The sequence below is a fragment of the Scleropages formosus genome, chromosome 17 (genome assembly GCF_900964775.1).
Source record: "Scleropages formosus chromosome 17, fSclFor1.1, whole genome shotgun sequence".
Lineage (NCBI taxonomy): Eukaryota > Metazoa > Chordata > Actinopteri > Osteoglossiformes > Osteoglossidae > Scleropages > Scleropages formosus.
Window position 1 is genome coordinate 6,464,120 of NC_041822.1, and position 117,556 is coordinate 6,581,675.

The 117,556-nt window shown below is 42.6% G+C and overlaps 2 protein-coding genes across 2 annotated transcripts; both read left to right on the plus strand.

Moving 5' to 3' along the window:
- Positions 1–475: 475 nt before the first annotated feature.
- Positions 476–95,218, plus strand: tmem8b (transmembrane protein 8B). Its single transcript, XM_018759065.2, has 13 exons — positions 476–652; positions 29,098–29,287; positions 36,623–36,830; positions 48,344–48,477; positions 51,042–51,310; positions 77,542–77,930; positions 86,320–86,416; positions 87,004–87,127; positions 87,848–87,990; positions 89,461–89,639; positions 90,409–90,555; positions 91,974–92,090; positions 94,234–95,218. Exons 1-13 carry the CDS (start codon positions 568–570, stop codon positions 94,567–94,569), a joined length of 2,418 nt encoding a protein of 805 aa, XP_018614581.2. The 5' UTR covers positions 476–567; the 3' UTR covers positions 94,570–95,218.
- Positions 95,219–102,707: 7,489 nt separating this feature from the next.
- On the plus strand, positions 102,708–108,766 carry ggt6 (gamma-glutamyltransferase 6). Its single transcript, XM_018758960.2, has 4 exons — positions 102,708–102,982; positions 104,381–104,676; positions 105,119–105,232; positions 106,106–108,766. Exons 1-4 carry the CDS (start codon positions 102,864–102,866, stop codon positions 107,371–107,373), a joined length of 1,797 nt encoding a protein of 598 aa, XP_018614476.2. The 5' UTR covers positions 102,708–102,863; the 3' UTR covers positions 107,374–108,766.
- Positions 108,767–117,556: the final 8,790 nt, after the last annotated feature.

Genomic DNA, 117,556 nt, shown 5'->3' on the forward strand with positions numbered 1-117,556 from the left:
TTCGCACAGTGATGTCACTGATGTTACCAAAGATAAAGCTAAAGATATATTCAGTTAATTATGTTTAGCACAAAGCAGCACGTGCGCAGACGAACTGTAGTCTGTATAGTATAGACTATACTGTGTATAGTGTCTGACTTAAACACGCATCATTCCTGATGGCATTTTAGTGACTGAACTGTTTTTGTACGCAAACAGCCATGGGTTTCATTTGTATTTTCCGAACATTCTGATGCCAGTTTTTGTGTTTAATTCACTCTTTTAGTTATATGTCACAGCGCTTTATTTCGTCCGGTCAGAGCCTGTAAGCGCAGTTCCTGACTCAATTAAAGCGAGGCATCCACCTCTGCATCACTTCATGACGGACACCTCCCTCGCCCAATGAGGCGGTTCTAAACATAGAAACGGGCCAATCGCCGCGAGGAAAGGCGGAGCGATGTGGGAACGGCCGTCCGAATTACGTCATGCGCGAACAGCTGGTCTTTTGCAGTGACTGAAAATGTGGACCAGCGTAGAGGTATAAAATCGCGCTGGTGCGTTTTGAAGGTAAACGCGCGCTTTGTCACGATGCTGCGGGCGGACGCCGCGGGGTTGGAACGGAGGCGACTGCAGCTCTTGTTGCTCGCGTACACGTACGTCTGCTCCCTCGGAGGTAAGTCATTAACAGACGGGCTTCGGGCGCGATTCCAGTCAGTGTGGTGTTGCGGCGGTGGAGCTGTCCGTCCGCGCTGGTGCTGGAGCTCAACGGAGCCTCTGCTCCCTCTGTGACACGCAGGGACGCGGTTGGCACACCTGTGAGGTACCGAGCTGTGGAGCAGAGAACATTGTTGGGCTGTGCTCTCCTCCACTCTGCTCTCCCGTAGGCACCTCCGAGTGTTTTTCCTTATCGGTCACAGCACTTCTTATTCTTCTTCTTTCTTCTTCTTATTCTTCTTCTTGGGTGATGGTGTGTAGTCACGCGGAATCTGTGGATTGCTCTCCTACAAGCTTCCTCTCGCTGCCTTCTTAACATCTTGATCTTGCCCACACTTAAGTCGTCTTGTGGCCACCGGTTGGGATCCCGCTCGCGACCGCACTGATTTACCATGTTCGGAAACTATGTCAAAAGCTGAGCTCCATAGTGGACCAAGCGTATATATTAGCATTCATATATCATATCATATCATATCATATCATATCATATCATATCATATCATCTCAGTAGAGCTACAAGCGTCAGTGTCCACGAGCTTCGTGTCTCTGCTTCCACGCGCAAATTGTACCGTTTTAAAAATGACTTCTGCTTTAAACTTCTCTGTCGTTTTACTGTTGCTCGGGAAGCTCTTATACACGAAAGTGCTACGAAGAGAGAAAATTGGCTTTTAATGAAGGAATTAATACAGAAATGTGCAGTGTTTGAAGCCCGTCTGTACTGCGGATGAATGAGAATAGAGGCGCGCGAGGCACAACCGACAGCCACAGAAAAGTGAAACATGGAACCGGTACCGACACTAAAGAACAACGAAATAAGTAAAAAAGAAAAAAAAAAAAACAACATAACGGACAACCGCGTTCGTCCTCGGATGCATCGCTCGTGTCTTATCTTGAGCTTTTGTACAATTTGAAGAGAAAATGGAGAAGAAATTCGTGACAGGTTTCCGCCGGAGCCGCGCGGAGGCACGGGGTTGAGGGGCGCGCGACGAGCGCGTGATGGATGGCTCACAGTGCGGGCTCTACATCACAGGTGGCAGGCGGGCTCGCGAGCCGAGTGTGGGGTGTGCGGGGGTGGGGTAGTGTGCGGGGGTGGAGTAGGGTGGGGAGGGGGGGGCGGCGACGAGGAGCTATTTCTGTCGCGCGGTGACTCAAAGTGAAAGGCGGCGCGCGCTGCCGCGTTCAGCTTATTTACCGGCCTCTCGCGCGGGCTGCATTTTCTTTTTAATATGAATAGTAATTAATAGCAGCGAACTGGGATTCCGTTTTGCGGGTTTGCGGTCAAAAGTTGGAGAAGAATTCTCCAAAGACCCAATTATTGGAAGGAACGTCGGGGAGCAGATGGTCACAGGGAGTACAGTACAGTACTGTACAGTATCATATGTACTTGTTACACTGCTGGTTCGAGTCCCCGGAGCCTCAGAGTAAAGACGAGGTACAGGACAATAAATGCCACTGTTATCATGTGTTTGTGTATCAGGAATCAGAGCACATTCAAACAGTATGTGCTGTGATATATGCACATATGCACATTGTATGCACATAGTACTGCATGTGTAATCGTTCACATTTATTTAGCTGTGGTCTTTGTCCAAGGTACCCTACGCTTACAAAGCAGAGTATTTTTACGCTGTCAGTTTTTACTCTGTCGAGGGTTCTGTAACAGGAGTGGGGCTGAAATGCAGAATCTTCAGAGCAGAGTGGTACAATCCCAACCCTAACCCTAACCCTAACCCCACAAACACCAACGGCAGACAGAAGGACCTTGGAACACAGGGTTCACAAAGATGTAAAATAGTGAGGAAATCAGTAAAACAAGCCACACAATAACTGTCTTGTGCAATACGGCCTTAAATGGTAGCACCATTTTAACAACTGTCAGAGTGTGTGAGTGACAGAGAGAGTGTTTTCCGCTATGTATGGATGAGTGACCCAGTGTAAGTAGTGTTTCTAGCAGCGTAAGTCACCGCGGTGAGTAAGGTGCGTGGGCTCATAACGCTACATAGTGTTCATTGGAAGTTGATTTGGAGAAGTATCTGATAAATAAGTAAATGTAAATGTAAACTGTGAATTCACATATTCATTATGTTCCTTCTGCATATCATTTTCATACTTTCATACAATGTTCGTACTGAGCTTACCGCACAACACCGTTTGGTGCACAACGTAGAAAACAATAGAAAGATCTTGTTTTAGAATATGTTCCCTTCTAATATAATTACACAGCTAATCAACACTTTTTCTGGCACATGTAAACACGTGGTGATTAATGTGAATATGTAAAATTAGGCACAAATAAGTGGCACCTTAAGGTAAGCTCATTTTTGCAAATATAGCCTCATTTTGATCTCACAAATGATGTGAAATAAACTCATAAGACTTCTTTCTGATCATACATTTGAAGTCTTCATCAGTTTTCTTTTTCTGCTCTCCTCTTTTATCTCAATAAAATAAAGCTGTCATTGCTCTATATCCCTGTCGGTCTCTCTCACTCTCTCTCTCTCTCTTTCTCTCTGTTCATCTCACACAGACACACACACACACACACACACACAGACACACACACACACACACACACACACACACACACACCATTCTACTGTTACCTTGTAGTTTTTCACGCTGCACTCTCAGTTGTATACTCTTACCTTTAAGATCCCTTTTTTGCAAAGAGCCACGCAAAGGTCAGCGATAATCTCCTTGTAACAGGCCACTGTGACTCTTGCTGGCAAGCGCAGAATTATGGGAGCAAAACAGATAAACTGCAAGTGCCAAAGCGCAAAAAATGCTGGAAAATTCAAGTGAAAGGAGGCACAGAATGCAGCTCTTCACTTGCTGCTACCTGTATCCCATAGAGAATTTCAGACTATGTAGTGCTTTAAATATGTTTCTTTCCTTCTGAATGATAGACCTCATCCGTAAACTGTTCTCATGGTGGCAATGAAAATTTGATTTTATCTATGGGAATGAAAGTGGCTATTCTGGACGGTTTTTTTCGTGTGCTAAGCACACTTCTGCCGCTCAGTCGATAGAATGGGGCGCGTGCTGAGCTGCTCTATGTGGGGAGACTGCCCGAGAGCGGCACAAGAAGCACTGTGTCCTGCCAAGCGCCCCTGGGAGTGAGTCCCTGAGTCTCAGGTCTTGTCAGCACCATGCGTTTATAACCTAGGGTGGAATAAGGGTTCACCAGGGCAAGAATGTAACGAGACTTGACAGCCCCAGTCCCGGGCCATGACAGTGCAAGAACCATGTTATGCACACCCTGGGATGAGCGTCGGCCGCCTGGAGACATGAGCTTTTCGAGAGGTTCGCAACTTTGAACTGTTTCTCATTAGGATTAGTGTGGATCGTGAGAAATTAACACATTTTGCAGCATTTTTGACATTGACTGCCCTAATTGTTGAAGTGCAAGATCGAGCAGGCTCTTAGTAAGTTCACTTCACTTTTGTTGTTGTCATTAACCATTATTTAAATGACGCGTTTCTTCAAGGCAGCTATGTCATATATGTATATTAAGCTAAATTAAATTATTTAGCCATTCATATGCTTGGTGGATTTGGGTTTAAATACAGCTAAGGGTGTGTGCAATTGGTGTGTTCGCCAAATCTGTGCAGCCCGCAGATATGTATGAAAGAAGACCATGGTATAACACTTCCAATCTCCTCCTTTACCTAGAAATCCACGCATGTTGTTGCTATGAGTCGGGTTTGACTTGATGGCACTTGATTCCATCCCTGCACTGCGCTCAAGGGTGGTACAGCAGGAGCGGAGACTTCAACTTGTGTCTTTTCATTGCAGTGTAATTCTCCAGGCAGAACACAACCTGCTGCTTCGTGCTGTTAATTTTCATTACTTGTGTTGCTTTATTTGATGGATTCATTGTATGAGTATGCAATTAGGATGATAGCTGCTTCTAGACAACAGTGCTTGCAAAGTAAATAAATGTAAATTGAATGTAAACATTGTAAACAATGCCATATATTTTTTACATTCTGATAAACTTTTTAAATCGCAAATAATGAGGATATTTTGCATTAGCATGCACGATCTCCCGTGTGAACTATGTTTCTGTTGTGTGAGCTGCTCTGGCTGCAATGAAATCTACAAGAGAGCAGGGCGCCACTAAGATTTGCTGCTCCATTACTTTGTGCAGCCTTCATCCGTGTGTGGTTTCATGAATGTGTGTCACTTTGCTCTGATTAATATTGGTGCCATTTTATAATTTTACAGCGCGGTGCACTGTGCTCCGAATCTGTATTCATTGGAAATCAACGGCAGGCACCTCTATGGGTTTTGTTCTTTCTTTGAGGCATCTCTTTAGAAAACTACATGTACAGTCAAATGTTATTTTTCAGTGCACGCTGGACAGCTGATGCATCGAGGGTGATGCATCTGTGCATCTTATTTTTGAAAAAATGAAATGAAAGACGAGTGTCGGCTTTGGAGTTCTCTCCCCCGAATTATGAATTGCATATCATATTTCTTTTCCCAAAGAATCTGCATTTTGTTTCCAGTTTTGAACTTCAAAAGCTGAGATATGTACATTTCAGCTTTTTTCAGACTAGTTAGCACAAGGAACGCCGGTGAACTACAAGGAGGGATGAGCCTCTTCTGCTTCCTCTTGAAAACATTAAACTCTGAGCTGTTCTTGTGATTCTCGCACAGCTGAATAATAGAGCAACAGGAATGATCAGATCTCCATTGATGCAAATTCATCCTACATGAGCTTATATAGATGGGTTCTGAACCAAACAAATTATTTCAAAAATGCTGTTTACTAAAAGAGGGGTGCGGTGGTGCAGTGGGTTGGACCACTGTCCTGCTCTCCGGTGGGTCTGGGGTTTGAGTCCTGCTTGGGGTGCCTTGCGACGGACTGGTGTCCCGTCCTGGGTGTGTCCCCTCCTCCTCCGGGCTTACGCCCTCTGTTGCCGGGTAAGCTCCGGTTCCCCGTGTGTGTGTGTATTTACTAAAAGAGAGGACATTGGAAGAAAACAGATACTGAGTGTCGTTGCAATTTGTCAAATGCAAGACTGATTAGTTAAATGCCTCCGAGGGTATGAATCAACTTCAGCGAGGCAGAAACATCTCAAGTATGCTGGTACAAAGCAGAAAAATATGATATCTTGTATGTTAATTAACCCTTAGCTCACTGACATGTACCACGCTTTTGCACCCTCTACCAATCAATTGCCTCCAAAAGAAAAGAACAGGAGATTTACATGAAAGGAACATGAATTATGGAAGCTGTGTAAACTTGGTATTGTGCTATATACATTTTACAGTTATGCTGTATGAAACGCAAAGTAAACATTATAGCTCATGCAGTTGATGGGTAGGAGAAAATCAGAACAAAGACTGTTTGCTGTACTAAAAATAAATTCTGTGTAGTCCTGCTGATTGATGATCATGAATCAAATAACAGGCAAAAGAGAGCGTTAAAGAGGGCATGTGTAGACAGCAGCTTTAACCACTAATGGCTTCATTAAAAGGTTGTGTCATTCCTTTTGCTTTACTGTTGTTGTTGCTCATGTCTTTTGTGCTTATTTTAGCTTGGAAAACTGCTGTCATTTCCTTGTGATTTATTTATTACTGAAGTTGAGGCATGAAGCATATTTAAATATGAGATCAGTTCTTTGTGATGAATGCACATTGCAAGTGTTTCGTCTATCGTCTGTCGTTCACATTCGCATCATTGTTGAAGGAACAGAAGCTTAAATGTGAAGCTGTTAAAAAAATGAGATAGGTACAAATTTCCTGATTATACAGTGCAGACAGGCCACACTTAAAACGTTTGTTTTTATTGTTAACTTGTAACTACATGGCCAGTGCCACATGCTCCTTTGTATAATTAAGGTTCCGCATTCTTATTCGTTTCACTTAAAATAGCTGACGCAAAGCCTGAATGATCATGACCGAAAAAAGTGCTGTGGAAAAAATATACAGTATATTTCAGTCGTTCATTCTTGGTATTTCATTAGAGCGTTTGAATGCAGTCCTTGAGGTGGCATTATATCATCGGTCTAAACAGAAGGATTTACACTATTGTTGCAGGCAACACACACTTTACACAACTGTTTAAACTGCGGTTCTTTCTGCAGAAATATGTTAATTCCTCCCCACAAAGTGTAGAATCTGTACCTTAGCCTGTGCTTTCCTCTTAAAGGACATTGACGTTTTGCCAGAGGAGACAAATTTCATCTGATATGCCATTAGACACTGGAATGCTTGACCTCTGCCAATGTGCCGGAAAAAGTGGGCGTTAGCTGAAAGACGGAGGGTAGCAAAGAGAGAGAGAGAGAGATATGACGGATTTGAATGGTCATGTGGAAGCATATTTCTAAAGCTCCTTCATGGCTCTCCCGAATCTGTCTTCAGGGTATTAGCATCTCCAGCCAGAAGTGAATCCACATTATATGAACTCTCCATATGGTAGGAAAAGCAGTGCGTTTAATTGTCTGCATTTCCTTAAATGCATAGAGATGGAAGCGCATGACTCTGCTATAAAAGCCTTAATTGCTATGGTTATCCCTGCTTCGCCTCCACATTCAATTGCCTTTGAGACCAATTGAGTTCCATACTCCACTCTATACCATTCGAGACCCCACATTCTTTCTTTCTCCTCTCTGTCGATGATGTTTTGCCAGTTAACGCCAAGCGTACATCCACTGAAACAGCTGAAAGAGTTTTCGTTAATGTCTGTGAAGTGATTCCTATAGCCATAATGAAAGATGGCGATCATATAGAAATGGTTCGCTAGCATTTCTGCAATGCCTGATGTTTATGATCCCACTGGAAGAAATGCTGACAGTATGTGATGTGGTCCTCTCAGAAAGTTTTTTTCTGTTTTTCATATTCTGGGTTGATGTCACTTTGGAGAAAAACACCTGCTACCTGAATCAATGTCGATATAAATTTGAGGTCCTGCTCATAATCTTGTCAGCTACTGTGGTGGAGCACTTCTTACTGGTAACCATGGATCAGGGTTACCCAGACTTCCTTACACAGCTTACATTTTACACTTCACATATTTTTAAAGGTCTTTCTTCAACAGGTATGGTTTTATGCCTTTACTGTATGAAAAATTGACAATATTTGTATAGTTAAAAGCGTGGTAGCAGAGTTGCCAATCGTATAACCCTAGAATTACAGTTGGACATGTAAACACAAGGAATATATTTAGCTGCCATTGTTTACAGCAAATAAGCACTATGAAGTATGGTGGTTTACATTATAATAACAGCTTAGCAACAATAATAAAATGTATTTTGCTGCTCAGTTAAAGTTACAAAAATACTTTTAGATGATTTAGCTATAGTTTTCTGCATCTGTAACAAAACCTTTGGCAAAAAGGGAAAAATGAAGATGCCAAAGGGTCCAGACGACATCTGTTCAAACACTCAAAGGCAGTTGTTAGATGTCTCTCTTAGCTGATACAGTCGTTTGGCACTTAACCCATTACTGGTTTATTCTCTCCTGTTAACCTCAGAACATCTAAAACCAACAGTAAAGCATACTGTAAGACCCCCCCCAGCACAAAAGTACACAAACTAAATAGTGTAACCACACAAACAGCAGTGCCCATAAATAAGCCATTACTAAAATAATCCCCTATTAATCAGAAAAGATGTAACTTGTTCCCATTATGCAAATGCAGGGTTCAGCTATGTGTAGTTTAATTCAGGGCTGCAAAGTGCCACATAGTTGAGGGAATGGTAATATGACAGCAAAGAAAAAAAATAGCTTCTCCTGTGACTGATACTGATGTGCATTCGCATTTCTTGCAAAACAGCATTCAGTTCTTTTGTGCTCCAAAATATCCAAATGCATTATAAAATCACGAAAGAAAGGGGAAATGCATTAGTTTTTAACCAGCGATTCATTCTAACTCAGTGGTGAGTCTAACACTTGAATTGTGTCCTGTAAGTCCATATATTTGGTTAAATGCAGTTAAAGGTGCACTTAATTACATTTCTTATTACGACACAGTTATGAGCATTTTTTTCAAAGTCTCACACGTATTTTCCAGCTAAGTGGCCATTTTTCGATGATGCTAGGCCATCAATTTATTGAAGAAGCCATGAATTTAAATGCCGTTTTTAATATTCAAATTTTACAGTTAAATTCACACCTATTTACAGCATATTTTTATAGTGCTTCTAGAGGTATTAAGATGCTTTTGGGGTTTGAACTTGTCAACGTATGGCTTCATGCTCAGGTTCTTACCACACTTGCGAAAATCCTGCCCTTAAGTTTATGCTTTCGGGTTCTTTTTTGCATTGGTCTTCTGTCTAAGCGTGACACCTACTTCACCCCACTCGAGTGAGGAGCGAATGAGGAAGCCTGTCTGCATCGTACATGGGCTTTCAGGCAACGGCCCCGGCGCCGGCGCCGCTCAGGGTGGAGGAGGCCGTTGTGACGCTGCCTGACGGAAATCACTGCTGAGCAGCTGCTCCTATTAGAACTTGCATGGACAATATTTGTTCTTGGGAGGATGGAGAGAGGAGCGCTCTTTGAGGAGCTGGCAGCTGCGTCGCCTGCGGTCATGCGGCAGCGCGCTTACACAGGAGCTTCCCGGAAGAGCCGAGGCGAGCAGAGGGCGAACAAAGAAGCAGGCGGCTGACGGGAAGCGGGCGGGGGAGCTTCATCTCACAACGTCATATGAAGTCACTTTGGCTATTTCTAATTTTCATCAGTGTGTGGACAAAGAGTGCATGCGAAGTATGGAGCACAGCAAGGGGTTCCCCGTGGCTCTGTCGGCCTGGGTTGCGCATCGGCGAGCGCAGCGCTGGGAACCATCCCTCATCTCCACTGTGGCTCATTATGGTTTTGTTAGGTGTCACACCACGGGGAAGTGCTGACACTGCTCTCTTCTCCACTGACACTGTAATGGATGGGACACAGATGTGGGTCTCTTTCTCCTGCTTGGTCCTCCAGGAGACGAAGCACACACACAGAACCGCTTGTCCCATACGGGGTCGCGGGGAACCGGAGCCTACCTGGCAACACAGGGCGTAAGGCCGAAGGGGGAGGGGACACACCCAGGACGGGACGCCAGTCCGTCGCAAGGCACCCTAAGCGGGACTTGAACCCCAGACCCACCGGAGAGCAGGACTGTGGCCCAACCCATTGCGCCAGGAGACGAAGCAGTGACCAGAAAGTAGTACCGTAGTTTCGAGTCTCCGCGGGTTCCTTGACGTCGTACGCCGCGCAGTCTATCCTTACCCTGTTGTACCCGAATAAGCATTCAGCCGGTAGTAGGAAGCTGTGTGGATAGAAGGGTTGGCTTAGCAATTAAATAGTCAAGGATACTGGGACAAAATCGAAAGTGCTTCAGCAGGAAGTTCTCTTAAGTGTAAAGTGTGTTTAAAAGTCTGTTGCTGAAGCGTATTGCTAGAAGAGCACATTGTTTTAATTATTAGCTTAGCTGCTCAGGTTAGAAGAAACGTGACAAACGTTCAAGTCGGTTTCTTTTCCCGTGGCTTGTTTGCTGACGCGCCGCTAATTCGGCGTGACGGGATTCACTGTATGTCACACTTTATACGTTTCCCTCGCCCCCCCCTCTTTCCTCCAGAAATGTTTCCCCCACGCTCACATGCCTACAAAGTGTCACTTTGTGCAGTTGTGTGTTATTTTCACCAGATGATCCCATAAATGATTCATTTGCCCCCATGAGCTCTGCGAAGAGCTGCAGCGCGAAAGAAGCTCCCGTAGGAAGCGGCACCTGCGCTGCGTTATCGAGAGAGAGTTAAGATCCTTTCGAAGAGTCTTTCCCGCCAACTTCGACACAACGGTCGTGAATATAACATTGCTTTTTGCACTGCATCGCTGTTGTTTACGTACCTCTGCACTTTTTAAATGAATTATTTTGAAAAGTATCCTGGTATTCAGTGTAAACCTTCTTGCCGTGATCTGAACGGAAGAAGTTCCCTGCGCGCGTTCAAAGCGTTCGGCGTAATCGGGGCGAAGAGGAACGGAAGACGAGCGAAGAGCTCAGCGTTTGGATCCTCGCTATGGAAGTGTGCGAATAAACTCCTTCGGACATGTACGCAGACGCTCCCGTGCACAACGTTGCGTTTTTGATTGCTTTCACAAACCGAGTTCGCACAAATTCCCGCTTTTTTCAAGGTCCCTGAAGATTTCGTCCAACGACGTAATTTTGACACGCCTCACAGCGGGCGCTTGTAGCTCCCGCCGGAGGAATAGATGAGCACAAAACGGATGAGGCACTCCAACGTTTTCTTTGTTTGAGGACCTGCTCACATTGCTCACAATGCACTACAGTCACAGTGTACCCTCTGTGATTCACACTTAATACCATATTTCAATTTTCACTCTTGTGAGTACTGCTATTAAACTGTCATTTTCTGCTTCCCGGCCTCTGCTTCTCGTACTGTCTGCTGACGAACACTGTGCTGTAGCAGCAGAATACCCCAAATTCACGTTCTTTCAAGTGAAGTATGTAAAAAGACTTCAGCGCTTTATTTCGGCAAGTGCCATCCTTCCGGTAAATGCCTCTTTCAATGTCAGTGCTGCGATGAGGGAAACGGCATCACAGACAATTGCCAAAAATCTCTCTTACGTATTCAAAATCGCATTGTGACTTTCCCTTGCTTTCACTAAAAGCAAAACAATATGCGTATTAAATCACTTCTAGGGAGATTGTGCTCTCATCTCCGAGAGAAGTTTATTCTTATCGAAGAGTGAAAAATAAAGCTACGAAACAGTGCGGGCACTTTCTACGCACTCACATTTGTGCGTGTATTCATTTAGCGGAGGATTTTCTCTAAAGTGGCGTACATCTCATAGAAAATACTATGTGTGTTTACATGTATTTGTATTTACAAATGCAAATTCGAACTGTAGAAGCAAAACAACACCAATGATGAGAAAGCACACACACATCATCTGAAACTGCCTCTCCCATGTGGGGTTATGGGGAGCTGGAGCCTAACCCAGCAGCACAGGGCATAAGGCTGGAGAGGAGGGGACAGACCCAGGACAGGATGCCAGTCTGTCGCAAGACACCTTGAGCAGGACTCGAACCCCAGACCCACTGGAGAGCAGGACCCAGTCAAACCCACTGCACCACTACACCGCTAGTGAGAAAACATTTCTTTCTAAAATCGTCTTCTTAGCTCCAGCACCGCAGGGGTGGAAACAACTCTTGACCATCCATCCTTCAAGCTCTGCAGCCCCCTGTGGTCTTTTTTGATTTCTGGACAAATCTCCTCTTTAAACAGCTCTGCTTCTCTCATGTTTGTTATATGCTGTACTTTTTATATTGCTGAAAATAGACAGCGACGGTTTCAGGCTTTGGATTGAGCGGGTTCTAACAGAACCTGGCAGCGGCAGTAGGATCATTGCATCCTGCTGTAAATATTAACGCGGGTTCCGAACTAGTGTGACGACATACACGTACGAATCGCAGCGTACATGTTGAATTGCTTCTGAAAAAATGGAGGCCTTGACTTCAAGCAGCGTTTACAACATACACTGTACCCTTGCAAGGCCTTTTAGGTTTGACAAAACTAGTAATTAGGAGCATCACAATTGTTGCTGTTGAAATGGCTCGTGTCTCAAGCTGCAACTTGCGCTGTAAGTTGAAAAGCAGCTCGAGTCGTCCCCAGGTTGTAAGGCTCCATGAGTGCGCTGTGAGACCCTGATATTTACCCATCCATTGTAGAGCAGTGAAAGGACATGTGGACGCTGTCACAAAGCCTGGACGAGGCTCCAGGGGAGGAGTAATACTTTCCGAAGCTATATTGAGAGGAAGCGGGAGATAACTAAAAGCAGCGTCCCTCTCTGTACGCTAATTGTGTTTCGGAAACGTCATTAATGCTTAATGAGCAGCTCCACGGTCTAATAAAACCCTCAGCTGTCCCTGGTGGGGATGCTTTTAATTAGATTACTTTTTCAAAAATGGTTTGCTCTTGTCCTTCATTATCCCTCTTTGGATCTGGCAGCGCTCTGTGTCCTACTGTCCTTCCCTTTAAGGAATACTGTTTCCTCGCCTCAGGTGTGCAAATATAAACAAGGAGCGTGTTCGCGTTCACGGCGATACCATCTGCAAATACGCTCAGGCGGGACTTATCGGGTCTCCAAATTGCATGAGTCGGCACCTTCTGGGTGACCCTTTTAGAGCTGTGCAGCCCAATGATGAATAGTGAGTCGCAGACTCAAAGCACATTGTCAAATAAGGTGTCCCAGATTGCCGCTGTCCTCTGTGTCTCCTCTGGGCTGCCGCAAGCTTAGAGAAACAATTAAAAGACCCCGGAGTTTGAGCATTAGCGCAGACTTAATTTTTTATGGGAGCATCAATGAAAGGAGACTTCTTCACATACAGCTCAGGTATTAAACTTGGCACACCGTAAATGTTATTTACAGGGCACCTGGTTAAGATCCATCATAAAAAGGCAAATTAAATTTGCCGTTACTTTTTCGTCAGCACGGGGAACAAATCTTTGGAACAGCTTGAATCTAGGGAGGTGATGTAGTGGTGATTCCCAGTGCATTAGTATCTAGTTAAATTTGAAATACAGTGCAATGCTGAGACTTGCATTTGACTCCTAAAAATAGCTCCAACATCATCTGAAGAAGCTCATTATGGCAAAACAATCCTCCCTGTCACTTGGAGTAGTGTATGGGGAATTTTCCTGCAGAAACAGAAGATGGCACAGCTGATATTATGTCTTGGCTGCCTCTCTGGGGCTGATTGCATGTGGAGAACTTGGTCAGAAAAAGGGCAGATGGGGCCGTCGTGTTCAAGACAAGAATATCCAGCTGTCGGTACGGTCGGCAGAAGATCCCCGCCGGTGGTGCTACGGCTAATGCGGCGACGAAACCGCGATCCGTGTTGTAATATTGCACAATAAAGCGTTAAATTGGCGGAATGCATTTCTCTGAAAAACATACCTTGTTTGGAAATGCAGCTATATAATGAAGACATTTACAAAGTAAGCCTAAAAATACACACAAACACGTGAATGCTTTTGTTAGTTAATGGTTCTTCCTTTGCCGAAAATGAATTACACAGCTACAATAACCACCTAGACAATGATTTAGTAATTTACATTTATTCATTTGGCTGACGCTTTTATCCAAAGCGACTTACAACATTAAGGTTACAGTTATTACAATGATTTATCCATTTATACAGCTGGGTAATTTTACTGGAGCGATTGAGGGCAAGTACCTTGCTCAAGGGTATTATAACCGGTAGGAGAGAAATCAAACCTGCAACTTTTGGATCCAAAGGCAGTAGTTCTAACCCCTACACTACCAGCTAATTTAGAGAGTCTGCTGTTCTTTGCTCTCAGTTCAGGGCAAATACCACGATCGAGGGTTCTGCAACAGAAGCGCAATTCAAAGTCGAAGCCTTATTGCAAAACGAGGGACCTGGGCACCACGCCACCTGCTGCACCATCGTGATATTTATCTTGATCAGCGTAATAAGAATCTTGACACTTCGATAAGAGTTCATGGTGGTAGTTTCCTCAGTGCGAGATGGAAAAGCACGGTAGAAATATTTTTAGTTCCATATTCATTGCTGTTCTTATAACAAGCTGTAGCTCTTCACACCAGATTAGGAGCTGCGGTGCAGAGCTTCCCGTCAAAATTCAGGTTCACAAGCACGAGGAGTCAATCCTGCGATGTAAAACTAACCTTGTCCGTGTGGCCTGTAGTGAGCTCTCTGGAACTCTCCGGGCCTTATTGGTAATATGCCATGTGATGGCCATTCAAGTGTAAAATGTCCATCGTCTGACACCTTTGTCTATTTTCATTGCCCTCTCTAGTGTGACATGTCATGCCTTAATGGAATCGCACTGAACAAAAAAGGGTGTCTGCACGGTATAACACGAAAAGACAGCCACCTGACGGCTTTGTAAAAGTTCTTTCTCACTCTTTTTGTTGGGCCGTATCCTGCAGGTAGTCAAGTTTTCTTAGAGATGCAGTTGAGGCTATCAGTTTACCACTGTGTACCTGGAGGCACCATCCTGCTGAGCAGTAAAAATGTATTATTCTGTCAACGTTTGTCACATGTCACATGTGAAATATTTGTTCAAAGGAATCGACCTTTGTTAACCAGTGTCTGTTGAGAAATGCTGTTTGTTCCTTTCTGTAGAGATCGCTGTTTAAAATCCCTCGGTTTGTATCGGGACTGGTAAGCGATCGGTCCACAATGTACCTTTAATATTTAAATGAGTCCTTTCTTTGTCTCGCATGTGGAATTATCTGTCACATGAATCTGAAGAAGACATTCGGTTTCTTTTTCAAAGACAGTATTATTCCTTTCAGTATATTTCCGAGAGCCAAATTAATAAGTATTTCTTTAGCTAGAAAGTATAATGAGTCTTTGTGAGAGAATCGCTGCAACAGGGATGTATCCATTATGAACTGGAATACGCTGCGCCGTCCCTGAAAGAAGCCCATTGAATTGCTCAAGCAGACAAGGCACTGAAAGAAAAGAGCCTTCGAACGTTTCAGAGAAGAGTTTGCTGCAAAGAGATACCCTTAGTTAAGTGATACAAGTTAGAGCAACAAACAACTTTGCTGGAAAGCAGCTTCCTTCTTGACAATTCAGTAATCATATTTCATTTATTAAAAAGGATTTCGTCCCTTTGTCCCACAGCTTAGTGACGATTCAGCTGATTCCTGTGGCTGCGCCTTGTAGCGTGATCCCCACGCCATTCCGGGAGGCACGGTGAACACAAACGCACACCTCCTCCGAGGTCCATGTTCAGAGCCACCTCCTTCTTCTCGTTTTGCAGATGGCAGCCTTCGTCGGGCCACAAAACACATTGAGAAGAGCGTGCCGTTCAACCGATTCCATCCACAGCCCTCTAATTGCCTGTCGGCAACACGGGGAGCGACCCCGGGCAGGGAGACCAGCACCAGTTTGTGTCCATTGGGCATCCTGGCCACGAAACCTTGTGTGTACTGCAGGTTAAAATCCCAGTGCTCAAAATTACTGCTGTACGTTGGAAAATAGCGGCAAATAAATTCAAAGCAAATAACTGTAATATAAATATGTATGCATTTCAAAACAGAACAACAGGGCATTTAGTCAACTGAAATTTCTGTACATGGCCACTTCAGACTGCACCCAGCATGGGCACTCACACCACATTTTGTTAATTTTGATCAATTGTACCACTGACAGCATGTGGCACAACGGTGCATAATTCATGTGTTGCAAGGGTTAGGGTTGGGGGAGCCATTGATTTATTGTCCGTACACGGCTAGACGCGCACGCCGCCGGCGCTTTCCGGGGCTCCGGCTGCCGAGCGGCCGCCCTCCGAGCCCCCGTCAGAAGGCGGCAGGTGGGAAGGGCGCGTGGCGAAGAGGGGGCAGGGGGCGGGGGATGGGGGATGCGGCCGAGTCGAGAGGAGCGGCAGAGCGGAGAAGTGCTTTGTTAAGACAAGGTCAGTGCCTGTCAAGGAGGCCTTAGAGCTCGCTGCGCTCTCTGGAAGCACTGAATGCACACGGAAGCGGGAAGTGGGTGCGGGGGGGTAGGGTATAGGTGGGGACTGTGTGCGGGAGGATGAGCTCAGGACTCGCGCCATCACCGGGCCTCCAGACCCGCCACGGTCCGGGGAAGGTGCGCCGCGGGCCCCGTGAGACCCGCTGCAGCGGCGCTCACTTTAAATTGCCCTCCTGCCTTTCCTGTCTCCTTCCCGACGGTTCCCCTCCGTCTGATGGCGGCACAACCTGCGACCTACTTCTCCGCTTCCGTTCGCTTTCATTTTCGGCTTGCGTTCAACTTGGACCGCATAAAAGTGCTCGGCTCTCCTTTCTCGCATTGAGTTTCGAGAATCGCGAACAGCGCGTGTCGTCGCTAAGAAGACGTCCTGTGGCAGGTTAGCAGGAGCTTTTCGACCCACACAGCGGTTTTCTGGGTTTTCCTCATTGTTTTTTCTTAAGGAACGTCGCTCAAGATTAATGAAGCTCGTTCAATGTGAGGCACCGGTTACATACATGCATACACTCACTCTCACACACACACACACACACACACACACACACACTCACGGGATTGCGCTGCTCCCGTCTCTGTCTTGCAGCTGTTTCTAAGCGGCTTATAAATCTTGTCACTTTGAGATTCAATTTGAAAGGAAGCGCAATTTCTACCTCTTTCAATAATTCAAGATATTAGCAGTTAGGCTCAAAGTCAAGGTATTGAGAAAATAATAGCTGATGGATGTTTTCGATGGACAAACGCTTTTGAATAAATCTGCTCAGTTTCCTGCCTGTAACTAGTAATATTGGTACATTATTTTAAGATCCTTGCAGCACTGTCATATTAGCAGGGCACCGGACTGCATATGTTGAATGAAATGATTACAGACAGTTTTTTGTCACTGCTCTCCCTCTTTCTCTAGCAGACATCATATTTGAAAATGCCCTAGCTGCTATGGTTTTATTTGTGGAGCGCACTGATTCTCCTGGGCTGATGTCTGAGAGTCCAAATGTAGACTGTAAGGCTGTCGGGAAGAAGCGGTTGTTACAACCATTCCTACACACATTCCACACACACGTATCTGACAAAATGTGCGCTTTTGAAACGTTACGGTTTAATGCCATGCGATTTCTGTAGTCGGGAAGCACGTTTTCATTAAGAATGAAATCTCAGACATTGCTCCAGATGATATGATTTTATTCCATCTGCTGTAGACTGTGAGAAAAGGCTAGTGATGGGACTGCAGCTTTCCCCTGGCCCTCTTCACACCCCGCTGGCTCTGCTGTACCGTGAAGCAGCACTGGCTAGGATCTCTCTCTGATGTTTGTGCTGATCATGGGGTAAGCGGGCAGAAGGCAGTGGCTCTCAAATCACAGACCTTCTGTTGGATACTGGAATATACACAAGATGTTCATCTTTCATATGCATTAAAGCCTTAAGATGATTGAAGGCCAATAGATAGTCAATAGACTTATGATGATCAGTGTGACACTATGAAGGCATTAATCAACAAATCTCACTCAGTTCATTAGGTCCAAGATAGGCCCTGTTTCACCCCTGAAACTGTTCCACACTTCTGGGACTGAAGAAAATGCCAGGCTTGTGATGCTATTAAAAAACATGTAGTGATCTTGTCTAGCGCACAAATCCCGAGAGGTGATTCACACCTGAATCACCGCCACGCCGCAAACGCATTCTATTTAAGCAAAAAAGAGGAAAAATGTATATTTCTAAAAACCTCCAGATCATTTTGCCCTTCTTATTATTTTCTAAAAAAAAAAATATTAAAGATATTTAAGGTGCTATTTTTCAGAACTTTTTTCAGGCAGCTTGATCAGAACAATGAGATCAGCTCAGCAGAAAGCAGCTGCTGTTTGTTGCTGTTTATGACCCCCTGGGAATGGTACATGAGTTCAATTTTATTTATGGTAATGCAATTCTGTACAAACTCTTCAAATTTCTTGCATAACAGGAGGCTCAATAAGACATGTATCATACGGCTATTTTTGTCAGCACCCCTTCTTTCGGAATCTTTACTTTTAATAAACCTACCGAAGCAACTGTCTGGAGAGTATTAATTGACAAGGCTTTATGCGCTATTCAGGCTGACTTTTTTCTCCAACTGTACAAAAGGAAACAACCGGGTTTTGCTTTTCAAAATGACCCCATAGCTGAGTTTCCTGGGCTTCGGTGAAATGACTCTGAAATCCTGTTGTGTTATTTCACCCCAGATTAATTACAGGTGTGCACACTTGCGTCCACCGCTCAATGGAAAGCTCTTAAATATGGATGGCAATATAAATCAATAGCAGGAAATGAGAACGGTCCAGGTGTGCCGGCTGCGAGATTGTATCAGCGAGTCGCACGTGAGCGTGTATGGGAAAATTCAGATCGCAAATTACGAGAGGGAGAGCATACGACTGCGACGCTTAAATTTTGAACTCGAGCCACCATGTTTGATGAAAACACAACGTTTCAGAATTATCCCCAGAGGTGAATCTGTACGTAAACACTGAAATGTAGGGCAGACATCTCGGCGCTTGTATTAGAGTAGCTTTGTGTTCCGTGGAGAGCCCTCATTTTAAAGTCAGTTCCATCCATCCATTGACTCTGCTTTTTGCCTGAATGAACGTGTGCGCGCCAAACGGATCGCAGCAGCATCTAACAAGGAGCATAATTAAGCGGCGCTCGAATCTCCACACAGAGCTCGGGGGGATGCAGCGGGGAGGCAGAGCCGAGGCTGTGGAGCTCCAACAAAGTGGAAAGATGCACACCGGTTTGCTGTAAACAGAGTGCGGTGGGGGACCGGCAGAGGGCTCATTGGGGCACCGTGTCTTCGTGGCCCGGTAGATGGATCAAGCGCGTCGCTTGCTACCGTTCCAGCCGTTCGGAGGTTCTCCATACCCGCGCTCAGAACCGTGCGCATTCCATCAGGCTCCGTTGCCACAGTTACCCCTTTAATTTACAGTATGTTCTATTAAACTTTTACCAAGCCGCAGTGCTCTGATGGACTGTGCTTTCTGCCAAAGGAGCAGAAGAGTCCCATGTGCGGGAGGGATAATGAGTGAATGGACAAGTGGAGGTAGATGACCTCCTCCTTGTGGTGGGCGCAGACATTATTAAACTGCCTGTCTTGGTTGAAAGGATACTACCACAGTATTTCATTATGGTTATGAGATCAGGTGTTTTACTGCCTGTCTTTATCAAGTCAGGGTGCATAAATCAGCTCTAATCAGAGAGGCTTGGATGATGAATCCCTCCTTAGAGATTGAAGTACCTCAGAGCCTGATCTCAGGTGCAGCTCCGGGATGTGATGCTAGTTATGTCCAGCACGTCATTGAAAAGTGATAAAATGTGGTGGATGTCAGTTTAAAATACGGAGAAACACATTAATCAAAGCAGACATCTGCGTAATTTTAGCACACAGTTCCCTGTCAACATGTGTGCGCTAAACTGCGAAACGAACGTATCAGATAAGGACATGTAAAAATGTGCATTTGTATGAATGAAAATGTAACAACTCAACAGCAAGCATTTCCTCATGATAACACAATTATTAATGAAGCTACTATGCTTCTACACACGAGGAATCGAAACAGTTGAGAGGAGTCTAAACAGAAACATACAATGGAGATTGTAAAAATGTCATTGCCCTCAGAGCTGCTGAAGCCCTTTTGACATTCAACAAGGATCTCAGTATGATTCTCTTAAGCAGCCACTTCACTCCTGATCCTCTAATTGCTCTATAATCTTACGTCACGTCATCTGCCGTGAAAACCGTTGTGCTCTGTATGAAACTTCAGTCAGAATGTACAGTATAAGCAGCTACTCGTGTAGTGTGTGCAGGCAAAAGCGTGGTAAACTCACTGTCCTTCGAGAATCGTGTGTCTGCATCTCTAACTCTTTGCATGCTGTGAAATACAATCTTGTTTCCTCTGAGTTGTATGTTGCTTTGGAGAAGGGAATCGACCGAATGAGTAAACGTAACAGTGAATGTAACCTTGTCAAAGTTAGAATGCTGTTCTGTGTTCATTCACATCACACACACACACACATTTATTCATTTAGCAGACCCTTTTCTCCAAATCATCTCCAAGAACGATATAAAACGCGCGCATGTGATTGTTGAGCGGTCGATACAGTGTACCTTTGCTGTTCTGTTTTTCCTCCCCTCTGTATCACAGACCAGCAGAAAAGTTTAAAGGAATTACAATTTTCCCTCACCAGAGAATTGCCCGCTTGGGAGAAGGGCCATGTCTTGTCAGAACGAGGTCCATATGTAGCAAGCACCTTTCCCAATGTGAGTTCCAACATTACCTGGTGAGCTTTGCAAGCTGTGCTTGAGTGGCGCCTCACATGACTGTCAGTTGGGTGCATACATTTTCTGGGCAGCCTTTCGCCTCTTCATGACAGCACCCAAAGAGCAGCAGCGTACTGGAGCAGGAACCGCCACCTTGCAAGTGCCGCCTCTCCCGGCTGTCGCTGCACCCTATGAATATTGATAAGGTGGTCAGCGCTCCTTGGTGCCATGTGATGGGTTCACCGCTCCTCCCCAAGGTTAACAAGAGACTTGAGTGCTCTGAGACGAGATGTGGATTTGGGAGATCGGCGGCAGCGAGGGAAACTGTCAGCGACTCTGGTCGTACCTGCAACGAAACGAGTCTATGAGCTCAAGCCTTGAGTCACGGCTATGAGGGCGGCGTCACACAACGGATGGAGGTTGTCACTCCCGCCTTACTTCTCGCACTGCTCTAGATTCTGAAGCTCTGCTCCTGTGCGTGTTCTGGTACAGCTTACACCTGTACGGTAGGTTCTCGGTTTTAATGCCAGGCTGCAACGTAGGCGTCGTACTCGGCGGGAGCCTAATTCCACTGGGCCTGTCTTTTGTGCTTCGCAGCCTTTTAGGTTTTCAGGGACACACTGAGGATCGGCTTTCCGGAAACGCGAAGGTGCCAGCTACCATCTCCTTTTTAAACAGAATACTAATTTTGCCCTTACCCTTGTAAAATCGTTTTGATTGCAATAAATGTCTTTTGTAAAAAAAAAAAATAATTTAAATGAAATTCACAGGCATTGCACAGACGGATTTAGTGCGTTGAAGCTATTATATAATGATCACTCAAGGTAATATGAAATAACTCTTGTTTTTATCGTTTTTATTTTTCAGCCTAGTTATTGAAAAATATCTAACTGGAATGGACTAATCAGATGGACCTACTTGCAGGAACTGCACCTTTATTTAAGAGTAACAGGGTCTCCGCGATCTGTCTATTGCCAAAGAGATGAACGGTACAGTAAGTGAGGCGAAACCTCCACACGTGGCGGTGAAGGAACCGAGCCTTGGCGCAGGAGGACTGCTTTCATTAGAGGGAATTTCATTACAGGAGCCTATAGGGTGTGTCTCTGCAAAACCCATTTTGGTGTCTATAACACAACAGGATTGAACACAATTGTTTTTCTTGCTTCCCTTCCATTGTCCCCCTTGCCCTCAATGGTCACCCTGTCCGGGATGCTCAGGTGTGTAGTGGACTGTTTCAAATGGTGGAAAACCTCTGATTAGGAGGGTTCTGGGAGAAAACACCTGTATGGCTGTGAAATGTTCTCATTACATTCCACACAGAGAGAATCGCTGTGCTCTCTTTGTCTTCATGCTCTGCGGAGTCCTGCAGAGCCCGTTGTCAACACTGGCTGCTGACAATTTCTCCTCTTAAGGCTGCTCCGCAATTGCAGGATGAATGGGATTGCAGAATGGGCTCCACTTCAAGGCTTATTCCTTAATCCGGCATTTCTAGTACGGAACGACAGGCCTCCGGGGACGTGAGATGTGCAGGGCTGCCTATATCCTCCAACAGCGACCTCTCGCTGGGTCTCGTGTAATTTGTGTGAATGGTGCGCGTGGCTGTGTGGCCAATTTGCATGAGGTGACTAATGACTCTTAGAGTTAGTGCCGTCTCTGATGAATGCTGTTCCGGTATCTATGTGACTTTCCTCTTCTCTTAATTACAACAGTGGACTCCTTGGCCCAACGCTGTAGGTCTGATTCCCCGTCCTGTCCTTTTTGTGTTATATGGGAAGTACGGGCACTCTACTGAGGGTACGCATAATAAACTATCGGCGTGTTATCCATATGAGGTGATTACATTTGATTATCTTTGCAAGCTGCGAACAGCCTATATATTCTTAATAGTCCCAGTCGCATTTATATTTACTCTCTGTCATAATCCTCGTATAATTCATATTCTGCAACGGCATTGCGCTCGTATTCCATTAATCCTAGACAGGAAGACTTCTCTTGGTCACCTCTGTTAAGGGTGTTTGACAAATAAATATTAACAATCACAATAAAAACTCCTTTTAGAGCAGAATGAAAATGAAATGTCACCGAACAGCAAAAGAAGTAGCATTCGGTATAGAATCCGTGGTCATTAACGTGAGTTTTTTGACACGACAAAAGGAGAGTAAAGAAATGTTCAAAAATGTGTCCAGAAGTCCTATTAGCGCTGTACTGGACTGCAGGGAAAGTGAAGCAGCTTTTGCTTTAATAACAAGCGGGTAGCCTTGTGACCGACCACCCTCTTTCGCAGACGTGGCGAGAGAAACTGGACGTTTGCTCATACGATGGTACAGGCCTGAACGTGGAGGGAGGCGGAAGTCTGTCAGGTCATGGTGTGCCTTGTTCCAGCTTTTCCACAATGAATATATTAGACTGAGAGGGCTCTTATTAACACTAATAAAGAGCCGCTTTTTCGTTCTTACCCATCGGTGTTGTGTTCTGCATACGTTAGGGTGGTGTGAAGGTTCAGCTCCCGGCGCTCCAAGCTGTCGGGATGCAGACTCTCTCTTCCATATGGCCACGTTGCCGAGAGGTGGTGGTGCGATGGGCACCCGCGGGGTCACGCGCCGCTTGACTCGGGCAGGATCTAGAAGCGTCCGGAATGGGAACTTGGCCAGTGTTGCGTATGCGGGATCGTGATGCAAAGGGAGAGAAACGTGACTTTTTTGTTGAGGAAACCGGGATTCATGCGGCTTTTTACTGGACCAAATGCTTTGTCATCCAGGAGAGACGATTTCGCTGTCCATCTGAGTTTGTAACTGCTTTGTTACAGGGACAGAGGATATTAGCATTATTCACATCTCTCGTGAGCTGACAAGCACTCGGCGTGAACTCTGTATGAAAGCTTAAGGCGGCATCCTCCGCGTGAAGGATCCTTTGGCGTCCGCTGAGTGATATCTTCCCCATTTCTTGTGAGAATTATTGAATGTCAGCAGTGGCAATACGGTGCTTAACAAAATGTGATTATACATTGAAATGTTTAATTAAAACTCTTGCGGGGGACGGTAACATTCCACAAGGCACACATCAGGGTAATGACTGTCGCAGAAGATTACTCGTGCTCCCGGTGCCACCGTCTTGACGTCCGTCACCGAGACGGATGTAATCTGGAAATGTCTGCAGGCCTGGGATGGGTCTCACGTCCGCGCGCGTAGGTAAACGAATGGCAGCCCGTGGACAGTGGACTCTGGGGTGAAGGGGAGTGCCCCGCCCGCACTTCGTCTGACGCCTCTGCCTGCTTCGCTGTCTGGGAATTCAGTCAACAGTGTTGAGCTGGGTCTCATCCTGCTGCCCACACAGTCCCCATCACAGGATATTAGCTGCCTCTGTGTCTGAGTCACGGGCCCCGTTTCACAACACGGGTACCACCAGCCTTCCTTCGCACTCACACACTGCGTAGCGGCTCAGATTTTTTTCCTTTTAAACGAGGGGCTCGGTCTCTACTCCTCGTGGACGAAGTGCTCTGCGGTAGACGTACGTGAACGCGTGGTACGCGGACTGACCGGCGCCGTTTTTCCGACACGTGCCGCTCACTGGAGCCCGTTGCGCCCGCTGACCGCTCGCTTGCCTGTTTCTGCACGATTTGCTCATTTCATCTTCCTCCGCTCTCTGGCCACCGTGGAAATGGCAACACTGCGCCGCCGCTGTGTCTGACAGGCCGGGAGCAATATGGATCATAACTCCCAGGAGAGGCGATCTATTAATAATTGTGTCATGCACAAATTGCTGGCTGCACCTGCTGGTGGCAAAATTTCTATGGAGAATTTCCTAAATTAAAAAAGGATAAAAAACCCACCAAAAAATAAATAAGTTGATAAATATCTAAGCATATCAATGCGTGGAGAGCCAGGCTCAGCAAGGCTATTTAAATGGGTAAATTGTTGTGTCTTCCACCTCAGCTCGGTATGTTTATAATAAGCAGTTTTATTACAGTTGTGTTTTGGTGGGTGGCGAAGTCTACGTGCAGAATCTGTTGCCATAGTTTCGCCTCTATTCCATAGTTGGTTGTGTGACCTTTTGTGTGGAATTTTTTTTTTTCACCCGCTTCCTGTAAATCTTTTATCAAGCTGTGTTTCAGGGCTTCTGATGGCAAAGGTGTTTTCTGTTGGCAGGGAGCACAACTCACGTAGGCCAAGCCCCCCCCCCCCCCCCACAGCAGCTCCCTCACGCATTTCTGGCTATACGTTGTGGGCAGCATCTGGAATATTTACCCCTTGCTGTGCTCGTCGAGCCCCATGGAAACGGACAATCTGTCGAAGCGAATGCGAAACAGTGTGTCGGAAGAAGAGCGCTTTTGGTGCGGCCGCATGGTATCGGCCAGTGTTTAGCGCACATCCCATTCGTGCACCTCATGTAACTCTTTGTTTTCAGCCAACAGAGGCATTAGGGGTGATTAACTGGAAAATCTCATTTCTCACCCTAATTTCAAATTGCCCAGTAGTCCAGTTTAATGTGGCTTTCGCTGGAGCTCCTTTGTTGACTCGCATTTCCTCTACAAGTGTCTGCTCTCAGAATGTGAGCAGTGGCGCAACCGTCTCCATCACCGTGTCCTTTATTCTTACGTTTTTCCTTCACGCTTTTCTTCCGCACCTGCGCGTGCTGCACCCGAGTTCCGCGTCGTGTGTGTCTTACACGATGGAACACGGTGCTCTGCTATCAAATGACTTCCCATGTACGAACCATGGCTCCATTCCAGGGTTCCGCTGGAGTCAGGGAACTGCACGCTCTTCTTTGGGTTCCGACTTGAAGTAAAGGGACGTGTGAGACGTTTACGTCCCATGACTGCATGAGACATCGGCGGCAGCGTGAAGTTAGCAGGCGAAGCTTCCTCTCGAACCCACGGAGCTTGTTTGTGTCAGACGCCGTCAGTCACGTTTTCCTTTGCAAACTGTTAATCGGCACAGAAGACAGCGGTACATAAACTGGTGAGGCCAGATGTCCCGATGCTTCATTCAGGCTTGCCCCCCTCTGCGGAAACGCAGACTGCAGTAGTTTGCTTGATCTATTAAATATGAGACAAGTAGAAACACAATACACATTGATCGCATGAATATGAATCATACATTTCAGTGATTTAACACTTCCAAGTAATCACGCATTACACAAATACCCGAAAAATGTTAAAGTAGAAAAGTCTGAAATTTCCATGCAAAATCACCAAATGAGGAAGAATCTATTTGAGGGTTATTGTATGATTTTTTTTTTTTTTTTTTTTTGCAACACAAATTTATTTTTCACAATCAATTCAAAACCTCATCCATATAGACAGATATTTCCCTCCACAATGCATACGTCGCCAAATGTGAGCCGTCACACAACATCCGCATTACTTAACATGTAAGCTGCTCTCTGGTTGCTGAGTGCTGAAAGCATTGTGCTTCTGAGAGGATGATAGTAGGATTTAACAGGATAAAAAGGTAAAAGCCAAGAGGCAGGGAAATCCCTTGATGTGGACCAAAAGATCAAGATATCACTTATTTCCTAAGCAGAGTAACAGTCTTTGTGTATAAATCATTAGTTAAGCTTTTCAGTTTAAACAGAAAGACCTGGAAAAGGTATCAGCATGCTTAGAATGTTATAAAAAAAAAAAAACAACATTTGCTACTGGTTTAACATTGTACAGTTACATTGCCTCATTAATATGACTGAGTTTCCAGTAGTGATTTTGTTTAATCCTAGCAGCTGTGTTCAGTCCTAGGTTGATCTTGGCAGGTGCAGCAGAGTAATTCATCTTAAAACATCGTCACAAAATTGTTTTTCTGTAATTTCACAAGCATGTTTGTGATGTACAAAGCAAACATCGTGAGTTATCATGAACAAAGGTGTCAGTTAAATAATAATAATAATAATAATAATAATAAGAATAATAATACATTGAACCAATGGACCTTAACCAATCTTTGTTGTCCTTCCATAACATACGCACGTCCCCAGGACACTTCGAAGTCAGGTGTTATGATGCTGTGTCACATGTCACTATAGTATGGATGCAACAGTATCAAAGGACACGCCTTCTCTATAATAGAATGACAGGCCATTAATTATTGATCTGCCATCAATGGCAGAGATTGAATGTGACCTTCAAACACATCTGGCTTTAATTTTAATGCGGTTACTTCAATCTGGCATACAGACTCTGAAAGATCTATATTGAGTGGGTTTAAACTTTGATGTGTGCAAATTATTGACAAGAGATTTGATGAAAGCTTGCTATAAAGTAGTGGTGATTTATCGTTCCCTCGGCCCTCGGAGAGAGGATTATGCTGCAGAATAACTACCAGTGTGTGGACATAAATATTTTTTATACTCTCTTCTGGGTCTCATTTTCATTTAATTAATGTGCTGTTGCTGTTTAATTTCTAACTTTCCCTGCAGTTATTTAATTCCTGATTAAAACACCAAGATGTAAGTCATTACTAGTTCCAAAGCTATGATGATCCAAGTTCCGAGGGGCCACTTCGGTGCGGAAGCAGCGTGAGGGAAGCGATGCTGCTCCTGTGAATGCAGCAGTGGACAGGATGGGAGCTGCTAGGTAGGTAGGTAGAGAGAGAGAGGAATGCAGGGATCAGGCGGTAGGGAGGCATTGGCGACATGGGGGGGCTCCAAGCAACTGAATTACCAGCAAAGGTGCAACAGCAGGAGTGGGACCAGGGGGCAAATTGATGGTGAAAATACCAGTAGAAGCAGTGCTTTAAAAGTGCTCGAAGTCGCACTCGTCGCACTCGTCGCACTCATCGCACACACGCGGCGCTTGTTTGGGTCGACGCTGTAAGACGGATTTTACTTCACGGGCCGTTTTCCGGACAGCAAAGCAGCAGAGCCGTTGCGGTTGAGGAGAGTAAAATAATACCAGCAATTACTAAGCATCACGCCTGCTCTGAGGTGAAACCTCGCTCATTGTCTTCAAGGATCTCGGAGCTTGAAGGCTCCACGGGGAATACCCAGGAGGTCCTGTAAATTGACAAATGTGTGCGGCTTTTTGTCACATCTGCGCGCGTAACCCTGGCAACGATGCTTTTGTTGCAAATATTGATTGACAGACTAAATAAGCCTCGGTGTGGGGTATGCTTAAATATTGCAATGTTCTGCTATTTTGGTAAAACTTGAAATTGATTGAAGCTGTTTCGCATTTGTCAACTGCTGCGCTTATAAACTTGTTGAAAAAAAAATGAAAGAAGTCATCGGGGCAGCATATCCATGCGACGAAGGATGTGCTGGTGAGAAGTGAACAACTCTCGGGGTTCTGCTCCAAACTCCCAGCACTGCGAGAGACAGCAGTATAAATCCAGAGGCAGGAAGAAGACACAACACATGTCAGACTTTTAAGACCGAGTGAACCCGATGAAGGTACCTGTCTGCTTTTGCCTGCTGCCTTCAAACATGCTGGAAATGTCAGACCGTATCGATGGCTCACCAGCGAATCGCACACTCTGCCTCCCTTACATGCTGGACCACTAGATGTTTTCCGTCTTTGTGAGATTTTGGAGCCACGATAAAACTAACTGCTTTTCAAACAGGACACGGCACTGATAAGAGCGAGCGATGCCAGGAAGGGTTGTCTCACTCCTGAGCGACGCGCACACTGCAGCGATGCGGCCATCCGGCAGCTTTGGATTTTTCTGTGTTCTCTTGCATGACTTAAACAGATGTACGAACCGTGGTCTGTGGCGGAAATGGCAAAGGAAGCAGGTCCCCTTAAGGGTTGCTTTGCTGAATAAATGTTATTCTCGCCAATTAGGCCCCATCAGCTCACAGCTTTTGCTTAAGCTTTTAGGAGAAATCTCAAAGGAGACTGGCCGTAAAGGTTAAAGTCCTGGCACGGATGTGAAAGAAAGGCTTTGAGGAGAAAGGAAAGGCACAAGTGAAAGAAAGGCTCACAAAAGAGACTGGCTGCTGATGTACAGTTCATGACTAACTGGTTCGTGGCTCTTGTTAAAGTGCCACGTATGAAAAGCGTATCAGCACTACATGAAGTTGAGTAAGATGGTGAGCACTGATTTGCGGACGGCGTACTGCACGCTTACTGACGAGGAGCGATGCTCTCAGGTTCCGCGGAGTTGGCGAAACAGCTCACTTATGCTTGCAATCTCTTTACAGGACAAAACCAGCTAACGTACTTGTACGCGCAAAAAATTGTAAATAGCTTTTGTTAAAGGTGAGTGATACAGTATGCTGGAGGAAAACAGTGCATTGCTCATGCAAAAAAAATTGCCCAGAATTTAAAAGTGATACATATACAGTGCTGCATTCAGGCAATTTGTGAAAGTAGCTGCTGGGAGCAAAATAAATATTTCCTCCGCAACCAATGCAAAAAATGGAAAAGCCACAGATTATTTTTGCACAGGACGGCGTGGCACGTTACGACAGATTGCAAATGTCATTTTGTGACTCCTTGCTGGCCTCTATTGAGGAATGAAAGAAAATTAATTCAGGATAGAGGCAGGATTTGAATGGAAGCCACGGCAGCCTGACCCACATCAACTGTGATTAAATCATTGGAAGCAAGGCTTTAGAGAAGGTCACCCAAACAGCATTAGGACTGATTCCTTCATCCTTTCACAGAAGGAATAAAAGTCATCTTTCATCTAACTAATTTTCTCCTTGTTCCATTCCCTAGATTGCCTTTTCGTGACTGATTATTTCACCCGGACGCCTCGCAAACTGAATGCTTTCCGGTCATTCGCCAGCGTGGAGCTCTTCCACTTTAATGTGCCTGATGACACCGTGATTGCCGTTTGGAACCTCATCACATTCAAGGAGCAGGGAGGGACGTTTGGAGACAGCTGTCCCGACCGCAACGTGACCGTGTGAGTGTGCAACCTCCTCCTTTCTGTGTGCCCATGTCTCAGGAACAAAAGTCACGCTCACTTAAGAAGCGCTGAGGCTCCGGTGGCACCGTGCCTACATCTGGTGCCCGTCCACAGCCGTGAAATAATCAGCACCCGGAAATTATTTCTGGTGCTCAAGTGATTTGCTGCATACAGTTAAAAAAGTTGGACCCTTGGGATGCATTCTTTAGCGCTAGGAAACACTTGGTGCACTGATTTGCAGGCTATGAGGGTGATACCATCAGTGTTGAGGGAGATTTCCCTTGAACTGACAGATACTCTTTAATTATAGAGGTGTTTGTGCCATTAATAAACAAAAAGCCTTACCCTGGGAAATAACATAAGCCATTGTGTGAAGACTTTTTTACATTGGTGAAGGAAAAACATAATGTTGTGGGGTAGGTAAATTCATCTTTTCCATATTTAGGGAAAGAACACACATTGACACGTGTTATTGGGAACATGATAATGTTTGTGGGCGTAACGCAAAATGCCGCACTGTCTAACTTAGTGCCATACGGAGCCTGAATGTCACAGTCCCTGGGATCGAGGCGATCACCAAGATCATCACCATGAGCAACTTTACGCTTCATTGCTCATTTGACAGTGAAGTTGTGAACCATTTTGTTTCTTAGCCAAACTGTAAACCTCCCCATCGCACCAACCATAAGGCGGAACTCTTCAGGATGTTACTCAGGTCTCCCCGTTGTTATTAGAGGGTCTGAGCAAGGACAATTTCAGGCAGAGGTTAGAGCTTTGCAGGACATAGGGCTGGTGGATGAAACGGTGGAAAAATTGTGCTCTAATAAGTGAGGAGGAAGAGGAGACTGTGGGGTGATGGAGCTCAGGGCTGTGCCTGCAGCCAGAGAGCATTGCTCATCTTTTCTAATAAGCCATACAGGTTAATCAGATTATAGAGAAAAAAATATATAATGTATGCATTCTTATATTTTTTCAGTTCTCACAAATTACCATTATATATTTTGTTTATTGGGTAATTAATGTAATCACTGCAGTGCATTTCCTCTTTCTGTTTATTAGCTCTGTAATTACAATGCAGGTCAGTTCCCTATAGTATATGGGTCATTTAAATTATCTTTACCACCTGGGCACTTACATGTCAACCAGGTTCCGATTTCCATCACTTCTGCACACAGGTGACTCTTTCATTTTTACATGTAATAGGTGCCATTACAATACAATAATGTATGTCCTTCAGAAAAGTGGCACATTCATTTCTGTCCTTTATATTTAAAATCATGAGACAAAAGACGTGTGTCCTTGGGAAATTGCCTGGACAATGACTGCTTGTGATTGCTGGATTCATTGTGATTTATGGGTTACCGACATGTGTTAACGATGCTTGCTCACATTTTATGGGATGGTTATAATTTGACGGAGTATAATTTGCACAGTAACGTCATACTTCAAATTTAAAACAGAGAACATTTTTATAACTTGCCAGCTGACATTTTCCTTGTTACTATTCTTTTATAATCCTGGTCACTTTCAAAAAGAAAACCGAGATATTCTTTCAAATTTTCCTTTTCGCATTCAGGCTTGATTCATTTAAAAAAGTCGGAGTCGGTGTCCTTCCATTTACGAACGATAATTAGAGGAACAATTTGCAACGCCAACACCGAAAAATGGGCAAAGCCACATAACATGTTGCCTCACCAAACACAGATGGTACTTGCATGTAACAGTAACACAAACAACATCTGGATCTTACAGCACATGGAACAATAACATGTAAACATTTATTTTCCTTAGGGGCTGAACTGAGCGCAAGAGTTACTATCGGTATCCAATGTGCGATTTTATTTTGCATAGCTGGCGGATGAAACCCGTGGTCGTGTCAGCTTCAATCCATCATCATTTATGTACTGGAATGTACTGGTGCAATAAGCTGTATCGATAGTCACAGGGAATTTATCTCTGTTTACTCGCTACTTGGGTTCTGCAATGGCTCTTATGTCTGGCGAAGTGGGGGGACGTGTGTCTCCGGGAGTTGTGCCCTCATTGTGGAAAGAAAGAAAGAATCGTGCATCTCCACTCAGGCTGGGAAACTCATCTTGCGGATCACAATGCTCATTTAACTAGGGCCATTTCTGAGAGTGCAAAATTAGTCAGTTGCTGGGCGCCGGGCAGAGGTGCACAAGGATCGCTAGAAGAAGGAGGCAGGGTGTCCAAGGCAACAGATAACAGCCTCATGCTGCTCCTAGATCGATATCTTACTTCTGGATTAGAGGTAATGACCCCCATTAACCATAATGCAGTGTGAGGTAACCAGACAATCTCTCTAAGATCTTACTAATACACTCTTGCATATAGTATAAATTTAAGAGTGCATCTTTAGCAAAGTGGAAATTCAAGAGAATTCATGAAAAAAATCTTGAATCTTGAAATCAAAAATCACAAAGAAATTTGTTCAGGTGTAGTGTTTAAAGACCCGTGAGCCAAAGACCGAGGTTCGAACGCAGAAGGAATCTTTGTATAACGTTCTTAGCCAAGGTCAAACGTCATGGTAGGAACAAATTGGGTCAATAGAACAGGGACGAGACAACTTCCAAAGCAGTGTCACAAAATTACACACACATAACAACTCGTCCTTATGAATGTAAAGCCCATCCATCCATTTTCAGAACCGCTTGTCCCATACGGGGTCACGGGGAACCGGAGCCTACCCGGTAACACACAGGGCGTAAGGCCGGAGGGGGAGGGGACACACCCAGGACGGGACGCCAGTCCGCCGCAAGGCACCCCAAGCGGGACTCGAACCCCAGACCCACCGGAGAGCAGGAGTGTGGTCCAACCCACTGCGCCACCGCACCCCCCATGAATGTAAAGCCCTCATATGGAAATAGAGGTACTTGTACTTTCATTAGTATGTAAATGTTTTTATCTGAAAATAGAGAGCAGTGCATATTGTGTAGTGCTGATTCTGTAGCTCTTCAGTAACTCATTTCTGTGCCGCTCTGCATTAGCAGGGCTGTGGTACTTGCTGCTCGTTAGGGACTGCGTGTATACCGCGGTACATTGCACTGGGGATGTGCCTCATTGGCTGAACCTCCCCAGAGGAGACTATAAGCCCGTTTTCATGTTCTTCGTGGGCTTGCAACATAAGAACATCTGGGGAGCAAAGGGCAAAGCAAGAAGCCAGCAGTTTGTTTTGTTCCAGCACCTTCTTTACCTGCAGCCATTGCTGGGAGTGTCACTGGGCAGTGGTCACAAGAGCATGGCAGTCAATCACACGCTTCTCTTATACTTCCTGTACGCTGTTTTGCTTTTCGTCTTCATGATGAACTGTGTCATGTGCGTATAAGTGATATTAACGATGAATTTAGGCTTGAGATTTAATGACTTCAGAATTCAGGTGGATCTTGTAATCATCACACTTAAGTGTTATTCTCATAATGTTGGTATTATATGAAAATGGAAAAAAGCGGACATCCTTTGTACTTCATTAAAATAGAAATGCTTCAGCGCACGTTTTAGGTTGGGGCCAAGGCTAATGAACGCTAAAATAGCTCTGAGTCATGAGCATAACACTCATTAGCCAATGGAAATGATGCTCTGATTGACCCGTGTGACTGATAACCCTGTTCACGTGTTAGTACACTAGTGTTTGGCATTAATTTGGTCAGTTACTAGAAGTTATTCTTTCTCCACTCATTTCTTCATTGCATTTTCCATGTGTTTTATAGCTGTTACGTATTGCTAATTGCATGACTAACATACGCAGTCCAGGGGTTTCTCACACCTACACACAAAGTCGCGTTGCTGATGGAAAAGGCACTGCCCTCCTGCTGCAATGTTACTGCAGTTTGCTGGGGATAAACAAAGGACGAGAAACAGGGAGGGTGGCACGGTGGTGCAGTGAACCACGCTCTTGTCTCACAGTGCCTGAGCAGCGGGGGAGGACGTGGGTTTGATCTCCATGCAGCCTGTGTGGAATTTGCATGGTTTTCCTCTGGATACTTTGGCTTTCTCCCACAGTCAAGACAACAGATTCAGTGACTCTAAATTACCCATCGTTCGTTTATTTACATTTACATTATTTATTTAAGCTGATGCTTTTTTCCAAAGTGACTCCCCGTGAACTCTGTGTAGTGTAATCAGCCCACACGCCTTATCCGCCGCGGTGACTTACACTGCTAGATACACTACTTACACTGGGTCACTCATCCATACATCAGTGGAACACACCCTCTCTCTGTCACTCACACACTATGGGGGAACCTGAACAGCATGTCTTTGGACTGTGGGAGGAAACCAGAGCACCCGGAGGAAACCCACGCAGACACAGGGAGAGCATGCAAACTCCACACAGACTGAGCAGGGATCGAACCATAGTGTGTGTGAGAGACAGTGTGTGTTTCACTGGTGTGAACACTCATTGCATAATGTGTCTACCATAAAACATCACCTTGGGTGAAAAGGTGTGAGCTACATACTACTACGTTGCGTTCGTTGGAAGTTGCTTTGAAGAAAAGTATCTGCTGAAGGAATAAACGTACGTTTTGTGGCGAGGAAGGCCCACGATTACAGCATGGAAATAACAGTTAATATTTACCAGAAAAGGGGGGTGCGGTGGCGCAGTGGGTTGGACCGCAGTCCTGCTCTCCAGTGGGTCTGGGGTTCAAGTCCCGCTTGGGGTGCCTTGCGGTGGACTGGCGTCCCGTCCTGGGTGTGTCCCCTTCCCCCTCCGGCCTTACGCCCTGTGTTGCCGGGTAGGCTCCGGTTCCCCGTGACCCCGTAAGGGACAAGCGGTTCTGAAAATGTGTGTGTGTGTGTGTGTATTTACCAGAAATTGTGCATTATTTTCCCAATACCTGAACTAAACCCTAAAAAATAAACTGTAAACGTGATCCAGTAACTCATAAAATTTTTATTGATCCTCCGTCCCTTCCTGGAATAAATAAGAAAAGCCTTATAGCGTGTAAAGCTGATGAAAGCCCTAAATTGTTGACGGCTGTCTTGTGCAGCGCATGTTATAAACGGTAAAAAGAGACATGCAAGCTTCAGATACAAGTGTAATTAATGTAATATTAATGCTGCGTAACATGTCTGGAAACAGCACTAATTGGGTTGTTACAGACCACTCTTTGCTTTGCTCTGGATAATAAGGCCAGACTATGAATGGCCCTTTAGAACCTTAGCTGGTATATAGGCACAAGAAACCTGATGGGATTCAAATGATGAATCCATGATGAAATTAGAGGTTTAGGGTTAAACACTAAACAGTTGGTAGTGTAGTGGTTAGAGCTACTGCCTTTAGACCCAAAGCTCGCTGGTCCGATTCCCACTTCTGGCTGTAGTACCCTTGAGGAAGGTACTTACCCTAAGATTGCTCTAGCGAAATTACCTAGCTACATAAATGGGTGAAATAATCGTAACGTTAACATTTTAAGTTGCTTTGGAGAAAACGTCTCCTAAATGTAATGTAAATAGCTTTTGTGCTTTCCAAATGAATACACACTCTTTTCTGTGTGAAATGTTATTTCGCCGTTATCCTCATTTCCATAAGACAGGGTAGTGCTGGGCTTGACCTCCGTATTAAAACTTATGTGTGAGCATAAGGACGGGGAAAAGGACAAAACCCTTGACTGCTTAGGGAGATCAGCAAGATGCAGAGAAAACAGAGTGAGACTTTACGCTTGGGTTCTGAAAAGAGGGTGAGAAGAGGCCAAGTGCGAGATGAACCGAGGCCCTGACAGCTGGTCTGAAATCTTCAGGCTCCACGGGGCTTCTTTATAGAAGAGAGATGCTCAGCTGAAGCAAATCTGCCTTGTTCAGGTTTTCAAAGAAAACCTTTCAGCTTTGGGGTGGGGGACACCATCTTGGCTGAGAAGGGCACCACTCCTTTCCAAGCGCCGTCTGTTTGCTCCACCACCCTCAGCACAGTTGAGCAGCCCGTGTCTGAGTCACTGCTGAGCTCTGTCGCTGTCGCTAAGGATAATGCAAGAAGTGATGAGCTGAGGACAGATGCACGGGCTGCCACTTTATTGCCTCACCTTGATTCCTTTTGACCTGCTTCACAAAGGCGGCTTCCGCGGAGGAAGGATCACAGCCTCCTCACTCAGGGGTCGCGGGGCTTCTTGTTGCCATGTCCCCTAGATCGGGAATCTTTTCAGGCCGGGGCTAAAGGAGCACAATGACTTTCTCTCTCCCACAGCGTGCAGCAGCTGCTGGAATATGAGTTATTACCTGTCAAAGAAGCTCAGGCCTGGGGTTACTCTTGCTTCCCACAGGATTGCTCTCTTGTATGGAAAAAAAACACTTTGGTATAATGTTCTTTTCAGATATGAGGTCTTGAAGATGCTTTGACAGATGCCTGGACTCTGGTTGAGTCCCTGCATTGCTGCTTTTAATACCTCAAAAGGGCCATTCATGAAATTTGCTTTGAATGAAAAGTATTTTGATTTCCAGTAATGTTCCCACTCAAACTCTGAGAGATATGGGATCAAATGCTGTTAAAATTATGCCCCGAATCCATTTTTGGAATGTTGCTTGTATAACAGTGCCAAACATCCCAATCTATTACATGTAACATTTTTCATATTTGTTCTTAGAAAATTTCTTTTTTTATTGTTGTGCTCTTATTTAAAGCCCAGCTCTTGGACTTTCTGAAATCCATTTTGCTTAAACTTTGAAAGAGAATTGGTTTTCTTATAGTAACAAAAAAAAAAAAAAAAAAAAAAAACCACTGGCCGAAATAAAGAAAATGGGGGAAAAAAAAAACTGCACTCACTAAAGTGTTTGGAAGACTTAAGATGCCTGCTTTGTGGCAGCATCCTAGACAGTCTGTCTGCGAGGGAAGCTGAAAGCCGGAGGAAGATGAGGAGACAATGTAGAGTGATGTTTTTTCCTTCGTCAGGTGCATTACCTTTTGTACTCAATCAGTAATGAGTGTGATATGAGCTCTCGGATACACTGTATGATTACAACTGCAGTGGTGCTCGGAGTGAGTTTGTCCCAGTTCCCAATTTCTGAGTTGCCTCGACCTCAGCACCTAAAACATCTACAACAGCAAACACGTTCTAGAATATTAGTTTATGAATCTCTTAATGAATAATTTAACATTAGTCACAATGCCATTTTCCTTTGGTAAAATATAAAAGTGGAACATCTGAATTTTAATTGATTTTGAGAGTGACTTGAATACAAAATGCTGCTGCTTTCCTTGCACACAATGAACTGTCTGCTGTTATTGCTTTGATTTATAACTACGTTGAGAAGAAAGACAAAGCTATATTCTCAGTCCTATGAGTGTTTTTTTTAACAAAGTGTCTCCGTGTTTCACGCACACAGGTATTTCAGATCTGGAGCTCCGCCAGTCATCAACCCCCTACAGACACGTTTCCCGCGGGACACCGTCATTCCCGGGTCATTTGCGGTCACCCTGACGTGGACACTGCCAAACCGGACCACTGGAGTGTTTAATGTCACCAGCCCCCTGCCTGGAGACTGGTTCCTGGCCGCACATTTGCCAAAGGATGAGGGGAAAATTTCCGTCAAGGTCAGCTGCATTGATTAGAGCTTAATTGTTCATTAGCTGGTTGTCGGATCACTCCCTTGCCCAGTCATGCCATGGACATTCTCGGGAATGATGGCCACTGTCTCTTTTCTTGGCACTTGTCAATACATTAGTGGTTTGGGAAATAAGGCTTGTGATGCTATGATGGGCAGGTTTCTTGTCCAGAAGGCCTTTGTGTGCTATGAAGCAGAAATAAAGCTAAATAACATCCGTACGAAAATGTGATGATTAAACGCATTGCTTGGGCTTCCTCTGAAAGTGAGATGTCCTTTTAAAATTGTGTGATAAAACAATAGCAGCAAGTGTTGTTAGCCTCTCTCAGAGTGTGGAATTAATTAAGAAAACAATAACCATAATATCTTACTTGAATGAAAACCACACAGCCTCATTAGGAGACATACTGAGCATTTTATTGCTCTGAAATTATGACTGAAACCTTTAGGTTTGCATTTCGAGCACTTCAGGGAAACCCACAGACAGACAGAGAACAAACAGAACTAATTTCCTAGGGTCAAGATGCCTTCGCTGTGCTAATCCACTTCACGAGTCTCATCTCCGTTGGCATTCATAAAAATAGATAATTACATGGAAATAACAGATATCTCACATTCAGTGGCTTGTGATTATGGCAGTGAAGTGTAAATACAAGCCAAAGAGATAAATCTTCTCTAACATTCCTAGGCTTAGCCGTGTTAATAGAATTTTAATACAGACACAGTATAAATATATTAAGGACCCCATGCTGAACTGTTGTATTGTTTCATAAATTCCAATAGATCTCAATTAGCCAAATGTATTTCTGAAACAATGCAAAATGTGCATATTTCTGAACAATGACCAGGTAACCTGATTCAGATCTGAACAATTTGCAGTATACGTCTCAAGCAAGAATCATTGGAATATGCATTCATTGAGCACATGGCTCTACAATGACTGAATGAGTGAAACTAGTGCATGGAAGTTGAGTACATTGAGTACTATGTGGGACGTTAACCAGTCATTTATGCAACATATTGCCTTATACAACTGGGACAGTTTGTAGTGTAGTGCTTAGAACTGCCTCCTTTGGACCCACAGGTTCAAACCCCACCTCCAGCTGTAGTACCCTTGAGCAAGGTACTTATCCTTGATTACTAAAGTAAAATTGCCCAGCTGTATAGATGGGTAACCAACTATAGGTTACTCAACACTGTATGTTGCTTTGGAGAAAAGCATCAGATAAATGAATAAAGGTATACAGTGCTAATGACTTAAGCTATTTAAAGTAACCTGTTCAAGGTGTTTTTTTGTGAGAATTTTCCCTTGTGTTTCCAGTCCAATTTAGCCTAATAACAGACGGCAATCAAAGTTGCATAAATTCTGATTAATTCAGAATTTTGTTTAAACTCAGAATAGCTAATATATCTTCTTATTCCTTGGACAGTGCAAATAAAAATAACTGTCTCGTCACGTTCCCGTTGTAGAGATTTATAAGGTAAAGGTATTCTCATTCATCCAGGAAGGTACATGCTGGTACACACTACAGTTACAGTATAATGTTCAGGCTTTGCTTATGCTCTGTATTCCAACATTGTTCCATCTGTTGATTTTGCCCTGCAGATAAAAATATTTCAGAATGTCTTCGCTCACTTTTCCTTCATGTGTATTGGGTGGCAACCTTAGTACCTCATTTATTGCCTGCAGTAAGAGCCAGAGCGTAATGTTATATAGGAACTGTGCTAATGCCCCTTGCTGAAGATCGACAAAAATGCAATGTATTGAACTTTCCTTCAGTGCAAAGGGTACTTTCGCTGTGGAACAATCCATGTGACGTGTGATACCTAGTGAGTTTATTTACATTCTGGTAATCTTTTCCTGTTAGTGGGCTGCTTTTTACTGTACAGCGAGACCATTTCATTTACAGAGGATAACAAGACCTTGCAAAGGAGAGACCATTTTCGGCATTATGATAGCATGAGAGACTCTGTCTGAATGGAGCTCCTTGCAGGTATCCTAGCAATGGACAAAAGACAGATAAAAATGGTGCTTGCAGGATGGAAGATGACCTTTCCAGCAGGGCACTGAAGTGACAGTACCTGTGGATTAGAGTGGATGGTCGCCAGCTCTGCAAAGTGGAAATAATTAGAACAGACCTGACAACACCCCCCAAAGAGCAAATCTTTTATTTATTAATTGGTTTTGTTCAGAGCTTAGCTGCAGCATCAGATGCCGCTACAGCCACCGACAGCGGCGCACATGTTTCTGGGCTCCACTCCACTGCGTGTGTCCCTCGCTTTACCTCCAGAAGTTTCTGAAGAGCTTAGAAACAAATGTGCAAAGAAATAAGATTTGAGCTTTTAAAATGTTTAACATTTGATGTTATAATTTGGTATTTGCAGGTACCTCTGTGAACGGCACTGCAATCAGCGTAATTAAACCTTTTTCAAATGTAAATTAGACAAAAAGAGAAGCGAAGGGCCCAGATGGAGGGAGATTTGAGTGACATGCAGGATCATTCCAGTAATCACCATTGTTTCAGGCCTTATCATACATCATCCTACCCTGACACAGACGTCTCTCAGCAGACAGGAAAGCTGCCTTACAGCACAGCATCAGACTTACAGTGAGACAGGCAGATGGCTGGTGCAGAACACAAGAATCACAGTGAGAGCAGAGTTTATTGAAAAGTTGACTAGTTGGGCACCGTTGGCTTTTTCAAAGTATGATTTTGTCTGATGCACAGACTTTTGAGATGGCATGCTGGGAAATGAACTGTCAGTTAGTGACAAGTTGTTTACCTGTTTATTTTATTTTAATTAGTCCAAACTGATGAGCCATCAAATTCACGTCTGCGTCTCTCAGACTGCCAGTGTTACCTTCACAAGAAATGCAATGACATTAAGGCGCCGAGAGCTGCCACCGGTGACTGAGAAAAGACTCTTCGGATCCGTACTGCAGTCACTGCGATGGACACGGTAACGGGAGCATATTTTTGGAAACTGACTTATTGCACTTGTCAGTAAATCAACTTTCTGGCCATGTTACAATAGCCTACTTACAAAAAACTAGAGGAGGAATATTTCTCATAAAGAGCAGTACGTTTTTTCAGCTTGAAGTCCTTAAGTGCGTTTTCATACAATCGATGCGAGAACTAGTGTCATAGGTGGGAGGAACCGACTGAATTCTGTTTCTTGCAAGTTGCAGACATGTATGGGCAGCATGGTGGCACAGCGAGTAGCTCTGCTGTCTCACAGCACCTGCGTGGTGCAAGAGGACATGGGTTTGATCCCTGCTCAGTCTGTGTGGAGTTTGCATATTCTCCTCCATGTCTGCATGGGCTTTCTCCAGGTGTTCTGATTTCCTCCTACAGTCCAAAGACATGCTATTCAGGTTCCCTTATAGTGTGTGAGTGACAGGGAGAGTGTGTTCCACTGAGGTATGGATGAGTGACCCATGTAAGTAGTGTATCTAGCAGTGTAAGTCACCGTGGTGAATAAGGTGTGTGGGCTGACAATACTACATAGAGTTTATTTTAAGTTGCTTTGGAGAAAAGTGTCTGCTAAATAAAAAAATGTACATGTACTCAAGCGGGGTGCAGTAGCACAGTGGGTTTGGCTGGATCCTGTTCTCTGGTGGGTCTGGGGTTTGGCTCCTGCTTGGGGTGCCTTGCAGTGGACTGGCATCCTGTCCTGGGTGTGTCCCCTCCCCCTCCAGCCTTGTATCCTATGTTGCTGGATTAGGCTCTGATTCACTATGACCCCACTTGGGACAGATAGTTTCAGGCAGTATGCATATGTACATGTACTCGATGTGTTCACTTTCCCTGCAGGACTCCTTTCCTCTTCAAAAGCCACAGTGTTGCTCAACAAGGTTACCGAATCCACATGCTGCAGAAGGACACACTTTTGTGTCTTTAATGTGAAATATGATCCCTTGGGATCTTTGCGGTGCTCCATGTTGGCAGAGTTTGCAAATGCAACTGTCCCAATGTCCTTCACCCAAACCTGAGATGCATCTTGCAACAACATACACATATCTGATGAAACAAATGACCCATGTGTGAAAAAGCATATTTTATATTTGACAAACTGTTTACTTTTCATATGACACATTTGCAAACCCAGGGCCTCGTTGTTTTAGGTCTAAATTGTGTAAATTTCACTGTTCCATCCCACATCCCCCCATCAGATACACTTCGCGTCAGGTGTCCTCTGTGACCAAATTGCAAGACAAGATGGTCACAAACTATGCCAGCGTAGTGCACGGAAGCTCAAGGGCCTCATAAGAAGGCCGTGGCAGCCTGCACGAGGACATGTCTGTGTGTCCCAACACCAGCTGTGCCTTTAGCTTATGAATGCTGCTCTGCACAAACAACAGATGGGATGTCGCTCTCCAATTTCCTCTTTAATAGCAACATGAATTGTACTCTCCCTCTCTTCTTATTATCCGTGACTTTCCAGCCGTACAATGGCTTTAGCCCATGTCTTGTGGTCCTGAGCAAAGACTTTATTTTGTTTAGGGGGCTTTTGTTCATTTAATTCATACTGTCTGACATGACTTATGTTACACTAACTATGAGTAACATGTCGATGAGTTTTGCATATAAACCACACTTTGCAAAAACCAGTACACATCTACAGTTTGTGATGAGTGATTAATACATACATGACCAAAACTTTATTGACTGTATTGTCAGCTGTCTTTACCTGGATAATATCAAGCACCATAATGAAATGCGTAATCCTTAATAAACAATATTTTGTGTTTTTTCAGTGTCTGCATTCCAGTTAATGTTTTTTACTCTGCTCAGAATGGAAAAGTGTATTTTCAACACTAATTTCCCATGGTATTACAAAACAAACTTCCTTTTTCTGTTTTAATTCCAGCAATATTTTGTTGATCTTAACATTTTCAGAACAAATTATATTTGACATGGTTCACAGTTGTATATTAAGTATTATTATTTTATTAAAGTTGGTTGTCATGGAGGCAGAGTGAATAGAGCAACGGACTCAAGTCCGGTGCTCGTTGTTCGTTTTATTGAACAGTGGGAGTCACACAAAAGAGTAGTCAGGGGTTCAGGCAAGGGTTGAGCGATGAGCAAACGTACTCTGAAGGAGAAAACAAGAACCATAGTCAACAAGGCGAGGATCAAGAACTGGGGAAGCAATCATACGAGAGAGCAGGAAGAACACAGGAACCAAGAGCTGTGGTGTCTCTCTGAGAGGTTTCACACTGACGAGCTTCCGGGACCCCCTTTTACACTGGGTCCCTTTGATCAGCAGCAGAGACAGAACCCCCCCCCTTACAGACGGCCCTTGCTGCACTACACCGAGAAGGAGGGCGCCCCCAGGGGCAAGGCGCCGGTCGGTCCGGATGGTCCCTGTGAAAGGCAGTGATCAGATAAAGGTCCAAAATATCACAAGCGCTCACCCAGGAATGTTCCTCCAGGTCATAGCCCTCCCAATCGACCAAGTACTGCAGCACCCCTCTCCAGCATCAAGAGTCCAGCAATGCCCGCACCGTGTATGCCGGTTCCTAATCGACCTGCACAGGAGGGGGAGGAGCGCTCGTGGCAGACAGATGGAGGAGAGAGGTCCCGCACAGCTTTAGTAGGGATACGTGGATGGTAGGGTGCACCCGCATTCCTGGAGGCAGTTGTAGTTTGTATGTTACAGAGGTTACCCAGCAGAGAACCTTGTAGGCCCAATGCACTGTGGACTGAGTTTCTTGAAGAGCAGGTGTAACTGGAGGTTCCAGGTGGAGAGCCAGACACGTTGCACGGGCAGAAAGGACAGGGTCTGCAGATGTTGATAAGCCTATCGCTTTTACCGTGCCGTGCTTGCCCTGAGGTGGTCCCAGACTGATTGCCACATTTCGCCAATCTCCCGGTGCCAGTTGAACACCACCGGCACCTGGCTAGAAGGGGTCCGACAAGGGAACATGGTGGGTTGATACCCCAGCATGCACTGAAAGGGCGACAAACCGGTGGCAGTATGGGACAGCGCATTGTGGGTGTATTCAGCCCAGGGCAGGGACTGGGTCCACTGCTGTTGCTTCTGGGTGCAATAGGTGCACAACTCTCGGGAGATGTCTTGTTGCAGGCATTCGGCATGGCCGTTAGCCTGAGGGTGGTACCCTGATGTCAGGCTTACCTTCACCCTCAACCTGTCCCAGATGGCCCTCCACAGCTTAGGTGTGAACTGGGTGCCCCGGTCCAAGATGATGTCCTCTGGTTGACTAAACAGCTGGAACACCTGGTGAAACAGGACCTTGGCTGTCTCCAAGGCAGTCGGCAGCTTGGGGAACGGGATCAGGTGGCAAGCCTTCGAAAAACGGTCAGCTAAGGTGAGTATCGTAGTCTTACTGTCTGACATGGGGAGGTCTACCAGGAAGTTGACTGCCACATGGGACCAAGGATGGGAGGGTATAGGCAGTGGCTCCAGCTGGCTTGTGGGCTTCAGCATCGGGATCCTCGCCTGGGAGCACGTGGCACAAGCCCCCATGTAGTCCCGGATGTCATCCAGCATAGAGGGCCACCAGAAGCGTTCCTGCAAAAAGGAGAGCGTTCACTGGATGCCGGGATGGCCTGAGGCAGGGGAGTCATGTGCACACTGCAACAGAGAGGACCTTATCTTGGTCTTTCCCATCAGACTTTTCGGGGAAAACTGCCTCGGAGGGCTGGGCCTCCTGTAATTCTCGAAAGAACTGCCATCGCACGGGTGCGCTCAAGCACCCTTTGGGGAAAATCAGCTCAGGGTTTTCGGGAGTGGATTCAGGGTTGTGTATCTGTTCTTGGAACCCAGCCGGTACGACACTGTGAACTGAAACTGGGTGAAGAACAGGGCCCAGCGGGCTTGACGGGCATTAAGCCGGTAGACATTTTCAAAGTACTCTAGGTTCCTGTGATCTGTTAGCACCAGGAAGGGGTGAACGGCACCTTCAAGCTAGCGCCTCCATTCCTCAAGTGTCAACTTGATAACTAGGAACTCTAGATTGCCGATGTCGGAATTCCGCTTGACTAATGGCAATTTACAGGAGAAGTATGCACAGGGATAGAGCTTAGGCAGGTTCCCCTTTTGTTGGGAAGGAATGGCACCAACCCCCACATGTGAAGCGTCTACCTCAACCACAAATGGTAGGGATGGGTTGGGGTGGTTGAGCACCGGAGCAGAGGGGAATGGAGCCTTCAGGTCCTGGAAAGCACTGGCAGCAGCGCTGGTCCAGGGTAACTGGGGACCCTTGCTTGCGGTGGGCGCGGTGAGGGGGACAGCGAGGGTGCTGAAGCCACAAATAAACTGGCAAAAAAAGCTCACTAACCCCAGAAAGCATTGAACTGCTTTTACTGCGGCGGGTCTAGGGCAATCTGTTACCGAGCGCACCTTCTCTGGATCTATGGAAACTCCCCCCTTAGCTCAGAATGTACCCCAGGGAGGACACCTGGAGCTGGTGAAACAGACATAGAGGTGATCACTTAGGAGCCAGCGCAACACTGCCCTTACCTGGTTAATGTGTTCCATCTTGGTCCTGGAACAGATCAGGATGTCGCCCAGGTAGACCAGCATGCATTTGTTGATCAGATCCCTGAATACGTGGTTCACGAAGGCCTGGATGACTGAGGGAGTGTTGGACAGACCAAATGGCATTACCCGGTACTCATAACAGCCCAGGGAGGTGCTGAAAACGGTCCTTCATTCATCCCCCTGATTGATACTAATGAGGTTGTATGAGCTCCTCAGATCCAGTATGGAAAACACCATTGCCCCGTGGATTCTCTCTAAAGCCGCGGTGATAAATGGCAAAGAATGTGGGTAGCAGACCGTAATAGCATTCAACCCCCGATAATCGATGCATGGACCCAGGCCCCATCTTTTTTCCCTATGAAAAAGAACCCGGCGGAGGAGGGTGATGTAGATGGCCTAATGATCCCTGCATTCAGAGCGTCCGTGACATATTTCCGCATCGCCTTCTGTTCTGGCAGGGACAGGGTGTACACGCGGCTCCTGGGGGAAGTAGTCCCAGGCAAGAGGTCAATTGCACAATCCCACGGCGGATGAGGGGGAAGCTCAGCTGCCCGAGCCTTACTGAAGACCTCCCGGAGGTCCTCATACTTGTGCAGAATCTCCATCAGGGGAGCCCCGGCCACCCCTTCCACCAAGGTGGCCCGGCATGGAAGGTGCAAGTATTCCCCCGTACTGCACTGAACACTATGTCATGCTGTACCAATCAGGGTAGTCCTAGTATAACCAGGGTGTCTGGGACCCGTATAAGAAAAAACACCATGTTCTCATGATAGCAGGCCCCGACCATTATGTGGAGGGCCTCAGTACAGGATTCTATAACCCCCGAGCGCAGGGGCTGCCCGTCTAATGTGCTCACCCATAATGTGATGTCACAATCCTGGTCCGGAATATTGTTCGCCCTAGCAAACTCAGCATCCATGAAACAGCTGGCATCCTGTGAGTCTACTAAAACACGATTACGTACTTGGTTCCTTTTCCATGCTACGAAAACAGGTACTGTGAGTTGCCACAGATGGCACAAGGAGCTAACCTGAGATCTCGGGCTAGGTTGTACACTGCCACGGCTGTCTCCACAAAGCGGTCAAAAGTCCACTCTTACCTGCAATACGCCAACTCTGTCTGGAACCGAGGCTGGAGCCTGTTTTGGAAGCAGGCCAGGAGGGACGTGGTGTTCCATCCACTTTGTTCTGCCAGCGTCCGGAATTCCAAGGCATACTCAGCCACCATCCGATTACCTTGCCGAATGCGCAGGAGGTGGTCACTGGCGGCACGCGCTGAGAGCAGATGATCAAAGACGGCTTTGAACTTTTTATAGAAGTCATCATAAGTGGTTTTAGTGTGGGTGCACCAGCCCGCTGTCGCCCAGTGATGCGCTGGTGCAATGACGAGGACCACCAGATATGCAATTTTGGCTTTGTCTGACTGGTACATTTGGGGGGAGCAGGAAAACACCAGCTCACATTGCATGAGGAACCCTTGGCAGTGATCCAGCGAGATGTCGTACCTCTCGGGGTTGTCGATGCGTGGGTCAAGCAGCGGGGTGTTTGGAGGTGCCACGGTCGCGCCGTCATCAGGTGGGTTCTCCTTGACATTCTCCATGGGCTGAAGGAGCCTGCTTGCCTGGCGTGCCCAGATCAGGTTACGGAGAGTCCCTTCAATCTGTTTTAGGGACTGCTCATGGGTTCCCAACAGGGTGCCTTGCACCGCCACGGCGTTGCGCAGGTGTCCAAGCTCCGGTGAGTCTGTGGTGGAGGTGGAACCTTCCGTCATGGTGGCGGAGTGAATAGAGTGATGGACTCCAGTGCGGTGCTCATTGTTTGTTTTATTGAACAGTGGGGGTTAGGCGAAAGAATAGTCAAGGGACAGGCAAGGGTCAAGCGATGAGGAAATGTAGTTCAAAGGAGAAAATAAGAACCATAGTCAACAAGGTGAGGATCAAGGACAGGGGATCCAATCATACGAGGGAGCAGAAAGAACACAGGAACTGAGCGCTGTGGTGTCTCTCTGATAGCTTCTGGGACCCCATTTTATGCTGGGTCCCCTTGATCAGCAGCAGATGTCGATGAGAGACTGGTGGATGAGGGTATGACATTGGTGACATGTATGTTTATTATTTTACTGGTTTACGCTGATAGAAAAGCTGATAATCATACAGTCTTTGCAGTAACATGTATAGCAATATCATGGCTCAGTAACTCCCACTGGGAAGCTTGGCTGATTTTCTGAGCCTCTCGACAGAGCTGCAGGTAAGGTCAAATGGTTTACCTGGAGCCACTGCATGCCTGTGTGTGTGTGTGTGACAAGTAGTTATCTGCCTGCCTAATTACGCAGAGGAACATGGTTGGCCTGGATACAGTGCTTTACTCCACTCCAGAAATCCTGATGCAGAATCCCAGACGTACTCCTTGTTGTTTATGGTGGCTGGGCATAAAAAATGAGAGTTCTTCTTGCCAGGGGTTCAACTGCAGTCACACTGGACGTTGATGGATCTCCTGGGCAGCAGAGGCACCTGCACAGAGATGGTGGGGGGAGTAGGAGCGCATCATGGCCACATTGTAATGTCTTGGCCTGCATGTGACAGATAACAAGCTTCAGAGACATCCCTGCTGGAGCTGCGTACCCTTCCTTAATGAGCATTCGCCCTCGCAAACTTATACAACCCATCTGTTCTTTTAATTGCAGTCTGGAATTTAAAACTCTGTGAAATGCTGCTGATTTACATGTAGCACAAGTTACCGATAGCTGTGATGGTCCTGCTTCTTGGACCTCTTCAGCGAGGTCAAGTTTGCAGCAGATGCGTCTAAAGTAAGAAAAAAGAAATGGTCTGAAATTTTCAAATACTTCGTTTTAGCCATTTTTCTGTAATCTGAAAAGGACATGAACTTCTCTGATGACTGCACATATACAGTAAATGCCAATAACTACTGTGCAATATGAAGATAGCTTCATCTGAAATTAATAGAAATATTAGGAATATTTATACAATTTTAATAATTCTTATAAAACCTCAGTTAACAGCATAATAATAATAACAACTCATAAATACACACACACACACACACATTTTCAGAACTGCTTGTCCCATACAGGGTCACAGGGAACCGGAGCCTAACCCGGTAACACAGGGCGTAAGGCCGGAGGGGGAGGGGACACACCCAGGACGGGACGCCAGTCCGTCGCAAGGCACCCCAAGCGGGACTCGAACCCCAGACCCACTGGAGAGCAGGACTGTGGTCCAACCCACTGCACCACTGCACCCCTGCAACTCATAAATATTACTGTAGATTTCTCATTTAGAGTACAGGGCAATTTAAATGATTTCAACTTCACACTGTGAAAAGAAAGTGACCATCAAACTACAATTTTCTGTCCATTACTTGGAAAATCTTTTTTACAATTCATTGAAATATATAAACATTGTTTTGAAATATATTGTTATGTCTGTGGAATGAAGCGCACACACACACACACACACACACACACACACACAAGTGGGGTCGCGGGGAACCGGAGCATAACCCGGCAGCACACGGTGCAAGGCTAGAGGGGGAGGGGAAACACCCAGGATGGGATGCCAGTCCATCACAAGGCATGCCAAGCAGGACTCAAACCCAGCCAAACCTGCTGCACCACCACCCCACCCCACCCCCCCTCCCCAGAATGAAGCAGTGGCCTCTAATTAAAAAACTGAAAGAAAAACCTCATATATTTTACTATTTTAAGTTTTGCCAAGCACTCTTTGCAGTGGCTAATTGACCTGCTACCTTCTTAAACCATGTGCTGAAAATGAGATGATTTTATTTCACGAGTGGGTGAATAGTATGGAAAATGCAACATTGACATGACAAACAGAGATATTACTGCTTTGTTTAATATTTGTTTAATTTGGTGATAAACACTTCAGGTATGTAGTTTGACTGCAATGTGCTGTCATAGGAAGTTCAACCAAGATCACGTTCATTAATTTTTCTCTCCTCTTCTCTTTGTGTTTAGGGACTCTATGAAGAATGCCAGTACCTCTTCCAGCCGCAGCTCATCGTCCAGAAGCTGATTGGAATTTCTGTGCTGTATCCTGGATACTTCATTGATCAGATGATTCCTGCTCACAACAAATCAGTTCTTTACAAGTAAGCAAGTAACATCTTGTAGAAACTTTAGAAACAATAAGAAGAGACACAAAAAAAGGAGACTTATCGTGCTGATTCAATTGTTTGAGCCTGAAGGGCTTTGGGTACGTGCATATTCAATGAGTGCTGAAGGTGTAGGTGAGTGCACGAGTGAATGTGTGTGACTGTCTTGTAGAAGGGTGGGGTCCCCTTTGAGGTGTGCCCTGTCTAGTGCCCTCCCAGGATAGGCTCCACACCACTGTGACTGTACCTTAATATAAGTGGATATGGATCGAGAGTGATTGTGAGGGTGTGAATGAGTGTCAGGTGAATAAGATCTGGGAGTTGTCCAGCAGGTCTGTTTTTCACTCTGCATTTTCTTAAAAGGCTTTTGATGAGAAGGATAATTAAGATGCGGGAACCATTTGCAGTGATCCTTGGCGTATCAACTGCAGCCTCTCCATTCCCCATTCCCGACACATCCTCTCTTCCCCTGTCTGCTGTTGTGGCTTTCAGCTTTCATTAATTTCACATATTAATGTACTCCTTTCTTAATTAATAAACAAAAGCTTATTAAAGAGAGATAAGAGGGAAAAGACAGGGATACAACATGAAAAAACACATCCCAAGAAAACTGGTCAATTAATATGAACTGCAAATTTCGTGGAGTTTTATGAAAACAGGTCTGAATTCCCAAGGATATTAAGGAAGTTAAATAATTTTAAATCACAATACATTTATTTTTTAAAAAAATAGTTTAGTCATCCATGTGGCCAGGACCCTGGAATGAGCTCATAATCCTAAATTAGCAGTCCTCCTTAAACGATTTTACTTCTAATCAGCTTTAACTATGATTAAAAGACAACCTGTATGGTATTTGTTTTATTCTGTGTGTTCTGATAATGCTAATACTAAATTCTGTCTCATCAATTCAGCAAGATGGCTCTTCTTGAGAAATATTCATTCTGATAAGCAGCTTTCATTTCTGCCCAAAGGCCAATGATAGCAGTATCGAGGACTCAGAGAAAATAACAGCAAAAATGATTTGGTCACTTGATGCAGATTATGCTGATATTATTTTACATGTCTACTGAGGAAGCCCGAGTCGCTCTTTTCCAATCCTCCCTCGCCCTGTAACTCATCTAGTGCTCCCTGCAGCTTCAGGGTGCAGTGCCAATATTTAGCTTCCATCCTTTCTCAAATAGACGAGCGCACACACACGCTTTCTCGAACATTACTAATGCAAATCAAAGAAAGGAAAATATCGACATAATTACCTGTGAGATCTCTCAGCTGCTGTAAGAAGTTTCAGAGCTCAGACTTCCTGTTAAGACTGCCTTTAATAATTGGTTCACCTATAATTTCCTAAATTGTGAGCAGCAGCACTTAGCGTATCATTGATTTATAGCCTCACCTACCCCGAAAGAAAGCTCCACCTGTCTAATGCAGAAAGTCATGCTTCACCTTAATACCCTCAGTGCTTACAGTTCTTTGGCACTCCGTTAATTAATGCTGGCATTTAAGTGAGGGAGCAGAACAAATTTCAGTGCAAAAATGTTCACTGTCATCCACTGCAGAAGGTGAATGGAAGGTGAGCAGACATGGATCACCACTGTTTGTTTGTTGGTTTGTGAATCTGAAGCATTGTCTGTAGGTTTTTTTTACCTGCTTAAATAGCAAAAAAAAAAAGCAGTAGGAAAGAAAAATAAGTTAAAACCCTAACAACTTTCAGTTTACAGCCATCTTTACAAGTAAGTGTACTTCATAGCCCCTTATGATAAATGGCCTGTAACAGGTTATACCCTAAGAGACACAATTGCAATATTTATCCAGTTCTCAGGAGATAAACGAAGAGTACTGGTGGCCTTGATGGGGTTTAGGCTGTAGAATTTATAAGGAGTTAGTAAGCATGAAGGAAAATGCTTTGTTTTTCTATTGATTTTGTTGTTAGGGTCAAGGGTCAGTCCTCAGCTGTACAACTTGCCCCCGTTTTTTGAATATACAGTGTATCTTTGCATTTAACAGTGTTTACATAATATGAGCCAAATACTGTAAATGATGTTTGCACAAAGCACCTTTATGGGAACTTTCATTTTCTGGGGTCATTTAAAAAACATTGAAGTATTTATAACTTTAGGTTACTGTGATCACAGGAAGGATAATGAGGAAAACTGAAATTAAAAGTGAAATAGTCTGGCACTGAAAGGAAAAAAAGGGAAAGATTGTGGCTGAGATTTTCTTTTTTTACTCCAGCAATCTTGCAGGCTTGCTAGTAATTGTTAGTGACTCAGCCCGCCAGTTTACTAATAAATGCACTTCTGATGTCTCACAGATAGGTCCTCCAGGTTTTTCTCCCAATAGTTCATTTAACATGAAAAAACTTCATTGATTAAAAACAACAATTTATTTGTCCTTTCCATTGAATTTAGTTGCACTGGTGTTTCTAATAAGCAGGTGAAGCACTGTCCAAGACTGTACTTAAAATAATTAATCCAGCTTCACCAGATCAATGAGCATGGCTTGGAAGAAGGAACAGACTAACTGATCCGTACCTCCCGGCAACGTACCCTGTTTTTGCTTGCCAGGGTTTTCATTCCAAACTACATCTCCAGTGTGAAGGTGCAGCTGGTGGATTGTAACACGAGGAACAAGAGTGTGGACACCTGCCCTGTGTTGCTGAAGGTCAGAGCTCGAGCACCACCCCTGCACAACTCCACCTCCCGGGCCTGCCGCAAGTCGAGCTCCTGCGAGCTGGAAAGCCCTCTGCCCTCCTGGGAGCAGTGGTACTATGTTCTGGTGGAGAGATACCAGGGAAACGTCAATGTTTACTTCCGCATCGGAGTCCACGTTAAAGGTCAGTCCTTTGAGAAACTTGCAAGTTCTTTGGCCTTAACTTACACTTTCTTCGCTGAACACATAAAGTGGCCCATATTTTGGTGGGATGTAACTGGTTAATGACCAAGCATGGAGCAGGAAGAAGCAGACTTTGATTTTCTTCTTATTTGCTTGTGCACTAGAAAATCAGTTAAACCAAAGTAGCACTATCCACTGGCCTCAGTTGGAAGCTCGTGGGCCTTTGTTGCTCCGAGCCGCAGTTCCACATTAATGTAAACACAGAACCTCTTGTTACTCAGCTAAACTCCTCGAGGTTCTTTATTTTATTTATGAAATAATTGCTATGAGGCATGTGCTGAACAATGGCTCCAGACTGCATGCTTGTGGGAGTCCCTTTAAATGGTCCCGTGTTGGTCTCAGAAGTGGTAACGTGACATGACTTTCGCTCACACGCTCTTTGATGTCGATTTTTATGAACATCAGGGACGAGCATATAATACCAGGGGATACTCAAGATGCTGGGTTATGTTAACACTGGCAAATGAAATCTCTTTGTTTAAATTTGCCCAACGGTGCCATGTGGTGGGGAACGCTAGGGGCACCCTGCCGCACACCAGTGGGTCCCAGACATATTACAGACACTCAAAAGGCTGCCAGGGTACTGTGGTTACTCTGCCACGCAAATGTCTGCACAAGTATTTTCACATGTTTTAACATTTTAATGGGGGGTTCGGTGGCACAGCAAGTAACACTGCTGTCTCACAGCGCCTCGGTGGTGCAAGAGGACAAGGGTTCGATCCCAGTTCAGCCTGTGTGGAGTTTGCATGTTCTCCCCGTTTCTGTGTGGGTTTCCTCCAGGTGCTCTGGTTTCCTCCCACAGTCTGAAGACATGCTGTTCAGGTTCACCTGTAGTGTGTGAGTGATAGAGAGTGTGTTCCACTGATGTATGGATGAGTGACCCATGTAAGTAGTGTATCTAGCAGTGTAAGTCACCGCGGTGAATAAGGTGTGTGGGCTGATTAGACATAGAGTTCAATGGAAGTCTCTTTGGAGAAAAGTGTCTGCTAAATAAATACATGAAAACGTAACATGGTTTAAGAAAGATTACAGGCAGCAGCTAGATGATAGGGATCCATATAGCCAAACAGGTCTTATTTTTCCAAATTTTGTGAGAATTTGGCTCTGATTGCACAGGTTTTGGAGTCCCGTTGTCCTCCATTGTAGGAATTCAGTAAATGAAGTGATATGCGCAAGGATTTTTAACCAGTGTTGGCCCCAAATGATTTACTTGTGGAGATGGAACAGAAAATAAAAGCATGTTCATGAAAGTACTTGTGGTGAATCTCTGTGACAGACTGAAGTGCTCGGCTGCAGACGAGACTCCTGTCACCAAATGAAATTGCTGTTATTATTCTCCTGAGGTTACAAGCGACTGTTCGAAGCGTCTGATGAATTCTTCACTCTTCTGCATCTTTAGTCTAAATGATAAATACAGCGGTTCAGCTGTGCAGAAGGTGTGAAATAGAAGGGAAATTCAATCACCAGTAGACTGTTATTGCAGAGAAAAGGGAAAAGTTTTCTCGGCCACACGAATCCCCTCTTTAATACATTGATTGCAGTTAGATTATGGATTTGCAGCAATATATTTGAGGGACCGGGAATCCCAAACCACCCAGTGTTTGAATGGAGAGCCTTTGAGATCTCCATACCCTTCAGGCACTAATTTGTTTGCTGTGGTTGTAGATGGCTCGACTAGGAGAGAAGAATGGAGACGGCAAGGACGGGAAATTTGGTCTGAGCCAAAAAGTTCCCTCATTGGTAAATTGTCTCCCTGAGTAGTGAGGCCTGAAGAAGAGCCATTATCTTCCACTGCTTCTTCTAAATGTCGAAAATCCTCTTGAGCTGCTCCACTCATTGGTCGTACAAGTGTAAGTGAATATAAGTGATGAGCTACTTTTATTACTTTCTCTGCTAGTGCTTCCATATCTCTAAATACACCTTTACTCTTTTACTTCACTATCATTGTGTTATGACACTTGTGATCATTGATATTAATACAAAAGTTTTATTAAGCAACACTTGCTTTGGGAAAATGAAGTGATTATGTGATTATCTTTCCAATATCTCAGAAAGGAATATAGAAATTCAAAGCCTAGAAATTCTGGTTTTCAACATATGCACATATGTATTTAAAATCTTTAGATATACTAAAGTATTATGATAGAAAACTGAAATGTGTAATATACATACAGCATGTATGAAAAATTTCACGTTATTACAGACCAGGGTTGAGTTACCATGCTTGGTTGGTGGTGACTCAACCTTGGTCTGTAATAATAGGTTAAACAACAACGACTTGATTTCTTCACCAAGACTTTGCCCATTTGCACAATCAACCAGCCAGCAACACAAACAAACTTTCTTGTTCCTGGTGCTCTGAGCTTTTCTCCTCCTTTTTTCTAAGGTTAGATTAATATTTTTTAGACCGAAGGCTTTTCATAAAGGGCTCTTGGACTGGCTATCAGCTGGTCTGATTTGTGATGATACCTGAATCCTTCTTTTTTATAAAAAGGGACACTGCAAATAATTCCAAGGCCATCACAGCGGTGTAATAGTGGGATAAAACCAAATGCTTACACACTGTCCCATTGTCTTGAAGAACGATAACAGAAACTATTCTTGCACTGATAGGATACAGAACAAACAGCAGGGGAACTGAAAGAGCAGAGAACTCATTCTGAATTCAGTCAGACCATCCGAAAGGCTTTATTGCTTAATAAATGTAATGAAATTTTTTTTTTTTTTTTTTTTTTGGAGAAAAAAACATTAAAGGCATTTATGTGCAACATTCAGGTTAAAAATGAATGAGGATGGCAAATTACAGCAACATGTCAAAGAATAAAATAATATTGCCCATGGTTTTGGTCCGCTGGAAATTCAGAGTACAAACTTGAATGTTTTCATTTGAAAAAACATGAAAAATACATTTGATTTTCTAGCAGTTATAGCAAAAATGGCAAATGTGTTGATTCCTTACAGATTTTACATGATTTACAAGAAAAAATCTGTCATGCAAAATGTTAGTAGTACACACACACACACATTTTCTGAACCGCTTGTCCCATACGGGGTCGCGGGGAACCGGAGCCTACTCGGCAACACAGGGCGTAAGGCCGGAGGGGGAGGGGACACACCCAGGATGGGACGCCAGTCCGCCGCAAGGCACCCCAAGCGGGACTCGAACCCTAGACCCACGGGAGAGCAGGACCTGGTCCAACCCACTGTGCCACCACACCCCCTATGTTAGTAGTAAATAAGATGAATTTATAATTTCACTGCCTGAATTTGGAATTAGGTGGTGCACAAAAAGTCACATATTTTCCCTCTTTTCCCGTAATTCTAATATCTTATATGTACCTTGAGCCTGCTTTAAAGAACTGCTTTAGAAAGGTTTTAAAAAATGTATCAAGTCTCATTTTATTTATTCTAAATTAAACACTAAGTAGAGAGAAATGATATGTTTTTCTTTTGTACAATAGGGGGTTTCGGCTATCACACACTGCACCACACCACACCGCACCCCCATAACCACGTCACCCAATGAAAAACAAAGGCTGATTCTGTGCAGTGAAGCTCAATTAAATAGTCACTGCCAAGAGGGACTGAGGGTCCCTGCAGAATGAGGCAGGAAGATGATGAAGACGTGGGTGTGAACACGCATCCGCTCTTCCTTCAGCGCAACCATGATACCTAACCCTTTTTGAAAAGGCTTCCATTTGGGTGCTTCCCAGCAGGACAGGTGTAAGAAAAAATGTAGCACTTGCATACCTGTCCAGACACTCTGTACTGTACAATGCGTCAGTAGAGCAGTAGATTGGCTCCCACACCTGTTCTGTTAGACACAGAATGCAGAACCTGAATTTCCAATATACAGCATTTCCAATGACTGAAAGTGAGGAGGCAAGCGGGGAATATCCACTCGGAAGACCGGAAAGCACGGATTTGTGGAGCACATTCATTCTGCGGCTGGGACAAACACAAATAAATAATGAGCCAGGAGCCACAGATCACTTTGTTGTACATTAAAAACACATCAGTTCAGTTGTTTAGCATTAGTTCCCCCCACCCCCTGTCTCCCTTTCAGTCCCTGTTTAATTGTGGTTAATATTAACACAACAGAAAGAGTGAATTAAAAATGTCCTGCTGGCTAATGAGGTTAATTGTAAATGGAAACTGTGAATGTAACCCAACTAGTGGTGGAGAAGTGTCTCATTCCCAGATCCCTTATTATAACAAATCAGCAAGGCCATACCTGCTTTGAAGGCTTTCTGTAGCAGCTTGACTATAACTCATGTTATTAGCGTGTCACGTATGACGTCCGACTTGCGGGGCACTGAAGGCGTACAGTGTGCTTACAATTAATGTTTCTGCACTGGACCATTTTACCCCAAAGCAAGTTGCCTAGGGGTGACTCTAGGGTGAGTCATTCCTGCATTCAAACCTCCGTTTTCACACTGGTGTTGCTCTCCACGTGGTCGAATTTTTCAGAGCTTTCAGAATTCAGCTCCGGGTTCAACAACACTTTTTTAACAGTAGTATTTCAACTTATGTCAAAAGGTGTTACTGCTTGGGATTTCAAAACAGAATATTCAACATACCCTCTGTTCCTATATAGACAACCTCCATGTGGGTGGTACGGTGGTGCAGCAAGTAGTGCTGCTGTCTCACAGCACCTGGGCGGTGTGAGAGGGCGTGGGTTCAATCTCTGCTCCCTCTGTGTGGAGCCTGTATGTTCTCCTCGTGCTCCTGTGGGTTTCCTCCCACAGTCCAAAGACATGCTTTCAAAGGAATTGTTGACTCTGTTGAGTGAGGGAGACAGAGTGTGTTTCCCTGGTGTGCAAATGAGTCACTCACTATAAATAGTGTACAGTACCATATCTAGCACTGTAAGTCACCCTCGGTGAAAAGGTGTGGGTTGATACTACTACGTGTTCGCTGGACGCTGCCTTGGAGAAAAATCAATAAATATATGTTACAATTGTTAAGGAATACAACAGTATTTTTTTATTTTACAACAAGGAAAGCATACCTACTACGACGCCAACATGACCTGTCCATTGAGGTCATTGTATGTACGTTCTGGAATACTGTCATCTCTTAGCTAAAAGCCATATGTGCTCCAGCAATCAACAGTTAACAAACTACCCCCTACAATACAGATAATTTTCACCAACCTTGATGAGTTTTTTTACAGTGTATATACTCTGTGGGCATCACTTGTGATTTGCACAAACTCATTCAGTGATGTGCTGTTTTTAGTTTTCTGCTTTGACAAATACTGCAAGATGAATTAAAACAGTCAGGCTGAGACTCTACATAATAATCATATAGTTATAATGAAATGGGTTTAAACGATGCGCCAAGCAATAGTGTTGGAACAAACCGATTTTCTCCATCTGAAATTGTACTGGCCATTGTGTACTGATCCATTGCACAAGGTAAACGAAAGGTGACAGTTCCAGTGTTACAAAAATGCTTCTGAGCTGTATTATGTGGAGCAAATTGGGTGCTGGCTGTTTTGTAACAGGCTAAATGGCTACAGAATCTCTATCAGCTGGATCTCGCAAGGAAATATAAAATACCGATGGTTTTTTCCTAGCACTTTAAAGTTTCAACATATGAAACAGTGTAAGTCCGGAGGAATGTAAAAAATGATTAAATGCAAAATAGTTACACTTACAGCAGAGGACCTAAAGCGAGACATAAGAGTTTTTTTGTATTGTCAGTACTTGTAGCACAAAAGAAAACCTTGTTTTTTTTTTTTTTTTTTTTTTTCTCAACAGCCAGGCTTCAGGGTGTGAGAAACCCTGGGGTGAATCTAACCCTGTTCATTTCACACTTTAGATTTTGCCCCAGAAAAGGGAAAGCGCTTCTGCTGACACCACTTCCATACTGAGTTACAACTAGCAGTGTGAAAATACATAATAAGGCACAAGCTGCGTACACAGAAATAATTAGAACTAAAGAAAAAATATTTTGTCTTATTCAGGAATGTAATTCCTTAAGCCCGGGTCCTCCTTTGGATGATGAACAGGTCGTCTGTGTTTGACGGAACGAACAATTGAGGACGAATGCATCGTTTTTAGAAAGTAACTATTTTACGCCCATATTTTTGGCTTTGGAAGATAACCAGGCCTCCACAGATCAGCATGAATACAGACTGTCCTCAGTGGGCAACCAAAGCACCGTGTGTGTGTGCAAGCAGTCTGCACACTGCCATCCTTATCGCTGAGTCACCATCTTTTCCATTTGTGCTCTACCGCACTGTTTCCATAGTCTCCGGCACTTGGGCCAAATAACAATAACAACCTTTTGTTTACTTTCAGCTTTCGTGGATCTATCATCGTTGAAATAATGGTTTTGCTTCTGTTTTCACATAGTTTTGCATGTGTCATTTTCTGTGCGTTTTTCCCATGTGCACGCGCTGTGTCTTGTTTGGAGGCCCTTTAGTGTAAGTGTCGCTGAGTGTGCTAGTCTTACAACGATCTCTTTTTCACTCGCACGTTGTCTGAGCGTAGCTGAAGAACGCACACTATCAATGGCGTGATGAAGGTATGTAGCGATGTTTCGGGTGAAGCAGTGTAAGGGCCTCCCTGCGCACTGAACAAAGAAGTGTTCTTGTGCTTCACAGGGCTCCTCTTAGTGAGTCAAGTGGTGGTACAACCGCATGGGAAAAGAGAGGCTGTTTGCTTCATTGGTTTCGTTGTATTTCTCTCTAAAGTGCGGTAAAACAAATGAATAGGGCTTAATGTGTCGGGGAGCAAGTGGAGAATATATGTTACAATCTGACCGAATTTATTCAGCGGGATGTTGCCGGTCATGCTATCTACATGGCTACATGTTGCCTGGCAATAATGTCACAAATCTAACATTTTATGTAAGGACGCGAGCACAGGCATTGTGTAAGGGCTCCACTGATACACATGTACAAAAGAATGTGCGATCGGTGTCCAGTTGCGTTATATTGTAAGTACCCAATACGTACAAGAACCGCTTGTTCCGAGTGAGGTCGTAGCGAGCCGGAGCCTGACTCGGCAACACGGGGCGCAAGGCTGAAGGACGGGATGTCGGTCCGTCGCAAGGCACCCCAAGCAGAGTCCGAACCCCAGACCCACCACACAGCGGGCAGTGGTCAAACCCACCGTGCCACCATGTTCCCCCATGCGTACAGTGTTCGACAGTACTGCTGTTCTTTGTACATCATTTCAAACTTCTGAACTACTGTAGAAACAGGGTCTTGTTTTAGTTAAACATATTTCATAGATAGATAGATAGATAGATATACTTTATTGATCCCACAAGGGAAATTATTATGTTACAGCAGCAGAATATAAGTCTGAAAATACTTGCAATATAAAAAAAAAAATAATATATAAAAACAATATAAAAACTGGATCAGTACACAATGGCCAGTACAATTTCAGACATTTTTTAACCATTTCATTCAGTATTGCCTGACCATTCCTGCCCGGTTCCCCATTTCATGGCTCTAGTAGCTAAATTCCAAACAAGAATTTATGTTGACCTCTGTTTGACCAATATGTGTGTGTTACTGTCTGTGGTCACAAGTGGTAACCGATGTACCGCACTCCTATCATTTTTCCCCATGATTCCATCCTTTGGTTATGGAAATCAAATAATGACAATGGCAAATTTCGCCTTTAAAAGCAATTTAACAGACTTGGTATAATGTGTTTGGGCTCTTCATGGTAAGAAAGCTGGTTATTGCAACATGATCATCAATCACAACTCAGGAAGAAGCTCTACTGAGAACTGTGTAGTGTTACTAACAATGCAGAGTACAAATACACCAACATTTTTTGGAATACTTAAAAAAATGTATTTAGTGACTATTTATAGTAGTTTGTTAGAGACAATAAAGAAGAAAAATCGTACTGAATATTGTGCTGACACATGAAATGTTATTCTGTGGCTGCCAGCCTACCTACCAGTCGATCCAGAAAATGTAAAATGATATCCTCCGATGCAGTGCACACACCTGGCTGTCGTGAAAGAACATGCACAACAACACGGCCCCTGGCTCTATATATACATAAGACATACAGTATAAATAGAGGCATGAAGCAGAACCTGAAAGAAAGAGTCCAGCCATCATCTTGCCCACGTGAGGCTGCCAACAGTACATGTGGTGTCACCAGCTTTAACATTTCAGGGCTCCTCATGGTGCTGTATGATATTTCAAGCTACACCTGGAGTTCACTTATCTTTCCATGTACAGCTCACTGCACTTTCGGATTTTGAAAACAAACTCCTCAGTGTTTTACACTCTCGGCTACCAATCCTTAATTCGCTACGAAGCCAATCAATACACAGAGATTCATGGTCCTACGAGATGTGATTCAGAACAAGTACCATACCATTTAATAAAAGTTCAAGAAACTTCCATTATTCTGCGTTCTGTTTGTTTGCAGAATCAAATATCAAGATTTTTCTCAGGATTTACTGTAGGCTGTATCCCGAGACATCAGTCATTATGTTTCCTTACTGAACCAAATGGCACTAGCTATAATAAAGGTGCCTTGTCAACTCGCCTTTCATATGCTCTTATTTAAATGTTTTGTGTTACACTTGGCTTTACTTAGTAGAAATTGCCTTGTTGATTGCATCTTTAATTGTAATCATTGCTCATTAACTTGGGCCCTCCGAGACTTTTTCTTCTCCGTCCCACTGACATTCACATACTTGGATTGAAGTTGTCGGCTGGGGAATTAAAACACAGCGCCAAGACAATGAGGCATCGTTTCAGTCTTCTAATGATTAGAATTCATCACTGGGACTAATTGAAACATCAGGCAAGGATTTAAGGGTTGAGGGATTTAAAAAATGTCAGGTACCTAATCTTAATCTGCGTTCCGTTGTTAGATTTCAGTTTCTCTTGTTCAAAAAAAAATTTTAAAGACTTAAAAAATCTTTTTAAAATAATAAATAAAATAATAACAAAATAAATAAATAAATAAATAAATAAATTCAAGACATTATGTCCTTCCCGACTGTGTTGTTTTTAGAATAGCTTGTCCAGGCAGGGGTCATTTCGAGCACAGTCCAAGCAGGGAAGGATGCACGTCCCTTTGTATAACAGCAATCCCCAGCTCTTTATGGCGGATCCCCCGGCATTCTCAGGCCAAACTGGAGGTACAATCTTTCCAGAGTGTCCTGGGTCTGCCCCAACGCATCCTTTCAGTGGGAGTGCCCAGTACCACCCCTGTAGGACATTCTCTCAGTCTGGTGGAGCAGCAGTTGTACTTCAACAACTCCCTGTACCTGCTTTGTGGTTCTTTTGGTCACTACCCAAAACTCATAAGCACAGGTAAGGATAGGGCTGCAGACTGAATGCTAAAATATAAACAATTTCCAAGGCCTCAGCTCCTGCTTCACCACTACAATCCTGTACAGCATTGGATCACTGGTCAGACCTGCGATCCCCCATCTTCACCACCGGTGAAGCTGACCTTTACCCGAACTCCACCGCGCTCAGCTGAGAGCTGCTCCAGCGAGTACTGGACAGCAGTCTCACTGGAAGGCTCAGAAGACCACAACATCTGCAGACTGCAGCTGTGGAACTTTGACATCTCCGACTACAATACAATCCAAACCCCGATTCTGCTTTGACTTCCTGTTCTCCGTGAATATTGCAAACAAGGCAGCAGACAGGACACATCCGTGGTATTGCTAGATGCTCAAGTCCTTTGTTAAATTCTCCGTCGGCAGCTCAGTTTGATCAATTTCAAAAAGTTACTTGAAAATGAGTTTTACACATAGTTTAAAAAAAAATCTAATTTTTAGCAAAATTTGTCTTCTATTGGAAAATTATTCTTTATTCTTTTATGAGAAAACTGAATGAAATTAGAAAATAGATTACTGTTATGAAAAAAATCCAGTTTATTATAAAAGACAAATAAATGTCATAAGGATGGAATGGAAAGCTTAATGGAACGGTGTACAGTAGATAGAAAATCAAACTTATTACTTAAGACAAAAGAAAAACAGTTTTACTCCAGAAGACCAAGTTAGACTATTACCTATAAATATGGATAGTTCTGGAATGCTGTATCTAAAGACTTCCTCAAAAGTTCTCACTTCTAAAGTGTTGTGCTGAGCTGCACCTAATGAACAGAAAAGCGTTTTTTTGTTTTTTTAGATATTTAAACTGCATTTTGAGCCTTGAGTTTAATGGTAGAATCTTTAGATATATTTTATAATCAATTAATTGAGGCTGCTATTGAGGTGATGTGGTTCACTTATAAAATGATGTCTTTCTAGATTCCAGCATGAACTATTTTCTGTGAGCTGGGAAAGGTTACAACACCTGCTGGATGACAGGCCAGTGGAGAACTGCAATTATCTCCTGCAATAATTCTGGAAATCGAGTTGTTTAGTTTCCCAGCATCATTTAATGAGATGAATTTTCTTGGCTTAGAAATATTTGTGGCCTGGAATGCACCATTCTACAGGCATTTTTGATTTGCGTTCCAAATAAAAGCTGAGCTGACTCAGTCGTTCCTGCACAATGTTGAAAACCTCTTGTCCTTTCACCACACAGACCATTTCACAAAAAAATTAGTCATTTTCTTCATTCTCCAGTTTTAAGTTTGCTCCCTTAGACCACCATATCCATTTGAGCTTCATTTTAATTATGTAAGGCACTATTTCAGTTTTTACAGTCTACAGTTCATCATGTGGTTTAATAAATACACACACCTGTATGTGGTCCATTGAGTGGCTGTAAATAATGGCTCAGCGGCAGAGCTTGTAGAGCTTTGGTGAAAAACAACTGAGCTATGTTATATTTAAGACTGCAGAATAATGAAAAGCTGAGCTTTGCTGTTTCTATGGACCAAACCAGTAGCAATTTCTACCCTATTTGATAGAAGCACCTTATGTGAATTGAATTGGAAATTGCAGCTACATTAACACAATGTAAAAGTTTCACTGCTTATTCTGTGCAGAGAGCAGAACTAATGGAAGTGTCTGTGATTAAAAAAAAGCCCGGGCATGAGGTGGCAATGGGTCGACGTACAGATTTTATTAGACCAAAATCAGATGTACAGAAATAAAAACTATCGAAGAACAACAATATAAAAAAAAAATATCCATTGGTTCAAATATGTTGAAAAGCAAAGAATGAAGTGCTGGTGACAAAACAGCATGGAACAATACAAACATGAACTAATTCTAAAGAAAATAAGCAAGAAACAAAGTGTAAAGGGAATCCCAAAAGGCTCAAACACTGGCCAGGAGGCTAAGTGGTGCAGCTCCTGCAGACAACTGAAATACATGATCTTTTCATTAACTAATTTCTGTCTTACTATGAAACTAATAGTCAGAAGGTAAGTTAATTTGTTTCTGGGTGTTTTTATTGGAAATACTGAAACATCTCCAATTTTTTAACTCCTTTTGCAATACATCCAGTCTATTCCAATGTGGTCTCTGCTGCTCTGAATATGCTGCCATAAAACAGAATTATGAAACTGGTACAATATAATTGGTATGCCAAACTTCATTGAGTAAAAAATGATTTGACACAAAAGATTTGTTATCCATTGACATATGAAATGCAGTATGTGAGCAAACCTCTTGAATACAGCACAAGAATATTTCTTCAATTGTCCAAATTAAATGGAACAGTAACATTGTGGAACTGTGCTGAGGACACGATAGCAGTGTATCTCAGCAGACGCACTATAATTTTTTGCGAGAGCTTGTAGGAGCAAGGAGTTAAAAAAGAGGCAAGCAGTGCTTCATGCTGGTGTAATGATGGAAGATGCAGGAAAGGCACAACGGAAGGAGCAAGAGTTTGAAGTGGGTTCCCCGATTTATATAATGGCAAGAGACACCTTCCTGTATCTCTGATGTTCCCTCCATGAACAAAGGCAAGGCTCAAGACGGAATTGATCCTTTCAGAAGTCTGCGGGATACTGTGCTGCTTCTAAGTTTTTATTTTTGTCAGTCAAAAGCAGGGCTTACATACAAGTTAAACTGCAGAGCTCCAGTACAACCTGTTCAAACCAAAAAGAAACAAACGGGCTTTGCTCACAAAACACGTTTTCATCAAGTAAATGTTTTAAAATTTTTTCATTCCCATTAAAATCACAGTTATTGATTTTGAAATCAGTACTTTATGTTAAAATAGGAATATTAAACTTTATTTTCAGTAACCTAAAATTCGTCATGAAAGGAGCCATTGAAAGCAGACTGTAATGTACTACTGTATTGTGTAAGAGGTTAAAGCAAAGCAATCATTAATTTAATAAAGGGTGATGGTCAACAACATTAAAGCGACCTTCTTGGAGGCTTAAAATGTTAAAAATCTTAAAAAAGGAATTATAATTTACCTGTTATGCCATTATTTACTTTTAAGGGTACAAGGTGAACTGTAACAGCATATTTGTGATTTTCTCTTATTTTCCATTTTATGGATATCAGTGAGAGTCGAACAGAAGCAAATGAAAACCATCTAATGGAAGGGAAAATAGAGAGAAGATGAGAAATCAAAGCAATGCATTTCTGCTATTTTTTTTCCCCTCTTACACTGAGCTTGCCAAATGATGACCAATGGCAATAATATGTTCTCAAATGGAGGGGACGTGACGGCCCTTTTTAGCCTGAGGATCAAAAGCTCCAGAGTGACCCTCATTACAATCAGTCCATCTCTATGATTTCATTTGCACCTTTTGTGTTGTTGCGTTCATGGAGTTAGTGAAAATACCTACTATTTGGTCTGGTCACAGATAACTTTTGTTTGTTTCTTTTTGCCTGCCTGACAGAGTATCATTTCTTTAAAATAGCTTTAACAAAGTACTTCTGACCATAGTGCAATTCAACAATTCTTTTTTGAGAAGAGGCAAATAGAAGGAAAAAATACTAATTGCGCAAAGGTTAACAGCGTCAATACCATAACCAACGAAGTCTATAAATAAAAAGGTGGTCTTCCTAATCCTATTAATGTTCATACCGAATTCAGACTTTGTTGGTCAGTGTCTCATTGCATTTACTTGGATTGTCATGCTTTACACAAGCCATGACTGCAAATGGAAAATTTATGAAATTCTTACATACGATTAAAGTCTTTACCCACTTTATGAAGGTAATACATTCCTGAAAATCCATTTGTTAGGTGAATTGTCCTAGATGTAAACATCATTGGTTTCAGTGGTAAAAGGTGTTCCTGAGCCCCAAAATCGACACCCATTTAAGCTGAAATACCACCAGATCCCTTTAAAATGTACACAGTTACTTCAGTAGTTATTAGTTATCAAAACACAACATCCCAAGGCAGTTCCCATTTAATATTATACAGTATTAACAAGCACTCACCAAGGAACCATACATACATATGATACTTAGTGTGTATGTATTAATTCAAACTTTAATGCAAAAATGAAGTGCAGTGAAGACTACAGAAGTGAAAGAAAACAGGGCAAATGAATTTGCATTCATGGACAGTCCAAACGGGGGCCATTATTGCAGAGATTATAGCAAGTGAAACTTGCAAACAAGCGGTCGAGGAAATGGAGAACTTAATGCACCATAAGCCAAATTAAAAGTACTAAGAGCGGCGCACACGGGGTCAGACGAGGTCACACGAGGTGTCTCGCAATGCCTGGGCTGTGCTGTCAGATGTGGGCTTGATCCACGTTCACCCTGTGGGGTGTTTTCATGTCCTCTCTGTGTTTGTGTGTGTTTCTTCCAGGTGCTCCAGTCTCCTCCCACAGTCCAAAGACATGTCTCAGATGAACTGGTTACTCCAGATTGCCCATAGTGTTTATATGTGTATATACAGTATGTGGTACATTGCTCTGCTGTACAGGAGGGTGACTCATTCTAAGGAGTTTAGTGTCATCTGTCCAGCAGTGTTCATATAAATAAATAGGTGTTGGCGAAATACACCATAGTAATCATACTGTGTTGCTTTGCGGTTAAGCATTTGCTAAATAAATAGAAGTGGATGTACATGTCTGGTTCCACTCATCTACAGTATCAAGAAGCTCACAAAATCCAATTTCAGTCCTTGTAAATGTGAAAATATACAGTACATCTTTTGTTGAACTAGACATTATTTCAATTAAACCCCTTGGAAAATCAAATTCTCGTAACTACAATGGGCGTATCTCAGGGTCTGACTCATGTAATAATTATTATTTTTACAAACTGCCTTGACCTGACACCTTTTTAAACCATTGAACTTTAAAAATATAGTGATTATCATTTGTTCTCTGCATATGTATGCATATGATAACATGATGATAAGTTTTAAACAGTTTTTCACTCCTACAATATCCCAGTAATGCAGGTTTTGTTATTATGCATATTTTTTTTTTTAATTACCAAAAATATCTAGCCAGCAGTTAGTGTTGCTGTGTGAAAAAAACTGACAGATTTAATTGCTTTCAGGTAATGTGTTAACTGAACCAGAATTTTTGCAATAACACAGGGCATTAGTTCAGTAAACTGATTCGTGATGTTATATTTGTGAAGCCATCTGTAACTAGAATATTAACAAAGATTTAAGTCCTGGTTTCTAATCATACTGATACAAAGTGGTTATGGAAAAATGTAATGTAAGTTCGGCATAATGTATTCGACAAAATGTTTGCATACAATATAGTCAGGTTCTCCAAACCGTGTTGTGCTGTAAGTACATAAAAACATTGAAATAGAGTAGAACATTTCAAACCATGCTACAAACAGACTTTGACCAACTGACTCTCAGAAACTCCCATCGTGTTAATTGAATGAATATAATGATTATATTATAGGGATCCTGTTGCTGAATCTTTGGCACCATTAGAATGAAATAGTACATTTTATTTAAAATACGTTCACAGTATTTTTCTACTCGAATATGTTTTTGTTCACACGGTTTGTCTTCTTGTTTCATGACCTAAAAATGCTCACCATAGATCATTTACAGATCGACACCAGAGCTGTTCAAAGACATCCTAGCCTCCTTAATATGGCATGAAGATTAGTATCATCTCTAATTTCCTTGGCGCAAATTCTAATTTTCATAAAACATAAAATGCCTTTTGAGATATTTCAGTAGAACCAATTTGGAAGATTAGCAGCTTAGTTCACTGGGTTTCCCTAATATAATTTAGTCTTGAAAACCTCTGCAGAGGAAATACTAAGCTATGTTTCTTGTTCCCTTCAAGCTCCTTATAGAAACACCTGCAGAGATACTTTAAGGAAAATTTGGTGATTGATTATTTTTCTGTTAATGACACCTAGCGACAGCCTTTGTCTTGGGTTTCATGGAGGTAAAGCAACATTTTCATCTTGAAAGTAAAAAAAGTGAAATTCAACACTTTAAAGAACACATGAAGCATTTTCTGTCCTTCAGGGATTATATCCAGTTAAACCCTGTCTTTATGATATTTAGTAATTTTTCAATGCATATTTGACAGCCATTAACCATTTTATATAGGAAAAACATAAATTGTTCATAGAGGTTGTAAAGCCATGTTTACAGCCATCAAGTTGACAGATGAGACTGTCTCACTTGGATGTTCTCTATCTCAGGAGCACAAGTAAAATATAACGCTTTATATATAACATATTTTCTTCTTGAATCTGATAATGTCAGTCGTTTGTAATGAAAACCAGTGTCAGCTTAATTTAGTATTAACTGTTGTGTCAACAAAAAATGAAAAATGACCAGGATAAGGGAATTTAGTTGGCAAAGCTCATTTTTGAATGACATTTTGCTGAAATCCTAATATTAAACCTTTGTTTTACTGTAGCAAAAAAGCAAGAAAAGATAGATAGATAGATAGATAGATAGATAGATAGATAGATAGATAGATAGATAGATAGATCTGTTACCATTTGCTAAGGGGCACATTGCCTAGTCTGGTGAATGCCAGTTCCTTCTGTTTTATGGCTATGGAGCAGTTAAATTGCTTGAGTATTTGCAAGTTGTGATGGTGTGGGATGTGTTTCCAATGCTCACATCACATTCTTGGAATACTACGGTATGTATATCTGAGCCCTGTTACATGCCATTGTTGAACACCTTTAGGGCAGCAGTATAGCCATATACAAACGGGCTCGTTCAATAAGTTGCTTCTGGGGACATGTAAGTGAATTCAGCCAATTACAATGACTTGTCCTGTCACCAGAAACAATATCAACTGGATCGAGCATCTGTGGAATGAAATGGGGTCGTCAATTTGAAGATTGATTACTCATTAATTTGCAGCAGCTGGGGAAAGACAGGGTGTTGACACGGGCTCGGATCCTAGCGTTCTGCTGCTGGCATCTTCTTTAATCCTTGTCTTGATGGTTTCAGGATGTTCTCAGAACAAATGCTGAAGAACTCATTGTTAGTAAGGTGCACTAATTGCTCAGTGACAATCAAGTTTCAAACGTTTCCAGAGGTAAAGGCACTGTCCTGAATTCTTTGAATGTGGTGTTTTAGAATTCAATGAGCCATCTTAAAAAACGGCAATAACGGACATAAACATTTGCTTCTGATAAATGATCGCAAGATGCAGATTAGCTTGTGATTTTGATTTTTGGGTTTTTTATCTTTAGTTTCCAAGAACTTTTGTAAAAAAATATTGAAAGAAACATCCATTAATTATCAATAACCACTTGTCCAGTTCTGGGTTGCAGTGGTCTAGAGTCTCCCCCAGAATTACAGGGCATGAGATAGGGTACATCTGAGGACACACACACACACACACACACACACACACTATGAGCAATTTACAGTCACTGATGGATCTTAAATGGACCGCATGAGGAAAGCAAAACACATAAAGGAAACCCATGTGGACACTGAACGTACATCTAGTTGAACTGACTAGATGCTGTGAGGCATCTGTGGTACCAGCTGTGCCGTGGTGCTGCCCTCAGCTTGATAGAAATTTTAAATACAAAGTATTTATTTATTTCGTTTTCCAACAGTACATGTGCTGTCATTCTACGCAACTATGTAGGTCTGAGACAGAGAAACCTGGGAAAAGCATTGTTTTTTTTTCTTAAGACAGATATACTGTATTATTTATTTGATGATGTTGTGTTACGTTCTACAGATAAACACTGAGGGATGATCATCGAACCTTTTGGGGTTTATCTGTCATCAAGCCTGAATAATAAAATGTGAGCTTAAGCTTAACAATGTTATTTTTCTGAACTAGTATGTCTTCATTGCATGAAACATGCATTTTTAGAAAATTGGCTGAAACAAACAGTACAATGTTTCCTGCCAGCGTAAGAGCGGAAAAACACAGACAGTGAGGGACGGAACACGCTGGATGGTTTCCAGGCTATAGTGTCTGCTTGCAGTGTACTGCCAGTGTGGTGTAATTTCACTTTTAAATTTCCATTTGTGTCCCACTGAGAAACCAAGGAAATCAGTACCACTGCGATAGGCTATGTCTTTTTCAACATGCAACATGGGAATGTCACACTACAACTGATTTCTTACTTTTCTGAGCTTTGCTAACATGTGAGCATCGCCAGTAACAGGATCAGGGAGTTATTTTATTCCCTGCAAAATAACTTTGTATGGGAGAAGCATGGAAGTAGGTGCTTCTGCTGTGGCCTAAAGTTGAAGTGTGCATAGCAAACTGGCGCTGCACCCTCTTCCGTCTCTGCGGAAATGTGCTTGAGGTAATTGTCGAAAACCGTTGAGAAGCATTGACTCCCCAGCACACCACCCTTCTTGGTGTCTGTTGTCGTGGAGACAATGTATGGCACTGACTCAGGCAAGGAGCGCTGAATACAACTGCTAGATTTTGGATCGTAATGCACAAAATTAGACTCACTGCTAAGGTGCAAGGTCTTATTCCTTACTTAGTCTCATTCCCATTTTTATAATTTTGCTATATAATTATAGAGCATCGTTTGAGTAATATAACATATAATTATTTGAGTAATGGGGGGTGCGGTGGCGCAGTGGGTTGGACCACAGTCCTACTCTCCAGTGGGTCTGGGGTTCGAATCCCGCTTGGGGTGCCTTGCGGCGGACTGGCGTCCCATCCTGGGTGTGTCCCCTCCCCCCTCTGGCCTTATGCCCTATGTTGCCGGGTTAGGCTCCGGTTCCCCGTGACCCCGTAAGGGACAAGCGGTTCTGAAAGTGTGTGTGTGTGTATTTGAGTAATCTTTAACAAGGCCTTCGGTGTGATGAGGTCAACGTGCCTACAAGACATTACTGTGTGTCACCTAGTTTGCTTGTTATCAGCTACACCTACATAGAGCCAAGTTGATCCATTATGAAACAGAAGTTTTTTACATTATGTTATACACACACACACATTATCAATTATATTATAACATACTGGTAAATTATATTAGTACAAAATCTGCACACTGGATATGGAACTCGATGTTGTATTAAAAGTTCCAGTTACAAGAAATAAAACATGAAGGAGAAGCTATTCAGTGTGCTTTAAGTATAGGCACATGTTAAGTAAAATACACCCACACACACACACACACACACACACACACACGCACACTGGCTGAAGCTGCTTGTCCTGGGCAGGGTCGCTGCAAACCGGAGCCTAACCCAGCAACACAGGGCGCAAGGCTGGAGGGGGAGGGGATACACCCAGGACGGGACGCCAGTCCTTCACAAGGCACCCCGAGCGGGACTTGAACCCCAGACCCGCCAGGGAGCAAGACCCAGCGAAGCCCGCTGTGTCACCATGCCCCCCTTAAGCAAAATAAATAAATGAATAAACAATAATAACAAAAAAATAAAACTAGCAAAATGAAATGTGTTCTGACAGGTTTCACAAAAGTTGCAATGATCAATTCATGCCCTTTATACACACACACACACACACACATTTTCTGAACCGCTTGTCCCATACAGGGTCGCGGGGAACCAGAGCCTAACCTGGCAACACAGGGCGTAAGGCCGGAGGGGGAGGGGACACACCCAGGACGGGACGCCAGCCCGTTGCAAGGCACCCCAAGCGGGACTTGAACCCTAGACCCACCGGAGAGCAGGACCCGGTCCAACCCACTGCACCACGCCCCCATGCCCTTTATAAAACAGAAAATACTATATTTCACCAAAAAGAAAAAAAACGAACTAATTTATAGAATTCATTCAGTTTAACAGTCTGGAAATAACTGGTAACAATTTACATGTTGCGGCTTTGACTATTTGCTCATTGGCCTTTTACACTTAATTTTGCTCGTAATGTATAAAAAATGGTATGAATACAGAGACTGAGTGCTCTCTTTGTTTTCCATATTGTACCATTCATGGTAAAGAGAGAGTGGTGGAGGCTCTCCTGGGCAAACAACAGAGTGTTGCCATAGCGATGCAAAACTAATTATTCACTCAGTGCTCGTAACACTCTGGGTCTGCCTGCAGCAATTCACTTGACCTCTGCTGGGGGTGCTCCTCGACATTATGAAGGGAACCTGCGGTTCAGGGAAGCAGAATTGCAACACATCCTTCTCTTTGTCACCTCAGTCAGAGCAAGATCTTAGAGGAAGAGGCTATTAAAGGAATTTTGGAGAGGAGGAGACACTTCTCTGAAAATTGAAAAAAAAAAAAATGTTGTTGCTCTCAATTTAATACAGGCTTTCCTGCACTCCTGAACGGTTACGTTTACATTACATTTACATTTATTCGTTTAGCTGTTGCTTTTCTCTAAAATGAATTGCTGTGTTAAGTTATCTTCAATTATTTACCCATTTATACTGCTGGGCAATTTTTACTGGAGCAATTTAAGGTAAGTACCTTGCTCAAGGGTACTACAGCAGGTGGTGGGATTCAACCTGCAACCTCAGATACAGGATAGTCCAGGGTTAAACCAGGAGCATCCTCAATTACACCGTGTGGATGTTTGAAAACAGGCACTCCCTCTTTCTACATGTGTGTGCTGTAAGAGGAATTAAAACTGAGGATTAATTGCTTTCAATGTTGAATCTATTGCACAGGTAAAACTTTGTGTTTTACTCACTTACTTAGTCACTCACTATGGATCTCCACTTATCTAAATGCAGAGAAGCAGTGTCCATAGCCTATCCGGGAAGCACAGGGTGCTAGGCTGGGCAGGATATACCTGGGATACGACACCAGTCCTTTGACTAGGATAGAATAGGGTAAGGTAGGACAGGATAGGACAAGAGAGGACAAGACAGGACAGGACAGAACAGGACAGTATAGGATAATACTAATACCAATCCCTACAGGGAAACTCACACACAGAGAAGTGCAGCCACACACACATTCGCTTTCACAGTCACACATCACTTGGCAACTTACTGTATCCAGTCCACCTGAAACTCATGTCTTAAGGCTGTGGGAGGAAACTGGAACAAAAGAAGGATCCCCATGCAACCACAGGGAGAACATACATTCTCTAGCCATACAAACTCTTCAGAGACTGAATGGGTATCAAACATATGTCCACTGACATAACTCAGGTGCTGTGAAGCACACGTGCGACCTGCTGCGCTGCCATGCCACCAGCTACATTTGCATTTTTCCTGATAGTATTTTATCATTTTTAGCATACATATATTTCTGATATTATTTTGCTATTTTATTATATATAGCCTAAAAGAGTTTTGAAAAACTAAAACCAACAAACAATTTTTAAAGAATTTTGTACTGTACTATTCTGTATTCTATACTACAATCACTAAAAAGTGAAAAATCGAGAAATCCGTGCAGAAGCCGCTGCATTTAAGCATGGTCACTAGCGGTGAAATGGGTGAAATTAGTAACAATTACTGAAACAAATAACACTCTAGTACATACGTTTAGCACATGAAAACCCAAAGGCACCTGCATTTTCACACACTGCATTTAAATCAACATATTACCCACCGTGCCTCTCATCAGCCATGGCAAAAAATGCGGAATGGATTTTATGTGTTTCCTGTGCAGAGGAGTTACCAGAGCAATATGAAACAATAACATGGGGAAAAATGGATGGTAAATCAACAGTGACTGCTTTACTCCTCTGAGTCCAGAGGGAGAGAGGGATGGATAGATGGATGATGAGCCTCTTCCATAATTCATTGTGTAGGAGGCGTAAAGATGCTTCTGTGTAAAGTAAAATGTTGCTTTCCTTGGGTTCCGTTGCCCAAAGTCTTGCAAAACTCAGTGGCTTTACAGCAGGACTGTTATCAATGTATTGGGTATATTGGTGTGTGTTGGTGTGAGGTCATGTGTCTGGCGAAATTGTGGCAGAGTTCTGTACACGCCATCGTATTATAAGTTCCAGTTTCTTCTAGAATCATTCAAATCGATACACTATGAGTAAGAATTATTCAGAGTTCAAGCTGCATGTAGTGAACATAGAGAAGAGCTTTGTCAAAAAACATATTGACATAAAATATAAATGATATACTGTACAGTGCTTTTAATTAATGATGTTTGCATGTTTTTTTCTGGCTTTCGAACTACATTAGAAAGGAATTCTCTTTAGGTGATTTAGTAATTCTTAGCTTCACTCTGTGTGTGTGTGTGTGTGTGTGTGTTAGCAACTGCATGCATGTTGTGATGAACTGTTGTCTTTGTGCTTCTCATGCATAACTGGATGGTTGCCTTACAAAGACACATGGCTGATGCCAATGAATTAAAAATGTAGGGAAAGATACTCCTGTATGATAAGATAAAAGTAATACATTTTATTTATAATATTTCTTTACTTATTTGAGGTTCAGCTCAAGGTTGAATTTACTGTGGATTTAAATTTTGTATAAGAAGCAATCAAATGATGTACAGTATGAAACGGCTGTTGATCTTATGATGGGTTAAAAAAAAAATCTACTCAGAAAATAGATTTTTTTTCTAATCAAGACCTCGGAGCAGCATCAATGCATATATTTGCATCAACAAATGCTCAAGAAATTATTTTAGTATGTATCAGTGAGCCATCCAGTGCTTGTTCTTTGAGTCAACTCTAGGTGAAAGATCCTTGTGCAACTCTACTGGAACACACTGTATTTGGCAGAGGGCCTGGATCACTACATGCAGTGCCATAGATCACTTTTAGCTGATAGTGCTTTTTAAATTAGTGTCTTTGCCAACTTCCAGCATCTGTCATCATCACGCAGGAATAGTCTGTGCGCAGCAGAAATGCCAGCAAACAGGGCCTGCGGAGAAACAAATGCACCTCCCAGCAGACAGCAGTGCCTGCTGGGGGAGGGAGTGGGCGTTCTAATGGTACAGCACTGTAACACAACTTGAGAGAGCTGGGTCACAAGTTTAAACATCTGCAAAACACCGTTCCATATCTACAAAAATACATCCAAAAATTTTTACGTTTCTTGCAAAAAATGTGCCCCATGCGCAGCTCTCATCTCTCTGTAGAAAGATGAAGCAGTTTGAAGGTACAGGTCAAACCTGCAGAGCAACCTGGAAGCTATGAAAAATTCTTGTCCATCAACATGTCATCTTGAATACATTGGAAAATACAAACGTTAAGCATCGCCACATCCTAGCTTCTCAAGTAAGAAGCACCTGGACTAAAATTACCTTCATACATGTATACAACCTGATCTGTTATTGCCAGAATCTACTCTATGTAGCTATGAAGATGTGGCCATAGAATAATTCTGGGGGGAAAGGTGTTCAGTAGTGTGATCTATAAATCATATACAGTAAAAAACTGAGCCTGGGTCATCATTGATCGATAGGATTCTCTAGCCCAATTATTTATTCATTCAAATTGCAAGGAATTTTTTCTTTCCATTGATCATAGTACATGTTCATTCATAGTCTTGAAATTTTTGCATGTAGAAATCTACTACCTTTCCCTTCACACCTGATCACAGTCATTCAGTTATTTCATCCAACAACCCGGTCTTCAGAAGAAAAACGGGCAACAGCCAAGTTGCGGAGAGTCAAATTGTCATAGGACCTGCCGGACTGAGCTGCTCTTCCCAGTGTCTCCTGCCCTTGTCTCCAATTACAAGTACCTGCTCCTTATATATTCTCATGTACTCCCTTTCTTGAAGAATTCCTTGGTGCCCTCATTCATGTATCACTGATTCCTCCCCAGTTCTTGGCCCGCCATGTTCTCCCAGTCCTTGGAATCATCCAGTCGTCGCATTGCTGTGTTCCAGGTTTCCCTGTTGAAACAATCACCAAGCCTCATCATTCTCCAGTTTCCACAACACAGAATTGGCCTTAAGTCACCTGATGCACTTTGCAGATGTATAGATCAAACGTAAGCAAGATTTGCGTTTGAGATGACAGCTATCCACATTTCTGAGCGATCATGAGTTGTAATCAAATTGTCAGCATGTTTGTTGCAGATTTCTCCATGTTTTCAGAAGAATTGCTGTTCAAGGTCATCACGTGCAGTTGTGAGGCAGTACAACACGTACGACCTTCTTGACCGGTCAGCATGTTCCCTCAGTTGCCAGAATTCAAGATCCATTTCACATGTTCTTTAGCACGCATCTTTGGCTTCATACACACAGCTGATATTTGACATTTTACATACTGTAGCTATTAGGCATCAGAAATTGAAAGTGTTACTCTGGTGTAATGCAAGAGAACTAATTTCAAGGAGCTATTAAATCTGTAAATGCAAACGTTCTTCCTTAGATCTATTATGAGAAAAAATTTGAAAACCTACATCCCTCTAATTGCAAATTCAAACTTATCGACAAGTTCTGTCAGCAGAATCCATAATGGTATTTGGACAAAATGTTGATAATTATGGAGGAACTAAAAGCTTCGTTTAATCAATCTCAAATGTATGGTGAAAGCTTCATGATTAGCATAGTAATTAAGGTGCTAGTTTATTGATTTTTTTGGAGGCAGGCTCGGTTCTGTGTCAGGATCCATGTCTAGAGCTGTCGCTGTGAAGCACTCATGTAGAATGTTGTGTCCTCTCCATCAACGTCACCATGCTGGTGTGAAATTACTAACTGTTCCTTATTGTGTTTCTAATCCCAAAAAATGACTCAGATATTCAGGGTCAAGACTCTAGTCAACGAGCCTGTAGTTGACAACATGTTTCAGTATCTAATGAAATAATTGTGGAAATATATTACTACAGTCCTAGGAGCAGGTTCCATTGAACAGCAATTCAATCTTTTTTTTTTAAAAAATGATGGTGATGTTTCTACAGACTGACGTATTTCTGAGATTTATCCAGTAAAGTGCATTTCATTTTATCTTTTTATTAGTGTGTTATGCTTATAGTACAGGTCTACAATTCCTTACCCACAATTCCAAAATCGGAAAAGCTCCGAAAACCAACAACCAAACAAAACTTGAAGATGACAACAATGTGCCCTCATCTCCAAGACCCTCAAGCAACCAGATGTAATGAACAATGATTGCATGTATACATACATCCATTTAGCTTACTTTGAACCTGTACGTGTTTGAGCTTTCAATTAACATTTTTCTTAAAAATAACAAGTACTAGAGTATTTATGGTCTATATTTGTCCCATATTTCATTCACCAATTTGATAATATATAAATATATTGTAAATAAACTAATACTGTTTATAGTCTTTAATTATCCCACTTAGAGTGAATATTAATATGTTTCAGTGCAGAAGTATTAAAGTGGTTGATTACGGGGTGCTGCCCCAGACCCTGCTGGGGGTATTATGTAACATGTGGTGTATGTACCGTATTTTCTTTCTAAAATCTGAAAAATTCTGAATTTTGTTCAGGTAGGTCCAGATGTTCCTTTCCTCCATGGCCATTCGGCTTACTTACAGCTTCAATAATTACATAGTTATTGTAGTCATTTGATGTATAGCCAACCATTTATTTGTATTCTACCTCTAATCCTTTGTTCAGTGCTCTGTGTGATTGTGTGAGAAGAGCACTCTGTGAAAATAAATTGAATTGAATTTAATTGAATATTTCGGATAAAGGATTATGGACCTGTATATGTGCTTTAATACACTTGGAAGATTTTTTTTTTATTGCATTTTTTGTCCATGACTGGTGTCATTGGATGCAATAACTTCATTTATGACCTTAATACTTATTTACTGATATTCTCTGCATCCGCTGAGTATTGATGCATTTAACCTGACCTGTAACTTATTCTAGTTATAATTGCGAATGAATATTCTCACTCACTTGCTATCATTAACCACATGCCCAGCTCAGGGCTGCTGTGATCCAGATCCTGTCTCAGAAGCACAGGGTGCTGGGCTAGACTAGGTACACTCTGGACAGGGGTCGATTGCAGAGCAGCAAACATATAGTTTGAAAGTCATGAAACAGTGCTATTAAACATGTGGTCATCATGAAACAATATTATTTTAATGGAATTATTTTAATCTAATTGCCACATATAGCATACTCCCATCTCCAGCCATACTCCAGCAATACTCCACATCATCTAGCCATACTCTAGCCATACTCGTGTCATCTCCAGCCATACTCTAGCCATACTCCATATCATCTAGCCATACTCGCTTCATCTCTAGCCATACTCTAGCCATACTCGACATCACCTGGCCAAAACTGGCCATACTCTTCACATCTCCAGCCACACTCTAGCAATACTCCACATCATCTACCCATACTTTAGCCACATCTAGCCACACTTGTATTTTCCATCCATCACTTTTCATTGCAATTAAGTGATCACAATTAAGGCTATGGTCATGCAGAGCAAAGGCTGGTGACATGCTGGACAAGGTAAAAATCAATTACACACTTTGAACTTTTCACTAAAAGGGTAGCAGAATTTGAATGTTGTCACGAAAATTAGAAAACACCAGATGAACGCCCTTTCCTTTATCTTTCTCCAAACTGTCCGAAGCTTAAGCGTCATGCTGGCAGTTGGGCTAAAGCTGGGAGTGTGGGAGGTGAGGTGTAAAATGGATCCTTTATGTGAAAGGTTCTCTCTCACCACATTTTAGCATAGTCCAGCACTTCAGGCGCCCTTCAAAACAGTTCCAGTTCTTTCAGCAATGATTTGTTCTGACATCTGGACAGTCACAAATGCAAAACGAACATAATGAGAAATGGAAATTCTGTAATCTGCCTTTCAAATGCTTCCTGAAAAAATGCCTTATTGTGTATGCTACGTGTTGACAGAGGTTTGCATTACGCTGAAGCAACTTGCTTATTCTTCTCATGCTTATTCTTAACGTTCTTGAGTGACAAGAGTCAGTGATGTTATGTGTGTTTGTCTCTTCTTGTACTTCCAGGAGCCCAACTGCAGATGGCCTCCAAATTTGCTTTCTTTCTCTTTTCCAGATTGTTCCAAGCCCAGCACTTCAAAGGGGTCCTCGGCCAGTTCTGCCCTCAACATGCCCCAGTCCTTTGGCGCAGCCATGGGATTCTCTTTGTCTGAGACACTGCCAGCAGCTGGCATGCCAAACCTGATCCAGAATGGCTCAGAAAAGGGTTCTGTTTTCATGTCAGAAGACAGCATCACTTACTTGGCTCCCACTGCTGACACCAATAAGTGCTGGCCTATCCGTCCGACTCTGCGCAATGAGCTGGACACCTTTTCTGTGCACTTCTATATCTTCTTCGGGCCCAACATCTCGGTCCCTCCAGACAAGGCTGCTGTGTTTGCCATCAACCTGATGCCCGTTCTGGACAGCGGAGGTGTCCTCAATATGGAGCTCAAACTTAATGTGGTGAGTCTGTTTGAGAGCAGTTTCTTCATGTTCTGAGTTGCTCAGTATCTTCTAAGTATGACAAGTGACAATTTTGTAATTGTTTCTAATGCTCACTGCATGAAAAAAAATTAATTGATATGAGTATACAATAATAACATTTTGCTTTCTGTATAGTTTTTGAAGGAGAGATATGTCTGAGTCACAGTTTTTGTATAAAACTGGCAGGTAATTACAGTAGTTTCACATTCCAGCATCAGGTACATTTGATGCTGCGTTTTGGTGGAATATGTTCAGTGTAATACCTTAAGCCTTCTTTCAAGAACAGTAACAAGAGCTGGATAACACTGTGAAATCTTGTGAACGTACCAGAGTCTGCAGAGCACATGTCGGTAGGGATTATGTTCCCAAAATCATTTTGAAAGAGACATCTTTTTCTCCTGTGGTGCATGTAAGATGAAGGGAAAGTAAAATGTAAATAATTTATCCCCCATCCACTTTGATACAGAACGAGATGGACTGGAAGTATCCACATTACATGCAAAATACTGTTTTATGTCCTCTGAGATACAGTAGTCCAAGCTAGGTAAAGTATATTTAATGACTGAATAGATATGAACTTTAGGGGAACTTGGAATAGCAGGAAAAAGTGAGCTGCTCCTGCACACAACGCCCTGTAACAGACACTACATCTTTGTCATGTCTAATGAAACAATATATACCGTGTCCCTACTATATCTACAGGATAATGTTTTAATAGTCATCTTGAGTGGAGCCTTACAACAGTAAAGATTTTTATCTTGTTAAGTAAGATTTCCATCTTGTTATTTGGTCGTCCCAAAACAGAATTTAGAAGGCAACCTGCTGAACAGAATGCAAGTCAAAATTCTTCCATTTGTCTTACATTAGAGCCATTGGATCATTACTCTCGGCAGCTTTTGAAATGTTTATGTAGATGTGGGCAGCGTACCCAGTGAAACTTCACCACAAAATACACTTTGTTTAATCATACTGTCATGGGCAAACTAATGAAAATTAAGAGCTTCATCACTTGGCCCGCAGAAAGGCTGTGTGCTCAGTGAAATACCACCAAGGTTGGGCACAGCTGTAAAACACAAGTGTATGCAAAGAGGACATGATTCACGAAGAAATCACAAAGCTGCTGTGAGAAAGCATTACATGATAGCATCTAAAGGTCAGCTTTTCAAACGATTTGCAAATAAAAGAAACGAATGAGTTATCTAAATGAAAACTTTAGTAAAACAATGTGAAAGGATTTGCTTGCTTCACAAGTTCTTTAAAGTAAAGTGGATAGAAATTAGTCAATGTATTATTAAACAATAGTAAAAGGAGGTCACCTATGATTCTATGTTCTATGCTCACTAGACTCTTGACCTCACCAACCATTATTTGGATGTGCTCGAGGACATGCAATGCATGAGGCCCAGGGCTTAGCAGTAAAAATTAAAGTGGGTCGTAACACTATTATAAAAGAAATGGAGAACTTGCCATTCTGGCAAAAAAAAAAAAAGAAAAAAGATTGTGTGGGAGGATCAAAAGGGGCATTTTAATTCTTTACTGTGAAACCTTGTGAACTGCACATTGTGAGAGCAGCTCTTACTCTATGCACATTTCCGCCATCCATTCCTCCACACATCACAGTCCCCATGCAGTGAAATTGAAAGCCAGGGGTAAAGGACTGAAAAGCATATTGCTTCTTTTATTGCTGCAAACCTTTGATTGCTGACCACTTAAACTTCACAAAAGACTCAGATTCTGTCATATTCTTGAGGAAACACTGAAAAATGTTAATGTTCTGAAAAAGTGAGCAATGAAGTATAGACATTCGCAGATATTCAAATATTTTCTTGTTTTCTCACGTAAACCAATTTAAGATTTTTCTAAAGTATTTAAAAAAAAGATACTTTACAGTGATGGCATACAGTGGAAGCTTTTAAGTAGAAATTGACTTTTATTTTGAAATTTAAAATGAAACAGACAATATTTTCGCCAGCGTAGTTCTTCAATGAAAAATCAGAGAGAATACATAAAAATAATCATATATATAATATGGGTGCTGTATGTTTGTCAAAGTGAGGTCTGTCTTCCACATTTTATTTTCATGCCAGCATTTACAGTTTAATCTTTCACATTTGTTCATTTAGCTGATGCTTTTCTCCAAAGCAACTTGTAGTGTTAAGCTACTTCCAACTATTTACCCATTTATATAGCTGGGCAATTTTATTGGAACAATTTAGGGGAAGTATATTGCTCAAGGGGACTACAGCTAGAGGTGGGATTCAAACCTGCGACCTTTCTGGGTCCAAAAGCAGCAGCAGCTCTAACCATCACACCGGCAGCTTCCCCCGAGACGGGTTATTTCGCTAGTGCACTGCACTGCCCACTATGCGTCAGACATTCAGAGTCACTCTCTTCTTTCCCTATGCCAGGTATTTCAGTGTCCTTGTGCCTCATTCACCCAGTCAGTAGCTTGGGAAGAACCTGAGAACCATTTGCTTCCCTCAGACTGTGTCACGAGGCCAGTAAAAGACTCAAGTTTGAACAAAGTGTAACCTGTGAGTGTCTCACCTCTATTGAGCAAATAATTTCCATCTGCTGTGATATGATGCCATCTGGGCCCAATGTAGCAGAGTGCCACCGTGATGGATGTTCACTTCTTTCATGTGTCACAGGTCTACAAGCAAGGTCTGTAATGGGTGTTTAATTCACACTGTGCTGAGAAACACCTGGATTGCGCTCGCGTTAAATGGGTGTTTAGCTGACAAGCAGAGCCACGGAAGGAGCCTTTCGGTTGTCAGTAGCTGAACGTACTGGAAGACATCACTTACCTTCTCCTCCCAAACATGAGAGCAGTTTGTAATTATTTCCGATTTTATGGCACTTCCCCTGAAAAATGAACAGCACTAATACTATATGCAAAGGATGTTTTATGCAAACACACACACACACACACACACACACACACACACACATGCAGCAGGGTCTTCACTTCGGGCCACGTATGGCACATTTTTCTCTGTTTATGCAGCACTCCCGACAGGGGAAAGTACTGTAGCGTATGGGGGGGTGTTGGGGGGGGTAACTGTCTGGGTGGATGTCGGCCTGCCGGTCCCTCACTCCTCTGTTCCTCTCCCTGGATAGGATCTGCCAGACACTAATTAATGGGAAGCGACAGCCATGAGAAGTCAACCTGCTTCGGTGTGAGAAAGGCAATTACGTGACACTAATGAGCCAGTATGAAAGAGCATAAGTGGGGAGAGAAAGGCAGATGCTCAGTAACAAAGCCTCTTGAAATTGTTCCTTGAAACAGGTTAAATAAACATCTTTTCAAAGAATCACTTCTGTCAAATCCATGTGGCAGTCAGGGGCCGGTCGCCCGGCGTATCCACGGCGTGGCACGGCTCGGTGAAAAAGCCCATGTGCAACAATGTCGATATCTCCAGCCGTCCTTTCACCGAGGGGATGGCGGAGAGCAGAGGGGGCGAAAACTGGCGAAACCTTTGGTCTCTTCCAGTTAATCTGCCTTTAGTTGCTCAGAGCATATTTAATGATGCCACTGAACGTGACTGAATTCTTATTTACATTCTTAACTGTGGTGTAATACTCATTCTTCTAGCATTAAAATAAAGAGACACACATAACGGGGAGTTGAGGAAGACAGGAGGGCACATACACTACCGTGGCTTCAATGTGAACGTTTCTCTGCTGCTCTGTGGGAGAAACGTTTGGTAGCAGTAAAGGATGTGATTGTGGGAGGCTGTAGCGTGGGGCTCGCAGGAGGATGCTGGACGGCCGCTGTGTCCTGGAAGCTTCCTTCCAGTGAAGGGGAGCGAGGGGTCTGTAGGGCTCTGGTGGATGGTTGGAGGTCCAGGCTGAGGTCCACTGCCACTTCATTTAGACTTAAGTGTTTCAAAGCCCGAAGGCTTAGTCCCTAGATAATTATACTCTCCAACACTTATAATGAGAGATTTATTCAAGCTGCATAGTTTGCAGAGGCTGGATATGAAAAGCACTTCTCTGTTGATATACTGAAATGAAACACCTCTTAAAGGGCTCATATAAACCAGTTTTAAAAGTCATTTTTTGGTTTCGACAACCTTTCAAAGAATTTGTTATTATGTTTCATTTTCAAGGCACCCTGTAAATGTGCTTGCTTGTTAAATCTTTTCATGGTTCTGCCCTTTAAAACTATCCATAGCTTTTCAGCCATATATAATCATAGCAGTAGAAGCTATTTCATAGAGAATTATGATAAAGTGATGGGATAATGGAAGTAAAAACAACTGTGGGAAGATTACTTTTTGAAATATTATATACATTCTATAAAGGGAAATTCTGTCATATGGATTTGAATTCAAAGTGGATTTTGGTATATCACCGTGGCCACATTTGGACCTTTACTGATGTTGTCTGGTTACTATCTATCTGTCCCTCTACTTGGCTTCTCTCAGTACCGGACCTTTCAGAGTAATATTTCTGCCTTCCTATTTTTCTCCCATTCTAGCTTAACTGGCCTTGCAAACTGTATTTTCCTTTAGTAAATTATATTGAATGGAGTGGTCTACTGGATATAGTCCTTACATGAGGTATTTATAGTGTTTTGCTTCTTAACTGCAGGCAAAAAAAAAAATAAAAGATCTGTCCACGTCATCTGATTTCAGTGCCTTTAGTAGGTGTTCTTTTCAGTAAGATAATAATGTGATGTTACATAACATTTTATAATTTATATTTTTATTTAATAAACTGGACAAATAAAGGGAGCTTAACTTTTCACGGGAATGACTGTGAACAAACGCTGTAAGCACAACACAAAAAAGGACTTAGATTCTTAAGGAAAGAAATCATAATTCCCTAAATCATAATCCCTTGCTTGTGGCACATACCCTGAATTGCTGCGCTAAGAATACCGAGCTGTATAAAACAGGTAAATCACTGTCATATTGATTATCTAACACTGTAAATCAGCCTGGACAAAGGCACAAGCTTGATCTGCACAGTAGTGTGACAACCCAGAAGTAGCAAGTTATTTTAGGATTGGGCCAACCTCCCACTTCACATATATGACAACATGTATGGCAGCATCCGAAAAAAGTTAACTTCACCGTACAGTATATATTTGTAGAGCAACGGACAGATTTACTATGGTTTTACATAAAATTGTACACTGATCCCTCACTGAATGAGGTTAATTCCTTCTGTGAAATTTTTCTATTTTGCAAATTCCCATTCTAAGGGAATCAAATTAACATTATTTCTAATGGAAAAAAATAATTGCTTCCTGGACAAAAAATGTGTCACCTAAAATTAATTAAAAACCAAATTAAAAGCTATTTTTTATGCATGACATATCAACACAAGCATATTGTCTAACATTTGCGACAAAAAGTATTGTTTCTTACTTGTCTTTTAAAATTATACTTTCACTCATTCACTGTTAATAGCTGCTTGCCCAATGCAGGGTTTTGTGGCCCAGAATCTAGCCTACAGAAACAGGGTATAAGACACAGTAAACCATACACTGCATGCAGGTTTTTTATAATTTTTAGTTTAAAAAAGGATGAGGGGCCTGAGCAATATGCTTTTGAGTGGCTTTGAACTGCTAGCCATACCCCTATCAAGGGTGTACCCTTGAGTAACATGCTACAGTAGCTTAACCCCATAAGCTGCTTTGGGGGGAAAGCATCAACTAAATAATAATAATAATAATAATAATAATAATAATAATAGTAATAATAGATTATGCATGACATCAGACATGCATGATATATGCATGACATATTGTGTGGAAAAAAGAAAAAATAATAATGATAATATATACTGTGGTCATTACACAGTATTCCTTAAATGTGATTGGTTGAGACCATCAGTGAGATGGACCATTGTTCTAGCATGTTGTCTTGCACTAAGCATAACGTTTCTGGAGGTAGTCAGATGAATTTAATGCATTCTGTAATTTTCTTAAACGGTCCCTTGAGCGTTTACTCCATGTTTGCTTTGTTATTGTTAACAAAGTTAATGGATAAGCAAGGATGCGAGTAGTGTTGTGCCATCCAGAATCACCTATATGAGGTTTACTGTGCACATGCATGGTTTCTCTTTGTCAGCATCAAGTGACTGACATTTATGAAAGGAGAATGACTGAATAACAGACAAAAATACTATTATACTCAATTTATAAGCCTGTTGTGTGGGGGGGAAAAATGGTATATGTTTCCACAAGCTATTATAGTGATTTTTCATTGTACGGGACCCCATTACGTGGCGCTGTGTGTACTGCTGAAATAGAAATGTGAAATGTTCTCCTATAACACCAACTTAGCATGTGTCCCAGGAGCTTTGTACCAAAGACACTAGGAGCTTTATAGCCTCGAAACCTGATGTTGTCTTGGATCAGTGTTGTAGATTTTATTGCTTATCCAACAAAAGTAATCTTCACTGTAATGAAACACTAAAGTTGGCAAACACCTTTTGGGAAACGGTGTAGGGGGTATTCATATTTCATATCCACCACTTTTGTTTTCTTCTGTATATTGACTTACTTGCAATTTCTTTCGGTGATGGGTTCAGTAGCATTAACTGCTTCATGTTAATGCTGTTGCCGATGGGTTTATGCGCAGCCGACGCTGTCTGGTCCTTTCGTTGCGCCGCACCTTGGAGGAGTCAAGATTCTTTGCTGCTAATTTGAGACATGATTTGCGTTAAAACCAAACACAGGCAGACACAGCTCCCTCATCCTTGGCGGTTGCCATTCGTTGTTGAAAACCGTCCTCCCTGATTAGCTTTCGCATTGAAGCCAACAAAGCACAGCTGCTTGGCTGATTCCACATTTTTAAAACCACTTGCAGAGTATGTATGTCAACATCCCACAGTGCAGATGGGATATTATATTGCAATCATGTGGTTGAATGAAGATGAGTGCAGTTGTTGTATATTGATCCAACACTGGTAAACAGTGATGTTGTGACAGCTTCTATCACGTCATAATAGCTTGTATGATGGCTTACGTCATGACATTAATGCTTGTATAATACAACTGAATGTAACTGAATTTCAGGATTTATATCAGTATAATATGCCAAAAAAAAAATGCTGAGAGTGCCTGACAAAAAAATATACAACGGAGTACACACATGGGACGAGGACAGTCAAGTAAACCACTGAAATCAAGTATTAAAGTTCAGAACCCCGTGAATTTGTAAAACATTACAGTGTGAAAACTGTGAATGTAGATAGATTCCTCAGCTGTGTTGTGTATATGTTGTTTTCCCAGTAAATATACAGTACATGTTCCATTTGTGTAGGAAATCGACAGATTCCTCGAAAATGTACAAATGTCAAAGCAAAAGCAGAGCACTGCAATAATAGCATACTTTTTATTATTTTCTTTATTTGTCCCAGAGTTACTGTGGTGGTGAAAAGATGAGGGATTAACTGTATAAACAGTATAAATTGTGTGATTTTGATTTCCAGTTACAGTAGTTACACCCAAGATTTCTGTTTCCATTTATCGTATCAATAAATTTAACACACAGAAACAATTTTTAGTTTTAATAAACAATTATTAATATCATTAACATACTCATGTATGAAATTACAGAGTTATTACACAGTCTAGTAATTAATATCAATTGAACTTTAAATTTAATTTATATCTTGGCTGTAACATCTGCCAAAAAATAAGGTGAGATGAATGAGCGTCCCTGCTGTAAAAAATAGACATTCAATAGTTTTTAATGACTGGTAATATTATTTCCTATTTATTGAATAGAATGGGGAGCTTTAAGTTCCTTTCATATGTTCTTGTGTGTTAAAAGAGTGGAAAACCGCAAGTGCAAATTTTTCCCTTGAAACAAGAACATCTCTTCTGTTCAGACCGTTTCAGCTGCACCCTTTGGCGGATAATAAGATGATAAAATAAGACAATGGAAAATCACAGAAGGCAGGATGCTGTTAATCACCCTTTCCTTCCATCACTGTAATCCACTGCCGAGGCCAGTTGTTCTTCTGGGTTTCCACTTGTTCAGAGAGCATCATGTGTTTTGACAGGCAACTCTTCTATTCCATGTGTCTTAATACTTGTAATACGCCATATGTGCCCAATTCAGTGAGGCACCGCAGCCTTAATAATGCATGCGCTGTGGGAAATGGGTGAAGAACATCTTCATTTTCACATGTCTCAGGACAGGCAGACGGAAGGAGCGAGAGCTGTAATGCAGCTCTACTTTTTAAGCTACAAAGGCCTGATCTTTTATTGATTTCAGAGAGAAATGATCAAATATTCACCATGCTATACCTGCATGGCCCTCTTTCATTATTACTCATTTGAAACCCGAATTGGGTTCCAGTTCCTGCGATGACTTATTTCACAGAGTAATATGCTTTTCTCCAGTCTTCCCTGAAAGGAGAAAACGTCACAGTGTTTGGCTGTTTGAACCACAGGATGCCCTTGTCACTGACGGACAATTCAACTGTTAAATGTGAATCAGGTAAGATACGTTTGTGCTCTTCAGACGTGACTCATTCTTTCAGTGCTACGCAAGTACACGCTCTTTTCTGCTGCCTAATTTCTCTGTTGAGCTCCGGATAAACATTCATGAATATTTAGGACGAGAGTAAAGATAAAAGTATTGCTGTTCTCAGACGTGCCGTGGAGATAATCCCGTGGCCATCTCAAAAGTAATTTTAAAGACTTCAAAGTGCAGCATCTGTCTTTTCCATGTAGCTAGAGAGAGAAGGAAACGCAAAATGCAAAATATATATATTGTAGTAATTCGTAAATTAATTTAAGCTTTTCTAATTTCCCTACTGCTACTAGTATTACTGTTAATGCTGCTGCTGTTACCACTACATTTACATTTACATTTATTCATTTAGCAGTTGCTTTTCTCGAAAGCAGCGAACATCTCAGAGAACAATACTGCTACTGCTGCCACTTTACTGTTATGTCAGCTATTATTGATGCACTGAAATATTCACTTTGACTTTAATTTGAGAATGGCTTGCTCTCTCTAACTGACACATAAAACCTCACTCGTGCACATCCACCGCCCCCCGCTATCCCTAACCCAACCAGAGTCCATCGCAGGGTTCCTCCTGTCCGTGAACGCCACTTCCAACGTCACCAAGCTGCGCATTCCCTACCCCCAGACGGGCACATGGTACCTGAGTCTGCGCTCCCTCTGTGCCACCGAGCATGGGTAAGATAATGCCTCCAAGGTCTGCTTCCTCCCATCACAGCTAATGCCATGTGGCACAATCTGGAGTTTTCCACATTTTGCAGCTGAAGTGAGCTGCTGAACTACAGCCATGGAAGCCTGCTTCCACTGGAAGGTAGCAGCCTTCCTTGGGTTACGCTCTTACACTCATGATCATTTTGGAACGACTGAATTAATGTTTGTGTCTATCTCTCACAACGCTTGCACAAAAATCTGAATTTACACATTGCATTCCTACCCAGAACAACTGAAGAGCAATGAATAAATGAATATAGAGTTTCCCGCTCAAAGTCCGTGTTTCCATGCTATTAGACATGCTATGCGTGGCACTTCACATTTTGCTCAATGAATTCATGTGACAAATAATAAATAATGAATCGACTTTCAGAACCATTTTTTTCTACAGCAACATGCGGTAGTTATTATCCACACTTGATGTTGCCAATCTCTCAAAGGTATTAATCAGAAAATCTGAATGTAGACTCTTCCAGCTCACTTCAGGATTTCTAGTGTGCTTAAAGCATTGTCTTCCTTATTGTCTCTTGGGAAAAGGTGTACAAAGAATTTTTATTTTGTTTCACAATGTTGTGATGCTGTTTTGAGTTTTATTATAAAAATGAAGAGGATTCAGATGAGCAGCTGGTGAGTTCACGTCTGTGAAGAAGCTCCATTCCTCACCACACCTTTTTCCCAACCTTCCAGATTTGAAGCGTGCAACAATGTGACAGCAGAGGTGTACTTGCGGTCGTACCTCACGCCGTGCATCAATGACTGCGGGACATATGGGCAGTGCAAACTCCTTCGCACTAACAACTACCTATATGCAGCATGCGAATGCAAAGCAGGTAAAAGAAACCAATGGGATGGCTGAATCTGGGGAGCCTGGGGTGTAAAGGTAAATCTGAAGCATAATGCCTTTTATTGGACAGACAGCACAGATTATTTTTTTTTAAAAAAAAAACCTTGACTCACAGGTACAAGGTTGACCACGGCAATTTTTTTGTCTTTTATTTCAAAAATACAGTTTTGTTGTCCCACAACAATAATCAATTACATGATCGATGGAAGTGGTTTCAGCATCAGTAGCGCAAACCCTTTATTAAACTGACATGTTTTACACATCTGGTGTGATGTGATTTTAATTGCACCGATATATAATAATCTCTGTGCAGTTATCAGTTCTAAGGATGGGTGGAATGCCAATCACAGATAATTGGCAGGATGTGGTAAATTATATAGTTGAAAATGTGCCCACGCTGGAGTTGCATGAGATTCAGCCAATCACACAGTTGCTCAATTAGCCCAAATGTGATAATGCCATCAAAAACACCATTTTTCAATTACCTCTCATTATGTCATGCTGAAGTGTCCTTTGGATACTTGTTGTGTTTTCATTAGCAGTGGACAAATGTAGCCTTTTCACAATTAGTTTCTGGCAACATCTGTTCGCAACAGCTACTCTCAAACTGAAGACAAGGCTGCAGATTAGATTCTGAGACGTTCGCATCCCTTTTCTTCTGGATGATATGGAGGAGCTAAATTGATCATCTGTTTTGACACCCAAGTAATTGGCAGTGGTGGCTTGGTTCCAGGGGCAAGGCCCAGAGGGATTCATTAGTCAAATGTAATCAACTTTCTTGTTTTTTTAAAATTTATTTAATAAAGGAAAAGTGGTGCGATATTGCAATGATGAGCCACCTGTTCACCATCCTGCTTTAACAAAGAGCAGACTGCAGGATGGACACAGTCTGTGCTTATGAAGCTGTTGCATGTAAAAGAGGACTGAGGGGCATTATCCCTTGCTTAAGTGGCATGGTGATGTAGACAAACCACATTTTTACCACTTTATCAGCAATATCGACACTCCCGGTTGATGATTCTCAACATTGCGGTGAAAATGTTAAAGGTGCTTCAAGGCCACTTAGCTAATCTTACTTGTATTGGTATTTAGTAACTGCGCTATAAAGTTTTGGAAGAATTTTAGTTTTGTTCAGCCTGGTATGATTGCGTTACACAAATATTACGGTAGCAACAAGTTTATTCCAGACCTCGACTACCCTTTGTGTAAGGAAATAATTCTAATTTCTAGCTAGTTTTCCATGTTTCTCATTTGCAACTAACAGCGAAGAAGTCCTCGTGGATGTTTTTGTGCCTATTATTCAAAATTTTCTATGCTTTGATCATATCTCCTTTGAGTTGGCTGTATTTGGCAAATTGTTGAAAGTACTTTGGTTTCTCTGACTGCAGACCTGCTGGTTACACAGCGAGTTCCTTAACTGCCTTCTGACAGCTCCTCATCTGCCCTTGTTTGTCAGGATGGAACGGCTGGGGATGCACAGACAACTCGGAGGCCTACTCTTACGGATTCCAGCTGCTCTCCACCCTGCTGCTGTGCCTCAGTAACCTGATGTTTGTCCCACCCGTGGCCATTGCTGTCCGCAGTCACTACCTACTGGAGGCCTCCGTCTACATCTTCACAATGTTCTTCTCCACAGTGAGTCGAACGCCGCAAAATAATCACACTTCGGATGACCGCATTAAACACGACACGGTTCTGCTCCATAAATTCAGAAACGCTTGAACGGAGGGGAAAAAAAATCCTTTTGCATGGAAAGATGCGTTTCAAAAATGAAAGTCGAGGTCTTATCGTAGTGTTTTTCAGATGAGGGCATCTGTCGCTGTCGAGGTTGTAACCTGAAATACCTAATTTCTGAAGAGCTTTTAGTAACTTCTAGAAATAATTGGAAGGCTGAATCATAAAACATTTTAGTATGTAATGCTGCTGGTGTTGAAAATCCCTTTATATTTGGAAAATGAAAAGAAATTGAAGCTATTCATCCGTGAGTTGACTGCCTCTCCGTCACTGTGTTCTTTAAGGACCGTCTCTAATCCCCTGTACACGTTTAATTTTACCAAATGTAAAAATTTAGGTGCTTGAAAGAAAGTTACAAAAAGCTTTACATGGTGCATTCAGTACTGAGTAATGATAAAGTGCTGTTAAAGTGGATTTTACTTGATCAAAAAAGCATTCATTTTAAGAAATCTTTATATTGAGGTTTGCATTTTTTTTTTTGGGGGGGGGAGGGGCATGGCGGAGTATTTGCACTTGCTGAATTCTTTAGAAATAACCAACTTTGATATTATGCTACATGTAGACACTGGTTTAAGGTTTGTGCAGTATGCGCTCTGTAAAAGCTTGCTCCTGCAATACATTGTATTATGTGTTCTGCTCAGTCAACAGGTCTCTTTCATCCCCTCTTTAGTTCTACCATGCCTGTGACCAGCCTGGGATTGTGGTGTTCTGCATCATGGAATATGATGTGCTGCAGTTTTGTGATTTCCTCGGCTCCCTCATGTCTGTATGGGTCACGGTGATCGCCATGGCCAGACTCAAGTCCATTATAAAGCAGGTCTGCCATTCGTATCTACATGTTCGTTCTATTTTTTTTTTTCCTTGTTTTAGTGCACACATGTGGATTGCAACACCTCAGTTTGTTCTTTGCCCCCTTGTAAAAACATTTTGAAGCTACAATTCAGTTCAGTGTAGCATTTAACTACCACGCAACCTTCGGTCTGTGAACGGTATCAAACTGGTGCTGCTAATCGTAATAAAGACACTTATGGTCAGAAAGGGATAGTCTTTTATTGCTGCTACTGATTTTAATGTTTTGTTTCAGTATCCTGGGCAAAATATGAGGGAACTGAAGACTAGTTTATATAAACAGAAAGAAAAGCTGCTTTTTTTTTTTTTTTTCCCCATAGCTTGAAATATTCTACATAATCAACAAGTAAAAATAAATGTTTATACATAATCAGTTTTTCTGTTAAACTGTCATTTTCTGATGTATTTAATGGAATGCACACATTGTAACTTCACTACTGAAGTCTCAGCAGGATGTTTTTAAACTTATTATATGGGACAATAAAATAAATGCTACTTTTACTGGTAGCACAGGATAAAAGTCATTCGAGGAGTTTGCTCTTCACACTTCACTTGATTTTTGTTGAGATCTTCTTTGCTGTTATGTGGAAACCCAGTGGGTTTTTTTTTTTTTTTTTTTTTTTTTTTTTTTTTTTTCCTGGCTTTTAACATGAGGAGCAAGTACATTTTTGGAGGTGGGCTGGGATATCCAGGCTGCCTAAAGCAATCGTCTCGTGGCTGAAGAGCACCAGTTACGTTCCGCCGCAGTGGACCTCCCAGTCACACCTGATGGATGACACAGCCCAGGCTCTAGGACTCCCTCAGATGGAGTGTGTGTGCAGCCGAGCTGCTTGCGAGTCCCTGGTGTTCTTATCGTTGAAATGACTGACCGTGCTCACGCTGCATCGCATGATATTCTCGTATTTTCATCCCACCGGAGCCACAGGATCAGCTTTTTTTTTTTTTTTTTTTTTTTTTTTTTTTTTCCCCTTCCCTGCTCCATCTGACCATAAACGCAGATGCAGAACCACATTTCAGGTTTCGCCTCCGAGTCAGCCGTTACAGCCCAGGACGGTAACCATTAAGGTGGCTTATTTTTCCTCCCACACTTCGGTCCGCCCTTTACCCCCCCAGTAGTGAAGGTTTACGGAGTGCAGCCTGCGGTAGCTCGTAAAAACTGCCTGCAGAGGCTTTTCCAGGGCGCACGCTTCCAAGAAGGCCCTGCTAACACACCAGCACCCCATCCTCAAGTGTAGGCTGACTAACAGGGGCCCCGCAGACCAGAAACCTGGTTTAATTAGCCTGTCCTTCGCCGGCCTGCAGACACCTGGGGCATCCTGTGTGACGCATCAGCGCTGGTGTGGTCTGTGTTGAAGCAGCCCTTTCTGGGCTCTTTCTCTGTACCAGGTGCTCTACCTGCTGGGGGCGATGCTGCTGTCCATGGCTCTGCAGCTGGACAGACACGGCCTGTGGAACCTGCTGGGACCCAGCCTCTTCGCTCTGGGCATCATGGCTGTTGCCTGGGTAAGCATAGCTTCACGTGCCGGGAGTGGCGAGGGAGCTCTCTCAGCCATCTATAGGGATGACACGTTAATATTCTCGCATGTGTGCGAACACAAAGTGCAAACGTTGTTTTCAGGTAGCTGAAATGCGCTAAAAAGCCGCTCCAAGTCCTTTTCTCAAACAGCTCTATCCAGCTGAAGTGAACCGATGACATTATTCTTGCCATAACCCTTCTGCACAAAGAGTATAAAATGACTTCACTAGCAAATCTTAATCTTAATCTTCCTTTGTGCACCTTTGTTTGAACAAGACTGAACATGACAGGGCAGCAGACTCTTGCCCATCGCCCATTAACATCTGAAGGCATTAAGAGTTCGTGTGTCCTGTAGGTATTAGTCATGCCCTGTAGTTCCATTACCAGGCAGCTTGTTCCTTTACTAACTCTCTTTTGTCTTATAATGTGCTTCCTGAAGTGAAAAGATAAAAATAATAGTCTGTCACGCCAGACTTTGCCTAAGCTCTTCACACTGCACTACAAATAGTGAGTTGAAAACACAGACCTGTCTTTGTACGGCGTTCAAAAGACAACATGCAATACATAAATTAAGTTCGCAGGATTACAAAGATATTGCAAATCCGAAGAGTTTCTGGAATTTATTCAGCCAGAGAAGGTGAATGTGCTTTGTGGATATGGACTCTGTATTGAAGTGCACAGATTTTCAACATGGTCAAAAATATGTGTGAATGCCAAGTATCTCACAATTTTTATTTTTTTTCCCCCCCCTTTATTGTGTTCTGCTTGTTTTTAGAACTTTAATAAAGTAACTGAAATTGTTTTCTATAAACTATTTTGATTAAGTACCTACCTGGTTGGTTAACTGTCAAATTAACTTTTTGAGTCATGTAACTATACTATGCATGACTTGGAGTCACTGCACTCATTTTCAGTAACCTTGTTACACATAGCAGTTATTAATCAGTATAACAAGTCAAAGCATGACAATTTCTGTTTTTCCAGCACATTCTGTATGGACATTACACAGTATTGCTTGCAAAGCTGCTGTATGGGCAGTTAACTCTTAATCAGTACCGCAGGTAAAATATTTACTTAATGAGATCTGAAAACCACAAAATGCATGGAAAACCTCTGAACACAAGGGATTAAACAACATAATACAGCTGGCCTTTTCCATGGTAAGAAACCTGCTGTATATGTTGTTTATATGCATTTTATTAATGCATGCTTTTTATTCAGCACAAAACCACTATAATGGAATCATGTGTTTAAAATTTTATTTTATTCTGAATTACAGTTCATCAACTCTAGTAATCCAGTGCAACGGTGCTGTTTGAGTACCATGCATTTCACGTTAAGTCCGCTTTGTGTCTGCTTGTCATGTTCCTGCCCGACTTTGCATCTTGAATGTTCCCAGACATTCTCAAATTAGATCAGTCAAGCAGAAAGCAGAAATCAGTTTTTACACTGCCTCGGTCTAGTAGTGTAAAAGATAAAAGAAACTGCATCAAGGAAAAAGCCTCGCTGCTATGAAAAATAACACATCTTTATTACAGGATAATCCTTAATTTAAATTGCACGGCAGATGTATAAAGAGTTTTAATTTTTATGCAGATGAACTAGAAAAAGCTAATATTTCATATGCAGACTGTGCCATTATGAAGATGTCTGGAACAAAAGCACAGCAGACAACAGATCTATTTCAGGTTGTACAAAAATTGTTTTTGCATAACAATAAATTAGCTGTGTGAAGAAACAAAATTCCAGTTTTTGCACTTTGCTGGCAGTGCCGGTGAATGTAACGTCATTGAAATACTTGAGCGCACTTAAGCGATCTGAATGAATGTCGCCATTCAGGCTAACAGCCTACTTCAGCCATATGAATATAATCATCCTCACTTTTTATACTCGTCTATCTGGTTGCAATTGATGTGGATGTGCCTTGAGTGCCCGTGATATGCAAACGCTAACTAGAATAGTCTTCTTTCGATGTCTGTTCTTCCTTCAAGGTGCTCTTGTGATTTCTTGTGAAAACCTTAAGTCGCGGCACACGTGAGGACACAACGGCTCGTATCTTGCAAGACTCTCTTAAAGAGAACTAGGAAATGGCTGCTTTTCACATCTCGCCTTTCAAAACCCTTCTTGCAGACGGTGCGGACCATTAGGAGGAGACGCTGCTACCCACCCACTTGGAAGAGATGGGTCTTCTTCCTCTTCCCGGGCGCCATGATTGCCATATCTGCCGTGGCCCTCTATGCCTTTGTGGAGACAGAGGAGAACTATTTCTACATTCACAGCATCTGGCACATGCTGATTGCGGGCAGCGTGGGCTTCCTGCTCCCGCCTCGCGCCAAGCCTGACGGCAAGGCGACACCTATAAAGAGGAGGAAGGGTTGCGGCTACCAGCTGTGCGTCAATGAACATGAGGAGATGGGCTTGGTGGACCCTGCCATCATCTCCATCAACAGCATCTGTACAAGTTGATAGTCTTGGCTCCAAAGACAATTTACTGCCTTGTTTTATTTGGAATTAATGGAAAAAAGCCAGAGAACTCGAAACACGATGTAAATAATAAAGTTTTATTATGTTATTACCGTTACTATGATCTTTACTATCATGATGATTTGTGTTCGTACGGCCAGGCATTTTGTACATACACTGTAAATTTTAAGAATTTGAGCTGATCACTGCTGCTAATTGACGGTGACTGTAAAATCGTGTAATTTATTTACTATTTGTGTTTTCCATAAAGGCCAACTGTCGAGTTGCGTTTGGACTAGGAGGAAAAACTCTTACAAGGGCATGGCTTTTTCTTTTTAATATATCTTTTGCACTAAGACACAGCAATGTGATTCTGTACATTTTTTATAAATATGTATAAATCTTTAGGTGTCAGTATGTGTAACTAAGTAACAGCTGTGTTTGTCATATGTGGGATTGTTTGCTGGATTGCGCTGTATAGAACTGGTGCTTTGGATATATTGTACTGTATATACAGCAGTGGATGAGGGTGTTGTCTACAGTAAAGAAACGGAAGGCATTTCGAAGGTTTATTTCAAAGGTCTTTGGTGAAGAGCTGAGTGTTCTCTTTCTTCTGGACGGAAGGGTCGTGTCTCAGACCAACATCAGTGGATGCCCACAAAAAATAAATGTTTTCTTTTTATAGTTTTAAAAGCATTTCTTTTTTAAGCGGAACATAAACACTGTTCTGCACACCTGAACAAGATGTTACTCTGCATTTCGAACCATGAGTGAAGACATGCTGTCCAGGAGCCTGAAGGCATTCTTACATGTGAGAGAATAAGCTTCCAAGGCAGCACTTGGAGCAATGTGACATGTAATGAATAATTTCTCTGCTGAACCTCTGGGTCATACTAAAACCTTTCTGCTGATCTCTTGTACCTCACTCACATTTGGTATAATTTTTTTATGCCGTTTATACAAAGCTCCCCGTATACTGTACATATCCAATGGCTGTGCAAAAGGATAAACATTTGCACCAAGCCTATTTGTCACATAGCAGTGGGTGTGTATGATGTCGCCAGCTCAATATTTCCTATACATTTTGAAGTTGACAATGACCAGCAGTACATTTGCGTGGCTTTGTCTGAGTTCTCTGGTTTCAACCCACATGCCAAAGACATCCTGTTCAAGAGAACTGGAAGCTCTAAACTGCCATAAGTGTAAGGACGCATACTGTGTGTGTGACTCTGTGCAGTCATCTAAAATTTCTAACTCGTAAAAGTACTACCTTCTGAGAGGTACGCACAATACTTTCCGAACTTTGGAAGCGCTGAAAATAAATTACAGCAGCTCAGAAATGCATGAGTTCCTAACATGTAATCCTGCCATGTTTTTTTTTTTTTTCTAACACCAGCCTTTCATTTATTGGTCTTGATAGTTTAGCCATTTCAAATGGGAGCCACTTTAAATCTCTTACGCATGGCTGTTAATGCAAATACACTATATGCTATTTTGGAAGTATCCTTGTCTTTACTTCTTCCACACGTAAGCTGCTGTGTTCCTAAAGTGAAAACAATGTCAACATATTGAAAACAACATTTTAATGCTTTTTGTGCTATACATGAATTTTAGTACCCTTGTATCTCTGGGTTTTCAAGTCTCAGCCTTGTCACTTCTTAACAATATGAAAAAGCTGTTTTATCTTCTTTATATAATAAATGCAGGACCTTAAGTTTGAAGGGAATATTCACAAAGAGGATTCTTTGTTAGTGTGATGTTACCCAAGCATTTCGATGCTACCCATTTATTGCAGGACTTTCAAGGGCAGATGGAAGCACAGATGAAAGCTTTGAAAGTTGGACAGTTGAAATGAAAATATGTGATGGATGTTCGTTTTTTGACTATTCAACTAGGTGACTTAGCTACCGTTTTTAATGATGATAATGGGTTAGAGAGTGAATTTAAGAGCAATGAAACATTTACGAGAAACCTTAACAGATTCAGCTTCAGAAAGAGGAAGCCAATGTTTTTGAATCATTACCAGAATATTTTTTTTTTTACATGGAACATGAATAGAATTGTGTGAGAGGAAATAGAAGACAAAAAAAAAATCTCCGCATTGCTTTAAACTTTTGGAAAATGCCCAGAAGTCAGCACTAATGATGTGCATCGGTCCTGATACCAAGCAGCACAATGGCTACGACTGTTTTCTTCAGACTCGGAGGCTCCAGGTTTGAACCACACCAACTGCTGGAGCTCTACCCATGAACACAGTACTTAAACTGAATTTATTCCTTAAAAAAAATTTACCCTGCTCTATAAATAGGTAAATAGTAGTAGGTAGCTTAAGTTGCTCTGAAGTAAAGGGTCAGCTAAATGGATAAATGTAAATGAGAGCTGACATTTTAGGAAACTTCATACTAAAGACTGTAACGCCAACCTTTACTGCATTGTCATCAGACTTTCTAATTGTGAGAGATTTTATTGAAGAGTGATGTGCAAAGCTAACTAAAATATGCGGTACACGCCTTGCTGAAATCTTAATGTGCTCACATTATGATAGGAATATTAATTTTGACTCATGGGCTTATAATCACAGATTAAATGAAGCACAAATGTACATTTACATTTATTCTATTAGCAGACACTTTTTTCTAACGCAACGCACACCTCAGAAAACAATACAGTGCATTACAACAACAGAGAGAGAGAGAGACATAACTTTCTGACACGAGAATAATGAATTGTATTTATATGAACTCTCTGCAATGACAGAGCCAGCAGGAGCAGTGAATATAAAAAATAAACGCTATATTAAAAAGGAGTAGAATACACATCCAAACTCAAAATTGCTCCTAAAATGCATCGCAAACTGGCAAATTATCAAACTTTTTATAATATATTTTTACGTATGAATGCAGACACTAATTCAAAGTTAACACCACTATGCAAGGGCAACACAATGCTTAAGTGTTATGGGAATATTGTGAAAACAAAGGGACGATTTTTACGCAGAAAAAAAGCACCGCAAAATCATGGACGGCTGTAAAACTGTAAGGTAACGATGATCGAACGTGAAACATGTTCCAATTAGGAAGGGCTAAGGTGAGGCTCCAGCTAGAGAACGGACCGTAATGTTTCTCGGCTCTCCATTATCGAGATACTACGTTATGAAGTGCGGAAAACAAATGGTACTGGGATTTTGTTTCTATGGATGGGAAATAGTCCAGATTTCAGGGTGCAAGGAAACGTTTAGTCAGACAAGGGCTCGGCACCGGGTGCCAAATCATAATGAGCTCAGAGTTCAGTCAGGCCCTGCGTCCCCTGCGGCTACAAGTGCAGAGTAACACAATAAGCTTGTTTTTCTCGCCCTGCCTCCCTGGGAGCGTTCACTTTTACCAGCTGTGCGGTGACAGCTACAGGTTCAGAGGTCATGGTTCACAGCTCCTTGGTTTTTTCGGATAAACAAACCACTTTGGAATGAGTCCATTGTAAATGCAGTGAAACCCTGAGAGATTCAGGTTCAACGTTCAGGTTGCGAGAGTTGAGCTTTACGAGCAGTTTCAGTTCATACGCTACTTCAGCTGAGAAGGCATTTCTTCATATTTATGAGGACCAAATTCGGATTTTGCAAGCCTGCTGACAGCTGAGCAGCACAAGAACGACATCACCGTGCGGTCTTTGTCAGAGAATAGTTTAGCTTGTTCTGCATTAAGTTCTCAACCATCATTAACCCTTCATTTGCTAGTTTCACCTGTTATAATCTCGGTAATCATTGCCCTGTCCATATGATGCCAACCAACCAATGTCAATAACCACTTGTCCCGAGCAGGTTCGCAGCGAGCTGGAGCCTATCCCGGAAACACAAGGTGCTAGGTTGAAGGGGGAGGGGATGCACCCTGGACGGGATGCCAGTCCATCACAAGGCACTCCAAGCAGGACTCAAACCATGGACCCACCACACAGCAGGCACTGGCCAAACCTGCTGCACCACCGCACCCATACAATGCCCTCTACTGTGAATTCATTTTCATTGTCTTCATTGATTTGATTTGTCTTTATTATTTTTATTTGAAGGAAGAGTTAATAGATATGTATTTAGTATCGTATGTATGTATGTTTGTGAGCATTTCTTAATATAGCTCTCAAAAACTCCTAGTGGTGGTTAGAGCTACTGCCTTTGGACCCAAAGGCTACAGGTTCAATTCCTGCCTTTGGCTATTGTAACACTGAGCAAGGTACTTACCCTAAATTGTTCCAGTAAAATTACCTAGCTGTATAAATGGGTATGTAAGCTTATAATTGTAACCTTAATGCTCTAAGATGCTTTGGAGAAAAGTGTCAGCTACATAAATTTATGGGGTAGCATGGTAGCACTGCTGTCTCACACTGCCTGAGTGGTGTGAGAAAATGTGGGTTTGATCCCTGCTTAGTCTCTGTGGAGTTTGCACGTTCTCCCCATGTCTGTGTGGGTTTCCTCTGGGTGCTCTGGTTTCCTCCCACAGTCTGAAGACATGCTGTTCAGGTTCCCCCATAGCGTGTGAGTGACAGAGAGAGTGTGTTCCACTGATGTATGGATGAGTGACCCATTGTAAGTAGTGTATCTAGCAGTGTAAGTCACCACGGTGAATAAGGTGTGTGGGCTCATAACACTACATAGAATCCATTGTAAGTTGCTTTGGAGGAAAGTGTCTGCTAAGTGAATAAATGTACTAGTACACATATTCATATCCTACTTTTTTATTAATTCTTTCCTATTTTCATCTTTATATGTTCCTCATATTCCTGTAGTATGTTCCTAATTTCTACGTATTTGTATTGCTTTATTTATCTGTACCGCGGACAGTTGGAAAAGCACTTCACTGCACATCTAAGCATGGTTGTGTATGTGACAAATAGAACTCGAAACTTGAAAAAGTTGAAGGAGCACAAGCAGTCAGCCGTACAGTAGTATAGCGTGATTAATGAAGGGAAACTGCATTATGTTGTGTTCTAATTAATTTTTTGAGAGTGGGATGATATGCATGTGCTTGAACGTCTTCTTTTTCCCACATTACTCTCAGAATAACAGCAGCAGAAAGAACAGTTAAAAAAAATAAATAAATCAGAATTAGATTAAAACTCTGAAGTCCTTAGTCGTTAGCAGCCTTTGGGGGTGGATGTGGGGGAGTAATGGAGGCAGCAGCTAGCTTTTGTAATCGGTAAAGTAATATACAGTATACACTGTTTATATCTCAGCTGATAACATGCATCCAAATTCATTCAGGTAAAAACACAAAGGTGGCAATTTATCCAAGTGCACCACTATAACTGTGAAAATGTGAGCCCGCTCAGATTTATTTGTAATGGCAACTTCCACTGACCAGAAGAATGAATAAATAAAAATAGCCCGAGCGACACAATACGATCTACTGTTTGTGGAAAAAACATTTGGGAAAAATCCTGAAAAATTCGCTGCAAGAAAGCTCTGCGCTACCTACAATCCACGTGTCAATAGAAAAAGGGCACCCAAATCGTATTCTGTAACTGCCCTAAGCTGCTGAATCATTTATCTCTACCCTTAAAACAAACAATGCTCGATAATATTGGGGTTTTTCTAACGTATTTTATTTCATCTATTTTTCATTGTGTTGGTGACGCTCCATCACATAACTTTCTGACATTTACACATTGTAAATGACTAAAACATAACATACAGCATCAAAGAGCAATAATACCAAGCTCATACATCATAAACCTAGTATTTTGAATTTTCTGCCTCTCATACAAAAATGATCAAAGCAACACCTCCGCAATGGAGAACTCTATCCATCTTGAGCCTCGGAATAGATTGCCTTTCAGACGAAGGTACGTATTTTGAAATGCCCGAGCTCACAAACAACGGCTGGCATCTGGAAATGCAAAAAAAGGCGCAGAAAATAAGATATGTGCGAAATAAGTTCGGTGAACAAATAAGTCATGACAATGTGAGTGACATTTTAGTACTTGCACTGAAGCCACAGCACTCAATTTCAGCTTTTGCTTCTCCTTTCTCCCTTTGCACCTTGAAGTGCTCCCGGTGCCACCGCCACACAGTTGGGATTTTACATTCAATTACGTTCTGCATGCCACCAAATCTCCCAGTAAATGTCAAAAAGTAAATAAGGGAATTCTTTCTCTTCCACCCATGTCCTTGAAGTTAGAAATGTGCAGAAACCACTTTGAAAATCATATTGCTGATTATGCACACCAAGGTCAGAGTGCGTAAAAACTCATTCCAACTTTGCCTTCGGGTCAGCGTTACCGAGCCACGCGCTCTTTTCAAGTGGTGGGCGCCGAGTGTGTCGAAAATGCCCGTCCCTTGTGTTTGAAGTCAGTGACATAATTATCGTAGCAGACACATTTAAGGAATTTTACGCTGTAAAAAAAGTAGCCCGTGGGTTTGAAATATATCAAGGCTCTTAGTTAAAACAGGTATTTAAATCTTTGCACTACATATTTTGTCAGAATGTCACACACACAAACCACTTATCCCAAGCAGGGTCGTGGTGAACCGGAGCCTAACCTGGCAACACAGGGTGCAAGGCCGGAGGAGGAGGGGACACACCCAGGACAGGACGCCAGTCCATCGCAAGGCATCCCAAGCGGGACTCGAACCCCAGACTCACCAGAGAGCAGAACCCAGCCAAATCCGCTGCACCGCTGCCCCACTGCATCCCCCTCTTAGAATGTCTTTGAGTGCAAATCTGCTGAAATGGATATAACACTTGGCTATAATACATTAAAAGAAAGTGTTTTTTTACTGATACTGGTGAGAACTGAGCTGCATTGGCAACGTTAGGCTTTTGGGAGTAGCAGATGTAAAGCACAGAAAATATTTATGTTAAAAGTGTTAAGTTTTTTTCTGATTTCATTTTAAATATCTCACATATTTTTGTATCTAAAGATGTTTTTTTTTTTTTCCCCAAGCAGCTGGTCTTTCTGAACACCATCTGGAGTTGAGCCTTAGTTTAACAGTGTAGCGACATCGTGCTGAAAGTTCATTTTACATTTTACACTTCTGACTCGAGAAAGCTGTGCCAAAGTGTTCAACATCATTCCCTGAATATCCCTCATCAGTGCCAAACCAACAGCTCTTTGGCATTTGGGGAATTGTTCTTTATTTACTTGAGCTCTTTGTCAAAGATGACTTGCAGTGTTACATAATGAACTTGACAGTGATGTAGCCATGTGTGCAGCAGGGTATTCTTACTGCATCTTACCCTAAGTACCGTGGCCAAGGCTGCTCCAACAAGAGCACGATTTGAAGCTGACACTTTGAGATCTCGAAAGCCCGACGCAAGAGTCCCACCCACTCAGCCATTTGCTGCAACCCCCCCCCCACACCCACACCCACACCCACACACACACACACACACACACACACACACACACACACACACACACACACAGCTTCTTGTCCTGGGTGGGGTCACAGCAAGCTGGAGCCTAGCCCAGTGGTGCAGGGCACAGGACAGGATACCCAGGATGGGATGCCAGTCCCACAGGGCACCCCAAGTGGGACTTGAACCACAAACCCGCCACACAGTGAGCCCTGGTCAACCCCTCTGTGCCACCACCCCCCCCACCAACTTCATACAGTACGTTTATTTTTTTACAATGCCATATAAACTGAACTTCATGCTTAATATTGGGCTTTCACTGCATATTCTTTCCGAAACATTATTAGGAAATGAAAATCTACTTGGCATGTTGATATTTTCATTTATTCACTGTAATGATTCCTTTCCATTTTAAGAAGTAAATATGTGTGAAGGAGTAGAGCGTACATGAGCTGAGCTGCACCCTAGTGTGGAATACGGAAGCAGTCAGTCTGTGTTTGTCTCTGTCTGTCTGCCTCTATTTCTCTCTCTGTGTTTTGCTGCCTGTCCCGACCTGCCTGTACCTGTCTCTACCTGTCTGTACCTGTACCTGTCCACAACTGTCCCTACCTGCCTGTACCTGTCTATACCTGTCTCTACCTGTCCACAGCTGTCCCTACCTGCCTGTACCTGTCTCTATCTGTCCACAACTGTCTCTACCTGTCCCTACCTGTCCCAACCTGCCTGTACCTGTCCGTGAGCCCGAAGTCTATTTGCATGCGTTGCCCCCGCCCCCGCCCCATCACGTGGTACAAACAGGAAGTGACTGCGCTCCCTCGTGTAAAACCGCAGTGTTATGTTCTGCTTTGTTTCGTTTCGCTTCCGTAAGTGACTCGATATTTAGTGGCTGCAGGCAGGGTTATTACTTGTGGTTTTACTTCTTTAAAAAAAAAAAAAAAAAAAAAAAAAAAAAAAATGATACCGAGTGGCTCAGTTCGATACGAAAAGCTGCCAAATACGGAGGAAACCGGCGACGAAGACGCCGGCGGAAGCGGAGAAGAAGAGGAGGATCAAGTTACCGTCTTTTTGTACTCGTAAGTATAGTAAAAACGTAGTAATGAACACAGTGAGTAGTAGAGTATTCACACTGGAACCCGAACGGGCTCCTTTATTATAAGTGACGCTGCGTTTGGAGCCGCAGACAGACAAGAGAAACACACAGGTTGTGCTTTGGACCCAAGTCTGGTGTCGCAACGGACCGTATGTATCATCATGTATGTGTGTGTGTGTGTATATGTGCGCGCGCAGACAAAATGAGGTGAGTTAAGATAATGAGTTGAAGGAACACCGTACAGGTGACCGGGCTGAGCCATAACTGCACTTTTTTGTGACACTTCCACACAATAAAAGTCTCTATGGCCACAAGGGCTGCGCTGGGAACACAAGTTTCCCCACAGAAAACACACACAGACGCACATTTGCTGGTACTTTAGACTAAAGTTTAGTTTAGTACTAGTCTAGTGGTGCGGCACTGGATGCCCCGGATGCCCTGGATGCCCCGGATGGCCTGTCAGCGAGCCGCACCGCACGTACTGAATACACACACAACATGACGACGCAGGAACGGCTGCGGTTTGCAGTTGAAATGGATATAACGTCACGTGTGTATGGGGTAAAAGTGTCACTGTGTGTGTGGGAGTAACACTTCGGAACTGCTTTAGTAATTCAGCGTTCCTCGTACATCTAGTAGTAGTAACTAGTACTTTTCCAAAGTCTTCAATATTAGCTCAACTCATGGCGTGAAAGTGCCGAAAGTTCATTTTTGCGTAAAGAGAAATGGTGCTGATTTACACCAGGAACCTCAGTGCTAGATAAGCAAACATTTCACACATGCACAATTTTTGTTTTTTATTCGAAAAAAATATCTTGCAGGAGAATCATTCCCTGGTGGGTAGTTACTTCAAATATATTGCCCTGACGTTGTACGTTTTTGTCTGTAAAGTGTAATGAAGCAAAGTTTTTGGGGACTGAGCGCTTTTTCCCCGGTTGTTAAGTAAGTGATGTAGGAAACTCTTTTCCTTAAGTTTGGATGGAGATAAAAAAAAAAAAATGTACAGGAAGCTAAATTAGAAATGTGAAAATATATCCAGGACCGTCTGATTTAGTGGAAATATCACGATAAAGGAATGTTCTTTCAATGTCACATCACACATGCACTGATGGATGCGCAGAAGATAGCCAGGACAGTACATGGTAATGCATGTTGAGATCAGAGAAATACAGGTGATATGCAGAGTCCAGTAAAATTTTATTTAACTAGATGGCACTAGGATTTTCTTTTTTTTTTTTAAAGAAAATCCAAAGCCGGTTCTTTGAAAAAGGTGCTTTTTAGTCCGTTCTCTCTGTGCTTTAAAATTACTTTGAAGTTATATTTATACAGCTGTTTCGGTGCTGAAGCAGAGTCACTTTTTTTTTTTTTTTTCCTCCCAAAGGCCCTCTGGCTCGTTCCACAAGCGCAACCCGAGGAGGGAACTGTGGCTTCGCGTCGCCGTGGCGGCAGTGCTTCTAGCTGTATCCCTGGGCTTTGTCGTCTGTGAGTGGTACGGGTGCCTGTCGGCGGACGCGAGCCTGGAGGGGGGTCTCCAGAACCATCACCATGATGGACATGCACTTGATAGTCAGAGCCACAAAGAAACAGAGGACCGCGATCACCAGGGCAAATCAGGGCATCGCTCACACGAGCACCCCAGCTCACAGTATCATCACGGAGTTGTCATCACAGACTCGAGTAAGACTGAACTTAAAGTGTTTTCTGTAGCTACTTAAATGTCCATTTACTATCTTATTTTTTTTTTTTTTTTTTTAATAATAATTTGCATTCAGTTTCATGTACTGCTTTCTTGAGCCACAACCCTGGTGTTATGATTTTAATTTTTTCATACACACACACACACACACACACACACACACACACACACACATTTTCTGAACTGCTTGTCCCATACGGGGTCGGGGAACCGGAGCCAAACCCGGCAACACAGGGCGTAAGGCCGGAGGGGGAGGGGACACACCCAGGACGGGACGCCGGCCCGTCGCAAGGCACCCCAAGTGGGACTCGAACCCCAGACCCACCGGAGAGCAGGACCCGGTCCAACCCACTACGCCACCGCGCCCCCTTTTTTTCATACATTTACATTTTATTATGTTAACTCGGTATGTTTTTCGTTCAGCTGTCTGCTCTGAGGCGGGCAGGGAAGTTCTTGAAGATGGAGGAAATGTAGTCGATGCCGGGATGGCTGCTTTGCTCTGTTTAGGAGTTGTGCATCCACATGCTGCTGGTGTAGGTAAGAACATTTGCAAGTTTTTGCCCCTGCACTTTCTTTTAAATTGTCTCTCCTTTTAGATGCATTTCTAGTGAAATGATTAGCCGGAAACACTGAGCGTATTAATTTCACAAATTACCAAAATTTTAATTACATAAGAATTTCTGCATGTAGGTCACTTGGATTATGTCAATACTACGTACAGGAGTGTCTGGGTTAGACAGGAAGAAATGACCTAAAATGTTAAGGACGGTAATCACTTTAATTACCCGTGGTCAACATTTACTTCAGTTTGCAAATATCTGCTCCGTTTTGCCTTGGAGTATATCATTATTAGAGTAGAAATGCTAACGAGAAATATTTGAAAGGTGTGCTTTTTAAGTGTTTTATTTAAAGAATACAGTCTCTCTCAGTGCTACTTCAGTATTAGTGTGTGAATCCATTATGGACAATTGTTTCTCTTAGCTAATGGGAGAACGTGTCCGGCTCAAATGTATTTCTGTCATAAAGTTTAAGAAAAATACAAAATCAATTTAGATATTTTTACAAATTTCTAATGCATTATGCAAATATGCTCAACCGTGATTTGTAAAGAGATTAAACAGCTAAATGCACACTGTCTTAATATGTATAACCAATTAGTTCTGTAAAGAGGCCAGTACAGGGTCACTAAGTGCTACTAAATTAGAGTGCCTAGTGGAAAATTATTGATCACTGTCATGAATATTAATATTTCTGTGCAATAATAAAATGCAGGGTTGTTAGAACATAACATTTATAACAAGCAGAAATGCAGGTTTATCTAATGACTTTAAAACTGCGTGCACACGGTGTTATGGGCCATACTGAAATAAGCACATGCTTCGGCATCTATTTATTTGTTCTTCTCGGAAGGTGGAGTCTTTTCAGGAATCCTTTACAACCGTACAACTGGAATTTCAAGAGGAATACGCACGACTTGTACGGGATCCCCCTTAATTACGTACGGTGTTCCAGCTACTCTGCAAGGAATTAGACGGTTACATTCGCTATATGGCAGATCGAACTGGGAGAAGCTGTTTGTGAAAGCCATCAAACTGGCCAAGGAAGGATTCCATATAGACGATACTCTTGCACTGGCATTAAAATCCAATGAATTAAGAATATGCCAGTCAGCGCTGCGTGACCTTTTTTGTGACAGAAATGGGAGCGTTAAGGCCCCCGGCTCTATCGTCACCAATCGGAAGTTATCTGAGCTTTTGCAGAGCGCCGGTGCAAATGACTCTCTTTTGCCAGAAAGTCTCGGCATGAAATTGGCCGTAGACCTACCCTCGGCTGCACAGCAAGCTTTTGTCAAGAACATTCAGCGGTGTGGTGTAGAAATCAGGGAGCCCTTTACAATCGAAGAAGAAGGCTATTCTGTTTTCACTGCTTCTTCGGAGCTTTTTAGTTCTATTATTTCAGAGACAGTGAAGAGGCACAGTGCACAGAATGCATCATTTTGGGGCGATGCAAGTGACTACACCAATGTCTCCATCTACGTCAGTCTCTTCAACACAGCCAAGCTTGTATATAACAACTTCTTGGGCAACCAAAGCCTGGGAGGTCTGCCGGTATCAAATATGGTGAGTAGTCATATTGGGGTGCTGGACAACAGCGGCAATATTTTAATAGTATCTACCTCACTCAACAGTTCATTCGGAGCAGCTCAGGTCTTGCCTTCCACCGGAGTTCTTCTGAGTGACTTTGTTTTGGATCCTGCTGCTGATCTGGCTCAGTGGAGTTGTGCTTCAATAGTGAAACTCAGGCAAACTGATAAAGAGGATGACGATGACAGTGAAGATGCGCTCGGTGTTGGGGTGACCGGTGGTTTTTCCGCTCCTTTTATTGCTGCTCAAATTATCATCAACAGGCTCATTTTAGGAAAGTCCATTTCAGAGGCAGTGATTAGTCCCCTTCTTCACGTGGAAATGGTGAGCCCAGAGTCATTGTCAGCTTGCATTTCTGTGGTGTCAAACACGTCTGACACTTACAAGCTTCTGATGGAGGGAGAAGGCCAGATGCACACGCAGGCTGCGGATGAGTGTGCGGACAAAACTGTGGCTTTCATCATGCAGAAACACGCAGGCCACGTGGGAGCCTACGGGGTGCCTGCAGCCAAAGCTTGCACTGATGGGTTCTGAGGATGGACTCCAGAGGAGGAAACACAAATGTGGCAGGTGCTGCAGCTGTGCTCCAATGAAAGGGGTCCTGAGAAGAGAGTGGGCGACTTCCCCTACACCTGCTTCCCAGTACACTGGATTGGATTGTCCCTGTCATTGTACCACCCAGCCCATGCTCATGGGACAAGACACAAGCACTAAGCACAGTGGAGATGGTCAGTGGTGGCTGCTGCTATAGTTTGTCATGTGTTTGTTGTTCTTCTGCTTCACTGTTGGAATTTTTAGCTTGATTTGGCCATTATATTTAATGTTCGTACACATTTTACATTTATTTTATGATTTTATGTGTGTTATTTTTCTTTTTTCTTCTTGCTCGTCTGCAAAGTTCTCCATCAGTTTTTGAGAAACCTTTACATTCTGTGGCTTCTATCAGTTTCACCTAACAGCAGTTGGCAGCTATGTGTTTTGTAGAGACTAAATAATTCTCAATTTCTTATGCCTTATTAAAGTACAGTTTGGATAATGTGGTACAGTACAGTGTTCCGAAACTGCACCCTCTACTGGTGCGCTCACTGGTTGGCCATTGCTGGAAGTAAGGATGAATTTTCTGTGGAACACATTGTATGCAATCCATGTGCCATGGATTCCTTTTATTTCTATTGCCTTGGACCAGAACTGCTTTCAGTAATGTGCATTGTGATGTTCTCCAATGTTCTTACTCTTGAATGCAGACTTTCAAGCCAAAGGGTAAAACCTAACTCTTTCTCATTACCCCTTTGTTTGCATTTACTTCATACCTAGTATAATTCAAATGAAAAATAAATTAAAACATTTTAACATAAGAACAAAGACAAAAATGTTACTGAAAATTGTGAACAAAGTTGAAGATAGCTTTACTGGGAGGCTTAATGTTTACAAAATAATGCATTTACAAAGTCAGATGCAGTGCCTCGTTTGCACTGGCATACCTGCTTTTCCAGTGCTAGGTGTAAATGGGAGCTTTATATTGTTTTGCTTTGATCACGAGTCCCATGGCAAACAAAAAAGCTTATCAGGTCTAAGTGTCCAGTGTCTTTAAGTTGTCCAGGCTTGTTCAACACATTGAAGTTCAGGCCCTGCTGCTGGGACTGGGAGTTTGTCATAATGTGTTGCCATGTAGAAAACTTGTTCCATATTTCTAAAAAGGGAGCAATGCTCTAGGTTTGTCCAGTCTGTGTTGTCATTTCGTAAGCTGTATGTCTGATATTTACCTTAATGATATACCAATTTAAATGATAATTATGTGTGACTTTATTTGCTGTGTCACTTTAAAGGAAATCATGGTTTCATAGTATTTCATAAGAAAGACATAAATGAGTGGCACGGTGGCACAGCGAGTAGCGCTGCTGTCTCACAGTGCCTGAGTGGTGTGAGAGGTTGTAGGTTCGATCCCTGCTCAGTCTGTGTGGAGTTTGCATGTTTTCCCTGTGTCTGCCTGGGTTTCCTCCAGGTGCTCTGGTTCCCTCCTACAGTCCAAAGACATGTTGTCCAGGTTCACCCATAGTGTGTGAGTGACAGACAGACAGAGAGAGTGTGTTCCACTGATGTATGGATGAGTGACCCAGTGTAAGTAGTGTATCTAGCAGTGTAAGTCACCCTGGTGAATAAGGTGTGTGGGCTGGTAACACTACATAGAGTTCGTTGGAAGTCGCTTTGGAGAAAAGTGTCAAATAACAGTGACCATCCTATGAAATTTAGAATGTACAGATGATGGTAGAATATGGTTACTTAATTGATTATAGACAAATAATGACTCCATGCAGAAAGTGAAACAAGTGACTGTAAAAGAAATTGTGATTTGCATAAAAGTATATTCATAATTCAGGAGAACTACACACATGCTGGCTGAAACCGCTTGTCCCGAGCGGGGTTGCGGTAAACCGGAGCATAACCTGGCAACACAGGATGTAGGGGACACACCTAGGACAGGATGCCAGGCCCTCGCGAGACATCCCAAGCGGGACTTGAACCCCAGACCCACCAGAAAGAGGGACCTAGCCAAACTCACTGCACCACCGCGCCCCCCGCAAGAGAACTATATTGGTGAAAATGCTAGTGAAAGCAGCGTGTTTTGTATGCTTCATTATCCACAGTGAGATTAGGTCTTATCTGTACCAGAAAGAGGACCCTCTCGCAGCTTAAACTGAGGTCTTGGGTTTCCATGTAAACCAGTACTGCATAAAGCTAGATTACATTTTTAACTGAAGTGTGTGTGTTGTGTCTGGAAATCTGTGAAATGTGTTTGCGGTTGCCTGTGTTACCCTTGAATAATGAAAGTTAAGCACTTTAAAGGGGTATTATTTGTTGTTCAACTGGTTGTCCTAATGTAACTTCAGAGTTACATCCATACATAAAAAACAAAGAACATTTCCCAAACCCCTCCTCTCCTCATTTGTCGTTGTCCTCTTTGTCATTCCTCATGATCCAATATTCTGGGAGGGTGTAAACAGTTCACCAGCCCACTTTTGTTGGAACAAATGTAGAGCGTGGTCGAAGATTGAACCCTCCCTTCCACAGAAAAGAAAGGAAAGGAAAGAAAAGGTATAGCAATTGAAAAGGGTAACAAAGGAATCGCAATAGAAAAGTTGTGGTTCAGTCCCGTGGTGCTGCTGTTATAGCCCCCAGAAAGGTAACCTGAATTCCTTTGACTGGAACGCTTAAGTTGGGCCTTCTTGCACAGACCGCCCGAAAGCGGTAACCGTTCCCTTTGTTCTCTCAGAAAATACCGGTGGAAGAACAACATTGTTGAAAAGCTTGGCACACCTTGTTTTCAAATCCTTCAGCAAGCAGGATTTTCTGCTTTTGCACAACACCTGCGTAAGGCTTCTGAGTGAACTTCTCACTGAGCGAAAGAAAACCTGCAAATGGAAATTAAAATAATCAGAAAGGTATGAGCTACAAGCACTTCGGGAAACAAACATTTACAGTGTGTGTGCAGTGCACTGCATACTAACTGAAGGAAGGTGTACGTAAATTAACAAAACAGCACATTGTGAAACAGGAGTATACTGTAATTGTTCCAAGGAATAAAAATGGGTGGTTTTGTAACTACGGATCCACTTGAAGATTTTTTTTGTGCCCCTGATTCAGGCTAATTAGCAAAGCCACTGAAAATTGAAACCTGAAGCACAGAGAAAAACCTGAAATGCCGTTGTGTACTTTTAGCCATCCTGTATCACTTTTAAAAATTGTTTAAAGGAATGACCACGGCTCAGGGTTTTATAATAGTTGCTAAAGATAGAAGTACGGAGAATACAATATGTGCCATCATGAACAACTCAACTCATAGCAGCAGCTGAAGTGGGTTTCTTGGTAAATGAGAGTATTGTTTCATCATTGTATTCTTACATGCCCATCTTTTGGGTTGCTAAAACATGAAAGCTCTACAAATGCTGAGCAGGAGTAGAACCTACACTCAAGCAAGCTGCTCAATAACTTGTGAAACACTGCCAAATGTAAATATATTAATTTTGAACAAAACAATTTGTAGGCACATTTGACTTTTGTTCTTTTTAAGGTCAGATTTCTATTAATTTTTATACTGTGAAGGATGAAGAGACAGTCCTCTTCAAACAGACAAGGTTGTGGTGGCCCTGAGCCTATCCTAGAAGCATAGGACATGAGGTAAGGTAGGCCCTGGATGGGACAGCAGCCAGTTGCACAGCAATCATGTACGTACACTCATTTCCTCACACATAAACTCACTAGGGGTAATTCAGGATCACCACTTCACTGGAAACATGTGTCCTTGGATTGTAGGAGGGATAAAAGGCAAAGTCCTCACAGACTGAGCTTCAAACCCACATGTGCAACGAGCCTAGGAGCTGTGTGGTATCAGTACTGCTATGCTGCTGTACAATATAGTGTACATAAGGTCCTGAATTGTGTGAAATTACTTTTCCTTTAATAGGACAGTTAAAGCACACCCTCTATACTTATCTCCATCTGAGAAATGACCTTTGAGAACTAGTCATGGTTATTCTCTTGAGTGCAGTCTGCTCTGTATGGGGAAACAAAAGCCACTTTATCAAGACAAAAAAATGAATGTCCACAAAACACAACAAATGCATGAATTATGTTTATTTCACAAACAACACCTCATTATTATTGGTGGAAGCATCTTCTGCAGAAATTACAGCTGCAAAGAAAGTTTGAGCTTTTGGGGACAGCTGACAATATAGCAGTTAGAGCAGCTGCCTTTGGACCCAAAGGTTGCAGGGGTTCAAACCTGGTCTCTGAAACTTCCTTCTTAATAAGACACTTCAGATTTTTCCATCATGTCCGAGCACTTGAGCTCCTACGTGACCTTCACCAAGAAAGGTAGGAGGAAACTGACTGACTGATTTAAGCTCTTGACTCTTAAATTATTGAATTTTTAATTTAGCTCCCTCTCAGTTGCTTAAAAATATCATAAAGATATTTCCTGTTGTAATATATCAATCAGTGAGTCCCTACCTAGTTTCCCATTTGTCAGACTATTAATAGTTCGGTAAAATGATTTGTCCTCTTCGGTAATTGTTAAATATTGGTTTTAATTACACCACCAAGACACCTTACAGGGACAGCAGTATTTATTCAGAAATCATTTACATATGGGCAAATAACGTTTTACTAGACTGTCAAGATGATTTTATGCAGCTCAGCTAACCAGTTTCCCATGGCACAGGTGTTGAATACTGCTACACCTAATAGCTAAAAATGGATGTCAAGGGTTAACCTAGATGGACCTGAGAAAATCCACTACAATTTAGAAGTTTGACAATTTTACAACAGACCAGTGCATTTGCTGAATTTTAATTTGCACTCTGGACATCCAGAGTGTCCACTAGCCATGAAAGTTGTAATAGACTATAGAACGTTTAATATACAGTACAGTACCTGACATTTGTCATATACCCAATGTAACTACTAAATGAATTATTATTAGAATACTTTATTCAGCTGGTGCCTTTGTCAGAGGTGAATAACCTTTAAATTAATTCTATGTTTTCTGAGAAGCCTGTATGGCTTTACATTGTAAATGAACAATGTCATGTTTATCTTTAGTACCCTAAATAGAAAAACTCAGAAACGTGTGCTTTGTTAATCATTGATCTTAAACACACAAAAGCTCACCATAACACTGACAAGAAGCCTCAAAAAGAGTAAAGTGTAAGAATGAGATCATCCACAAAACTGCAATGCCAGGAAACATTCTGTCTATGAATCTCTTTGAGCTGAGAAGTAATCTGAGAAATTTCCTTTTGAACAACAAACTTGACACAAAATAAGACACGGCCGCAATTTAGCTGCTCTCAGATTCCGCTAACAGAGTTTAACCTTTTAAAGGAAAAATCTCATCAAATCAACAATAACTCTTTTGTAAAAAGTTGTATGCAAGAGCATTTCTACTAATTTTTTTAAGTGTGTGCTTTATAAATATGTTTAGTGACTTATTAGTAACATTTATGTCTTAAAAGGTAATCTGCAGGCTCCCGGCGAGTGAAAACAACCTGACAATGAAAACGGCGAGATAAAGTAAAGGAACATGGTACACCGTGCACATGAACGAGCGGGAGCACGAAACACAAAATGAGCAGAGTAGCGAATCCTCCTTCGTAAGAAGACACAAAGAAGGAAGGAGAGTTGGAAGAATGACCACACACCGGAGAGCTGCGCAAATAGCTACTGACCTGGTTGACCAAACAACTCAATGAACGACGGCGTTACTTACAGTACCAGCTCTCTTGTGTTACCATAGTTTACCTACCTCAGTGTACGCCTACAATACCACTACCAAAGAATGACATTTCTTTGGACAGTATTTGCAATATCCTGCCTTAACTGCTTTACTGCCTCTTCTGCTCAATGAAATGTAAAGGAGAGCATTTACATTTACATTTATTTATTTAGCAGACGCTTTTTTCCAAAGCGACTTACAATGGATACTATGTAGCGTTACCAGCCCACACACCTTATTCACCGTGGTGACTTACACTGCTAGATACACTACTTACAGTGGGTCACTCATCCATATATTACAGACACTACTGGTCTGCAGCCGGAAGGTTCTGGGTTTGAAACCCCTCCTGCTGTACAGTACTACCCTTCAGCAAGGTGCTTACCCCGAACTGATACAGTAACAATATGCTGAGGAATAAATGGATACAAGTTGTAATTTAATAGTGAAAGGTGAATGAGAGAAAGAAGTCAGATAAATAAGGTCAATAAAAATTACAAAGCATGGGTACACACACACACACACACACACACACACACATTTTCCAAACCGCTTGTCCCAAGCGGGGTCGCGGGGAACCGGAGCCTACCCGGCAACACAGGGCGTAAGGCCGGAGGGGGAGGGGACACACCCAGGACGGGACGCCAGGCCGTCGCAAGGTACCCCAAGCGGGACTCGAACCCCAGACCCACCGGACAGCAGGACTGCAGTCCAACCCACTGCACCACCGCACCCCCAAAGCATGGGTAAACAAATTTAATTTCAAGCAATGAGTATTGGCAACTCAGTTCCACTCTCCAGGAAAGCATATTCTGATTTTTGTTTACATTTATTGCTTATGTGAGGCATTTCTCTAAATGTAATTTGCAATATTCACCGGTTTCTACAATAGTGTGTTTTTAACTGGAGCAATTCCGCTTGTATAGTTTTCAGCAGGAGAAAAGCCCAATCTGGCAACCTGCTGGCAACTGCAGGCAACAAGTACTCATCCTAAATCCCCTCGCGAAACGCACTCTGAAGTACGATGGGAAGGTTTGAGGCGTTTTACACTGATAAAAGAAGGCACTTCATAACTAGACAATCTCTTTGCTATGCAGAACATAAAATGTACCATTTCTGTCTTCTAACATGCCTCATTACTTTGATCTCTTCCATTTCTTATTCTTCACAAAACGCTTCATAAAAATTGTAGTCACAACCTGGCAACCTTATATTTTAATATTAGAGAGTCGATTCACGCGTGGGCCAATCGTTGTTCTCTTAAATGTAAAGTAGCTTTTAATTGGCTAAATTTTCCCGATCGACGTACCAGACCAATGATTTGGGGCGTTTCAAAATATGGCACGAATTTCTTTTTCGACTATGAGTGAGAAAGTGGACAAAACGCTCAGTTTGTGTGTGTTGTGGGCGCGGTGGTTCGGCTTCGTTACAACAAGGTAAGCGGGATAACTTCTTTTTTTTTTTTTTTTTTTTTTTGGGCATTTGGAAAACAAAACCACGTGCACTTTTCCAGTGTGCTTCCACGATGGGGCTACTGTGTGAAAAAGTTTTGTTCAACTCTCGTATAAAAAGGCGAGCGTGTTCTGAACGTCTTCTGTTCGCTGCTGCGCTGCAGCTGTAGTTTATTTTGGAAGTTCAGCAATATTATTTATGTACAAACTTGGCCCAGATTCCAGTGAAAGAGCTGCTTTTTGATTTTTAGTCAGTTAGTGGAGTGCAGCACACAGATTATATCAGTATATCTACTCCTGGCGCCTTCATCTCACTGCTCTTCTACGGCCTTCAAATTAATAAATAAAATTGTCATAAATCATCATCATCATGTCACATGAATATACTGATTTGTATTCATAACGTTACACTAACCAGGTAAAAGGAGTCGTGTAAATATGGTCAAGCCAATCACATGGGTTACTCTACATTGTAGCACACTGGGATAGAAAATAATGATAATTTTCTATTATTATTCTATTAATTCTATTAATATTCTATATTGTGTGTGTGTGTATTATTATAATCGTAGGAAGAGATATTGAAACATGCAGGATTTCCCCCCCCCCCCCCCCACAAAGTGCAAGTTTTGTACTACATGTCATGTTTACAAAGTGTTTGTAATCTAATTTAAAAAAAAAAATAAAAATTGGTAGGAGGTCATCATCAGGATTCATCTATCCTGTGTTTTATGCACGTACTCGAGCCATTAACATCGGTGCATCAAGTGAAAAGAAACAAACTAGGTTTACTTAAGGATCACATGTCTGCAACTATGTCTCTCTTTCTGCCAATGTAATGGACAAATTGTATTTTCGCTGAGATGTCCGTCGCTTTGGAGAAAAACGTCTGCTAAATTAATAAATATAAATAATGTGGGAAGGATATAAATATTTCTCTTCGAACTGTTTTGTTCACAATTATTAATAGGTATATGGAAAACCACATTAAAAGGCCAGAGGGTCCTGTGCTCAATATTGCTCAGTATACTTTACACCGTTTTACATTACAGTAGTCGATAAGGTCTGTTAGTTTCTACTGAAATTTCTGCTTGCAATCGTTATATTCCGAAATACAGTAATTTGTTTAATATTCTGAGTCTGCAGGTAATCAGGATCATTGTCTGCTGTAGATGACGGTACGTTACATTTCCTCGACATATGTATACACACATACACACGTCTCTGAACCGCTTGTCCCATACAGGGTCGTGGGGAACGGGAGCCTAACCCGGCAACACAGGGCATAAGGCTGGAGGGGGAGGGGACACACTCAGGACGGGACGCCAGTCCGTCACAAGGCACCCCAACCGGGATTCGAATCCCCGACCCACCGGAGAGCAGGACCCGGTCCAACCCACTGTGCCACCGCACCCCTCTTCATATCTATACAGTGGAAGTTCAATAGGATATCAGATTTATTACTCTTGGCTGATGTGTAATCACCGAATGACCGTGTAGTTGGAAAGAGTTTCATTCCATTGATGATTTTTGTATTTCGTACATTATTTGTATTTAGTTTTAATGTAAAGTTTATTTAACAGCGATAGAATTTAATACAGAAAGACAGATAATTAATTGACTCTTGGAAATCTTTTTGTATTACAAATTAGTTTCACAGACTGAGTATATTTTTGAAACCAAAGCTAGATTTATTATCCAGTGTTAACCCCAGTTTGGAATTCTGTCTTAGTTCTGTAGGGATTTTATTAGTGTTGTAAGTACATTAAAGCAGGGCTATCAAAACATCCATCCTTCCCCTTTCATTAATCACTTATCTTTAGTAGGTTCATGGTGAACCAGAGTCAAGCATTGGTTGCAGGGATGAGGAGGGGTTCACCATGGATGGGACACAAACCTGTCACAGGGCAGCCACACACACAAACACTGGGCAATTTAGTATCACCAAGCCACCTCATCTGCATGTCTTTCCACTGTGGGAGGAAACCAGAGCACCTGGAGGAAACCCACGCAGACACAGGGAGAACATGCAAACTCTGTACAGTTCTGAGCGGGAAATCAAACCCACATTTTCTCCCTGGTGCAGTGAGGGGGCCGCGCTATTAAATAAAACGCGTAGTGCTGTGGGCTCCATCACTGATAGAGAGAATTAAAACACCGTTTGCTCTTGATCATCTGTAGCAGCCTCTACTCATTTATTCACTTAGCAGACACTTTTCCTCCAAAGCAAGTTACAATGGATACTATGTAGTGTTACTAGCCCACACACTTTATTCACCAAGGTGACTAACACTGCTAGATACAGTACTTACACTGGGTCACTCATCTATTCATCAGTGGAACACAGTCTCTTTGTCACTCACACATTATGGGGGAACCTATACAGCATGCCTTTGGACTGTGGGAGGAAATTGGAGCACCCAGAGGAAAGCTGCACAGACACAGGGAGAACATGCAAATTCCACACATACTGAGCAGTGATTGAACCCACGTTCTCTCGCACCACCCAGGTGCTGTGAGGCAGCAGCACTACTCGCTGTGTCACCGTTCCACCCCTGTCCGCACACCTTATTCACCAAGGTAACTTACACTGCTAGAAGTACTACTTACAGACCCATACTCAAAAAAAGAAGCTGTAGATGTGCTGCTATATGTGTTATTTGCAGTTTGATTGAGTACATTACACGTGGCTCTTTGTCCCTGTTATTCCTAAGACACATGATATTAGGGAAGAACGTAATTCAGTATGTAAAAACTGCTTCGAGAATGAGCTGGTATGGATTGTTTTTCAGAACAATATATTATTCACAACAAGTTTTGCTCTGTGTGCAAAAGCGTCTTCGAAGGATCAGTGTATTAAGGGTGAATGCCACGTAACCCTTCTGTACAGTAACTGATGAAACCCCACTATGAGCCATTGCTTTAACCTTTCAAGTCCTGTTCCTTTTGTAATGGTAGCGCAGGTATCGTACCCCATTACTGCACTTTGAAAACC

Coding starts and splice junctions, on each gene's coding strand:
- tmem8b (XM_018759065.2), top strand. CDS start 568: ATGCTGCGGGCGGACGCCGCGGGGTTGGAACGGAGGCGACTGCAGCTC. Junction 86,417..87,003: donor AACTGTTAAATGTGAATCAG/GTAAGATACGTT, acceptor TAACCCAACCAG/AGTCCATCGCAGGGTTCCTC. Junction 87,128..87,847: donor CTCTGTGCCACCGAGCATGG/GTAAGATAATGC, acceptor CCAACCTTCCAG/ATTTGAAGCGTGCAACAATG.
- ggt6 (XM_018758960.2), top strand. CDS start 102,864: ATGATACCGAGTGGCTCAGTTCGATACGAAAAGCTGCCAAATACGGAG. Junction 104,677..105,118: donor AGTTGTCATCACAGACTCGA/GTAAGACTGAAC, acceptor TTTTTCGTTCAG/CTGTCTGCTCTGAGGCGGGC. Junction 105,233..106,105: donor TCCACATGCTGCTGGTGTAG/GTAAGAACATTT, acceptor TCTTCTCGGAAG/GTGGAGTCTTTTCAGGAATC.